Genomic DNA, 118,815 nt, shown 5'->3' with positions numbered 1-118,815 from the left:
TCTATTCTATTCTATTTTGTAACCAGTGGAAAAAGTGTAGCAAGACTGTTCACAAATACAAACTTGGAATAAGTAAATTACAATTACATGTAAAGGGATGCAGTCGTCGGAACCGCGGTCACGGTCAAAGCTCATATGGGACTCATACGACCAATGTAAACACTGTATCCAAGGTACGATGGTGATTGATGAAAGTTAAAACATGTCTGTCATAATCTACATTGTATAATTTAAATGCTGCAGCTATGAAGATGAGGTGCATCTAGATATCGTGCACGAAATACATTGTTTGTAAACAAAAACTCGCACAGGCACAGTTCCCACGACTGCTTCCCTTTAATCATGACTCAGGAGTTGAGGTAAGGTTATACAGTAACACGATAGTGGTGGTGGGTAAGCAAAATCATATGTAGGCCTCCATCAGCATCATGCTAATTACATATGCATCACCTCTAAATTAAATTGCTTTCTAAAAAAAAAAAGATGCGGTCGAAGCTTGCTCACTGTTTTTGCACTTGAACTTTTGTTCCGAACTAAACTTTTGAACATGAATGTTAGGATGATAAGTATTGGAAAATAGTGTGAGGGGGTGTCTGTGGTTTGATAGGGTATCCTCGAGATCAGGTGCTTTGCAGTTGTGTACCGTGTTTTCACTGAGCAGTTGGTGCGCACAGTTCGTAATTGCTACTGTACTGAGATCGAAAAAATACAACGTATATAGGTTCTCTAACCCTTTGGGAGAGAGGTGCCGCGGTATCAGCCATTTCTTTGGTTTGCATGTAGAAATGCAATACATTTAACTGTGTAATACTGTCATTTTATTTTCTTGAAACTTTCGCGAGAGGAGTCATTCGAAATATGTATTCAAACACGAGTTTCACTGTGACAGTGCCTAGTATTCAAGATGAAATGGCAAGATAATTCTTTTCTTTAAAAAAGTGCCTGTGGAAGAAATGTTGACTCAGCAGCTTTTATTAGCGCTTTTGATAAATATACCATTTTGTATTTTCATTGCTTGGTGAGCAACACATTTTTTCTTCTTAAAATCTACAAGTAATTTTAAAAAGCACGATATAGAACTCGTTCGCCTAAGGGATTAGCGATGCTCTAGACTTCTGCACTCGAAGCCTACATATGGTTGATATTGTCCGCAAAGTGTTAGGATAAAATCGAAAGGTATGAAGTATTTCTATGATATATCACAAAATATATAATGAGGCCTAGTATAGGGCAATATACTTTTTCTCATATTTCCTGTCTATTCACTGCTATCTATCCACAACATATGCCATTATAGAGAAAGTGACAATATTTTTACTTTTGCGAATAGTCACAAACGTTCAGGTAATGGCAAACTCCAAAATATAACTTTAGTTTTATCGGAGCCCCAATGCGTAGATTTGCAGGCAATTAGCGGCATTTTCCTGACATTTTTGCCACGTTGAAGTGATATTTTGTTTTGCATTGTAACACTTTCGAAAGACGCCCCCTAAACAAAAACAAACAAACAATGACACTTTCGTACACTGTGAACGCGGTTTCTCTACCCGTGTAGCTCTGCTGTACAGCTTCCACGGTGCAATGGTGAGTGTGTGTGAGGCCTGGCGGTAATATTTCAAAGCACCTTGTCTGGGAATTTTCAACAAAAAAGACACCCTTGTTTTGAGAAACTTGCCCGGGAGAAATTTCGACAAAAACACACCCCCTCCCCAATTTACAAAATCTAGGAGGAGAGATAATTTCAAAATGATGCTGGCCCTACACGTCATTCTTTCAAACCATCTCAATAACGATTGGAACAAATTGGGATAATTGGATGGTGAAGTAATGTCGGTTAATCTGCAAATGCTCATCTGCTTTTCTTTCTAAGTTATACACTTGATTTTATGAGTAATTTGTAATATTGCAACATTCATGATCAGCTATAGGACACTTTTGAGAAATTTGAAAAATATGAAGATCCAGTTACCCCAAATTAGTACAATCGTGTTCTCATTTTCAATTTTAACCCTGGCATGACTATACATCTGAGAAATTATTTACCAGGTTTAAAGGGGAATTTTATAGATCAGGTTTTGGGAAAAGTACCTTTTTTGTATTCAGGGATCATGGTGATGAATTAAAAACGCCCTCTCGTCTTTGGTTTTTTGATCATCACGCATGCATTGGTGCTCATTTTCCCTGAGAGTGCCATCACCAGGGTGTAAGGTGATTTTAACCTTTGGGAGACGGCCTTCTTCCAGCCTTGCCTTCTTCTTCTCTTTCTTCTTCATCTCTCTCTCTCTCTCTCTCTCTCTCTCTCTCTCTCTCTCTCTCTCTCTCTCTGCGGTTGGCCGGTCAGATGTGTGGTTGAGAACTTCCCTGAACAGTAAATTTCTATCAATCTTCCATTTACAACAATCGTCAATTGTAATCGTCGACATGGAAGTTAAAATCACCAACGATGATTAATGGCGAATTTTGTCAAGGTGAGATGACAAAAAATTCGTAAAATCCTCAACAAAATTATCGACAGTAAGACCGTTTGTCTTATTTGGCGGAGGGCGGTACACAGTGACAGCAGTTATGTGCGATGACGGAGTCTTTATACGCAATTCCAACACTTCTATCGAATTAAATGAGCTGGTTAGCGGAACTTGTGACACTGATAATGACGAGTCAAATATGACAGCGACACCTCCTCCACGTCGACTCCGAGGAACACTGATGATGTTGTAACCGGGCGGGAGAGAGTCAGAAACTAATGATAAATCACTGGCGTCGTCGCGAAGCCATGTTTCCGCTAGGAAAAGTACGTCGAGGTGGCATTCATGCATGAATTCCTTGACGGCGGTAGGTTTATTACACAATGAACGGCAATTCATGAAAGAGCAACGAAAGGAATTGTGTTGTCTCTGAGATGAAGCAAGTTTTGAAACCGACAGTGGTGGATTTCTGTGCATTGTTTCAGCAGTGATTGTTGTACTGACAGGGATATTAACGAGGTTGGCATAGTTGTTTGAGAAACTGTGATTGGTTGGATGGAAACGTTTCAGCAGGTGATGAGGAGTTATCTGAGTTTGGATAGGTCGTTGCATTAGTCTGCCAGCAGTGCAGCCTCGCCTGGTACTCGCAGTCTTACAGATGTTCAGATCTTTGAGACACTTCCACAAATTAGCATTAATTCTCGATAAAGCAGGACTATTCATAACATTCCATCCAATATTCATCAAGGTGGCAGCGTTGTACAGCATCGAAGGCATGGTTCACAATGGCGATAGTAATTCGATGTAGTTGCAAAAAGACAATTTCAAAGTTCAGGAAAAACTCAGGCACCGCAAAATTGACAAACTTCGGAGTTAGGTAGATGTGATGTAGGAACATTCATGAACAAGCCAAACTAGAGGTAGACGCGATCCGGGCGGAAATAACGTAAAAAATGGGTCAATAAAGGAGAGGTAGTCGAGTGCAGCTCACAGCACAGCGCAACTCTATGCAATCCAATCCAAAGGTATTAGAACGCATAGTTGCTACTAGGCTGACCAATCATATTGCTAGTCATTGCCTGAGTGATCCGTTACAATCTGCGTACAAAGCTGGTCACAGCACAGAGACTGCTCTCTTAAAGGTTACTAATGACATATTGTTAGCACTTGATGCAAAACGTGATGTATTTTTGGTTTTACTTGATCTTTCTGCAGCGTTCGATACCGTTAATCATAATATTTTATTAAGTCGGCTGTCAGACCTTCTTGGTGTTTCAGGAAATGCGCTTAATTGGTTCCGCTCATATCTTTCTAACCGTAGCCAGTGTGTTATTATCGATTCCACAAAATCATGTTTCCGTCAAATTGATACCGGGGTTCCACAAGGGTCCGTTCTTGGCCCTATACTATTTAATGTATATACATCTCCTTTGGGGAAATTAGTTGCAAGTCATGGTTGCCTGTATAGTTTTTATGCAGATGACTCATCATTATATATGTCTTTTAAGATCAATGAAGCTTCTGCGACAGCCAGCAATCTTGAACTTTGTATTTCACAAGTTAGGTCCTGGATGTCTGCTAATTTCTTTGTTTGAATGATGATAAAACTGAATTTGTAACTTTCTCTGCATCTTCCAGTAATGCTTCGGATGATAGAATACAGGGGATACGGGTCGGTGACACCCTGATTCCTGCTCAAAGTCAGGCAAAAAGTCTTGGAGTTATCCTGGATTCTGGTCTTACGATGTACCCTTATGTCAACAATATCTGCCGCTCAGCTATTTTTCACTTACGACGCATTGCAAATATTTGCAAATATCTTTCTAGATCAGACACGGAACAGTTGATTCATGCTTTAGACATCTCAAATTGATTCCTGTAATTCGCTTCTCTATGGTCTTCCGAAATATTCAATTGATCGCCTTCAACGTATCCAGAATGTAGCTGCCAGAATTGTAACTCGCTCAAGAGTCACTGAGCATATCACCCCGATTTTGTTTCAGTTGCATTGGCTGCCTGTGTCTCAACGTATTGTTTTTAAGATTCTTATATTCACCTTTAAATGTATCCATTCACTCGGTCCAACTTATCTTTCTAGCATGGTTAATTTGTACGTCCCAACCCGTAATCTAAGGTCCGCTGACCAATTTAAACTGTGTCAAAGCAGGTCGCGCACAAAGAAATATGGGGATCGTGCGTTCAGTATTGCCGCCCCCTTTTTATGGAACAATCTTCAATTGAGGTTCGTCGCTCCCCAAGCCTGACAAGTTTTAATCAAGTCTTAAAAACATTTCTTTTTAATTCTGCTTTTAACTGAACTCATTCATTGTATTTTTTGTTTTTGTTTTGTTTTTAATTCTTGTAACCTTTTTAAAATTGATTGTATTTTACCCAGCGTCTCTGATCACACTATTTGTGTGGATTTAGTCGCTTTATAAATGAATAAATTATTATTATTATTATTTATTACAACAAAAGAGAGGTAGGCCTTTTGATAAGTTTTAGAGGAAACGTGTACAGGATACTTGGGACGGTGGTAATGTTACAGAGTTTTCAAAATTGCGATAGTAGGCCTATTGGCTAATCAGCTGTGCGAAAGAGATAAGCTTAGGCCTTTGGAGCAAATAAACTAAGAAGAAGGCGACTTACGCATGGAAAGTCAACACTATTTTTATGTATAAAAAAGAGAATAGGTCCATAAACAGTAAGCTTATTAAGTATCCATTGCGAGGGACTTTTTCATTTCATCCATGATGCAAACTTATTGAAGTTCGTAACTTTTCTTTGTTTCACAAGGTCTTCACATATTTTGATACCAAGGGCTTGTTACTTAGGACAGCTTACGATTTACTTCGAATGACTTTTGAGTAACAACTGATAATTATTGCAAATTGCTTCTCTGTTTTGAACAGCGTCTGCAAAGGTAAGTCATTTGGGCTGGCCCAGACAACAGTATAATTTTACAACATATCTATCGTCTTATCGTGTCTCCTGTGTCCATTCCCGCTAATTCTGTCACGTGAATATTAACATAAGCAGTCGCTGCACGGTTATTGATCACTGATGCCATGATTTTGATTTGTCTCGAACGCGATTGGTTCAAAACTTTACGGGAAGTTCAAATTAGCCAATCAGCGCAAAGTATTTGTTACCTTGAGTGCGGGGCTTACTTTGCATAAGTAGCGTGGGTCTCGTTCTGTAGATCCCTGCAAACAACTCTACTGCTTTCCGCCTAGGTAAGTACAATTTGTAATTTTGCAATTTTTTTTTCTAGAAAAATTTATAAATTTCTGCAAAGCACTGTTTTGAGCTTATTCGGCCGTACGAAGACTTTTTCTCGTGACTCATGAGTGTGCGATACTGTTGGACGTTGAAAACTGTCACGTAAAATGCAGAAATATATCTGCATAGGGCTTCACAGACAGCAATGGCGGCCCATTAGGTCAATGGTTTACAACAGTGAGTGCGCGCCAACTGTTCGAGATTTCGATTTTATTCCCTTTTGCTGCATTTGCACCATATTTTCTTATTAGAGGCACAATCTATCACTCCTTTCCGATATACTGGTAAGTTTTTGCCCGTTTTCATGACGCTGTTTTGGAGTTTTACGGGATTTTCTTTGACAGGTTCTTTGTCTAGCCATGCCTATGGAGAAAGCCGTGTAAAATTTCGCCCATATTTTCTCCCTTGTAAAAAATCTCGTCTACTCGCCTATAGAATCCAATGTAACTCTACCAACCAGTCACAAATGAAACGCGGTTTGTAGTAAAACAATAATTGTTCAATCTAACCCACATTTTCCGCCTCATGGATTAATTTTAGCGGGTGTTTCATTGACAAGCCCAAAGATCACCAGTTTACTGACGTTGTTTTTTGGCTTTGTTTGACCTCCGAAAACCAGCCATGTTTTTTGCATGACGCCATAGCCATATTGCCTGACTGCATTTTGTATGGGATCTGTAGCTGCGTTTGAAAGCACCATAGCAAACCACTAGTACTATACAATTGATACTTGCTGTACAATTTTTACTCGAAAGTCGATTTGGTGTATTTTACACATCATTTCTGTTTCATTGGGGAATTTTAACCGCCATGATGGTCTTTTCTTTGTCTCATGGGTTGTCGTTTCAGGAAAATTTATGTGTGCTGTGGTCTGACAAGTGAAAACAGCTCAAATACAAAAACAGCATTTTACCCATGACATTATCGAACTCAATACACGACGTAAGACCTTCAATTTTAAAGTTTGCTAAAAGTTCTTTTTGTGGGATTTGTCGTTTCACAGTTACAATTATGAAGCATTTGGACATTTTTGTAAATGTTAATGAGGTTGTTCGTGTGATTTGGCGGGGTCAAAAGCGATTTTTTTTGCCTTTCAAATTCTCTGGCCCAGCTCATCATTGTCCTTGTATTGGCCATAGCTAGGAACCATACATGTAGTACACTTGCTTGAAGATGCCGAATGCCAGATTTATGCTGCCTTTTGGAAACCATTATTTCGTTTTAAATTTTGAATTGGGGTTAGATTTGTTTAATCATTTTTGCATGTCGAACGGTTTTGACGCTGTGCAGTTTTCACCTCAATATTTTTTTGACATTGTCTGTCATAGTCATCCCAGTGCATTTCCATATGAATAGTGCAGGTATAGTTTTGTTTTCAAAGTTTATGTATGTGAGGGCCATGGCAGACTGGTTTGTTTCTACGGTATTTTCAAAATGGAATAAGGTTGCAGTTTTCCAGAAGAGGTTGTACTCCCCCATTGTTGCAAATACTGCCCTTGTGTCTTTAGCTTCAATACCATACATGTGATATGTCACCATTGTGTTTTTGCTGTTGTGCTTCCATAGGCATATGACATCTGTCAAACTTGAATGTTTTTATATTGGGAGGTAATTGAGTTTATGTGTAGTCAGTGTCTGATGTCTGAGGGAAAAAATCGGTATGTTTGACATTTAACATGTTGGTCTGATATTTTCATTCATGAACATTTCTTTGTCTTTTACATGCTTTTCATGATAGAGAGATTGGTGCAGACTATGTTGTCGATTGTCTCATATTTGGTATCCAGTTTTTGAGTTCACTATTTTCATGATACTTCTGTCATACAGATGGAAATAAAACATATCCCACTCCCAGTAGGCGTATACAATAATATAATTTTTAGTGGCAATATTTTGAATAAAATTTGCCCTCTATAATAGTTTGAGTATTGTTGTGTGTATGAGGATGGTAGTGTTATGGTGTTCAGGTAGTAGACCCAAAAGATCTAGACTTCTCAGGGTACTGTTACTATGACAACATTGTCTTTCACAGAAGTTTTGAAGTGAGAGTGAAATTACCATTTCTTCTAACCACATTTTTGACATGTTCTTTCCAGTTTTGAAAAACTGAACTTACACTTCAAGGGATGTTGTTATAATGACATCTTTGGTGATTGACTTCATGTGTTTCATTTCTCTTCTGTGTGACTCCCTAAATGTTGTGTATGTCCCATGACAATGACTATGAGTTTACCAAGAGACTTTCACAGGTGCTTCATTGATGTTTAAGGTCATGTAGTTTATTATCTTAAAACTACTTTTCAGATTTGAATGTTTTTTAACCTGAGGACACACATACGTTTTTGAAATCCACCTCTGTGGTAACAGTCCTCTTGAATGTGAATCAGTAAATGCAGTTTAAAAACATATTCTTTCAGTTTGTTTGACTTGGTTTTACATGCATTTGGTCAATTTTTTTCCCTTTCTCGCACAGATATTTACCTTGTCTCATACAATCTCAGCATGGGGAAGAGAGACTCAAAGAAACCTAAAGGCAGGATGTCTGCTTATGCCTTCTTTGTGCAGCAGTGCAGAGAAGAACATAAGAAGCAATATCCCGAAGGCCGTGTTGAATTTGCTGAATTCTCCAAGAAGTGTGCTGAAAGATGGAAGGTATAGTATGGTAGTCAGTTCTACCTCTCTTATTCCGTGTACCTTCATAGTGTATAATGGTGTCTGTGTAGCAAGTGCTCTATTGGCATTGACATATATTTGAGCATTAAGAAACTGAAAGAGATGGCTGGCATTTTAACATTGGAAACCCAGCAGTCTATGTTGTGATGTTCAATTATTTTACACCACATATGTAACACATACTAGCTTTATCTGTATTTGTCTGTGGTCTATGATGCTGATTATGTAAACATGACTCAGTAAAGCACATTATTTGACAGGATTAGCAGAAAAATTGAGTGAATTTGAATGAAGCGTTTACTGAATTTTGGTTATGATTTGCAAATTCTTGCATGCATATTAACAATGGCTTAGCAGGATGTGGTGAATTGATGACAAGATCTTGCGTTTTCCTGCAGAAAATGACTGACAAGGAAAAGAAGGTGTTCCATGACTTGGCAGATAAGGATAAGGGTAGATACCAGGCTGAAATGGCACACTACAAACCACCAAAGGGAGAAGCTAAAGGAAAACGCAAGCGCAAGGACCCTGATGCACCCAAGCGCAACTTGTAAGTATCAATACTTATTGGGTTCCTTTCAATGAGACTGGGATATTGCACTTTATATGTCTTCTATGTAGACTCAGCAATATCAGATGTATGAAGGATTTGATGGGAGACAAAAATAACTTCTGAAAGGATTTACCCAGTGCTAGGATATAACAGCGGTTGTTTTGAATGTTTCAAGGAAGCTTTCAGAGGGCTCAAGATCAATGTTTCTTGAATCATCCGTGCTATCGTAGTTCAATGATAAATGTATGTAATGATTTGAATCAATGTTTGTTTCTAGGTCACCATTCTTTTTATTCTGCAATGATGAAAGAGGAAAAGTGAAGAAGGAGCATCCGGAATGGTCTGTCGGTGAAATTGCAAAGGCTCTTGGAGAAGCATGGAAAAATGTATCTGCTGCAGAAAAGGCGCGGTATGAGAAAGAAGCTCTAAAGGGTAAACAGAGGTACACAAAGGTGTGTAGAGTGATTATTTAGTTCTTGTCACGGACACTTTGCTGTCATTTTTGCCCTGTAGTCGAACTGGACATCTGCTGCAAATGAGAGAACGGAGAGTTCCTTTCAGAATATATAAGTGAAAGTACTATATACACAATTCTCATCAAGTCTGATTATAAGCTCTTTATGCTTATGGCGCCAACATCTTTGAGTTTCAGCGTGTCCACAGTCATTTGAGCCTCTCTCGTGCACTGTAAAGGGAATGTCCACTTTATAATTAGCCCTGATCAGGTGCAATATCAGATGTTTCAATACCTGTGCAAACTATCGATGCAGTTATGGATTTTGTATAACCCCTTTCATCCTGTCACAGGAACTTGCAGATTATAAGGCCAAAAAAGCAAAGGGTGAACAATCTAAGAAAGCTGCACCAGTCAAGAAACCAGAAACATCCAGCTCTGAGGAAGAGGAGGAGGAGGAAGAGAGTGAAGAAAGTGAGGAAGAAGAAAGTGATGAGGAATAAGAAGGAACAATATCCCCTCGCAGATCTTCTATAGTGAAAAATTTTACCTGTTAACATGGAAATATTATATATTACTCCTTGTCATTATTGTATTATCAAACCATACTCCTAGGCAGATCTTGGCTATGAGAAGATTAAAAAAAAGTTTTACATGCAGTCATTTCTTGGATTTTAAAGTGTCATCGATGTTAAGACAACGTGAAACTTTAAGATTTACACACAGTTAAAAACTGTATAGTTTTTTTCTCCACTATGAAGGGTAAACAAAAGTTTGAGGTAAGAAGACTGAGGCAGTACTGCAGGGTTGTTTTTGTATTTGAATAATGAAAGAAATTAATTTGTATCATGAGTGATGACACTGCCCCATGAAAAGTGTTTCTATTGGACCTAATGAAGAAATCTGTAAGATTGAAGACAAATTATGACTTTGTAAAAGAGGACATTTTCAAGATTTCAACAAAAAAAATCAACTTTTGTGTGTTTTCAATGTTTAGCTTAGTTTATTGTAGTATTTTTTTGGATATGTAAAGTCATTATTATTCCCAAGTGTTTTTAATGGTAGTCTTCAAATTTAAATAAAACTTTTTAAAAATTGTTTTTATGTGTAGCGTTGAATTTTTCATTGCTCTTGTTATTCTCTGTTTCAGTACTGATAAATATGGTACTGAAACCACTCACATTGGACAAAAATCTTGACCTTATACCAATTTTCAGAGTTTAAAAATAAAGGCAACATGAAAGTTGCAGATACATCTTCAATTTTGGAATTGAAAAGGAACTTGTTCTTTTGTAAAGGTACTGCAATAATCTACAGAAGAAACAAAACTGAAAGCAAACCAGGAAAGTTCTGTCAGCCTGCCTTGAATCTGATTGATGACATTGAGGTACCATAGATTATTAAATCTCTGTTACGCCTCGCAAACCCTTCAACTAAAGTCCAGAAGTGAGAAAGTGTGGCAAATAATAGTCCAAACCCGGAATTCAAATCGACCGCGGTACAAACAAAGCCATGTGCGCAAACACGCATAGACGTACGTGTACTTCCATACGCGTTCGTACACATGTGGGTTTGTGTGTACCGGCATCACGTGATTATTTGGGCGTACTGAGTTTGTAGAACGCATCGCGTCCTTTTTATTCCGGAGTAGATCAATTGGCCAATCACAAAAGGCAACAAGTTGTGCTTGAAGAGTGCATGTGCATTTTAGTAACACAAAATGTAATGTTGGTTTGTTACCAAGTATCTGTGGAGAGGATGATGGAAGTCATATTTGGCTGGTTGGTTGGCTGTCTTTGGAAAAGCAATAGTTGACAGGTGTTCATGCATGGTGGTATACAGTGAAGTACTCTAGTACAGTTTTCATCAGTTGTGGAATTCTGTTACCTTTAAGCATCTACAATGAGCTATGGGACAGCTGATCAATGCCATGACTAAACTGCAGCAGCTTTGACTTCTCAATCCCATTGACAATGCATAGTGATATGTGCTCTATGAAAGTTTCACATAACTTGGGCAGACTTAAGTACTGCAAATACCTAATAAGACACAAGTGAAAGGCAACACAACAACCGCATACTTTACAAACATGAAAACTAGAAGTAACTCAAAGAGACTATGCAGTCCTGTCATTTGTCTTGTAGCAGTGATGCAAAGCAGGTCAGTCACAGTGTTAGTGTACAATTGTAGGAAGGGAACTTTCTCATACAAAATGTTGCTTTATAAATTCCATGATGTAAGGAACTCTTTGAGTGCAATCAATACATGCTACGTGTTCTTTGTCAGAAAAACCCTGGATATAATGAAAAATTGATGCTCACATAGATTCTTAAGTTCTGTAACTGGAAAATCATAATGAATTGGATGAGAATGTGTGTAGGTGGGTTCCATTGAGGGTAAGCCTGTGCTGCACTTCCTCCTATGGACTGATGGTTTCTCTCATTGAATACCCAGTTCATGTATATATAATGAATTTTACAAAGAGATTTTGAAAAGCAATAGCAGTGGACATTTACAGTGTAGCAGGGAAAGATTGTGGAAATTTTACTGATACCTGCCACATGCTTTATATGTGATATCATGGACATGCCAAATCATTCAGAGACTAATTTACTCAAATACACCTGAAAATTGGATAATTTTTTGTATACTGAGTGCAACTCTATGCTGTGTTTGCTAAGGACAGCCTTCAAAGCTAACACATTGTAAAATATTTGCATATAATTCACGAGAGAAGGGACTGTGAACAAACTTCTTACTTAAACTGACTGCTACAGTTTTTCAGACAGTCATGGTATCCAAAGATAACATGATTATCAATTATACACCTTTTCCCAGGAAATACTGTTTTTTTAGAAGTAACATGACCTCATGATAAATTGGATGATAGTGCCTTGTTTTGTGTTTTTTCTTTGGTTGAGGCCATGTTCGGTGCTGCATGGGCCAATCACAAAGTGCCGTCTCTCACCTGTGGTGTTGCAGGAGAATATGTAAAATCAATGTTCATGTTGTTGTTTGATTTAGTGATGGCATCTATGAGTTTTTTGAAAAACTGCAACTTTATAATTGCATTGCAAACCCAATTTAAATTTCGCTTTTACATATACAGCACTTTGCATGATTTTATGCAATTTTATGCAGTTTGACAGAAATTCTATCATTTAACAAAACATGAGAATTTACTGAACATTTGTTTTTGGACAGCCGATATTCTGTGTGATTTACAGACCTGCAGAAATGATACGTGAGCAGTGATTTTCACATGGAAGTTTTGACAGTTTACCATGTGTAAATTATGCATAAACTATAAAATAAAGACAATCAAAAGGTAGAGAACATTCTTCATATCTTGAAGTGTGAAATCAGGGTTGCAGATTTAAATTATTCATAGTCATCACAAATATCCTGGCCTCACTTCAAGGTCTGATTATTACATTGGATTCCATTGTTTGATTACTACAGCATCAATGTAGGGTAAAAAATTTGAGACTGCTGACTGCCAAAATGCAAAGTCCATCTTGTAGTACTCTATTTAGACGAAGACAACAAAACATCAAAAGGTTTTATAACCATCTTACACGTAAATTTTGCCAATTATCATCAAATTTCTTGACACTGTCCAAAAACTGTGTATCTCGAAATAAGAATGTTATACAAATTCTTGCTTAGCCACATTCCCACGTCAAAAATCTTATCAAACTTGAAGCTGTGTTAGCTGTCTCTTTTTGCATTTTGTTTACCAAAAACCTCCAATCTTCAGCTTCAATTATGGAGGCATATTGTTTTTGAAAATATCTCTATTTCAATCTTTGGCAATGGATTTGGTCAATTGTTTTTGTGTATTCACTTGCAGTGGCTGTATATGATTTGTGAGTCGATTACACTGCTGTATGGCTACTTTGGAAAGTAAGGGGGTGGCAGTTTCATAAACACATACAAATTCGGCTCACACAGTGACAAGAAAATATACAATGAGTTTTAATTTATTCCACCAAAAGGCTTTAATAAAATACTGAAATTACAAATGCTTTACATAATTGACAACAACTGACATGATATGAATACGCACCACTTGTTTTCAAAAATGCATATCTTTGCTCTTCTCAAATAATTTACAATGATGACAGACCCCCTCACAGTGACTGCCTTATCACAGCCTAGACAGTACTATCACCATACCATGGAGCTTATGAGATAGCTACCCATACCCCTTCACACAAAAATTGTAACCTCAATATTGCAATACTGGTACATGTGTATATGAAAGTCTCAGCTCTCCAAACCAATACAATTTACATATCACCCAAATTAGGAGTGATCTCTTGCAATGGTTCTACAGTCCCCAAATTGTTAGCCAACTACTTTTTCTTCGGCAAGTAAGTTCAATTATTTTTTATAAATAAATCTACATAGTGGTCCATTTTAGGCTGATGGTACCTAACCAATTCTGTGATATTTTAATAAACAAAACAGAGACCTTAAAATTTTACTTATTGAAACATATTTACAGTTCAACACGCAAGTTTTTTATTCATAAAAAAGGAATACCAAAACGGAATACCTGTGATCAAATTTTGAAACCCCAATACATCCACACAACAAGCAAAATCTTTGTTTTGGTGATTTGAAACAATTGCTGACTTTGCTATGAACACCTGCTTAGGAAAGAATACACACTAACAAGTTGAACCTTGTTGAACTTTCCTCAGAAAAGGAATGAGATTGGCAGAAACGCTTTCTGCTATCATGAGTTCTTGTGGATATCAGACTGCCATAACAGACCAAAGCTGCATAAGTTTGGATTTACCATTGTAAGATAGAAGGAAACCACCTTTCTACTGATATTACTGGTAATCACGATGTGTATTTAACAAACTACAAAAGTCACCATGAGAATTGAACAACACATTGTAAGTAATGTTCTTGGGATAATTTTTTTCCCAAGTCAGCAATTATTAAAACTCAACACAGAGTTTTGGGAGATAAAAACTCCATTTGCTGACAAATTGACACCTAGTTTTGACTGATAGTTAAGTCTACCCCTACCTATGGCTCTATCATCTTAACCTGTCAAGAAATTTGATACATGACATTTGTCAAGCAAAAGCACATGAACTAATGTTCTCATATCCCTATTGCTATCAAGGTCTGGTCGAGTCACATACCTTGCCATTGGCTGCTTGTTGGACTCACATAGGGTAAAGGGATGCTGATGTTCATTTATCCGCCAGCAAGATCACGCTTAGCAGTGAATATGCACTGTGATGTCTGTATCTTAAGACTCAACATCTGCTATGAAGCCATAAAAGGCGCAACATGATGTAGCTGTGAATACGCAGTGATCTAGCTGTGAAAACAACTTATTCTCTCCTCGTGCTAACTACCTCAATAATAAGAACATGTATTTTCAACCATTTTCCTGTGAGCCGTCGATGGTTTCTGCAACGTTTGCCCTCTCGCGTAAAACTCATTGAATATGTTGGAGGTCAGTTCAAATTTGACAAGAAACCAGTGACAGCTCCCTAAAAAAGCCTATGGGTTGGCTCGTGGCAGTTCTGTGGCGGTGACCCTTGACCAGAGCGCGATCAATACGCCACAGCACTGCTGCGTATTCACAGCTAGATGATGCTTTGCCTTTTATGGCTTCATAACAATGTTGAGTCTTAAGATACAGACATCCCAGTGCCATCAAACATTCTTTGCTGCATGAAATCTTGACATTGGTATGAAAAAGCATCCTTGTCTGTTGATTGCTGGATTTGATGTTGTACAAATCTAGAATCTTATTCTACAAAATATTATTTTGAGCTGATACTGTACTTGTACCCACTTTGACAAAAATCTGTACTTTCAGTATCTGGCAGTGTCACAAAGCATGCTAACTCAGCAAGGTATATGTGTAGAACTTACACATGGTCTCTGTAAGGGGAAGACTGACAATGGCATCACTGCAAAGATCTCTTTGTACACACATCAATCTAAAACATACTGCACATGCAATTCTGTGGTATAGTTAGGCAGACTTTTGAGTTATGATCAAATAAACAAGTATGTAAACTTGTGTGTCATTTCACATGGACTGCGATCACCTTGTGTACAGACAGTTATTTTTTTTACAACTATATATACATGCACAAATACCTATGTGTGTCTGCACATATCTGTGGTGCACACTTTGTGAATGCATATGGGTGTGTTTACACGTATACATATGCAATGTACATCTATGTATGTATGTATGTATGTATATGTATAAACACATATGCATCACAAGTGTATACTTATGTTCTATAAATTATAGCTCTGAGTGAGAACATGTCAGTTTTTCTGAAGTTCATGGCTTACAATCTCTTGAGATTGGATCTCCTTCTACTGTCTGTGATGTAACTGACAAGTCAGACATCAGTACTTTTTGAAAGGTGAACTCACTTCAAATATAATACATGAAAACCAAACTGATGATTAACTACCTCAGTTACAAATAGTCTTTCTCAATTTTACAATATTTTATGGTCAGCAATGTTTACGATACGAAAATTAATAATCAGTTTCTAAGGCTCTGGTAGATGATATCTGTACGACTGCATTCAACCTTGTGATGGTGGCTGGAGGATTTGCAGTCATACATTGTGCGCACAAATTTTGACAGAAAAAAATAACAGTCTAGTATTGATTGGCATCATCAAAGGACTTCCAAATCCACATGGCGAACTTCTGGATTGCGTTTCTGTGAAATATGAAATGAAGATGGAGTTTAACGATTAATATTGTGTTTCTGTGAAACATAAAATAAAAGCGTCATTTAATCATTTGAATATTGACAAACTTAATTTAAACTATAAACAAGCGACCTAGCGGCCGATATAGCTCCGCTGTGTTTATGTAGAGAATAACTTTTTTTTACACATGTTGATGAGGAAGGTGGATATCTTTGAAAGCTCAATGCAGAGGCCAGAAAAAAGTGGCTAAAATAAGCTGCAAAAATACACAATTGAAGATTTCATCATACTTTGAATATATCACATCGGATCATACCTAAGAACATGTCAACCAAAGCTATCTGATGAGTAGTTTTTTGAGAATAAAATTTTCTGACCAAAAATGGCAACAATTGCCCCAAAAAATGAAATTGCAGATTTCATGTTTACACATGTTTTGACCAAAAATGGGAAAAATTGCCCCAAAAAATCAAAATTGCAGATTTCATCATTATTTTTTAATAAATGTCATTTAGTTCATCTGTAGAAACCTGTATACCAAATTTCAAAGCTATCGGATGAGTAGTTTTGGAAATACACGTTTTGACCAAAAATGGCAAAAATTGCCCCCAAAATACAAAATTACAGATTTCATCAGAAATTCATTATATATCACTGAACTCATCTGTAGAAACCTGTATACCAAATTTCAAAGCTATCAGACCAGTAATTTTTGAGAAACACATTTTTTGACCAAAAATGGCAAAAATTGCCCCAAAATTACAAAATTGCAGATTTCATCATAATTTCAACAAATATCATAAGGTGGTCTGTAAAAACCTCTATACCAAATTGCAAAGCTATCAGATGAGTAGTTTTGGAAATACACATTTTTTGACCAAAAATGGCAAAAATTGCCCCAAAAATACAAAATTGCAGATTTCATCACAATTTCAATAAATATCATGTAGTTTATCTGTAGGAACCTATATAACGAATTTCAAAGCTATCAGATAAATAGTTTTGGAAATACACATTTTTTGACCAAAAATGGCAAAAATTGCCCCAAAAATACAAAATTTCAGATTTCATCAGAAATTCAATATATATTACTCAGTTCATCTATAGAAACGTGTATTCCAAATTTCAAAACTATTAGACCAGTTCTTTTTGAGAAATACATTTTTTGACCAAAAATGGCAAAAATTGCCTTAAAAATGCAAATTTGCATATTTCTGCACAATTTGAACAAATCTGAAATAGATCATCCCTAGGGACATATGTACCAAATATCAAAGCTATCTGACTGGTAGTTTTGAAGAAGAAGATTTTTAAAGATTTTTTTAACCAAAAATGACAAAAATTGCCTTAAAAATACAAATATGCAAATTTCACAACGATTTGAATAAATCTGACTGAAGTCACCCTAAGTAAACTGCATATCAAATTTCAAAACAATCGGACAAGCGGTTTCAGAGAAGAAGATTTTTTTACCAAAAACACCAAAAATTGCCCCAAAAATACAAATATGCAAATTTCACCACGATTTGAACAAACTTAAGTGTGGTCACCCCAAGTGAACTGCATATAAAATTTCAAAGCAATTGGACTTGCAGTTTCAGAGGAGAAGGTAATTGTTGACGGACGACGACGACGACGACGGACGACGGACGACGACGGACGACGACGGAAAATCAACCTATTTGATAAGCTCCGCGTCGCTGACAGCGGAGCTAAAAAGCAGCTACAAAGGGCTACACATTATCATTCAAAAGATATCTCAATTTTCACCCATCTCTTTCACACATTACAATTGTTTTGGGTCAAAAGGCTACGAGCATATATTATATTTTGGAGCCTGGTTAAACAAGCCACCGTGAAGCTCTTGATCAAATATTTGGTTATCTATGGTCAACAACTATGACATGGGTCAAGAGGAACAGCAACACACATAATCTGTGATCTGGTAGCGATTGTATTTTCATAATCTGGCAGCATAATACCAATGCAATGAATGTTCAACTTCTGGTTCCCTAAAGTGGAAGTTTTATCGTGTTTTCCATCATTTTTGCTATGTTTGTCAAATGAAATTTCATGTTCTACTCCTAAAGCTATTTCAAAATTGTAGTGTTCAACATATCAATAATGTCTGTATATGTGTTATGTTATTGTTGACAACTGAATTTCACTCCTGACTTGAATTCTTTTGTCAATGATGCATGATATTGTACAAACTGCACTGTGTTGGCAGGGCTGAACACCTTTGTATTTAACGACCATTTACAGAGAAGAATGGGAGAATTTAATTCTGTCATAGAACAAAAATAATAAAACTAATCAATGAAAAGTTACAGCTATTGTTCCTGTCAATTTGAATTGCTGACATAAAACCCCAGAAGTCTGCAGTCCTTTGAATAACAGCTATTACCTTTAACTCTCGTTCTATCCTGTCAACCTCAGCACCAAGTCTGTCTACAATTCTCTCTCCATGTTTCACCATAAATGCCTCCATGTCTTCAAGTGAGTCAAAACTCTGTACTTCCTGTTCACATGTAGAAAAGAGCAGAGAATGCCATTGAAAGACTGCATGAGAAACACACTCACCTAGCTGAGGTCAGCCAATGATCTGAGTGATGCTACATTGTAGTGTAACGAGCGACACACTCATGATGTGACGGCAAAAGTGAATGTCACAGACTGTTTTTTATTAATCATCGGTCACCTAGGGAGTCATTAGGGTTAGGGTTATAGACAGAGTTGAAAGTAAAGGCTCTCAGGAAAACTATTTAAATTCATATTCAAAGGTTCATGTCCACAAATGTTCACTTATGCCGATAATACACTGACTGACACTTCAAGATCAATTTGAACCCTATCTTTCAGATAGATACTGATGGTGCAAATAAAATGATCTGATTGGTTGAGACATGAAAATAACCGTGCAATATTCGCGACATAGCATGGTTGTAATACATGTGAGCCCTTATCTAGAGAAAATTTCCTTTTTTAACGTTTCACTTCAGAATTTCAATTATACTGTAATGATGCAATAGCAATAAACAACCCCAGTAACAGGTATAACACTCGGTTTTGACCAGTTCACTCCATATATGCACTTGCTATCACTCATGCATATATATTGTAAACTGGTCAAAATCTCATGGTATACTGTCACTCAGTGTGGTTTATTGCTTAATTGAACCATTGAAATTTGTGTCGTTCAGATTGACCACTTTGCGTCGGTGTAGCACCGGTGCTGGGCCCAGGCCGATATAAAATAACCAATGTGGACACACTGCGTCGGCCTAGGGCTGACGTAGTTTGGTCCTGGCAATAAGGGGGGTTCAGGGCTGACCCAAATTCATGTGTGTGGACATGTTGCATCAGCCCTGGTCCCAGTTGACCAGGCCTCCGCCATGGATCGAAGTTGAACTAGTCACCCTATTCACACAAAACAAACGGCGTCTGAAACTAAAGTTTACACTTTATCGAAATTTTTAAATTCAGTCTTTATCATCCCATGTACGCAGAGCTATATCTTCCCACAACTTTTGCTCCGCAAGCGAGACCATGTCATTCAATTCACAGTGCACGTAAGAGACGCATTGGTTAACAATGATGTCAAAAATGCCACGCACTGGTTATTTCTCCACCGCCGTCATACATATACCCTACGCTCATTCAACAAATAGTGAAGATCTCTCCGATGATTAAAAGGGCGAGTGGTGGTCATATTTGCCCTTCTTGTGCGTAAAAACGCAGGAAAATCATGAACAGTAGAAACAGCGTGTCATTATTCAAATGCACCATTTTGAACTTTGACAGGTCAGAGGTCACAAGGGACGGTAAATTTACATCGGCCCTAATTCTGTTACAGGTAAGTGGGGATAAGTGCGGATGCAGCCCAAATCTATTCCCAAAAGGACAAGTATTTTGCATCGGCCCAAATTTCAGTTGGATTGCAAATGTGAACGAGGTAATTATGTCAAACACTGCATCCCAAACCAACCTTAACTAAGATGTACAGACTTGCTAACTCTTAGTCTGTCTGTTTGATATTTTGAGTCTATGCCTACTGAGATGTGGATTTCTTCAGTCCTCTAAATCACTGTTTTACAGAAAGAAACCCTCTTCCTGTGCCTTTATGATCTAGTAACCATTGGCAATGATCAGTTGAAAATAAATAATGTTCCCACAGCATCACATGTGAAAGATCAAAAGAAGGCATCCGCTCATTGTTCAAACAATTTTATGCAATTTACATGATAGCAGAACAAGTCAATAACCTGATCAAACATGAGCATGGACATCACCAAAGCCACTGTGATCTTGCTCAGTGCTTTGCTCTACTGAGATGCAAGAATGTAGTATCTCAGTGAACTTCTGTGCTGCTACATTATGTCTGGCAATGTTGATAGTTAGTAGGTTTGCTTATGTGTAGGGGGGAAGGGGTGATAATGAGGTAATTACACTTGAGTGAATATGAGGGGTAAGTAGAAGTGAGCCGTATATGCTAATTTAACAAGTTGCTAACTCAAGAGTGTTCCCAATGATTCACAAAATTATAGATACTATGTGATGCCTGCTGGGTAAATTTAGTGCTAATGAACACATATCATACAATCTGATTTGAGTTTCAAAAATCTGTAACTTTCAAAAGAAGTGGTCGTTTTCCATCTTTTTGCCTGTCCAGAGAAGTCTCTCAAATTTGTGATTTGTGGGCAAGATTCAGAAATGTGCAAGATTCCCTGGGCTATTTTTGGCTAGCATCAGTTCTCTCCAAAACGTGACATCAAGACTCATTAAATTGATACCTGTATAAAGTTACATGGCTACAGGAAAGTTGTCTGTGGTCAATCTGTAACCCAAATTCTACTTTTCAGCATCTATTGGTGAGCTGATTTGGCACCTTCTATCAATTATTGATCAATCTGAGTGAGACTGACTTCACATATAATTACAAGTCTTGAAATGTTGATTTGGTACTATACTGTTGGTTTGACATGGAAGACTCATAGATATCTGTCATATCTGACAAGCTGATAGAGGTCTCATGTTTCCCTATGTATGGTTTTAGAATTTCCAAACGAATTCAGTGTTCTGGGCTTGAATGACTTCACTGCTTACCTGCAGAAGCTGCTGAACATCAAGCTCATCCAGGTAGGATTTTGTAATTTCTCGCCCATCAAAGTCAACCTCGGCCTTGAAACGAACGGTGTTGACCCCCATGTCAGTAGCCTTGATGTCATGCACACCTCTGTATGACAAAAAAAAATTGAAGAAGGTACTATTAGCAAGGCAGGTTACTGTTAATACTATGAGTCTAGGGTGGGAATCAGTGGATAGCTGAACCAAGTGTAACTTTTGACACTTCTTTTCAATTTCTTCCAACTAGCTTGTTGGTCTACTTGCTACGGTACAACATTTTGAAATACCCAGTATTTGGTTCATCAATGCAGTGTGTCAGTGTGTAATATGCATTGTTATTGTTGACAAAATGGCCACCTCTCTCCACTCTGTATGACGATTGAGCACAATCCAAATCGGAAAAGATTTAAAGCAGAGGAGGGTTTTTGATCGGTAACAATTGTAACAACATATCGTGCCATAACAAATTCTTCCCGTGCCACTAATTTTGAGTCCCAGCATCTTTTTTTATGGTATTCAGTGAGAAATGGAGGATTTGTCGGGCATGGTGTTGATTTCTGTGGCAGTGATGTATAGTTTAAGAATGAAGCCTGTTAACACAAATATTTCCATATTTATGCTAAAAGCAGCATAAAAGTAAGTCCCCTAAATTTAAGGTTTTCCAATCATTTGTAAAATTCTGAGCATTTGTATATGAAAAATTGGTTATTACCCAATATCATCTGTTCCTTGCGTCGTATCAGCATTCGTGTCATTTGTGCTGCGTCAGACACTCAACTTTGTCTTTTGTCTAACAAAGCACAAATGACACTCCTGCTGATACTCTATAGGAACAGGTGATATTGGGCAACAACCTTTATTTCACTATTTTCAGTGACAGAAATACACTATTGCTGAATGATGTAGATAGGAAAGAGAGCAGATGTATGAGTAAATACAATGGCATCATCAATCAACCTTGCTGTAATATCCTACTACATTAACACATGTGCATGTTAAGTGATAGTCAATGTAAAAAGTGAAAATCTTGAAATGTTATATGTAACAGGGCACAAACAATGCCCATATAGTATTTCTGAAAAATCCTGTAACTAATTGACTGTTTCAAAACTCCAAGCAATATTTGAAATAGTCCTAGAAATACAATAATATCAAGAGTTATTAAAGACCCTCTGGGGATCATTGCAGCTGCTTTTTCACTAGGTACTATTTACACATCTTGTGAGTCAACAATGAAGAGTCAAAGAAATCACTTTGAAACAGCAAGCACAGCTGGAGGAACACAGTCACAAATGAACTTGTAGAACTGGCATTTAACCATATCTTTTGAAGATAATATAATTTTTATCATACTCTCAAGACAGCGCTGTATGCATTGATGTCAGCCGGATTCTGTGATTTTTCAATCAACATATCCATTTGATAGCATGAGATGTGTTTTTGTAAGGTATGGAAAGAGCTTTAATTTTGATGTGCCTCTCACTGTAACAAAGATGCTTCCATTCACCAAAATTGTTACCAATCATTACTGATAAACACACCAGCCCATGGTGGGGTCTGATGGTTACTGTTAACTTTACAACACATAAACAAAAACATTTTATTTATACCTTAACTGAACAGATTTCCAAAATTATGGCATGGGTTTAATATTTCTATGTCCAGGATTTATTTCACTTTAAAAAAGGGAAAAATATACTTTGGCAACAAGAATGTAAGGATATAGCTGCTTACCTGACCATGACATCATTTTCCAACACATCACTGATTTTCCGCAGTGACTCAGCGGGAATTGCACGTCCCAGCAAGACCTCGGAATTGCTGTAAATGAGGAACGATGAAACCATGGCAAGTAACCCACCCACAGCGATGGATCCGATGGAATCATAGACTGGATTGCCTGTCAGTGAGGTCAAGCCTATACAGGTACCAGCTACTAGCACACCAAGCACCGCTGCCGTGTCTTCTAGTAATACTACATTGACACTGGGGTCTCTGGCATAGTATACTGAAATAAAATACAAATCACCATTGAAGGAGAAGTATTACATAAAATGATGGATGTACATGTACACACTACCATGCAATGGTAGATAAATTACCAGGTTTTGGATCAAAATACAAAACATGGAATATAAGAGCATCCGTAATAATTCTGAAAAGCACAATTAAACAAACATTGTGTAAAAAGTTTTGCATATTTTAAACAATTTTATAATGAATCCTAAGGGCACAAAATCACAACTCACTGACATAATTTAATTCATGCTTTTCTCAAGACAACCATTACATTACATTGTAACTGGAACAAGATGACTGGCCAGTTGTCAAGTTTCTGTTTAGGTTCTGCCGAGAAGTTTGATATGCAAATACTTGTTGAAATGAATATTCGGTATACAGAGGAAATTTTGTCACGGTAGTACTATCTTTCACATGTAAAAGTGGAAGACAGTAGAAGCAGTAGCATAAAACAAATGCTATGTTTTTTAAATAATGCATGTGGTCCACATGGTGGCAAGAACATTGACTTTGAACTCACAGCCATTACATGCCCAGACATTTGAGAAAATAGTTTACACTAAAGAAGTCTCATTGATGTTAGCAGAAGTGCAATGACTTACTGTAATTTTTGATGGACTGTCCTTTTGCTTTGGCACTCTTTTTGATAGCATTCATTGCTACGACAAGTGTTGCTGAAGGTAGAAAAACATGAAAAGATTCAGCTTTTGAAACATCATACAAAATAAATTTTGGTTTAACATGGTTGAGAAGGACAACCTGCGTATAGGAATGGCTAACATTTCAGGCTTTTATTCTGGAGAGCATAACATTTTATCCTCAACAGGGTAATACTTATGCACTAATTCTTCAAGTAGCATCTCACTGATTCTGCACCTCAATGAGTCACGTAACTTCTCCAATGATCCATTAAACTCATTGGTCCAGCAGTCAAATTATACAAACCTACCAGTACCACGAAAGTGCAAGCGACAATAAATTAAAAACTTCTTCCATGTACATTACACAGAATATAGCTAAGCATGAAAACAGATCAAGGAAAGTTGGCTATTTTTTGACAGTTGTTATTATAAATGTGAATACAACTTTACAGCTTATCTCTGATGACTATGTAGGCCAAGCCATCTGATGTTACTAAATGTTTTCAAAATCTGAACACAGAAGACTAAACTGAAGTTAATATTGAAACTGACCTCCTTCAGAGATCAGTGAGCCAAGCAAGATGCAATATGCCCAGAAGAGACTGCCAATTGGATGTGGATCAAGCAATCCTGTGATGCCATGGTAGAAAGACAGACCGGCTCCAAGGCAGAAAATACCTACACCACTTATCAGGGAAGATACATACAGCATGTTGGAATAACCATACCTGCAGTAAAAAGCATCAAAGACTGAAATTTTGCACAGTGATGACTACGATTTTCCAAACAGGGATGCTGTCAACAATAGAGAAGCTTATTATAGGTGTTTTTGAACAGGTTTTGTCGCATGCCAGCTTTGAATCATAGACAGTCGAGATGAATGTCTATGTTTGAATACAGTAGATAAGAGATCATTTTCACAGAGAGTTATCCAAAACTGCTTACACTGACTATTGAGCAGATGGCGCTTCAATATCTGAAAGCTGCATTTGTTGTCCCCGATAATGTTTACTCATTTGAAGTATGCACGGGAGAAAGTCTTTGTAAATGGGTGAAACACACTTGCCATTGAGGGCGCTATTTTGAAAGTCTGAGGTACTTTGCATGGTACTATTGCAGAACCCCATGGCCGGTGAGTGCAAGCGCGCCGTACTAAGGGTTCTGTTATTATTACATATGTTCTATCTTTTATTTGCATCATTTATCTAGAGAATCGACGATTAGTCGTGCGTACTACTTGTCTGTCAAAGCTTCAGGGTGACCCTGCAGAGTTATATAACATTAACATCACTGTAATGAGGCATCGAATCAGCTTTCACTTTTCATTGGTCAACGCCGCCACACCCTCTATTTTGATTGGCTAAACTATTGTTTACTTGTTTATCAAGGATGACGTATAGAGGAACGTCGGAGGGCTCGAACTCTGCTTACGGTATCGCTCACACATACATACGTAGCCACAGATTAGCAAACAAAGAGAACTTTGAACATGGAACGTTTGATTTTTTCACATTTTGAGCTTGAAATTCTTTTCAATGATCGATACAAATAACAGTTCGAAGATTTTTACGGGAAATTTAAGAGTAAGATACGGCAAACGTGACTTGTCGAATGATCAGTGTTTACCATGGCACACAAGCGCTCACTGTTATCAAATAGCGTGTAGGACACACAAGCACAGAGTAAACTGCATGCAAAAGTGACTTTATATTGTAAATAGGGAATGTCCGGTGAGAAAACTACTGGCAAAAACGTCTCTGAAAATGTTTACTGTTTAATTGGCTCCGCTGCGTCCGAAGTTACCTGTGTTTCGATGTATGTTGGCCGCCGTGGTACGGCGGCCACCGTGCGTATCCATGGAACTAGGAACGGACGTAGCCAGTTGTCAATGTGTTTGCTATGCTGTCAAACAAACTGCTCTTCCGGATAATAAAAATCATCCTAACACTGTATTAAGTACATGCAATTTTCTTTGTCGTAGTTTTTATTGTTAATGTCATGCATTTTACTGTAACTAGCATCGAACCAAAGTGAAATGAAATCTTGTAGACGACATTTTTGTGTTTACAAAACAAAAATAGTTCCGGGTCAAAAGTGGTAAATACTCATAACATAAAGGAATGGCATAATGTTTTGGTATTGCACTGCAGTGCAAATTCCAGTAGTAGTACGCGCGCGCTCGATGCGAATAAACTGTGGTACATATGCAAGGTACCGTAGTTCATTTCAGACACCCATTAAAAACTTTGCGAAGTGAATCTTCATAGTAACTGGGAGTAATTGCAAGGTTTTGGAGCCTAAATCAGTGGTTTTGGAACCAGGGTAGTATTTCTGCTGTCCCCTGATGGAGTGTTGTTGTTGTACTAAGAAAGGACTTGGATAAAATCACAGAGGAATCCTTAAGTAACATTTACTAGCAGTCTGCTATAACAAAAACAGTTAAACTGAAAAGAGGAAAAATAAATACAGTGAGTGACATAAGCTATAAATCTAAGATTTTGAGAAGATTGATGGAACTTACGGATGGTCTGGTGATGGTTTTCTGATGGAATGATAAATACCAAAAGCAAGGATAATCTGATTGCACGTGTCTGCGAGGGAATGTATCGCCTCTGAAAACATACTGGCAGATCCAGAGAACAGCCAGGCTATGAGCTTGCCCACAAAGTTGAGGGCATTACTGAAACAGAAAGCAAACATATTATGAATGGAAGTGAGAGTGATGTCTCATTAAATTTGCACATACATTACAAATACACATTAACAAATTGTACTTCTGTACTATGTTGCACAATGGTACCGAGATTCCTCAGGGAAAAACTGTCTTGATCATAGTAGGTAAATCTACTGAACATCTCGTGATTGGCTTGACAGCTCTCTTTACCAAATGGTATCTGACAAAAACTGCTAGTATAAACAGGGTTCAATAAGTGCTTTCAAAACTAAGGCACCTTTAATAATGAGAAGTCGTTAATAGAAGGCCTCTCTGTAGCCGATAGAGCTTAATTCACCAATTATTATTTTACTATGATGAAATAGAATCTGTACTGTAGAAATTGCCACCTGATGCAAACCCAAATCTAATCACATATTGGCATTTACACAAACACAATACCAGTGGACAAAGGTGCAGCTGTTTATGAATATTGTCAAAAACATTCAGCTTCACATAAAATCTGCACTCCATTATCAATGCTATTATGCAGTGGTCCTCTTTCACTACTGTAACCATGGAAACAAAATCCTGGAATGAATCTCAGAGAAGCTGAGAATTTCTGTGGGCTTTGGATACAAAGAGCATTATCACCAGTTATCTAGGGAGTCATTATGGATAGGGTTAGGGATGGAATACATTGCTAGAGCCCCCCATGAAAACCTTCGTAGTTTATAGCTGAAGGTTTGTATCTACAACTTATCACCTCATATGTCATATGCATGACAATGTTGACAGGGGTTAGAAACAAGAACAGTGGATGAATTCCACAAATGTTGACTTACATGGTGATTGCTGTGAGTACAACTCTTCCTGAGCCTTGTAGCATGCTTGCTTTGGGCTGCAAACAATGTCAAAACATATGTTAAACAGGGGATGCTAAAGCATGGTACATCATTCAAAATAAACCATGTAACTCTAAGTAAACAAATTGTTAGTATACAATATGCAAATGTTAAATGTGTTGTTTTGCTTATGAATTTGTTGTAAACATGAACTAATGTATTATTTATTTGAGGAACTCCTCAAAGCCAATCTTTCATCAAAGAACTCTGAAAATATCACAGAGTTGTATGACAAAAGTAAATCCTTGCTAAGTTACAACTTTTTAAAGAGACAAGACTTGTCAATCAAGAAAAGTATAAAGTCAAACAAACAGCACAATGGCTCTCTTCCATGCAAAAAAGTTTGCAGGTTTGTTGTGGAAGTGTTAGCACTATAGGATAGAAAGTCACACTCCAGCTATTCTTAATGAAAGCAGCAACCACCTATTAACATACGTTTTCAGCTTTCTTGGTAAAGGCATAATACTTCGGTTCAGTATCAAATACAATTATTACTGAATTTTTACAGCTATATGATGGCATGCATGCACACTAAGATAGCATTGAAAGCACATACACATGCAAAAATACTAAAGGTGCTGGCTTACTGCTTCATTCAGTAAACATACAATGGCATTTGATATCACTGCTCTATAAGTATTGGAAAGCAAAGGTGATTTTCAAGTGTGGGATTTTTCATATATTTCATGGGAAAAGTTTGAGAAAATAATCATCAAGATAACATCTTGTTCCAAACTGAAGAGTTTATACAAGATTAAGGCGATACCAAAGGATTCAAATTGCTAAGCATCGGTTGCTAAGGGTAATTTCCAAATCAATCAAATGCAAATTTTTCATGGTTTTCTTCACATAATAAAGATTTACAGAACTATACGATTCCAAAAGACGCAGGTTTGTTGCGCAATTGGTCAGTGACGTCACATATATACAAATTTTCACAGCTCTATTTTAAAACGTTTCAGCTCCTACAAATTTGCACCAAATTTCAGAATGTAACACATGAGATACTTGTTTAAAGCTCCTAGCATGGACTAGGTTATCTGTTAAAGTACAAATGATTTTTGAACAGGAAAATCTACTGTGTCATTTTGTGAAATTTTGGTGAGTTTTACGGCGATATCTCATAAATGGTCCGGAATTTTTAGAAGCTCATGCTTATCTATATTCTAATGTATGACTTAAATAATCCTACTAAAAATCAGCTAAATTGGTTTACAATTGAGAGAGTTGAAAGATTTTGAGCATTTTCAAAATACCAGCAGTCGAAAATCCATAGAAACAACGAAACGGTAAGATTTTGCATGTGCAAAAGTGCATATTTGGAACGTTGCCAGTGATAGCAACCAACACGCGCTTTGAATGTAACACTTCTAGAGCATGTTATTATTTAAAATATTAATTTTAATACATGAATGTAACTATGGTTACTACAGAGTATTATCAATTTACATGTATTTTAATGAAAGATACTATAGAGATACACTATTCAATTTCTATGTCAGTAACTGATATGACAGATTGAAACTACAGCCTACTGAAATAAGTCTTGTTAATGATTCCATTCTGGCTAGGACATCAGTAAAGCTGGGGTGATATACTGAAATGGGAACAGTGATAGCATGCAGGCAGTACCTTTAACAACAATTCTTTAATACCAGAACCAAAGAGATATGGAACTTCTACCTGACTAGTGCCATAGAATTGCTGGTGTTCCTTTATGGCTTTCTTCAGTAAAAATACATCTGTGCATGTGAGATAAAGAGACAGAAAAAGAGTTGAATACTTTGAAATGCTTATTATTAGTATGCAGCAGCAAACGAGTAGTTCTCTTTGTATAACTCGATAAATACAATTTTGGTGACCAAACCACTATGCTGGCTTTTCTATTGCACGAAAGCATACATTGTGTTGGTCTTGAATACTGTAGTATGCAGGGCTACTGAGCATCCCATGGCAGCTATCTTTCATGGGGTTGTAGCTTTACATGACGTAAAGTTTTGTGGTGAATACTTTGGGTGAGTTAACTGTGCTAGACATGTCAATGAGGAGTTAGTAGCATGCCAAAGTTCCCAAATACCCATAGTTCTTTCTGCACCGTGTGAATATTTTCTGCATTGTTATGGCAAAAGCATCATTCACACTTATTTAAAAAATATTCACTTTCCAGGACTGAACGACAAATGTACTTGAGTTAGACTCTTTTTGATTACCATTTTTTTGTAAGGATTGTTTTTTCTCCAAAACGAATTATGAGTAGGGATAATTGCTCAAACATGATAAATGCCAACAAAAACATAAAAACATGGTGAAACATGGGACCCAGAGAAAATAGTCTGAGATAAAACTTCATGTTAGAATACTCTAGACGAATTATTTATGAATCATTGTAGTATTTATCAGTTCTCACGTTCTTTGTAAACTTCCTCTTGCTTCAGACGTTTCTTTTTCTCCCTGTCCAAGGCTTCTTTACTTCCCCAAACTTCCATGGCTCTGTGAGAGCAACAAACAACAAAAATCGATTGATACCATGCTGTTCAAAGTCTGTCACTAAAATCATGAGATCTGACCAAATTATTATCATTATTGTCCTAAGTCCTAATTTTGGGGACCAAAATCACTCTCTCTTGGAAACAGGTGGATCAACACCAATCAAACAAAGTCAGCTATGAACTGAATAACACTGAAGTGCCAACAGTAGGATAACCTCTTCATTAGATCTTAAGTTATGGGTGAAGTTAATGGAAATACACTCATATTCATAAGGTCAGTTACACCCCACTACAAATAGTTTACCACGCTCTTCTAAGAAATCAACAACTCAGCAATATATAAACCTTAAACTGGATTTCAGGAATCAGTAACTTTGTGCCACTGCAATTGCAGCAAGGTTTATGTCTTGCAAGCCTCTCACCTTGCTTCAACATCAGATCTGAGATAAACCATCATTCCAGACTGCCCATCGGCTTCATCAAATGGACTTCTCCTTCTTGTCTTTCTAATTCCATCTAAGTCACTGCCAAACAATTGAAATCAATAGGCATGTTAAACACTGGTCATAACCCTGTCATTGAGAAACTGCACGCAACTATGGCTACTTCTTCCTTTGGATATTGTGCTTGGTGAGAGTGTAGATATATTCCTGTCAATGTTTGATTGTTAATGTGCAAGAGGTACCTGAAACACATCATCATATTAAAGCTCATTTACTATAACTTTAGCTGCAAACAAACTTTGATGATACCCGTTCGCTGACACACCTTTCAGACTTTTGAAATAAAGTAGCTAACATGATAAAATGCTGTAATTTTACACTCCTGTACTGCATGGTTGCTGCACCTGTTTTATCATCATATACATTTTTATTCTGTCAAGACATCATCCAGACAACTATACATGATTGCGTCCATACACACATTACACAAAAAAAAAGACGACAAAGATGAAGTTTATTTGACACACACACACACACACACACACACACACACACACACATATATACACACACATACAGACACACAAAGAGACAAAGACACACACACACACACACTACATATAAATATCAAACATAAATCTACCTTGATTTTAGTAGATATTCCTTCATAGCTCTGATGGCAGTGATTGTATTATTATCAGTGTATTGCTTGGTATAGTCTATCCTCTTTCTTCTCCTGATGGCGGGTTTGACTGTTCACAGAAAGTAATTATAGTGAGATTTTTAACAGGTATGAATGATTTTACAATGAAGAAATTTGCTACAAAAAAACAAAGATATTCCTGGACAAAACAAAAACAAGAGAAGGTTAAAGATTAGTATAAATTGGCCACAGGCCTACTTGATTTGCATTGTTCGATATTTCTATTCAACAAGTCATCGTTGATGACACAGTCCCCGCTTGTCCATTTTGTTATAATCTTTGGTGTCTAGGTAGCTGTGGTCTAGGTAGCTGGAATGACATTGATGCAACGGGTGCATCAGGCCTGTGACTTGCATAGTAAAGTAATCAGAGGAACATTCAATAAATGACTCATCTCTGCCGGTAATGACCACTGAAGGAACTTTTGATTACATCACACATAACAGTGCCCTCACTGCCTCTAGTGTCATGACGGCACATACTATAAACATGGTTTGGTGGAATTTTCGAAATGGTATGGGATTGAGTATGTTGTTGTAATCAGCCATTTCGGATCATATAATGAAACAAATTAATGTGCACAAGAATGCAGCCATTGTATTTTATCTTCGTATCACGTTTGAACAAAATCAGTCCATCGAGGGACAGTGACCTATGTTTATGTTTCAAAGACATAAAAAATCATACCAAAATTGAAATCAAATGGCTGTCTATTGACCATATGGATCATAGCACAAAATTAGTAGACATGCATATGTATGCCATAGTACTTTATCGTTGTACCAAGTCTCAACAACATTGGTTAAGGAATATTTGCATATGATTAAACCTCAAAGACATGAAAAAATCCAAAAATGACCATCTGGCAGCGATATTGGAAAAAAATGACAATCTTGCAGACATATTGGAACATCATGTCACAAAGTAAATTGGCATGTATATGTATGCCATAGTGCTTGATCTTTGTGCCAAGTTTGGACAAAATGGGTGTAATGACCTTTGAATTACGCTTCAAAGACATGCAAAATTCCAACAAAATGGCAGTTCTGCAGCCATATTGGATCCTATCGCAAGGTTAATTGATACATGCATATGTATGCCATAGTGCTTTGCCTTTGTGCCAAGTTTGAACAAAATCGGTTCAAGGATGTTTGAGTTATAGTTCACAGACATGAAAAAATAGGAAAAAAATGACCACCTGTCGGCCATATTGGATCATATCACGAAATAAATTGGTGTTCATATGAAGGGCATAATGTTTTGCTTTTGTGCCAAATTTGAACAGAATCAGTTCAAGGATGTCTGAGTTATGGTCCAAAGACATGAAAAATCGCAACAAAATGGCCGCCTCACGCCCATATTGGATCATATTGCAATATAATTTGACATGCATATGTAGGCCATAGTGTTATGCCTTTGTGCCAAGTTTGAGCAGAATCGGTTCAAGGATGTTTGAGTTATGGTTCAAAGACACGAAAAATCACAAACAAAATGGCCGCCTCGCGGCCATATTGGATCGTATCGCAAAATAATTTGACATGCATATGAAGGCCATAGTGTTATGCCTTTCTGCCAAGTTTGAACAGAATCTGTTCAAGGATGTCCAAAGACATGAAAAATCGCAACAAAATGGCCGCCTCGCGCCCATATTGGATTGTATCGCAAAATAATTTGACATGGATATGAAAGCCATAGTGTTATGCCTTTGTGCCAAGTTTGAACAGAATCTGCTCAAGGATGTCTGAGTTATGGTCTGAAGACATGAAAAATCGCAACAAAATGGCCGCCTCGCGCCCATATTGGATCGTATCACAAAATAAATCGACGTGCATCTGTAGGTTATAGTGCTATGCCTTTGTGCCAAGTTTGAACAAAATTGGTTCAGTAGTGTCTGAGAAACTGTTGATGACGGACAGACGGACGGACGGACGGACGGACGCACAGACGGGACCCAATCTATAAGTCCCCGCCGGACTTCGTCCGCGGGGACTAAATAGCTCCTTCTACTTTGCAGAATTATTTCATATTATTTCCTTAAAGTTATCATCAGATAATTGAATGTGTAACAAAACAGCATTCTTGAAACACTACTTACCGGTATATAGAAAATTCACTTATAATTTATCCACTGTTAAGGTGATATGCACCTCGAAAGTGAAAGACTTAAACTTTCGCTCTAACTTTCCTCAAGGAATCTTTCAATCATTCTCTTTCAAAATCAAGAATAAAAATAGGGGGTCACTGTGCAAATTTTGGTACTAGAGAAAGAAATAACCCAAGATTTACCGATATTAGAAATTCAAAATGGTGGCCATACCTGTGTTAACTCTATGGAGAAAAATAAAAATTTTCGAATTTCAAAAAACTAACCGGTGAAAAGTTTTCTTTCACCAAGAGGTTTAAAATGAACCCCCACATGTGGTATATCAGAAGAGAATTGTAAAAGTTTGAGAGTCCGAATGTCTGCCCCGAGGTGCGTTCTACCTTAAGGTGTACTAGTACTATGAATAATGCATGTTTTGAAAGCTTATAACGTAATGACTATCTACACCAGCCATTGACTTTGAATGCGTAAGCTGTCTTCTCTTGTTTATATCAATTGTATCATATGCTTCCCTCAAACAAACAAACAAATAAACAAACATCACTTTCTCTAGTTCATAAAATGTGACATAAAACTGAACAAATAATACTATTTTCCTTTTCAAATTAATGAAATTCCTCATTGAATTTCTGTATACAGAGAAGATGGTGCCCAACTTTGTGGTACTATGCTAAATGGAAATGTACGTCAACATATAAGTACTGCGTGTCATTCCATATTACCTGTGGAAGATCACTTTGAAAACAACATGGTCCATCAGATCAAACTGTTGATGCAAGACAAGTAAGAACCTAAATTAGTCACAGAATGTTCTATCTTCAGAGAAGTACACAAACCTTTAATAATTGCATCTTTGTTTGTCCCACTAGGTTCCTGCTTTGTCCCTGCCCCAGGTGTTGTTTCCTCTTTTGTCCCTGTCCCAGATGTTGTTTCCTGCTTCTTATCCGACTTAGCTGAGGTCTCCTTGCCGCTTTGACCACTGCTTCGAACAAATCTGACTGTGTACTGGTTTCTTGGTTTTGGAATGTTGCAACAGCAGCTGTGTTTGGAGTTGTTGCAGTGAAAAACATGCCAGTCCCTTGACAGAACATGATATTGCCTTTGTGACGATGCTATAAAATTGAACAATGTTATTTGGTTACTTGATATGACAAAACTTCATGCTGAAAAACATGCAAGATTTTTATTTGATATTGATATGAAATACAAGAACATGAGTGTTCCTTCATTTATGAAGTTTGATTTTGTTGAAGGTAGACCTTTTGTGCTCACATAAATCTTCAAAAATATCAGAAATTCAAGTTAAAAACATATGCTTGAAGTTAGAGTGATCTTGACACTTCAAAAATAAGCATCCGTATTCAACAGTATTTCTGGGTAATCAACAGATGACCTGTCAGTGAAATGGAACTTATGGAAGGGTAGTGTTGACTTTTCAGAACCTGAGACTCAAAGTTACACTTCAGATCTCAGATGTAACATTGATAATTTGTAATATTCAATCTACGCCAGTTATGAGCTGCCATGAAATGTGAACTTTGTGACATAAAGATCGCTTTAAATTCGGGATATTTACTCATTAGAATGGTCACAGCCTCGATTGATTGCTTATTTTTGTATTACACTTTTATTGCCATAATGTGATGTAAATCCTATATTTACAAGCAAGCAATAAAATATTATTATTATATTATTATTGCTGGAGGTCAAGATGGCCTGATCATGTACATCTCCATGTATGGTCTATAGAGGGTGTATACTGTTCTGTCCTCTGGTATTGATCATCCATCAGACTCTCTCACACCCCCTCACTAGGGCTGGGGACACACTGTGGCTAGTAAAGCCTAGCTTAGTGAGCCGGTACTGGTGCAGCCAGCAAGGAAGTACTACCTTCCATTCTGCAAGATATTTGAGTGAACTGTGAAGTCCTAAGGTCAAATATAGTCCCTTTTCAAAATTGACCGTGGTTGAAGTTTGTAAGTTTTCAGATTCATGGACAGAAATGATCATTTATTTGATTTTGCAATACCTTTCTGTATCACAATATCTTTCATTTTTGATTTTATGTCAATAATTCTTGCACATTATAGTTTGAGAGTGCCAAGACTGAGGTTTATAATGTGAGCTATGTCAAGTTTTTGAGATCTGAAATCTGAATCTGAGATCTGAAACTGAGTCAGAGGTCTGAGACTGGAGTCTTAGAATCTGAAAAATCAACTCTACCGTTATAAAAGATAATGTAATTCACATCTTTATAAGATACTGGGTATTTCCCCAGAAGAAATTTGTTTTCATTTCCTTCACACGATACCTTGACGCCAATTATCAACATTCAAATGGGTTTCAATAAGACTTTTAGGCTTCCTATCTAACTTTTGTCATTTTTGTCAGTAAAATATGATACGTTTTTAGCAAATGTTAATCTTAAAACAAATCCTAACCCTTGACCCTTTTTAAAGGTCTGATGTATGTAATTCCTGAAAGGTATATCCCCAAACTAATTTAGTTCAGGGCTAAAGGAAGTCTTGGCCAGGTTTCAGACATAGATGTAAATTGTAAAGTATAAACAACAAGTAATTTTAGATAAGCAATCATGCATAAAGTACTGCAGTTCTGCAATAAAAAATGCTGAAATCAAACAAAGTCGCACAAAATTGATAAAAAGTAGGATTCTGGGAGCACAAACTGGTATGTAGAGAAACATTTACACTTTAATGGATGAAAAGTTTTATGAGGTGTTCACAGTAAATCACAGTGCCCTGTCTAACAGTCTTTCCGGAATTATTTCTTTACTTTAACATTGACAATTTATTCTAAGATGATATTTATATGAAATTTGATGACAATAAAAACAACTTTACAGCAGGGGGAGGGGGTGTGACCGATATTGTTATTTGGGCCCTTATCATCATTTCAGATCACACATTGGTTGATCAGTTGTTGCTGTTCTGTTATCAGGGCATGGCACACTGTAAGCGCGTCATTCTAACAGAAAAATCAAAAGGCATTGGCGTCAGACAATGCAAGACAATGCAAGACAATTATAGTGTTGATGCATAACTAGTGATTGTAATAATGTCTTTGTGTGAACGAAGACCTGTTATCACACGATTTCTGTTTCTGCATGATAAAAATTTGGGGATGGACAGGGTCAACATTTATGAATAAAAAAAAGAGCGCACACGATGCAGATGATTAATTTTCCAGCAACATTGAAACCGTGAATTAAATTACAGAAAAAATACATCCTTCCCACTGCAAAATCTTGCACGAACCTTATATCCAGCTATCCATCAACTGACTTACCCGTTGTCGACTGCACTGACAAGGGTGACGACGATTGCACACTAGGCGATAACGATATTTTCGGTAAAACGTCGAAAAAATGTCTCTGAAGGAGGCGTCCTTGTGTTGTTAAGCGGCAGAACATATTGAATGTCCATAGAAGTTACAGTATATTAAATATGCAAGGAAAATAAGCGGCAAATAATAACACCGTCATTATCGTCAACTTCTCACAGCCATTTTGTGTACATCCCAGAGTTCTAGGTTAGACCACTTAAGCTACTTATAAAAAAAGGCAAGAAAATGTAAATTTAGCATTCATTTTTCCTCGTTTATTACATTCGTTGCCATTCGACAAAGTTTCATGTTTCGATCTAGTAATAACTAAATTACAAATTGCATCGGTAGAAAGAACTAGTTTATTTTGCATCTTTATTAGGTCATACCTAGCTAAATCTTTGTAAGCTAGGGTGACATAAAATTAAAATGGCGACGTTAATCGGGAGAACATGTGTAAGGCGAGCACACTGTGTGTGCACCAATATTACCGCTCGAAATCTTCTTGACCACACGAGAAACTTTCGCAGTATCGTTGTAAAAGGACAAAGTAGATCCGCGGGTCAGTTCTTTCCCTTTTCAATCATTGTGATGCGTGCCTTGCCTTTACGTAACTCGTAGGGCTTCGGTCAGCTGATCGGCACACGTGTGTGTGGAGCCTTGTGTGTGGTTGTGTATGTGGTACCATCGTTGTAGAGGGACAGTGGTACCATAGACAGTCTACGATAGTAATTAGAATTGCATCCCAGTTTAAATGTTTGCATATCAGGAAAGGCAACCATTTCCAATTAGTGTGGTGCTATTGTGAAGAGGAAGGAAAATTGCCGTTGTAAAAAAGGCGCTTGAGTGCTCAGTTTACAGTAATGTACATGCGAATTCCACAGTGTAATTTGTACACCCCAACTTCGGAGCGCCTGTGCTGCCACCCATAGCAATAACAACAATAGATATGCTACTTGTAATTACAGTGGGTTTATACCTACGGGACTGAAAACGGGGATGACAATAGCCAACTTGCTAGTGCAATCCCAGGGTGGATTGCATCAGCTTAGTGTCAGCATGTTGGTTGCAATTAGTTTCCATCAACAGACTAGTATTAGCATGGATATACAAAATACATTTTTGTATATCCATGGTATAAGTGTCAATCAAGGGAAAGGGTCTTCTCGCTGTTATTTTACAAACTGTAAATTTTTATAAAACCAAACTGAAGCCAATATTATGTGCATTCATATCAAGTCTGTTGGTGTCACATTCAGATGACTACACGTGTAGATTTTAGCTCATATTTGGTTTTATATATAAATACCAAAATGAGCTTATATGATGAGTCTGAGTGGCGTCTGTATGTCTGTATATTTGTGGGTATGTGCGGATGTATGTCCGTCACACACAAAGGCTCCCATACCGCCAAAGCTACCGTCTCAGTATTTGGTGTACAGGTAGATGTAGGGGTTGAGATGTGAATTTGTTCAAATGAACACATCAGTGTCAAAAATGTGCAAATGAGGTAAGAAAAAGGGAAATTCTGCAAATGTTCATGAGTGGTCGCATGCCAATGGCTGAAACAGGATACTCCACTGACCTGTAGTCATTTCCTGTCATTGTTTATGAACTGTTACATATTAACAGACCTGCTCAAACTAAGGGACGGACCATTAGATCTTGGGAGGGGGTGGTCACAATGAAATTGTTAACATATTTCTAAAAAAAATTTTTTTCAAAATGAGAAAAGCTGTGCTAATATTTTTTACTAAGTAAATTTTCAGATTTATAATTTTTTTTAGTTAGACGCTGTCTGAGACACAATGTACATCCATATCACTAGCGCAAATAAGATTGCGTGCTGTAACTACTTATGGCCCAGTGATTTATATTGCTGATAGATTTCGCGAAATGTTGCAGATCATCTTTTGACAAGCTGAGAAGCTGTTTGCAAAAAATGTGGTGAAATTTCAATATTTGTGTTTTTAGGACAATTTTTGCCCTTTTTTGATCAAACATCAATTTCTCTGTAGCAGTATGTCAAACTTCTGTCATTCTTGTTGTTTTTCTGGTTGTACTGTGCAGAAATTATTGTCATAACATCAACGTAGAATTTTCCTGCACTGAACAGATAGAAACAACATTTATTGTTGATCTTTGGTACCCATACTGGTATGTACCAATTCTGATCAAATGTGAGCGACACCGTATAATTGCGGTGTAGATTTTTTAATAGTGTGGATGCTTTGAAACTGAAACAAGGCAGCCCACAACTCAGAATTATCATTGAAAATATTTTGTAAACTTTCCATTATAGGTGGATACCTCACTGACAGTCCAAGACCCAGATGCACTTTATACTGTCTATCGAGATCACTGTGCAGTCAGGCACAGACTGAAGCAAACAGGGATGACGTCCATTCTATCATCGGTGATAGTGAAAAAGTAGAAGGTGAGAAAAGACATTATGATGAAGAGAGCATAGAGTTTATGAGAGTCCGTGAGTTGATCTGCAGTTGTAACTATACTTAAATATGATTCACAGTGACTGCTTGGTAAAGGTAGTTCTTTTCTATGTGACCTCATGTTTATAATTAGTCTGTGATTGTACATACAACATTGACTGCTCAAGGTCATGTGATGTCATCTTCTTGTTCTTTTCCATCCCACAATACAAGGTACTCTCACCAATCCACAGAAGTCCCAAGACATGACCATCATCCTACATTGGAATTTGTATTTCACAGCTTTACCAGCAACTTGAAGTTCACTCATAGATATGGCCACTGTTTTACAGACATTTGTAAACTGTGACAAAAGTTAAACTAAAATGTTTATTAAACCTTGAAAACAATGATGTTTGCTCGCTTACTGCAAAACAACCAATCTTGAAATTCCCAACAAGGTTGTGGTGAGACAACATTTAACTAACAGATAAACTTTTAATGAGACAATTAAAATACCGGTATCCTTCACCCAATCACATTCACACATACATACACATTGTCTACACTGTATATTCTCATGACAAGTGCCTAAGCATGCTAGAGTCATTGTTAACAAACCAGGGTACCTTACTTAGGATGAGTAGCCACAGCGCCACCAAGTGTTTGCATGAAAGAAAAATCAAGAACACACTCAACCAACATCACAATACAACATTGACACTACCTTGCATCAGCAACAATAATTCATAAGTATCTCACATATGATATCATAATGTGATGTTCATGCATAATTAACTAAATCAGCCATTCTACACATGTGTAATTTACAAAATATATTAGTAACATATGTGATATGCAGATCTCTAAACGTAGATTTGTGAAAAACATGAGAATTGTGCATTGAGAGCAACACTATTATCTCCCTTCAAAACCACATTTAATTGTATGTGCATACTCTTAAATATGATAGGTCCTGCTGACAGGCTGGAATTCCAGGCAGAAACTAGAATGTTGTTGGACATTGTTGCCAAGTCTCTGTATTCAGAACAAGAGGTTTTCATCCGTGAGATTGTCTCCAATGCCAGTGATGCCATTGAAAAGCTGAGGTATCAACAGTTGACAAATACCGACATCAGGAAAGATGTTCCTTTGGAAATTCACATTAAAACAGATCAAGACGCTGGATGTTTCATAATTCAGGTACTCGGCCATTCCTTAATCCATCAAAGATTTTGTGACATTCCCATTGTTGTCATTTGGATCATGATGGTTGGAACATCACACAGTAAATAGGGGTTGAGTTGAAAGAGACCTTGTATATTGTAATAGAACAAAATCAACTTCATCTGTTTTAGTGCTTATTTTATTATATGAGCTTGAGAGGTTTATCTTGAAAATTTTTGAAATTGAAAATCAGCCTGCTGTAATTATTACAATTATTACATTCAAAATCCATTTCAATGCAGAGTGTCACCTTAAAGGCCCAATAGCTGTATCTTTTAGCATTTTTTTGTGATTTTACTTCCAAACTAAAACAAGTTCATGGGAATGTACTCATTGAGGGGTGTTTATACAAGTATAATAAACTGTCCACTGGGACTGCATGTGCAATTTTGAGCAAGATAAATAATAAATGTTTGCCCAAACATAAAATGGCGCCCTCATGCAAATAAAGCAAAAACACTGTACGTCGTGCATATATGCATTGGAATCTTCTCAGAAACAACAGAGTAGTCCAATATAATGCATAGTGCTGAATGTTTTCCACTGGGACATCATATGCTTTGTTTTCTTTGTAATATTACCAGTTTTTAAAAATGGCGGGAAATCAAAATAAGGGTTAAAATGTAAATTTACTTGTCCAATTTTTCAGTAGTAGAAGACAATATCCTTTAAATTTGTAGAATTTAAAGAAAACCAGAGAAAATAGAAAGCCTTTTTCAGGTCAACAAATTTCAAGAGTTACAGCTACAGGGGATTTAAATCTGAGGTTTCACAGTTATTTCCGGATTTAATTGTTCAGGGAGCTGTGTCAGTAATAGCGCCCTCATCATAGTTTTACTGCATAAAAATGTAACACATCTATTGGATAAATGTCAGTTCTATAAGACAATGAAGGAAATTTACAGATAATGTCACATTGTTTACATTCACAGGATACGGGTATAGGCATGACAAAGGAAGAAATGGTTGAGAATCTTGGTACAATAGCTAGATCAGGGTCAAAGGTGAGAGCCAAAAAGAAGTGTGATCAGTGAAGATGATTTACCGTACTGTCTCCTTATTAGTGCACAACAGTAATGACCTCTTTGATTTTTGAAAATGTTTGTGTAAGCCGTCATATTAGTACATATGTCATACGTAAAATGTGAAGAACTTGATTTAGTCAGTGGCATGTCAAGTTCACAGAAAAAGCACACTATTCCTCATTACTTTATTTAACATGTGCATGTAACATTTCAAATGCCAGTTTGCATAGGTAAGCCTGTGTGCCCAAGGTTACCTGGCCAGACTTTGTTGAAGGTTACAAGGGCAAGAGTCTTGTGGAAGAGGTCACCGAGCTTCTTAGTAAACAAAGGAATACAATGGCTGTGTATTCCCTTCAATAAATCTACCTTCACTTGCTGACTTAGAGGAGAGATGCTTAATTTGATCCCCCGTCCCTCAAGAAGATGTCAAAGTCATGCAAAGTCTAAATTTAATTTCAGTGACCCGATGAACTCTGCTTCATTAAACCCTTCTACCAATATGGTTTGGTCCAAATCTATTGTTATCAAAGATGATTGTGGATCTGTATACAGGAACTGAGGTGAACTAGTCTAAGTGATTTGTTGTGAATGATATCAGATGTTCAGATTGCTACAAACAGTCACCCACAAGGTTCATTTCCATGTTCCTGCTTTCTAAGATGGCGCCCTCTGTGTTCTGACCAAGAGCTCTCAGTTTTGATTCACATTATTCTCTTCTAGGCATTTATGAAAGATTTGAAAGAGAAGGGTGTACAAGCAGATTCATCAAGCTCCATCATTGGTCAGTTTGGTGTTGGTTTCTATTCAACATTTATGGTTGGAGACAAAGTGGAGGTTTATTCACAGTCCCATCTACCTGGCAATAAAGCTTATCGATGGATCTCTGACGGGTAAGACAACACTCACTAATGTCTTTCCACAGGGCTCAAACTGGCAGATTTGTGATGGAAACTTTTAGGCAAGTCATAGCAAAAAAATTGCAAAATCAATTTAATCATGTCAATCATATAGGTTTGAAATTTGTAGTAAAAATACTTTGTGAGTAAATTCAAGTATAGGTTCCACTGCAGATGAGAGCAGCTTCCATGGGGTTCTTTGCTATCAGATTTCACTTCTGTGGTACGTGAAACCAACACTAGAGGGCGCACTTCAGGGCGTCCCTGTTTTGTGTCAGTTTTTTGCTCACGTGTGAACACGTGAGCATATGTCGCAGCGATGTCTGTCTGTCTGTCTGTCTGTCTGTCTGTCTGTCTGTGGGTCCACTTTTCTCAAAACGGCTGAACGTATTTCAGTCAAATTTGGTAGACATCTTCAGAATTCAAATGGCTAGAACTGAAAAGGTTTTGGTGGGCGGTGGTGTGGATATTAATGAAGTTATGAAAGTTTTAATTTTTCTGTTACGCCGCGTATGACAAGTGAAAACAATCGACTGTTTGAGGGCGCTGTGAAAAGTGCTTGTCCAGGTTGGCTACAGCTGGATAGCTCTGGTTTCAACCACGGTCCCTCCGTGTTTCAACCTCGTATTGAACATTAAAAATATGATATTTTATTACTCATTCAACTCACTATTCAAGATAAAATATCGTTTAGCAAATTAGCTTTATCCTTGGTAATTGATTGTTTCCCTCGCTGCTCGATCGCCAGAAATGAGTACATACGTTCTTAGCCCTGCGTACGATGCTGTGTGTTCCGCTACAGCTAATAGCCCCGCTCACTGAGCGGGGCTATTAGCTGTAGCGGAACACACAGCATCGTACGCAGGGCTAATACGTTCTCTACCTAGCCTCATGGCATGGAAGTGCTGATGAATAATAACTTTGGGTCAAAGGTATACGTCGGTTTCGAGTTACCATGAGACCATGCGGTAATTCAAGGATTTTAAGCTTTCACCACTAGGGGCGCTCTTACTTGACCGGAAGTGAGGGCTACTTTTTGGACTCCGGTCTGCGATAACACAGACTCCGTATCCATAACCCAAATTTAGTCTACTTTCATCTGCTCTGTTGTCACCGTAAGCGCTGGACTATGCCAAATTTTTACTGAAATGCACCCTGATGTAATGCAGCTTCAAAAAAAGCCGGCAAACTCGACAAATATCCATGGATGAATGGCGTGACCTTCCACCGTTTCCCCGATGCAAAGAAAGAGAAACGCCTGAGATCGACTGGATAAGAATGATACGACGTGAACTTAACTTGATACCTGTTAAACAGTTTCTCAAGAATATGCTCCTGTCATTTCATTGGCGGTGTTGGTCCAACACAAGTGAATCCCGTGCCGACATTATTCGAGTACAACAACTGGGGCGTAAAGCAGAATTCTTCCAGATCAACCAACGTACTCGCTAAACGAAACTACAGCAACAGTCTCGATGTCGGTGTCACGCCAACGCATGTAAAACGGAACCGGTCGACGAACCCGAAGTCGTACCCCTAGAAACCGAGCTTGAAAAGGAGGAACAGTACTGCTTTGTTGTTGGAGAAGTTGAGATTGGTAGTTGCAGTGGTGCAACTTTCGATAATCGTAAGTCGGCATTTGATTGTCCATGGCTTCCTTATGCACTAATGCCTGTCTTGCTGTTCTGTATGGCTACGACCGTTAGCACCTCGTCGATACTGCTGAATATTATGCGCATAATTTAAATGGCCCTTTTATGAAGACATGTGGCAAACAATTTTCTAACTCTATTCACGATAAATTGCATGATTGTCTGTTGTCGTTGTGATAGTTAACCCTTTATATGTACTTTATTTTCAAAACACAGGATTGACTGTTCAAGAGTGTACTCCCGTTGTTCAAGATCACCAGTACGTTTTACAACCCATTACTGATACTGATGTCAATGTCCATGATGTAGAGTGCCAAGCGATGGTGAATCAAAGACATGCCTGTGTACAGACAGACCTGACTCTTGCCGATATCGAAGAAGCAGAACTACTTAAGTCAAAGTTTGATGACAAAGACTCACTTAGACGAGAACTTATCATGGACAAAATACTAGAATCGGATAAGAATGTTAATTTTTATACTGGGTTTCCGAAAACTACATTGCTTAAGAAGTTTTTTTCAGATCTGCGAATCAAATGAATCAAAGTTGAAATACTGGCGAGGCAAAGAAAGTGCTGCTGAAAAACCGTACCAAAAACGTAGAGGAGTTGGCAAAACTGGTCCGAAACGAAAATTGACAAGTTTTCAGGAATTTGTTCTTACTTTAGTTCGTTTGCGGCTTGGGCTAATGGGTTGGCTTCGTGCTGATTTGTTTGGAGTGTCAAAGGGTAGGGTTTCAAAGATATTCAGTACATGGATAACATACCTTGCTGTTATATTTCAGATTCTGATTGTTTGGCCTTCGAGAGAAATTGTAAATAAGTTTATGCCGCCATCATTTCGAAGAAATTTCCCCAAAACGAGAGTAATAATTGACTGTACTGAGCTGTTCATACAGAAACCTCGCACCCCAACTGCTCAGTCGACAACATACAGTCATTATAAGAGTCACAATACTTACAAGTTGTTGGTCGGCATCAGTCCAAATGGTGCCTTTACGTTTATTTCAAGCATGTTTGGTGGCAATGTATCTGATAAGTACATCACAACAGAGAGTGGTTTACTTGATCTCATTGAACCGGGGGATGAGGTAATGGCAGACAGGGGTTTTTTGATAAGAGACAGTCTCACAAAGAAACATGCTACTTTGAGGATTCCACCTTTTACTAGGAAATGTATGACTGCCAAAGGTAAAAGACTTAATAAATCAGAGCTGAGTGAATCGAGAAAAATCGCCAGATTACGGATAAGGGTAGAACAGGCAATAGGTAGAATGAAGAAATTTCGATTAATCGATCATGTGATGCCGCTTAGTCTCAAGTCAGTTGCAAATCAATGTGTAACTGTAGCAGCAGGAATATGCAACTTTTATGCACCATTAGATAAACACTCAAAGTGAAATGTGAATACAATAACGTGTTACTGATAAAGAAAATAAAATGTCTGATGACATTGTCTTGTATTATTGGAATCTTTCTGTATGTTGCTGCGTGCGAGTATTTAAACAAGAGTGCGTGGAACAAAGAATTTTGATTGAAAAGTATATTTATTTACTGTAAATGAATGTAGATCTAGGAAATATGCATGATGAACAAACTTCAGAAAAGGTATTTATACAAATAAAATAGTAAAACTTTGCATGTTACATTTTGGACAAGTACTGTTGAAAATGCTATGGGCGTCTATTCAGTGCTCAGTTAGCAATACAGACGCTGTTGTTTCTAAAATTCCAAACAATACTACTCTTTCATCAAACATGGCACGACAAAACGTCTATAAAAACTGGTCAACTTATCTTTCATGCCGGCCCAAAATCTCTCATCAAAATGTATCTCTTCTACTGAGAAACCCTTCTTTGTGAAGAACACGAAGTCACAGCGGTTCATACCACAAACCCCAAGCTGCCCTTGTATCTGTGAATACCATTTTGATGTGTGTTTGAGCCTGATCTTACTATTATCGTCAAGATAAACATGATATGTAGAATCTCTTGCAGCTTCATGAGGAGATACATCTTTGAATTTATAACTGCATTGATCTCTATAAGTCGCGTTTCACAACAAGAACATTGGATGATACCATCTGGACTAGCCCCTAGAAATGGCTTCCTATCTGCTATTCTCAACCCACTTTCTCTCATAGTCAAACCCCTGTGCCCTTCTTCAATCAACCGATCATGATAGAGTTGCCTGGCAACAGGCTCGTATCTAAGGCCATGTTGAATAGCAGGTACCCTGAGTTGCTGTGACTTGGACATAATTTTTGAAACAATGTAGTTGTCTTGCTTATCGCCTTTATAGTGACAAATATCATAGAAATTGCTAGCTGTAAGCCTGCCTCTCCTGTACTCAAACCAATCATTAGATTCTGACTGTGCAATTGTCGTTTTGTTAATTGTCTCTATGTCTTCTGGACTGGTATGTTTCTGAAGAAACGAAATAAAATCGCCATCCTGACTAGATTTGAACATTTCAGCAAGTTCTGTATTGTTTTTGCTTTACAATCGTCTGCGCTCGGAATGTACGGGTCTAAAGTTTGTCTGTATAAAGCATTTGTTCCCTCACAGATTTCAAACACAGCTGATCGCAAATCTTCGGCAGCCATGCCAGGAAACATTGTTGTCGGCTTGTAAGTACCCAGTGTTGGTTTTGGTGGCATCGGGCGTGATCTGTTTCGGCGTATATCGATGTCATCAATGTACATTGGCTTGGACTCTTTTCTTGGTTTATCCCAAGTGCACGGAATATCTGTGCCGACTTCGGTACATCTATCTTTATATCTCTGGGTGAAATCGTTGAGGCTGAAGAGCAGGGCCACACAGTGTTTGCAAGTACCATCGTCTCTGTAAAAATATAATGATACAATAAGAATAAAAATTACAACATGAAGAATGCATTTGTCAAGGTACATATACGCGATATCGATAAAGAAAACCACTCTGAACAGAGCAAAGTAACACGCCCACTTTTTATCTCACACGGGACTTGATGCTTCCGAAAGAAAAAACCCAAACATAACACATGTGAAACAACCTGGTATTTTAGAAAATGCAAAACACACTAGTCCACATTTTAAAACGTCACATTTCCAGCAAAATACAAGGTGTGAATGGGACGAGACAAGGCTCAACGTAGAGTCCTGTCCCATTTCCTGTCCCAAACACGCGTATGCGAGTCGCTAAAAATAAAAAATCAATCCTTCATTGTTACTTACGCAACGCAAGTGCACGACCCAGAGACGATTTTCCCATCACTTTTCAGTAAAACGGCAGTTTCGTATGGCTTTTCTGTCTGGCTGGTTTCCCGAACACACCGACATCTAATGTACATGTAGTCTGCATCGGGAACTTTGTACCACTGGACTCTATCGATGTGACCATCTTCGTAAAGGTGGAAGCCATTGTCGACTTTATATTTCTGTAAACGTTCACTGGTCCAGCCACAAACATCGCTAAGATACAGGAATATTCGTATCACCTCAACATCAGGCATTTCCCTCAAGTTGTCGATCCATCTAGTCACTCTGCTTACATCGATAAGTTCTAGGTCTTCATCTCCGACACGTACTGTTCTTCGCCTCTTTCTTTCAGTCAAAAAATCGTCCGATTCCAGAGTTTCTAATCCAAGGTCAATGGATTTCTCAGCAAGCTCTATCAACTCAGCCTTTTTAGCTTTGGAAGGAGGAATCTTCCTTGCTTTTAAAAATTCGCGCAGCTCTTTCATGTTCATTTTACGGACGTCTTCACGGGTGATGTTGCGACTTCCCTCCATGACTGAAATTTTAGCCCTCACTTTTGCAAAATCTCGAGCGCCCCCATGCGACCGATGTTAAAAATTCGTGCGTTTTCTGACAACTCGAAACCGACGTATTGAAGTGTCCAATCAGGTTCGTGCACAGAGTCCAAGGCCATGACCTACTTCATGTACTTCTGCACTGTTTTGATTTTGCTTCGCCAAGAAACGTATTCGTCATTGTCCATAGAAGTATGTTTGCTCTCCTTTGAGGTTGTTTGTGAAACAAATTCCGGGATAGGCCTTGGAATGCATACGATCGGCATCGCGGCAGTGCATGTAGCTAGCCCTACGAGTATGGCGAGAGTGTCCGGCTTTGGCTACGCCGCCTCCCACCTCCGGTAGGCGGCGTAGCCCCCGGCGTAGCCAAAGCCGGACACTGTCGCCATACTCGTAGGGCTATGCATGTAGCGTACCATGCTTGTGTAACTGCCGAGCTCAACGTGCATTCACGGTTGATACTCATGTACAATCATGATGTGTTCAATTCTGATGAAGATTCATAAGTCTTACTTTTGCAGTCTTTTTTCCGTACGATAATCCCGACAATACGTGTTACTGTTAGACGAGGTGGCCATTTTATGATAAGTTTCAATACTGCACAGCTACATAGCGTCACTATCGTGTGATCGAGGTACAGCGTTGTTGAACGGGATACAGAAACTCTGCAGAGGGAGAAACGATCGTTGACATGAACAGTCAATGTACTTCAGCACGTAGTCCGCAGATAGCGGATCGAGAAAATAAACGTGTCCCAGTAAATAACGGAATATTTATGTACATTAACTCAATATTAATCAAATTTCCAGCTCATCGCAAAAAAATGTATTGCAAAGATTAATTTGTCACTGACAAATACTGGAAAACAGTCTGTAGAATAGTTCAACTTCAAGTGGTATTACCCGAGACAAACACTTGTGTTGTCAATTTTGATTTCATTTCATAAACTTCATACTTCATCGAGTATCGTGTATTTCAGCCTTTGTGAAGCCATTTTATTGATATTTTCAATTTTTGTCTTGGCTTTGTTGTGGAACATGTTGAATCGTCTCCGTGGACATGTAGGCAAAAGTGTGACGGGGTCGAAGTGACTTGGGTACCTGGGGCCGACCAAAACCAGTGTGAATTACTGGGGTCAAAGCGGACAGCGGCCGGGATGACGTGTTCCCCAAGCGAGCTACCTTCAGAAGTCTGTTTCATCGCAAAAAACGTCAACTTTTAAAACCCGTCATTTATTTACTGATGTTATTCTCAGCATCACAAACATATACGCCTCTGCTATGTATCACAGCAAATAGTTATATTTGAGCGCCCCGTAAATGGGATCCTCGTTTTTTTTGCGAACCCGGAAGTGTGTCTTGCTCAATGCATTTCGTACCCATAGCGAGGGAAACTGCCCGCGTTCCCATGCTCCCATGCACCCTTTTTCAATGCCAGTGCAACGCCATCTGTGCAAAATTTGTGGTGGTATGCTCCCGTGTTATTGAAAACCTCTCTTATTCTAACAATGACGTAGTTGACTTTGGACTTCGATTTTGTAAATGTGATGTCCATGCAGTGAGTTTGGGTTGGCGCGCTTATAATGCAATCTTCGCCCGCCTGCGGTCCGATATCCCGCATTTATTAGCGATATTTATCTGTTTTGACTTGACCAAAGTTGGCAAAACTTGCTATGTACATTAAAGATACTATGATACAAGATTATTGAAAGTCATTTGACATTTTGTTTCAGCCAATTCCCAATATGCATATTTAATGAACCTTCCAAATTAGGGATATATACTGGCATTTACTTGATAAAATTTGGCGAAACATGCTGTGTACATTGATCATTATACCAGGTTATAACAGTATTGAAAGTCATTTTGCAATTTCATGTCAGCTAATTCATAATTTGCATAAATAGCTAACAAGCTTTCACGGTTTGGCATATAGAGCTTGAAGGACTTGACCAAAGGTAATTACACATGCTATATTGTGATACAATGACAGTACTCAAAGAAATTAATTATTTTTATTTCAGCTAATTACATATTTGAATACTTAATGACCTTTAGAATTGATCTGTGGTGAAATTCATTGTGTTGATCATAACACTTTAAATGTAGCAAAGCATGTAGCAAAGGTTCAAACTTGCACATAAATGCAATATATAATGAAACACGTGAGCATTTTCAGTTCATATCTGGTTTCCCATTTAGATGTTATTAGCAGATCCCATTCAAGGCATACCTCTACGTCTTGTTGTAAATGCATCAATATTTATTTTGTCACAGGACTGGATCTTTTGAAATAGCTGAAGCAGAGAATGTACAACCTGGAACAAAGATTGTGGTCCATCTGAAGAAAGACTGCTGGAAGTATTCTGTGGAAAACGATGTACAAGGTGAGACCAAGAGGGTTTGTCTTTCTGCCATGTTGCTATCTCTGATTCTTGTCATCATGTCAAGTATCAAGGCAAAAGCTGCCATAATTTAGTACCAGAGATTCTATTAAAAGGATGACATAGTTTCCGCAATGTTCCTGTTGTGTGTATTGTCTTTGTGAAAAGGGTGTGCTGTCACAGAGGCAGAACTGATAAACATCACTTTGCAACGTTGAACATTACTTAACAAATTTACAGTATACATTGAATGGCAGATTATTTCTCAAGATCTAAAGAGACTGTACTTATTTGATGATTTTGACTTTTGAGAACACAGTGCATCTCTTTATAACTCCCGTAAATTTTATCCATTATATTACCAGAAATCATCAAGAAATACAGTAATTTTGTCGGTGTTCCTATTTACCTCAATGGAAAGAGAATAAACACAGAGCAAGTGAGTAGAAAGAAAGTGTTGATAAATAAAACACTTGCGTTTTAATTTTTACCACAAATATACTCATTTAGTTTTTATCCCATCCTAACTATCAGTGTCAATGACAAAGGCATTAGTAGCATTATTGTGACACGTCTCACTAAGTATTTAATTTACCCTTCAGTTCATTAATTATATTATCCTCATCTGGCATCTATGGTAGGGTTCAACTGTACCATTGTAAAGAATGAATAATTATATGCGTTTCGAAGATTAGCATATAATTACTATCTATTCGTTACATAAGAGAATTCCTTTGATTGACGCTTGTGTCACCAGTGTTTGAATGCGTATATATTGGTGTAAAGGTCTTTTGTCTTCAGTCTCGGTCGAAACTCCACGATGTCCACACAAGTATTTTTATGTGTATATTCTCTAAATATTGTAAATGCAGTTTTACAGATCCTGTTTAGTCTGTTGCCTTTAGACAATGCGTTGTAAGGGGGGAATTGTGTAAATAAAAGTGGTGAGTCTTTAGAGGGTACACAGTACGCTCGTGGGGTGTGACGACCACCGCATACCGCATATTATCGCTTTTGTGTATCATTTAATTATCAATTCTCGAAGTTCAGTATAGATTACAGCCTTTGCAGAGAGCATTGTAATGGAAGGGGTGTGACTGAGTCCCTATTGTACAACACAACAATGTGTGTTTGGTTAATGTCCAATTAAGCAAGAATATTTTCGTCAAAGAAAGTATCCGTATATGTTTGAACTTTGTATTCCAGTATGTTGTTCTTCACTCCATCAAATAAATGGTTTCAAGGTGTCATGGAAGTGTTTTAACAATGGCTTTTATTACTTTACTATACCTTTTGCTGAGTCACCTGTTTAAATTCCTCATTATTTATTCAGGCGTTATGGATGATTGACAGCAAGGATGTCACTGAGCAACAACATGAAGACTTCTACCGTTTCCTTGCCAATGAGCAGACCAACCCTCGGTACATCCTGCAGTACAAGGCGGATGCGCCAGTCAACATCAGAGCATTGTTCTACTTCCCAGATCACACGCCAACAGTTTGGGAATTCACCAAAGAAGAAGGAAACAGGGTGTCCTTGTACAGTAGGAAAGTGTTAATCCAGACCTATGCAGATTCCATCTTGCCAAGGTGGTTGCGATTTGTTAGAGGTATGTCATGAGCCAGGGCTTTGCTTTCTCTCTGACATCAATTTCTGAGTTCGACATTGTAAGGAAACAAGTTTTGATGCAAGTATTGTCCCTTGTTTCTTCTGTCAGCTGTGAGAATGTAATCCAATGGCTGCTCAGTGAGAAATCCGGCATATGGTCCTTCCAGTATATGTTAATTCTTTGTGAATGATGATGCTGCCTGGAATAGTTAACCTTTCATAAACTTAACATGTTTGAGAACGGAAGAACGGAAAACCAGTGCAAAACTCATAGCTTTCCATTGTTAAATTAAGGGCTTCAAATGTTTATCTTCCTTCACAGGTATTGTTGACAGTGAAGATATACCACTGAATCTCAGCAGAGAGTTACTTCAGGATAGTGCCCTCATCAGGTAAATATGTAAATTTCTTTTAATTTCATTGTGATGGTTAATGGTGTAAATTGGTGTTGATTGTGTATATCAGTGTTGCTGCCGATACTTTTTGAGATTAAGTGTTCTTATAACTAGTAATATTCTAATCACTAATGAGGTGTGTTCAAAAGCAATCATATACAGATGAAATAGTTCTTTCCATTTTCTATGTTTTGATAAAGTGCTTACTTCATGTATTATTAATTTAGTTCAAGTCATGCAATTTTACAAAATAATTCCTTGATACCACCAAGGTATTCATAATTGGCCTGTGAATATTACAGAATTTTAATCCTCATTCTGCCAGGGCTATCACTTACCCATATGCTCAGTCCATAAAAAGCAGTATTGAGCTGAACCCTGTAGATATTTTCACCTAGTTGCCCATTGGCATGGTATGTCACAGTTGGTTAAATAAGTAAAAGACACATTTACAGTATCTCTGTTTTCAGGGGCCTTCACATGTTCAAGTCTTTGTTAAAGTGCAACATAATAATAATAATATTTTTATTGCTTGCTTGTAAATATAGGATTTACATCACATTTGTGGCAATAAAAGTGTGATACAAAAATAAGTTAAAATTTTCTTCAATAAAGATAAAGTATTACAGTATAATAATAGTAGCTAATAACATATGAGACCTGTTATGCATCACTGGTTTTAACCAACGTGACCTGATGGTGAAATATGAACTTAGCAGGATAAGGGTTAGTGAAAGTTGTCGCAAGGCGCCAGTCTGTACACATGGCTCTTTCAAACAGTAGTGATGGAAGACATTGAACACACAACTGAGTTGTTTCTACGTTTCAATCTGTATGCTTGCAGGAAGTTGAGGTCAGTCCTGACTGGAAGAATTGTCAAATTTCTTCAAGACCAAGCCAAGAAGGATCGTGTGAAGTATGACAAGTTCATTAATGACTATGGTCTGTTCTTCCGAGAAGGCATTGTGACATCACCTGAACAATCAGAGAAGGTTCGTATCTTTTTGGTATCTTTCTCATATTTAGTACAGACCCTATAGAGGCAGCTTCTGTCAGTTTTGAAACTTCATGTCATGTAAATTACCATTACTCTGTCGTGTTCTTATCTGGGCTTTTCTACATGAAGTTTGGTCATTTTGATAATATGTGATGATTGACTAAGATCAATACTAGATAGCTGCTGTAGGTACTAGTCAAAGCTGAAAAACATTTTGGAGTCAGAGTCATTCTAATGAGTTTTTTCTCAGTATTTCAACAGAGGGATGATAGGGACAGCAGTAATGTTATGGTAGTTCCGTAGTTATTCAGGATTCTTTCCAACTCTGACAAAAGGAGCTGGTCAAGTGCAGTACCACCAAGCTACCCCTGGGGCTGTACTATGGGGAGGGCCAAGAGGTGTGAGGGACTTGTCTTCTGGGACACGTATGAAAAGAAAAAAAATGTGAAAAGTATTGAATAGTAGTTGTAGTTGTGTTTGTTTGTCTTGTGTTGGTTAGGGTAAGGGGTAGGGTAAGGCTTCCAATCCAAAAAAGTCATCTGTGGTTCTCTTTAATTAATCGTCAATGAAAATTACCCATTCCTTTGTCCCTCACTACCCTTAGCCACATAATAATGGTGCAGTCCTGGAGATAGCTCCATGGCACCACAATTGACCAGACCCAAAAAATCCCTGCCATGAAATGAAAATGCTCAGCAAACAATTTTGTGTATATGTAGCATCACACAACAGGAGAAACGTAGACTTGATGTAAATGTAGATACACTGTAATATATAAGGTGTCAAATTTGCTGGTGAGTCAGTGTATCTAGTAACCAAAGGAGTCTTGCTGTAACCACCTTAAGACAGAGGAAGTTCTGCGTAATGTATTCCTTCACTCATCAAAAGTCTCATTGCAATTTTTGCAGGAGGAAATTGCCAAGTTGCTACGATACGAGTCATCTACACAGCCAGCCGGCCACAAAGTTGGTCTTTTGGATTATATCAAAAGAATGGAAGCGGGACAGAGGAACATCTACTATTTGTGTGCACCAAGGTGAGCATTAGCTGGCACATTTTCATACTTACTTGACAATACTAAGTCAAAAGCTACAAAGTGCAAAAGAACCTAATATAAAGGTATGGAAAGAAAAGCACATGTCTCCCTCCCCCCCCCCCAATCTGTCACACCCTACCTTGTCATTCAGTAAAACTATTTATTTATTTGAAAATATCATAATCATACCATCTGTGAAAAGTGTTTGAATTGAAAAAATTAACACAGTGGTACATTTTGGTGTTCTTAGTCGGCAGCTCGCTGAAAGTTCACCTTATTTTGAAGCGGCTAAGAAGAAAAATTATGAAGTTCTGTTTTGTTATGATGAGTATGATGAGCTTTCTCTGCTGCAGCTGAGAGAATTTGACAAAAAGATTGTTACTTCAGTGGAAAATGAGATAATGGCCACTTCAGATAAAGAAACCAGTACAGAGGCAGTTGAAGGTAAGGATATTACTTCTTTGTCTTACGAGGGCGCTGTCCACTACTGCTTGTGCACCCTGAAATACAACTGGGCATGGCAGAAACCTATGGAAGTTCAGCAAACATTTAAAACTTGCCCTGTCTCGCCATAAATTTCAGATAAATTTCCAGATTTAGTGCTTCTTGCATGTTCATGGATATTTGCATTCTGCCTCTTGATACAGTTAAAGTTGCTACCCTGATTTTAAAAATCGGTTATTGAAACTGAACATTTTTAGATAAAACATTGGATGGCTTTCTATGACCTGGGTCTTTTTTACACTGTCAATCCCTAATTAGTCACCTCTGTAAAAGTGCTTGCTGCTATATCTATCTGTATTCAAAGTCAACTGTTGTGGTGTGACTTTTGACAGGGCCATGATTGGGTCATATGCATTCAGAGTTTCCCTCAATTTTTCACTACAGGTGAAGGTAAACTCTCCGTGATAGAGACGGATTCACTGACTGAATACCTGAAGTCAGCACTTGGAAAGAAGGTGGCACAGATCAAGGTAAAGTGGAAGAAAATCAGGCTATCCCAGTATGAAATCCATTTACTTTTCACAAATCCCAAACACATGGTTTCAACCTTGTTGGCTTTGAATCATCGTTCTTAAGGTTGTATGTGCGTCGAAAGTGAAAGACTTAAACTTTTGCTCAAACTTTCTTCAAAGAATTTTTCAACCAGTCTCTTTCAAAGTCAAGAATAAAAATCTGAGGTTACCATGCAAATTTTGGTGAAAGAGAAACAAATAACCCAAGATTTACCGATACTTTAAATTCAAAATGGCCGCTGTCCCCATGTTAACTCTATGGAGAGAAATAAAATTTTCGAATTTTGAAAAACTAAGCGAGTGAAAAGTTTTCTTTTACCAAGAGCTTTAAAATGAACCCTAACAAGTGGTAAATCAAGAGGCGCATTCTACCTTAATGTAAATGACATTATGAATGATGTCCAGTGTTACCTGATTGTAAATTTAATTCAGTGTCCACATGTGAAAGATATATAAAATGACTTCACATAGAAACCTGATTATATGACCTGACCTAGAAGAATTGTTTGCCTATGCCATGCTGCGTTACTTACATATTATTTTTACTCTTCATCAAATCTGTACAATTTCTGTTGTCCTCTCGCACATGGTATAATAGGTCAGTAAGCGGCTGGACAACCATCCTGCAATGGTCACTGTTCTAGAGATGGGAGCTGCCAGACATTTCCTGAAAAATGCTCTCAAAGGTCGCAGTGAAGAAGAAAAACTGCAAGTCTTACAACCGACATTAGAAATCAACACAAGGTAGGGACTTGCATGAAAAAAATCTTTACCCTCGATGAGGAGTCCAACAGTTGCTCCCTGTGATGTGTCTGTAACATGAAAACAGAAATTGTAGACTTTGTAAAATAAATGTATGTGTTGTTTACTTCAAATTTATACTTTATTTAAATTAAGTACAGAGTTTCACTGGTTCTATATTTCCTGAAATTAGAAATTCTAATTGCCAAGATTTCTTTTTTCATGTGATTTATTGGAATCCAGCAATCCTACATTTCAATGTGTTAGGTTTTACAGTTGGCAAGAAAATCATGAACACAAAAATATTAATTACTTTATTGGAATGCAAATCATGATCTAGGTTACTGCTTTCACCGTAATGCTACAACTCACAACAATTACCTATGATCTATTACTTGAGCAATAAACCAACCCAGCAACTGATATATCATAAACTGTTGACCAGCTCACAACTTTTTTGCACTTGCAAAAACCTGTGCATAGACTTTAACTAGTCAAAAATACCGCAAGAGTGGTATACCCATTGCTGAGGTGGTTTACTGCAATTACACCGAAACAGTATATTAAAATTTTGGCGTGAAATATGGAAAAAAGGATTTTTCACTGAGTTCTTGCTCATGTTACGACCATGCTACCGCTATATTGCAAATGTAGCACTGCTATTTTCATATCTCAACCGAGATTAAGACATTGCTATAAAATAGTATCCAATAAAACATGTACTGGTATACACAACAAAATCAAAAGATTTTCACCTACAGTTGCAGCAGCAAATCATGTATTGAGTCCTGTGACCTCTTGACCTTTGGCTGAAAATGTTAGTCAGAGAGGCTGCCGCTGAATATTTGGTTTATTTTACCCTCTGTAAGTTTTCCAGGGCCATAATTTGTGCATTTACCTCATTAACTGTTCTCTTTGCAGTCATCCAATCATCACTAAACTGTTTGAACTGAAGACAAGTGATCCCATGCTAGCAAGACTTGTAGCGGAACAGGTTTGTGTGATGTTAACTCATAATCATTATTATGAGTAGTCATTTGGAGATATAAACTTTAATACAATGAAATGAAATGCTTAATCAAATTTAGCATGTTACCATATATTGTAGTCAAGCTTGCTACAGTATTATTAGATGATGAAACCCTTCTTTAAGTGTTGATATATTTACCTGTTTACAACCAAATCTTATATAGACACTTGTTGAAATCAGGCAAGTCTAGCTGGAAGTTAGTAGAAGGGAAATAATTTTGATTGATTGATTACAGCTACTGTGTTCATGTAGTTGCATGTTCACCTGTTGTCCAGATTTGGATGACCTCAAATCCACTGTGGACTCTGGTCTCTGTCTGTAGATATGGCTTTGTAACAGTCTGTTGTCTTTGTCTTGCAGGTCTATGACAATGCAATGATTGCAGCTGGTCTTATGGATGACCCAAGGTCAATGTTGAACAGGTTGAATGACCTGATGTCGAGATCTCTCAGCAAACACTGAGATGTGAGAGCAGTGTGTACTGTATTTCATCAGTTTTGACTGAATTGCCTCTCCATTGGTAAAACTGTGAACAAACAGATCTGATAAAGAAAAATGCCAGCCTGTTTCAAAATATTGGAAGGTCAAACCAGAACATGCATGAAAGGTTAGATAGCCAAGAGCCAAATAGAGGGTGGCTATTGAAGAATGGACTCTAGAGGGCTCTATTTTATCCTAAATACCGGTAAACTGCAGGACCATTGTGATTTTACTGGCGCTCTGTGATCTATTCAGACTGTAACTCTATTTTTCATGTTGATGTTGTTGTCCAGTGTGATACTTGTAGTAGTGTTTTGGGGAAAGATTTTTAATGTCAAAAATTAACACCAAATTTAGAAATGTGAAAAAAAATTACTAGCAAAATTATGAAAAGAAATAAGCTCACAGGAGCAAAAATAGGGATTACAGCCATTGCAACTACCGTGTTTACATTTCATAGTCTGCACTTTATTTATTAATCTAATTCCCGGGCATTCTAGATAATGGATAGTATGTTAAAGATGTTGACTCAAATTTGGCTTGCAAACATTTCCCTAATCACATTTTTCGAATAAAGAAGAGCACTTTCCCTTTTCATCATGTAACTGTCATTTTGTATTGGTAAATATTTCTCAAAATTAAATATCTCTATGAAAATAAAATATTGACATTGCCTTGATCTTAGATTATTTTTGCACACTCTGTATGAGAGCCTACATTTAAAGAGACTGCACTTGGCATTTTGTACCATGGCAGTGTGCTGTAACCCTGCAGAAATGCTGTGATATGGTGCAATTCTCCTGTAAGATATGTGGGCTAATGTGCAGCATTTCGGAACTTGAAGCTGTTATCCACTTGGTTGGCTGAATCTTACCATTATAATTGAATAATACAAATAGACTCCCTAAGTTGTTGTGAATAGTGAGAATCAACCAATCAGATATAACCTTCCGAGCACGCTGCACATCAGCAGAGATACATACCATGAATCTGAAATGTTGTACCCTTTCAGATGAAACACTTTGCTGTTTACAGCCACATGAAACACTTCCAAAAGTTTTACAGTTGTTGGTCTTTGGTAGTTGATGTCAGGTGTTTTGCTTACAGCAATATGCTAGTAAATCTGGCCAGTCTTCGAAATCCTGTGTTCCAATGTTCCACCAGGTTTACATCAGCAATCACATCTTGAAACACCAGAAACTTTGCTTCAGTTGCTAAACCATTTAATGTGATTTTACCACCTAAGTGAGACATAAAAGTCTCAGGCAGTCAACTATATTTTTAGTATGGTGGATTTATAGTCAGGTATAACAACACAGAGTACAGAGGCAAAATTACTCAGGAATATATTTCCAGAAAGATGAATGTATCCAGCGAGTTTCAAAAGACAACTGTTTGCAATTAAGCAAGTACATTTGTGCTTAAAGTAGCTATGAAATCACTACCTCAAACTCTTGCTGTGGTGAGAAGTCTTGACTTTTCCCTACAATGCATTTTAATATGAAGTTTGCACTATTTCCATAGGCCTGCAAGAAAAAAGGTCTATGCTCAAATCATACAGTACCAGATAAATCTAATATTAAAGATTTTAAATGATGTACCGTAAATCATTGACTTGAGCCATGTCTGTTTTGGTTGTGTGCATTGCATACAAAGTCTTAAAATATTAGAAAAAGACTAGTTTACATCTGTTATAAAAGGCAAGCAAGCAGTTGCCTGTCTTGGTGAACACTTAATTAACATATTGAGCATAGCATAGCTCAGCAAACTGGTTTAGCCATGTGCTTCTTTAGGTTATACCTAGCTTGCTGTATGAGTTTATATGAGCTAGACCATCTGTTTGCATCAGAGATTATAACACACCTCATCCGCAGTCTGTATTCTAATTCGCCAATTGATAGTCACGTGGGATGCATTCTTTTTGTGCTGATCCACGTAAACAACGTCATCAGGCATCATTTTGGAACTGTTGCCTGCCAGGCATCAGTTCCGAAAAATGATGCCCGCTGACGTAAAAAAAAACATTGACGCATGGGAGGACCGGAATGTAAACAAAGATGTCGTCTGCGGCCGATCAAAACGATAGTTGAGAGATTTCTAGGTTTATCCTACTTTCTGAAGAACTGAATGCTCTGGTTTCCAACAAGGACTCTAAATGGACGAAAACTATAATCAAAGGTGCATTGAACGTTTTGCAGAAGTATTGCGATCCTGTTGGAAAAAACATTTTCTTACTGAACCACTCCAACATATTACATGCAACAAGTTTTGTGTATAGTACGTTCTTATGCATGACTGCGGATGAGGTGTGTTATAAAACACATATTGACTGGCCATGAGGGCAACAGCATACGTTTTTAACCCCTCTGGCCTGTGAGTCACCCCCAAAAACAGACTGTTTTTGGAGGTGACTCACAGTCCCTTGGGGTACAGACGTATGCTGTTGCCCACATGGCCAGTCAATATGTGTATACTGTAGCAAGTAGGAACTGCATACAGTGAACCATAGGGTACACTCCTAGATGACATAGATATGTGTACACCTGATTGTTATGAGGAAGTCATACCGGAAATGTATGATAATAATTACCATAGTAATAAATTAATGAGCTCACCTTCTGACACTTTGGGCTACCAATCAGAGCACATATAGCATTTCATGCACATGATGTTACAAAGCCCTGGAAATACACATCAATGCCACTATGGGGAAATTTTATTCTGGGCTTAACATGGTTGAGTTATAAAAGCACTTTGTATTCAACATTGTACTTGAATCATAATGGTGTAATAGATAGTAATAAATAGTAATAGAAAAGATTTCGGTAACTTTACAATTAATATTCATCATAGACTCATTTGTACTGACGAGAAAAAGTGCACATGCAAAAACACATATTTCCAGGTTACGACCTTTCACCTTTCAAGTCAAATTATCAGTGAAAGTCAGTCAAAATAAATGAAAACCCTCAGAGAAATTCTGAAGTTGTACTTGTATTTATGGTAGCCAGAATGAAAAATTTCATGCTTACCGATGTATAAATGGATCACAGTGTGTTACAAAGATGTATGAGGTCATTGCACTTTTACAGCTATTCATTATGAGGACTAGGTCTCACACCTGCCTTTTGTGTACTGAGTCTACTGGGATGTACCTATGTTGATGTGTATAATACTTCGGTGAGGAACCCAAAAAGAAGGAAGATAATTTAACAACTACTAAATGGAAAAAGCAATGAAACAAATTGGCATTAAAGTAAACTTACTATGAACTGTGTAATAAATAATTAATTTTGCACTCAATCTACTCCTAGCAATTGATCGGAAAATTACATTATGAATCCTTGAAATGACTTGTCACTTGGAAGTGTTTTGAAGGAGCACATACTTGTAATTGCAGTCATCATCAAACTCTTCATCATTATAAAATTGAGATTTATTTGTGATAATACCATGATTTTTCAAAATTCAAACTGATCCTCAGTATTAAAGTGCTAGTATAATGCTGTTTTAGAATCATAAGACTTTAAAAAATTAAACATTTTTATGGAATTTTTCTTTTTAATATGATGATTAGGAAGCATAATGTAAGGAGTCTATGCAAGCTGTTTCATGAATACCACTATGGGCGATATACTGGAGCATCTGTATCTGAGTAAATATGCTACAGAGTTCTAGCGAATAGTCACACAGCATTACTTCAGTGGTTCAAAGATTTCCCTTGGAAATTATCAAATGATCTATGTTCTTTTGATTGTTTCATACACAGGAAAATCTCACCAAGGTACAATAAATGCATTCATCCACATGTATATATGCACCACTGATCTTTGTTTCTCTAACTGTTCGGAAGCTAAAGCTGTGTGCTGCACTACAACTACCAGCAATTGTCATGTTATTTTTTTTTACCTATGACCAAGCAATTCCTCATTTTGATGAACTTTACAGCCTCGTATAGCCAATTGCCTCTTACATGTTGGGTCAAGGGTCATGTTTGTAACCAGTCAAAATCTCACTGCTAACCTTGGACCAGACTTCAGTGTCAAAGACTGCCATTTTTGTTAAAGCTAATGTTGTGGATTTATTTTTAGATACAGCAAAGATAATAACATGCAAATGAATTGAAATGTGAGTTACTCTTTCCCAATCTGGATTTTCATAACACTGTCTGGTTCACTAGCAGCAGTATTGTCAGCAGCCACATATTTTACCATGAAATATATATAATTGTTAAATATATGTATGACATCACGCCAATGTACTCATATATTTCATTGTAGTAAATTCAAGTCAGAGTCTGGTCTGGATCTATAATAACTCCAAAAGCAGATACTATTTGTAAAAGCAATTGTCTTTTTTAATATACTATCATGTTGAAACCTGCAGTTTGACCTTTCACCCCAAGCCTTTGGGTGAAATGTTGAGATGGAGCACATTGAAGGCATAGATAACACCATGCCATTGTGGCATAAGACAAAAGGCTGTGACAGATTCCTTTGGTTTGAGTGTGAGCAGCTGTATTGTGTTTTGTCAATATTAAAATTCATACAGATTAAATAGATGTACATAAAGACAGAGAGGAAGTCATATGTTCTTGCATCAAAGGATGCACATTATCTCCTAACTTGAGGTTGCTCTGATTTTCATATTGCAGTTTCAGCAAGCACAAGTTGTGACAGCTAAAAATTTCTTTTGTAACTCAAACACCTTCCCAAAATTTTGATGTGCATTACCACAGCATTTCCATGAGTCACAGGTCTTTGCTAGCTTGTAGAGGTGATGGTGTTACATGATCACTGCAGGCACTTTTTGCTCCTTCAACATATGAGATACTATAACTGTACATGAAATATCTTCAGTAATATGCTGTGCAATAAGTCACACCAAGAGGTGGGTCGTTGGCGCTGGTAGATTGTATTGAGACCTTAATTGTGACTGAACAGCTTAGTTGCCAACAGTAGACAGAATGTTATAAATGGGCATGGCCTGATTTACAATTGTAATTAGCTGTGGGTACATGCACAAATCAGAGCTGTGTCATAACGGTGGCAGTCATACACCCTGTTTCCAATGAATCAAACCAACCTTTAATTCTACACATTTCAAATGAACGCTGGATATTGAGTAATGTATCCCAGATAATTGCCTTATCTACTAAAATAGCCAAGGGTAAGTCGCTGTATACACCAAGGTTATCTCTTGCCATATTTTATCCTTGTAGAAGTTAATAACTAACATGAAAACTACAGATTTTTTTGGTGAACATCTTATTACCTGCTGTAAATTATACTATCCAAGTATTTCTATACAATAGTAGTTCCCACACAAATATCTTTCATACACTACAATACCGCACATTATACTAACAGTAACAGCAATAATGATTATTTCTCCAGTTTTTTAACGGAGAATGGTTCAGAAGAGGAAGGATATTATTTTGCTGTGCCTATAGTATCCTTATTGCCCTGCACTGGCCCAGAGGAGTGCCAGCAATTTCACAGCAACACCATATATGACCTTTAGTATCATTCAGTAACACAGATTTACAACTTCATTGCCTTATCTGTGTCTGGCAACAAGCATGTCATGGTTTCTGTTGGAATTCTGTATTTGTAGCTTTCACAATTGTAATATTGGTGAACAATCAAATCCAACAATACAGCACATGCTAAAAATCATTATCACAGAATCTATTCGAAACCTATGTATACTCCAACTTGAAAGGAACTCGCTTTAGATGGAGATTATATATTTTATGACCTTTGGGTAATTTACGCAGGATGGCATATAACTGACTTAATTTTGATTCTGCAATTAACACAGCTGACAGTGTTTAAATTTGGCAAGGATAATTGCTAGGTACCTACATTTGAAGACTTGCACAATTTTAGATGCCAACAGATAATCATGTCAATGTTCACTGAATAAATCTTTCGCAGTTGTTTGACGTACAAGACGGAGATTTGAAATTTGAGGTTTCTTTAATTACAATTTTTCGAGAAAATATTTGTGCAGTGAAGGTAAATTGCTGAAGACTGACAGGACACGGATACCCAGCTTGGTGAACACAATATTGTGTTTGACATGTCCTAAAACATATGATGCAGATCAAAATTTTAGTTAACATTCATTCAATATCAAGTGTGTTAAGCCGTTTCACTTCATGGTCATGTTTATCAAGTTATAATTATATTTTGCAATTTACCTTGACATGCAACTACTACAGACCACACCATTAATTGTACACAAAGGTTTACACGCATACTGTGTTTTTCAAATACAGAGCACAGCGAGTCCTTCACACTGAGAATAAGTGTCCAACAGTAGTGCAGAGCTCAATAACAAACTCATTGTCAATCAACAAATATGATTTTATATTTGCAATAAATAATATGACACCCAGATATGAATCATGGGGAGAATACATCTTTTAATTCTCACATTTTCCTCTTTTTTTTACATGGTTAAAGTACACATACTGACGTGCTAACAGTTGTATTGCCCTAATATATGTAATATATGTAAGTCTCAGATTGACATCTTTGTTACAACACCAGACATGTTAACAAAATGTGTGAAATCTAAAATATATCTCATTCACTGAATTCAGCTAGACAACTACTATGAAACATCCATTATATACAATCTAAACACGGTGTGTTCCTCATAATCTTCATTTTTTTCAAATAAATAATGGAAGTCAACACATTACAGGTATGAATTGTAGTCACATTAACAACTTACATAGGAGATCAAGTACCGTGGAATATATTTTTTTTTGCAGTCATTTTTCACTGCAATAACCTAATACATCACCAAAGATGTCCAACTAAAATTTTCATAGAATAATGGACATGCAGATGACCCTAGAGATGGTCTTCCATAGACCATGTTGTTTGGTCTACCTCAATGCATATCTCCTTCAGGTGTAGATGTTGATCAAAATAGAAGTGTCTTGACAGTGGTAGAACTTTAGCTGAAATTATGCAGTTTCTTCCAAGCGGAAACCCAACAATTTCAGCTTTTGTTCACAACAGGTATCTTATTGAGCAGATGGCCATCAGCTTCTAAACTTAGACTAAGTTGACCAAATGTGGTGGTACATGCTTGTGCAATGGAAATGGATGATTATGACACTGAAAATTTCTAATGATCATTGACTGCTTTAAATTCAACAATACTCATTTTGATCTGAAGATCATGCTTGAAAGAGAGGTCATTTCATCTCTATAGCTTTCAACATCCAACAATTCTCTTTCTTTCATCACCAGACAAAAAAACCCACCATACACTTTTTACAGACTAAATTGCTATCTTGCCATTTTTACAGTATCACGTTGCCTTCATCTCTTTCAGAAACTCAGCTTGGAAATTCAATATTCACTCATGGTAAAAATACATGGCGAAAAAACAACAAAAGGAACAAAATGGAGGAAACAAAAATTATCTATTTCTCTTCAGAAATGTCACATGGGTATACAATAGTTGGTTTGGAATCTTTTGCAAGGGTAACTCAGCAGTAAGATTCTGGAACGTCAGGACTGTACAGCTATTTCACATTACATGATTCGTGTTTTTCTAATAGTCAATTTTAGTTTTAAAATTATAAACAGTCGAATGGTCTTCAGAGATTTATTTGGTGGTGAGAAGCAGGGCAACTATAAGTCCGTACAGACCCAAGACTTCTGCGAAGATGAGAATCAAAATCATACCGACGAAAAGACGAGGCTGTTGAGCTGTTCCGCGGACCCCAGCATCACCGACAATTCCAATGGCAAATCCTGCAGCTAGTCCACTGAGTCCAACACTTAGGCCAGCACCCATGTCAACAAAACTCCTTCACGAGGGGGGGGGAGAAAAAAAATGTAATTCAGTTATTATAGTTATTGCAGTCGGGGACAACTTGCTCTAGTTGGGGTCATCTGGCTAACCAGACTGCCCTTTATGCTCCCTTTACAATTTACAGCATTCCATGCTTGCAATGGTTAAATGTTCTGAGTGCGTAGTCATAAAATGTTCTATGATTACCAAAATTTTCATCATACATAGAGTATCCTCCATTATTATATATATATATTTGAATAGTAATTGAAATTTTACAGTGCATACTAATGGTGCATCGATTTTTTTGGCTAATAGCGCCATGATAGATGGTTATTTAGTTGACAAAATGGCCGCCGTGAAAATAATAGTCCCCTATGTCCACTTCGTAAAAATGGTAATCAAGAATTCTCTGTGTAATGATTTTTAAATTGCTTTTTTTTGTTTATCAGTCCAAATTAATACTTTGTTCAACAGCCGCTTTTAAATAACCCTATCCACAGAAATTGACATTGACACAAAATAATGTAACTCTTTTTCAGTAGACTGTGGTAAAGGTCTGTTTTCCCTACACATTTAAATCTCCCCCTTTGAGTAACCATTTCCAACGAAGTAGTACTAGTAATAGGCAGTGTTTACAAGATTCTTTCGCCTAAGTTGAACCATTATCACTGCCATCGCCCGGTCATATGATGGGGGCTATAATTAACATCATTCATGTGTACAAAGGTCACACAACCTACTCTGTTCAGTTCACGCACGACTAATGAAGCTCGAATCGAGAACATATTTCCATACTTACTTGAAAAGTGAATAGTCGGTTTCACTTAAACCGTTTGAAATAAGTAAGGCGACGACTAATCCATAAATGGCGATGATACCAGCCATAACTACGGGGATAATAGACTTCATGATCAGCTCTGGCCTCATCACACTCATGGCTGCAATACCGGTTCCACTTTTCGCCGTTCCATAGGCAGCGCCGAGGGCTAGAACAAGAAATCGAGAGTAGTTTCTTATAAGGGGAATAATTCAACCAATCTAATTCTAAAACAGTGACAACCAAAAAGAGATCGACCATGGGTAATCAGATTATTAAATTATCCAAGTTACCCTTCGCCCTGAGAGAACCAAATTTTATCGCATTTCTGGACGCAGTTTTCGGATATTCCCCCCCCCCCCCATAGTTTAAGAATAATTCTTCTTCGCGATAAAGTAATTTTCCAACCAAATAATGCAATTTAAAAGCTTCTATTAAATCGAAGAAACATAGAGGCCATTTTGGTGTATTACATCACGTCCGACTCGACTGTACGGGCGTAGGGCTATGTAATGCATACATGGCTTCGGTCACGCACTGGATTTTCCGAGGTGTATATCTTTGATCGACTTACCACTGAACACCATGGCTGACGTCGCCCCGAGAACGCCAAAGAAAGGTGTGTAAATTGGAGCTTCTTCACTCATTGTTGCTGGATTCTATTTCTGGCCAATTTTCTTGCAAAAAATGTAGTCTGAGACTCCTCCACCACTTCAGTAGCTTGTGTCTTCACGGGCAAAAAATAATGGTAGATGAGGGTGAGTCATGTGATGGCCTTATCATACTACGGCGTAAAGAATAGATTATTTTCATTGGTCTAGGAAGCCTATCTATGAATGCTTTTGACAGTTTTGACCAATCAACAAACTCGTTAGTCCATTCGTCAATCACATGATGACATCATGAGTTTGTAAAATCACGTGGCTATATTCTCTTCCTGTTTGAAAAGTCCCCCCTGTGTACGTTCATTGCACGCTATGCGGGTAGAGCCAGCTGACAACATCAGCGCAACTAACACAGTCAGTGCAGATCCGAAAGTATGAAGAGTTCAAAAACTTCAATAGTCGAAAGGGAGTTTATATTGAATTGCATTAGAAATTCCAAGGTAAGGTCGAAATAAATGCAAAAAAGCGCATGAGGAGGGCACAGGCACGCACGTGAAGTGATCAATGCAGTGTGACAATCTCTTTGCGAATCACATTGGCAACTCCAAGCGCATGATGTGGGGGAGTAGGGATGGGAGATCTAGGCCACAGGTGCTTAAGATTTTGTTGCATTACTGGTGAGGGTGCACAACACCGAGTACACGATCGATTTCTTCTAGCAGCCTACCCAGACCGTGACTTGCCGCTTGTGGAGGGGACGGGTCGGTCGGAGGTGAATGAATCTTGTTCTACCTCCATAGGCCATGGCCAGCGTAACACGTTCATTGTCTTTTACCATACCTCCATGGTGCGAGAGCAGCAGGAGTCACACACAAAAGGAACAAGCAGTAAACATTTTGTAACCTTCAATGATGCAAAATAGCACTGAAGTATTTGTAACCATGGAGGTAGGAGCGAGACTCTTCTACCTCAATGGTGAAACTCATATTTAAAATTTTAGATCAGAACAGGGTCACTGATATACCAATCCACTACCAAAACTTGGTACAACCGGCCATGCAGGTAAAAACCTACATGGTTCAACCACGGATCTGTGTGCTACCAGCATGACAAACCATAACTGTAGTGTTTGAAGACGTCTGCAGAGGACAGGCGTGGGGGTACCTGGGGCACAGGCACCGCCGTAGTTGACAATGCTTTTAGTGTAGTAGAAAGGGCTTCTTCTACACTATATAAAAGTGCTATCAACCAAGGCGGTGCCTGTGACCAGGGATGGGTAGGAAGGGGTTCAGACACTTTGCATCAAAACCTGAGAATTCGCCCCTGAAACCATTTCATAATAAAACCACCTAATCCAAAGCACTACCTACCTTGTCTAACACCTTTTCCTCCCAAGTACCACCTTGTAGCAAAACCACCTCACCAAAAGAACAAACCAACGGGGTCACAGTGTAATGAAACTTGCCGCATTACTGTGTCAAGAGGTTTTGGCGACTGTTAACCTGCCCCTAGAAACCAGAAACTGCTGAATTAACAAAAAAAATAGTGCAAATGTGCCAGCGAACTGCATGCACATGTACAATTGTAGCCATATGAATGGTGAAAGTGTCTGGTTTCAATGCCATCTGGAGATGATTGATCTAGCCCTAGGAGAAGCTACAGCTTGTGCCTTGTGTGACATCATTTCCTTGAAATGTGTTCACTTTCAAGACTTTGGTCAATTGATGAAATCATCACGAGCATTCATAGGTTATTTTCACCTTTACCGGTTGGCGACAGTTTTGGTGGAGAGTTGTTTTTGGGTGAAGGTTTTGGGGCAAGATGGCTTTTTGGGCAAAGAGGTTTGATAAGAGTTTGTTTTGATGTGAGCTTGTTTGATGCAAAGTGTCCGGCAACTGTTGGGAGACCTTGCTTGAATGATTCTTCGCAGTTAGTGGACCCAAGGAGCTACAGCACTTCTACACCTTTCTGTGTAGGTGAAAGGTCAAAAATAGAAGAAAATGCACTTTGACTGATTCTCGAACAACTCCAGTGAATCAAGAAGACAGTGGGGGGGGGGAGAAGGGGAACATATGACCCTTCAGGTTGATGGCTTTCTTCCGTACAAAAAGCAAAACACAGCTTCTCAATAATTTTGAAGACTGTATGTCCATCCTTTGAAATCTTTCCTTTTACCGTGCATGGTAAACTGATAATTCCTTTGACTTAGAATGCTTTATTATCACACAGAGGCTGGATGGCAGGCAAGCCTATGACTTCCGGCATATTAAAGTTTCATTTGGTAAAGACAGAGGATGCTGTGAAGTGCAACTTGGCGACACCAGGTGAGACGCTACCATAGTTATTGCTGTATTTGCAGTAATTGTATTCCCCTACACGTTGCACCTTCTCTGTAGGTTGGTTGTCAAGAAACCATACCAGTTGAGATAGATTTGGTGTGAGATAATCATGATCAGTGAGATGCAAACCATTTTCCTAAAAACTCTATGGACTGATCGAGTCTGTGGTCAAACTTTACACTTTATATTGATATGTTCAGTGTTCAAACCTAATTGAAAACATCTAATAGCACACCCTTCCAAAATATGATAAAGATCAAGCATTGGAGAAACAAAAAACTGTATACAGTTGTGTACTTTTAAGCTATCTTTCATGGTTTCCTATACTTGGACGATGACTATTGACATGTTCACTGTTCAGAAGATATGTATGCTGATATGGCAAGTCGTGTTGTCACTGGGTGAGATGTGCTGATATGGCTAGTCTGGGTTGTCACTGGGTGAGATGTGCTGATGTGGCTAGTCTGGGTTGTCACTGGGTGAGATGTGCTGATATGGCTAGTCTGTGTTGTCACTGGGTGAGATGTGCTGATGTGGCTAGTCTGGGTTGTCACTGGGTGAGATGTGCTGATGTGGCTAGTCTGGGTTGTCACTGGGTGAGATGTGCTGATATGGCTAGTCTGGGTTGTCACTTGGTGAGATGTGCTGATGTGGCTAGTCTGGGTTGTCACTGGGTGAGATGTGCTGATATGGCTAGTCTGGGTTGTCACTGGGTGAGATGTGCTGATGTGGCTAGTCTGGGTTGTCACTGGGTGAGATGTGCTGATGTGGCTAGTCTGGGTTGTCACTGGATGAGATGTGCTGATATGGCTAGTGTGGGTTGTCACAGGGTGAGATGTGCTGATGTTGCTAGTCTGGGTTGTCACTGGGTGAGATGTGCTGATGTGGCTAGTCTGGGTTGTCACTGGGTGAGATGTGCTGATGTGGCTAGTCTGGGTTGTCACTGGGTGAGATGTGCTGATGTGGCTAGTCTGGGTTGTCACTGGGTGAGATGTGCTGATATGGCTAGTCTGGGTTGTCACTGGGTGAGATGTGCTGATGTGGCTAGTCTGGGTTGTCACTGGGTGAGAATGTGAAACAAAAACTTTTTCTTTTTGTTTGCCTTATGAGAAGTAATGAACTTTCAATGGAGAACTGCAGTACAGAGTGTGGATAAGCATTATTACATACTGTCATACTACAAATGCCAGAAGCAAAAGATTTCCAACACAGGCAGACGTAATATATCCCCCTTTATGCACCTGTATGAAATAATTACTCACATATTCATTTATGTTGACGTGTTTATTACAGAGTGCTATCACAGGTGTCATGTGATATTATTCAACCAAGACAAAACAGACCAACAGAAGGTACAATGTATTTTAATGTAGAGCTGTCTCCCATGGCATCCCCAACATTTGAACTTGGCAGGTGAGTGTAATACCCATCAGTCACAGGTCATGTGGATCAAGAAAACATAGCGATTCTGTTGATTGTGTGCATTATATCATCTTATCACAGAAGCTTTTACTTAGAAATCTTTGCAAATCAAATTTGTATCTTATTCATTTGAATGTGAATTGCTTTTCATTTGATTTTAAGTTTAATGCAGGTAGAAAATGAGAGACCTAAATGTTTTGTTCAATGAAACTTTCAACCATTCTCTTGCCAAATTTGGAAAGATCATGGGTCTCTGTGCAAAGCTTGGCACTGGAGAGACAAATTACTGTAACCAGACATTTACTGATATTCGAAATCCAAAATGTCCACTATCCCTGTGTTAATCATATGGGGAAAATTTAAATTTTCGATTTTTACAAAAGAAAGGCCGATAAATTTTTTCTTGCTCCAAGAGCTACCTGTGGCAAAAAACACTAAAATAAAGTCCTTTTTCATTTGTCTGTCTCCAATGACAGGGTAACAGGAAGTCTACCGCATCTGATATTGTGACAATTTACTGCAAATTAATATCTTTTCTATGACACTTTATTCAAATCTGTTTCCATGGTACAGGAAGTAATAGTAGCTATGTGATCCAAAATCCGACTCTATAGTGTAGGTGAATAGATCAGAAAACACCACTACTCAATTGAGTTTGTGCATGTTACTTTTTCTGAGATAGGTTAAAAAGTTTATAAAATTGGCAGTTTGTCTGTGTCCAGATATCAAGTTTAAATAAAGGTGTGCATATCATGGCCCACTGGCATTGTGTTTTGTATTCAATAACGATTTTAATAATTGTAAAATTGATGGAAGTAAAAATATTCAACAAATCTGTTTGAAAAGTTCATGAAAATTTTTTAACAAACCTGTAGATGCATATAAAAAGTTCAGGTCATTTCACTTCACAGCCAATCAGATTCAAATCAGATGATTTGATGAGTGCTCTGTCTTCACATATATTGTATGGCTGTTATATTTGCTGTCCTCACCAACAATAAATACAAAGTACTCTGTCACAAACAGAGAAAGAAAACAAGCCAATCCCAACATCTGATTTTAATCAGTTCTGTTCACTGCAAACTCTTTGAAGAACATCGGAAAACATCAGTGTTAGAATAACTCATACAAGTGTTTTTATTCAAGTTAGTGCATATACAATATATTAATGTGAAATGTTGGTGTATATTTTGTTTTCAATAGACAATCAGAATTTGCTGTTGAACTAATCAGATTATTGGAAAAAACAGTTCGTGATTCCAGAGCCATTGATACTGAGTCTTTGTGTATCATAGCAGGTGAAAAGGTGAGTCTCAATTAGTCTAGTCTGGGGTGGCAGTTATTGGCTTGCATAAAAAATATCATTACTGTAACTATACCATGTCTGCAGCCACATTTTAAACTGTAACAGTAAAACCTCTCTGGGTATTGCATACAAGGTTAAAATGCATATCAAAGAGAAATTGTATCTGTTCTTGTAGTTCATTTATGAATGGGGAAATCAGTCACTGTTTCATCAAAACTCAGACATAGTAGAATTATGTTAACAAAAAGTTGAAAACTATGCTTTAGATGTTTTATGAATGAATTCTTATCAGTGACAGGTCTAATTTTTGTGTTTTACCGTTTCATGCAAATTTGCCTGAATATCTTAATGGGTCAAGCAATGCCGTAATACTCCAAATCTGAATCCTTTGTGAACTACTCACTTTTTGGCATGGAAAGTAATGGATTTAAAAGGATACATATATTGCATGTTCATATTTTTGCGTCACTCTGCAAAATCACAGGTTTGGGAAATACGAGTGGATGTACATGTCCTGAACCATGATGGCAACATAGTTGATTGTGTTACCATGGCAGCAATCAGTGCATTGTCACATTTCAGACGGCCTGACGTCAGTGTTGTTGGAGAAGAAGTACAAGTTGTAAGTTCTACTCAACTTTCTGCATAATTAAAGATGACATTTCAAACAGATTCATGGAAGAAAATGTCAAACTCAGATTTCAGTTGTTATTTTATCATCCTGAGAAATAAAAGTAACAATGAAAAATGATTTAGATGACGGAAATGGAAAACAATTCAGATATTTATTTAGATATAGAAAATATAAACTTTTCAGATATTTATTTATATATAGATGATATATAAAGTTAGAATATGGCTGTTTCCAATTGCAGATTACTATGGCTGCAATATTGGACAATCCTGTTCGAAATGTTAACAAATTTTGTCAATGTATCATGCATGGCTGTTATTGCAGCGTGTAGTCTTAACCATCAATATGTTTTTTCTAGTGTTCATTGTAACATTCTTGATTTCCTAGTTTCCAAAGTTGTGTACAGGTATTTATTTTTGCATATTAATAACACAACAATTATGTCACTCGCAAACAGCCCTATTGTGCAAAATAGTTTTTGAAAGTGGCAGAGAGTTAAGTATATCTAACAAGGATGTAACATTTTAATGAATTATGTCATTTCTGTACAACAATGTAGCATTCCCCCGACGACCATGACCCAGTTCCTCTCAGCGTACATCATCTACCCGTGTCTGTCACATTTGCATATTTTGATCAAGGGTAAGTAAGCTATAACGGAGCATCTGGGAGAACAGGTGAAATTCTGTCCACTTATATCTGCTTCATTGTAAAATGTCATTTAAATATGTCAATACGTCGTAACAGTTAGCTTGTGATTTCCATTGACTTACTTGTTCCTCATGGAGTCTTGGATAATTTGCAGTTGATTGAGTTGTGAGTGGACCATATGATAAGATAACAACAAAATACTTAAACGCTAGGTCTTTTAAGTCATTTTTGATGTACAAGCCAACACTGTTGACACTACAGTCAACAAATAAGTATATACAAACTGTCACCTTGACTATAAACTTCACAGTAATTTTGAAAAGAATCTAACTGATCCCATATCTATACAGTATTTGGTGCTACCAATATTACAATGTGATGTCCTTGCTGTATATACTTGTGTAAGATAATTTGTCTTTCTGATATGGTCATTTTCATTGAGATTTATTCAAAATTAGACAAGCAATATTTTTCATCTGAGAATGTATGCCATACGTGACAAAAATGATCTGTTGAAGTGATGATTGCCAAGCAGACAGTCCAGGTTATTCATTTTTATAACAAAAATGTACCGTTTGCCTTTTCACATACATTGTATTTCAACATTCAGTGTTTTGTGTGACATTGTTTTTCTTTCAGAAAACATCTGTTGGTTGATCCGACGGACAAAGAAGAGAGAGTGATGGATGGAAATATGATAATTAGTATGAATATACACAGAGAAATTTGTTCTGTGCAGATGAGTGGAGATATGTTACTAGTCAAGGACCAGGTAGCGTATAGTTGTTGGAGATTCCTCTTGTTCCATAGTAGCATCACCTTTCACAGGCATTGATAACACTGCATGTAATGATGATAATGTCACTTCAAAATTTTGAAACCCGTTCAAAATCTATGGTGGAAATTCTTTCAAAATCTTAAGTTTCAAATAAAGTTTTTTAAAAGGAAACAATGCTAGGTTATTTTCAATGTAACTTTTGTTGTGATGAAAGTTAAGATGAATCTGACGACAGGTTATTTGCTTCTTTATGTCAGATTCTCAGATGTACTCAGATTTCAGTGGTGAAAGTTGCTGAAATAGTGGATGTTATCAAGCAAGCATTAGCAAATGACAGCAAAGCAAGGTGAGTTTTGCATGGAGAACTTGTTGCAAAGCGTGACTTGAGCAGTTTTAAGAGCCTTACCACATCCTCTGGGTGATGAGAAAGAACACCATTGTAATTTTGTAAGCAGCCTTGACTTAACTCTTTGAGTGCTGTACTTTTTACCCACAAAAATCTTAGTTCAGCACTTTCCCAATTTATATGAATTTTTCGGTAATTGTTTTGATACTTTTGGACCAAATGGATATTACTTTTCATTGGCTACAGTTTTTTATCAAAATTTTGGCAGAAATCTGAAAAAAATTGACTAGGGTATATTTTATAAAGGCGACAAAAATTGACTTTGACACTCAAAGGGTTTACGTAGTGTCAGACCTTCAAGGAGGCTGTTTTGAGTCTGAGATTGTTTAACTGTAAAGATGTCAGACAAGACCATTGTCTGATGTCAGACAAGACCATTGTCTGACATCCAGATTGTTATCGTTGCTTGCTACTGTGTCTGTCATACCAGTGGGAGATTTTGAGTGAACCTTTAGGGTAGGTTGATCAAGCTGAAAGGTTCACTACTAGTGCAATACTTCAAGAAAAAATCAATAACGATGCTGGATTTTGTTGAATTAAAGCTAACTGAATGGCAGATACATTCATGCAGACCCGGAGATGCATATTTAGTCAGTGTTATTGTTGCACAAAGCACTCCACAAAACTTGAATTACAAATGACGTGACTGACCCATGCACAGGGTCGTTTGGAGCCATTGATGTTGCGGTGTGAAGGGCGCCCTCAGACAACTGTGCACTAATTATTTTGTTTATATATCAGGGCTTCTGGCGACAAGTTTGGTTTTGCTGAATCATTTGCCAAAGAAAAAATCACAACATTCCATAGAGGAGAAATGGAAGTGGAAATGATATCCAACGGAAAACAAAGCCATGAGGAAGAATCGGAAAAAGTGAATTCTGGAGATGTGTATCCTTGTAGAACAACATTTTATCATTTGTCACCCTGCTTTGAAAAACAGCCTCTGGAAAGAATTGACATCGAGTTTTTGATCAACAAATATTTCAAACAAAATGTGAATGTTGATTGATCAAATATCATGTAAATATACTGTTTCCATGCCGCAATAATATTGGCATAACTGCACTTACTAAACCTTCCATATATGCAATGATGTTCATTTGTCACATGAATATTTGAGTCATCCACAGCCTCAGACATTGAGCTGAAACATTTTTTAATGTTTTTGGTTACTGATGAAACTGCACACATGAAGAGCAATGCCAGCTGAATTTGGTTGTCATGATTCCTTGAGTGTTATTTCCAGTATGTCAGAGGTAATGCTATTGGGGGAGGGAACAGCGGCTATAGGGGAAGGAGGGAAAAACACCTGGTTTACAGATGAAACTGCCAAACCCATCACCGCAAAGAAAAGGAAAGACGGCAAATCAAAGAAAAAGAAGAAACAGAAAAAAGAATCAGTTGCAGGTAAAGTTACAAGTTTTGGCTCATCAAAGTTGAATTATTGTAATATGTGTATTTTATGTCAGAGATATTTAAAAAAAAATTTGAAAAAGAACATATTTGAATATATCAAGAGGTAATTGAATTTTAGGGAAAGCTCTGAATATTATTTCATCATTATGTTGCTATGAAACACATTGAAAGTTTACAAAACAATGTATATGAAAATAACATTGTCAGTTGTACATAGTTACCTTGGTAGCAACAGCATGGTAAAATTCCAACATTTCAGTACTTGTAAATTTTGCCGTAATTTATCAAGGCAAAGGAATTTTAATGGAATGACACAAACATTAAAGCAGGCTAACAAGTTTTCAAAAAAATATCAATACACTCAAAGAATTGTCACTGGATTTTATTCCCAACAATAGCAGAAAGTGGCAGTGAAGAAGAAGAGACTGTCGTCTTACTACAAGATGATTTATGACAGAGACACCAAGTATGTATTATCCATCAGAGAAACCACATGACATTATCCTTTGGAAACCATCATCATCTATGGTCTCCGTCAGACTACATCTGTGACTGAAAAGCTTCCAGCGAAGACTCCAAGGCAACCAAGGCATTCTGAAGGTTGTTTTCCACCAGTTGGATGTCAAATCTGCATCATCTGTCTGGATGTCAAACCTGCATCATCTATCTGGTCATATTGATAGATGACATATCCAGACTGGGCTGTCCAGAGAGTGTTGGACCAAAACGTCTTTACTGCCATCATTGCAGTCAAAATATGAATTACAAATATATTTTAATTCATTGCCCTCCCCTAACAACTGTGATTTCAATCTCTGCATGGGTCAGCACCATTCAGTGTTAAACTTGCATATGTGTGTCAACAAAGAAGTGATATCAGGAGCATTCGATCAGTAACCCAAGCAATTATATGTACAACCTTGGATTTAGTAAACCCAGTGAGTTAGTGAATCCAGTGAGTTAGGCTGAACAGAAATGGTTTACAAGTAAGATGGTTCGAAACTTGTGTTGTGATGCATTACCTGTCTTCCTCCTAAATCTCCGAAAAGTGGAACAAGACCAGATTAACGACAGGTCTTTGATGCCATGCTTTTAGACATGGGTGAATACAAAATCTGAATGAAAGGTCAAGAAGCAGAACTCCTTTGCAGCTTAAAAACTCACCATGTCAGTCGTTAAAGGGCAAAGGTCATCTCTTGGTATGCGCTAGATGACAGTACCATACACATCCACTTGCATTCTGCAGTGTTCTAGTAATTTTTTGTTCTAGTAATTTTTCACTTTACAAGAGTTGATTTCACTCAAAATGTGACAAAAGGTGTTTTCCCATCACTGTGCTATGCCAATAGTTACTTCACTGCTTGATCTGGCCAACTTCGTGTCATACAAATAGCCCACCCTACCGCCAACCAGGTAAAAAATTATACACTGAGTCAGAGACAGAGGTACACATTTTATTTTTGTTTTCTTACACAGACTCCCAGGTAGTTTGCTGGAGCTTGATTTTCCAAAATGATCGGGATAACTTAAATTTATCCAGATCAACATTTGCTTTTACACTCACTCTGAGAGGAAACCACAAATGACCTGTAGGTTAAATAATTGCTTGTAAACACCAACATTATGGCATCTACAACTTCTGACCTTCACCTTCTGAACTGCGAAATACTTAAGACTGCATTCTGTATTCTGTTTTCCATGAAATAAATCCTTTGGTAATATCAAATTATGACTCAGTTGCCACATTATGCTCTATCAATTATCATGTCTGTTCATCAGAAGATCAGCTCTGCATCTGATATTCATGTTTGATGAATGACAGGTCATAGGTCATATGGGAGATTTGCATACGATGCAACATGGTGAATTGCTCTCTCACTGACATAGCTGTGGAGAACAATGTGACATCTCTACCAAAATCTCTGTGATACTTTGTCTCCAAGATGACGGTGATTGTCACATGGACAGCTCAGTTCAGCCATGCAGAATCAAGAGCACAACCACAGCAAGTCAAAAAAAAAAAAATTATATCAGCAGTGACTTTGTCCATGTTCTGATGGTTATGTGCTGAACTGATTTCACACACTCTGTTTAAAAAAGGCCATAATTTGTACCATTTCAGATTTAATACTAACTGTATTTCTGTGGCCTGTACCAATCATTGGGTCTTATTTGATACCCCCCTCGAAGAATGTTGTGACACCAATTATTGTGTTTGTGAAAAATCCTGTGTATTTTAAGCATCCATGATGTAGACCCAGAAATTTGAATCCCAGAGTTTGTTTATTTTTTCGGCATAAATACACGCTATATGTTTAGTACATCAGTCAACAGGGAGTATTGGTAAAATGTTGTTTCCAGTAGAATATAAGAGCCCTGTATTCCCGGAAAACAGGATACGAGGAAACAAGCTTTGGCCAGACGACCTACTTCAGCAAGTAGGGTGAACATTCAAATTTGGTATAATTAAAACTGCTGAAAGTTCTTGAATTTCAAGGTAATAGTACCATGATATTTATTACCTGAAATTTTTATGTTAGAAATAACTAGTAGATGAGTGTTCAAAAGGCCAGTAATGCAAACTTTTGATAATTTGTTTATTATTTTCATTTTTTATTTCAATTGCAAGTTCTTATTCTCTTCCCAAAAGAATTTCAAACACTCACAATGTAGCTTGTCAACATAGCGTCTGTATGTGTAAAATGCAATATTATTGTTTATATTTGAATTCTAGTCTGGACCAGAATTCATTTGTCAACAATAACAATGCATTCTGTACAAGCTGAATACTGTGTATCTCAACACACTTTGGAGAGTAGATCAAGAAATTATGGTTGATATTAAAAACAAAAGTAGTGAAAAAAATCATCAAAAGAAAGCATTACCAGCCCTTTATATGGGAAAGTGAATCAACACTGACTCAATCTGTTAGTGTCTTTGTGATTGGCAAGTGTCAATTTCAACATGATATAATGCTGCATCTATTGGTAGGCACATTACTTGCATGACTTTGATCTTTACAGGATGAAGTCTTGCAACAACAACAAAAGTGCCTCCGCTGCAGCCTTGAGCACATCACAAAACAACACAGATATCCGTGTGTCACTCAAACCACAGACCTTGGGGATCCAGGATCTGTGTGTAAACCATACTTGTTATTAATAGGCATCAATAGTTTTCCAGGATTCCCCTTTCAGTGGAATGTAGTCCAGTTATGAAAGCAGCAAATTCACAGAATCACTGGTCAGTCTGCACTCTGTTTAAAGAACATCTGGTTCTTGTCTCCCATGTCTCTGACTGATAAATCTGAATGATAAAGAGATGGCAAAATACAGAAAGTTCCCAGAATTGACAAAAAGCTGTTATGTCACTCAATCTGTGCACATTGACAGGACCTAGACTGTGATCACAGTTGCCATCAGCCAAGAAGACCGACCTCACAAAATAATCGGTCCTTATCAGCAGAGGAGACCTAAGGGGTCTGAACGGCATAGCATGATAATCCTGATGCTCTCCCCTCTCTGAATAACTAGTTTTGGTTGAATCGCAGTCCCTCCATTATGGACTGTACAGTTTCTTTGGCGGTGGGATGGGGCCAGTGGATCTCCAGAGGGGAGGGTCAACCTGTTTTTAGCTCCCATAGCCATATGTATATATGGCAATGGAAGCTATTCTTATAGGCTAGGGAAATGTCTGTATGTATGTATGTCTGTATGTCTGTATGTCTGTCCGTCAACATCAAAAACTCCAAAACAGCTGTACATTTCATCTTGATATTTGGTGTGTACATGGATGATGGGCTGTAGATGAGATTTTGTTCAAATGAAGTTGTCATTGCCAAAAATATGCAAATTAAGTGAAAAAATGTAAAAACAGTCAAAATTGAAAAAACTCAATAACCACTGAGCAGATTACATGAAAAATTAGCATGTAAGTACTTTGGGCTGACATGAAATGATTGTGCACATCTTGGGTCAGTATCTTGGACTTGCTATTTTTCATGAATTTTTTTGTAATTTTCTCCCATTTTTGGTCAAAAAATCTTTTCTCTGAAACCACAAGTCCGATTGATTTGAAACTTGGTATGGAAGTGCATAGGAGTGACCTTTCCCAAATTTGGGCAAATCGTGGTGAAATTTGCATATTTTAGTTTACACGTCCATAGACTCCCATGTATAAGGCAGATCTCCATAGACTCCCATGTATAAGGCCACGAAAAATAAAAATTTAGTTTCTCATCGTATTCATATTGCAAAAAGGATGCAGTGACACAATTTTTAGTCCCCACGGATGAAGTCCAGGGGGCTTATAGATTGGGTCATGTCCGTCCGTCCGTCCATCCCTGAGTCCATCCGTTCACGCAGATATCTCGGATATTTTGACAAAATGTCATGTGACCTTGATGACCTTTGATCTCAAATATACATATTTGTCCATAACTCAGTAACCACAAGTGCTACCACCCTTCATATATGGTATGATGGGACAGCTTATGACGCCCCATATTGTACCTCATTAATTATGCACATATCTAATTTTGAGCGAGCCAATAGAGCTAGAGGTCTGATTTTTGGTATATAGGGATAACTTAGCAAAACAATTTTTTGACAAAATGTCACGTGACCTCAGTGACCTTTGACCTCAAAATATATATTTGTCTATAACTCAGTAACCACAGGTGCTACAACCTTCATGTATGGTATGATGGGACACCTTATGACGCCACATATTGTACCTCATTAATTATGTGCATATCTAATTTGAGCGAGCCAATAGAGCTAGAGGTCTGATTTTTGGTATATAGGGATACTTAGCAAAGCAATTTTTTTGACAAAATGTAACGTGACCTCGGTTACCTTTGACCTCAAATATACATATTTGTCTATAACTCAGTAACCACAAGTGCTACAGCCTTCATGTATGGTATGATGGGACACCTTATGACGCCACATATTGTACCTCATTAATTATGCACATATCTAATTTTGAGCGAGCCAATAGAGCTAGAGGTCTGATTTTTGGTATATACATGTAGGGATAACTTAGCAAAACAATTTTTTGACAAAATGTCACGTGACCTCGGTGACCTTTGACCTCAAATATACATATTTGTCTATAACTCAGTAACCACAAGTGCTACAGCCTTCATGTATGGTATGATGGGACACCTTATGACGCCACATATTGTACCTCATTAATTATGTGCATATCTAATTTTGAGCGAGCCAATAGAGCTAGAGGTCTGATTTTTGGTATATAGGGATAACTTAGCAATACAATTTTTTTGACAAAATGTCACGTGACCTCGGTGACCTTTGACCTCAAATATACATATTTGTCTATAACTCAGTAACCACAAGTGCTACAGCCTTCATGTATGGTATGATGGGACACCTTATGACGCCATATATTGTACCTCATTAATTATGCGCATATCTAATTTTGAGCGAGCCAATAGAGCTAGAGGTCTGATTTTTGGTATATAGGGATAACTTAGCAATACAATTTTTTTGACAAAATGTAACGTGACCTCGGTGACCTTTGACCCCAAATATACATATTTGTCCATAAGTCAGTAACCACAAGTGCTACACCCTTCATGTGATACTTCTTAATGACCACATTTTCCTGCCCCATCAAGACTAATACTCCTATTACAAGTGGGGACTATGTCATTGTAAATGACTTGTTGAGTTAATGGTTGTATCACAGTATTGATATATCTAATTCTGTATTTTTTCCATTTTATATTCTGAATAAATACATTAAACATATTTCACTGTCTCCAGTACATTACATTTAAGTTTTTTTCACTTCATGCACTTTATCCCTTTCACACATGTTCAAATATCTGACCAGAGAACAAACACTAAATAGTCCAAGATGGGAGCTACAGTGTCATTGACGCTATTTTTGATTTTTGTGATCGGAGGTCACTATGTTATTAAATTACTCGATAGGGGGGATCAGGGTGTTTTTGAATTAAGACACCGGCCCACACTTGCATAAAATGCATCTTGCCAGCAACACATTGCATCATTCAGTTGCACATTCAGCGTCCTTCACATGAGCGATTTTCATATATCTGACGATATCTGGATGTGTTGCTAATTGAAAGTGTGGTTTTCAAAGCATCATACCAGGAACCATGAATTGCATCACCCAGATGCATGACAAAAACCTGATCCATGACTGTTTTCTATCTGAGAACTCTGTATGAGAAAGTAACATGCAGTAATATTTGATGATACATTGATACAGTGATGTAATTTACAAGTGGAATGATGACAAGACATTTTTTGTTTTCATTGATGTCTGAAAGGGAAAAACTTCTTTCCCTCTACAGGTCAACCATTATGGGGAAAGGGATAAAGGTACATTGCAATGCCCATTGTTAAGCTTGTTGAAATAGCCTCCATATTCTTAGGCAAGACCAAATTCATGTATTTGCAATAACTCAAAACTTCAGACATGCTATGTTGAAAAATTTAAGTCTTGGTATTTCTGTCATTAATATACATAATAAAAATTATGAAAAATATCTAAAGATACAGCTACTGTTCCCTTGAATATTAGTTTTACCAACAAATGAGAAAAACTGACTTTCTCTAAGCAGAGCATTGATTCCTTAACAGATAACATGATGACTGGTAACAGTCTAATTACCCACTGAAGATTTTCTTTTATATCACTGATTGATTTCAATTTACGTACAATACTCTGGACATCTATAGTATTATGTTATATGATTACCTCTGTTAAATCAAATTATGAATTTGCATACAAGGCATATCAAAGTGATGATAAAGTAACATGCGGCAAGTTGGTCAATTTGAATTCGGGTGAAGCTCATATGAAATACCATATCTACAATTTAACCCATATTGAAATTCCTGTACTGCAACAGACATCAACAATTTCATCAAATAGAATGTTTAAAACCTAACTTTTAAAGTATTCATCTATTAGGCCTAATATTCATTTAAAAAAGTGTGAGTGTATATTATATATATATATATATATATATATATATATATATATATATATATATTATATATATATATATATATATATATATATATATATATATATATATATATATATACACCCAAACTTGTTTGTCTTCTCAGAAGGTTAGATAGATATGAAAGAGTGCTTGATGCAGGGTTGTGGAGCAATAATCAAATATGTAGATGAGAACACATCAAGAATGGTTTGTACCTATAGATACGTCTGTGTGAGAGTGTGTGTGTGTAATTTTCATCTTTTAACTATATTTAGCTTGGGGGGCAGCCCCCTCCCCTCCCCTGTCCGAAAAAAGTTATCCCTGATCCTATTCGCATCATCCTGTTGAAAATTTACTGAGTGCCGGAAAGGGAAGGAAAGTTTGATTATAAATAATTCCAGGAGATTAATTTCATAGAAATGTCATTGTTAAATATAAAATCACCAACCGAATGTTATTTGAAGACTGAAGTTTCACATTTTGTGCATTATGCCGTTACCCAAACTCTTGTTACTTTTCTAGTCTGTACATTATCAGTAAATTACAAAGGGGTAATGTTCGCGCCAAATTCGAGTTTTAAATTTAGAATTTGAGTTCAAGATTTGAGTTAGAGAACTTTGAATTTTTTTAAGAGAAAAGGGACAGTTGTTTTGTACTTTTTTAAAATAACCACATTGACTCGTTTGACTCCCTAAGAAGTCCGTTGACACCGAAAGTAGCCAGTGAGGCCAGCTTTGAAAAGGCCACACAAGCAGTATCATAGCAAACTAGTATCATCGAGTTTTTAGAGTGTTGATTTTTCTCAAAATTAGGCTGGAAGCGTATTGTGCTCAAGTGAACTCCTTGACTTTATGAGCAGTTTGATTTCTAGTTCTCGGCAGGCTTTTTTGTCCTTGGCCGTGTAAACTACTCTTGTGCACTGAGTTTGTTCAAGGCCGTGCTTGGGGCTGGAATTTGATGGCTTATCAAACCGTCACAGCATGCTTGTGAACTTCACAATTTCAGATCTAAACAAATTGATTTTGATTATTTTAAGGGTTCACATCACTTAGTAACTGCACATAGTTTACACATTGTGTTTATAATGCACACACACACCCTGGCGTTTGTTGCTGCCTGGAACATTTGTCTTAAAGAACACGATGGGAACCAATTTGGGATAATTGGATTTTCATATTTTTCAATTTTCTCAAATGTGTTAGGTGCCATTTAGCTGAATGTTGCAATATTGCAAATTACTCATAAAAACAAGTGTGTGATATAAAAAGAAAAGCAGATGAGATTACATTTGTAGATTAAATCGACATTACTTCATCATCCAATTATCCCAAATTAGTTCCAATCGTGTTAAAGGTAGAGTGGGTGTGAGGGACAAATAATCATTTTCTCATTTCTCATTTTCTTCAATACTTTCTTGACCTAGCACTATGTGGGGGCTCATGTAAAACTCTTGATGTAACAAAAGTTTTTACCGCCCGAATTTTTCAAAAATCAAAGATCTTATTTTTCTCCATGGACTGGATGGCGGCCATTTTAAAATTTCAACTATTGGTAAACATTACGAAATTTGTTTCTATCTTTTACACCAAACCTTGCAAGGTGATCCCTTGAGTTTTATTCTCGATTTGTAAGAAAATGGTTTCAAGTTTCATAGAGGAAAGTCTGGGCAAAAGTTTAAGTCTTTCACTTTCGAGGGTCGTACTACCTTGAAGACCAGCATTTAATATACAAGGCATTTGTTTCATTTGAATGCACACACTGAGTAAAATTGCAACTTTCCGTTATACTATTTTCTAGAAGTTCCGCTTTCACTCGACAGCAAAACGTTACTTGACTTTTTGGTCAAAATTTCAGATAAGTCTGTCCTTATTGAACATGGTGTATATTCGTAGACAAGTGGTGTTTTTGTCTGTCACCTCTGAACTCAGGCATTTATGGAAATCCCCAGAACATTTGTATCACACAGCCTGCTTCGTCAACTAGATAATGCTCGAATAATTCCCTTTTATATTGAACACTTCAGCGTTGGAAATCCTGAGTAGGGGTCCTTCTTTCCTTTAATTGAAATTTTGCCCCTTTTTGTGTTAGAATGAAGCCAAACTGAAACAAACTTGCGGTCAGAGGCAAACATTCTGCCTGAGAATCCCAATGAAGCCCATGATTACCTGAAAAGTGTCGCCGATAATTCAAATTATGGCAATTCTTTTCCTGGACTGTATGGTTGAAATTAGATCATTAACAAACTGCGCAGTACTTATTTTTATCTCATGATGGCTCAAAAGTTTCGATATTTCAAAAGTAAAAGTGGAACTTCATTGCTCATGTAATATTTTTTCTAAGCTAATTTCCTTGCTGAAGTGAGTATATCCGCTCGCGACAACTTTTCAATGGCGAGACTGTGTTCCGGATGGACTGCAATAGCACTTCTCTTTTTGGATCCGTTTTCTCTCGTGATCAGAATGACCTCTTACCTTTATTAAACGTCTCGAAACCAGGCCATTGCTGTAGGCAGCTACATTTTTCTTTGCCTTTATCTATTCTGTGTTTATTTTGCATTTAAAATGGCTAGTAGTGCTAACTTCTATTGACTTTTTCTAATCACTATAATTTTGTTTCTAAAGTCACCATATTTTCTTGTTCTGCTCCCAAAAGTATATTGATATACACGGATTCGGCTTGTCGACTCAGCCTGTGTAAACTGCGCGTTGTAATTATTGTTGATAAGTGAATTCTGATTGGGACTAGCAAACAATAAAAGTGCATTTTACATGTATAGATAGACTCTGTTGGCATATAAGTATCAAAACATATAATAAATTGAAGGACTAAGCAGCAGACCGTCGCGCTAATGGCAGGCTGTTGCCGTAGATACCGAGAAAAGACAGACGACTAAGGGAGAGTCTAATGTATAGATGCTATGTTGACATGCTAAATAGAAGGTGTTTTAGCATTCTTTGGGGAGTAGAAAACGAAGTTGCAATTGATTTACAAAAAATAGTGAATAAATCATCAAAAGTTAACATTACTGGCCTTTTAACTGGCATTTATTGGTTTTAACATTTCCATAATTTTCGCCTCGGAAGTTCCTCTGGCTGTTGTAGATCTAAACCGTAGTACCAACCCTGGCCCGGATGTCCTGTGATAACTTTCAAAAACTTCTAGGATGTTTGACTATTATGGATAGTGTAAGCTACTAAAATTAAAACCATTACGAGTAAAATTTGACTGGAATAGATATTACTTTTGAAACTGCGGCACTGTTCCACGAATTGACGTGTGCGCATGTCCTATGTTGCTATGTTTACCCATGGTCTGTCCTCCTCACACCATTCTTTCCCCTATCATAAGGAAGATGGACTGGACCGACGTATAGCTATTCATATCCCGAGAGACTGGTTAGTAACTTGTCGTCATGGCTTCCTGTAGCAGGTTATCCTAAACTTCACGCAATCTCAAAATTCAATTATAAATTTAGACATGCAGAAATGTATACATCGATATTTGGAAATACACTTATACCGTATCTATATTGAGACACTGCTTATTCATTTCTTATTCTCTGTTTCGCTACTAGCAATCCAAGAAATTTTTACAAGTAATGTGTCAAGGGCAGATATAATGACACAAGTTGGTTACCTCAACTTTACCTAATTTGACATTTAGTGACAATATCGCCTTTGGTCATATATAGGGACGACATCTGACTCGTCTCAAAAGTTGAAAGTTCACAGTTCGTACTTCGTGCATGGTGGTATATTCATACCGTGCTCCATGAAAGACTATCAGAGTGGAATAAATTCCTCCTCATATTTTGGCAGAAAGAATACAATTTTGAACCTTGCCTCAGACATCTGCCAAGCTTCGGCAACTGCTTCCACTGTTGAAGAAACAGTTGTTCTCTTCTTTCTGTGATAAAAGTGACTGACTACGCATAAGTAGCGCTATCCGTTTATTCAAATGACTTACGTGCGGTAATTCAATATATTTATTCATCTTAAGGTAGTATGGGCCTCGAAAGTGAAAGACTCGAACTTTTGCTCAAACTTCCCGGAATGAAACTTTCAACCATCCTCTTTGAAAATCGACAATAAAAATCGGGGGTCACAGTGCAAAGTTTGAAACTAGCGAAACAAATAACCCAACATTTTGCGATATTTGAAATTCAGAATGGCCGCCATTCCAGTGTTAATGAAAAAAATAAATTTTGATCTTCGAAAAATTAAGATGGTGAAAGTTTTTCTTTCTCCAAGAGCTTTAAAACAAGCCCCTACAAGTGGTAGATCAGAAAAGAATTGTAGAAATTTGAGAGTCCGACCATCTGTCCCCGGGACACGTTCTACATTAATCGAAAATCAAATATCGCATTTACACCCAGGCTCTTTTAAAAGGTAAGTCGATGTGAAATTTTGATAACTTCATTGGCAAGAACCGGAAACATATGAAGTTGACAAAGTGATAAACAGATATTTTTACAGTAAAATAAAACATTGTCCTTTAAAATGAGAAAAAACAGCACGGTATAGTGCATCAAAATGGAGATGTAAAGACATTTCTGTTGATGTTGTTGTCGTTGTTGTTGTCACCATAATGCGCGATAGAAATGCGTCACCATAAAGCGTAATAGAAGTGTGTCACCATAAACAAGCGCGATAGAAATGGCTTTCCTTCAGGACACGTTTACCAACTCAATAACAACGACTGTTATACATAAACATACAAACGTACAGACTTACCGAAATGCTCAAGGTATTGCAACGCTCTTATTAGTATATATAAAATGTGAGCGAATTTTTCAAACACCACACATGAAGAAAGGTATAGAGGCAAATAGCATCAGCCACTTCACAAATCTTCTAAGCTTATTATTAAAGAAATATTATTTTTTTAAAGAAAAATAATATTCGAGTTTTTCTTTCAAGTAATACTAATGATAAAATATTCCAACACACTACGTGTGAGCGCCCGGCATAGCTCCTACTTCACTGGAAATTCTACATTCGAAATACCTCCAGTCGCAATATCATTGTCTGTTCAACATCCAATATCAAAAAGTGACGGCAATTTTGCTTTTTGTATTGCTTGGTTTTTTTGTATCGTTTATGTGGTATAAGGGACGTACGTTACTAGGACAGACAACTTATCACAGCATATCCATTCCCTGAAACAGTACTCTACATTTCGGCGAAAACAGAGCGGCAGTTGGAAACTATTGTAATGGAAAGTGGTGCGAGTAAGACGAGAAACAAGATGACCGGAGGAGAATTTTTCAGAGCTTTGCGAACAGCCCCGTTTTAAAATTGATCGAAATGCTCTAGAAAAGTAAAAATGACAAAGTACTGGTGACAAATTCTCAAAATGGCTGGCTGGCTTGTCCGAATTACCCAGTTAAATTCTACGGTGTCCTCTTTACCGTTTGTCTAAAGTTAGAACAGCACAACACCGATATGTTTCACCCTGTAAGTTGTTTTCATTGGGTATTATTATAATAGGATTTAGGCAGATAAGTTCATTATTTTGTTACCCATATATTCTTCCATCCACTAAGAATCTATTTATACACAATTCTGAAAAACTTGAAGCCCCTCCTAGACACGAAGATAAATTCAAAGCCACTCCAGCTCCCTAATTCCTGAGACCCTCACAATTAATTTTGCCGTGTTTTTTTTTTGGATACCTGAACTAGAAGATTGTTTGGTGCGAATATCTTTGGGTAACCCATTTTACACACATTTGGGAAGCCATGTCTTACGGGGTGTGTGTAAAGGCCCCAACACACTCACGGCCTTGGCCTCAGCTGCTCCCCACTCTGGCCAAAGTAGTATGGACCGTACATACGGAGAAAAAAAAACTGTTGGATGTCACTTTTCACGGGATGGACCCAGTATGCCTGATATGTAATTCTGAAACTTCGGAGAGGGGACAAGCTTAGCACTCCTCCACAGGCTACAACTATGAAAACTATGAAGTATTAATTAATTGGTCAAAATAAGATTCCGCAACATCAGTGGGGAGGGGGGACTGACATCAATATCTTGACATGTCTCACCATCACACCATAACTGTATAGGTCTCTACCCGCCCACCCAAGCCACAAAAGCCCTGTGTATGCATGTAATGTCAAGAACATTGTATAAAGTCTCTTGTTCAATCCACTGACGCCCACCAGACTCTACAGAATTCGAGAGAAAAGGGTAATGTATAAACAAAGACATGTGACGATGTGGCGTGTAAAGAAATACAGTTCAGAGGAATCCGGACATTGCGCTTTTTTACAGTGTCTGTTCAAATCCGGGTTCGGCTCTTTAAAAAAAATAAAAAACTATGTCGGACCAAAAAATTTGATTTCCGACTAATCCCATTCGAAAAGCGAAACTTTCGATTGATGACGTCACGTCTATTCATCGAGTTTGCGACTCGACCCGAGGCAACAAACCTTGTTCCCCGCCCACGAGTTCACAGGTCAGCCCGGAAATGACAAGGGGTCGTGCTTCTACCAACACTGTTTACAAGAGTAGATCACATCACCACGTCGTTCAGAAGTTGGAAATACCAAGCATGGGGAACCATCACGTCCTCATCGCTCGTTTGCTGGTCTCTCTGACTGTGTATCACTCTCTGACCATCGCACTGCCGACGTATTCACCCAGTGACCATGGACTCCGCGCATATGCTGAAGTTCAGGTACAATAATTCGTAGTCATAGGCAAAACAGTTAATTTCTAATCTTGCCAAATACCTTAAAACGGCAACAATCGCCTGTGATTAGGTACACGGCGGAAGAGACTTTTGAAAACAGTCCAAAAGTTGTATTCACAGATACACATAACACTTTGAACGCTCTTTCATGGTCTGACCTAAGGAAGGCTTTATTTAAGCCCTTTGAGGGCTTAATTTAGTCCATTAGTAAGACGCCGAATTCTTTCAAGTTGACAATTGGCGAAGACATTGGCCTGATTCCCAAAGACGCATTGATAAGACGTGTATTCATACGTTTACGGACGGTGACCGGCAAACTGTTCATAACTTACCAGAAAAACAACTGACCGATCACCGGCTCGCCTTTGAATATCGGAGGTTCGTGTCGTTAAAAGTGTTGTTTTCTCCAGGTGTGTTGCGCAGGTGCTGACTACTATGTGTGTTTATCGTCAGTAGAGTTGCTGAACATTCTGTGATGCGAAACGACAATATAAAAGAACGAAAATGTTGGCAATATTTCAACAGTGAACACTTTGGTCGTCGGGTCACAAATCAAGAAGTAGCAGAGCTGACATTATCCTCTCCGTTATTTTCACTTCCAAAAGAGGCGCGAAAGGGAAAGTTGATGAACGCTTTGCCGAAAACTATTGCTGCAGCCATGGCCGGCCAGCTGTGAGGTGGACACGAGTGTTCGTTGTTTGTTGTCCACCGTACCGGACGTTCTCAGAGCTCAGAGTTAAGATGCGCTATTTCTTTACTAGCATTAATCTACGCCAATCCGGAGGCCCTTGACCCATTGACCCATTCCAATTACAGTTTGGCATGCGCCAGGTGCAATTCGACTCGCCTTCATGCACATCCGTTCGAAAAACGACTTTCACAATGCGAAATTTTAAAATAAGTGAACAATACAGGCTGCAAAAGGCATTACCGTAGGTTGTATAATCGACATGAAAAATGTATGTTTAGTGCATCGATGTGACACCACCTTTAATATGTAGGCATGTCACGATAACGTTGGAGAATCTCAGGTGTGTGTGGTGCCAACGGGAAGGGGCAACTCATAGGTCATAAAACAGTATGCTTGGGACTTTGGTTCCACGTCTGGACTTGTATCTGTCTTGTTGTTTGCATTGTGTAAGGGAAACACGTCATATACTGTTATTGTAGTCATCATGCAGGTACGGTAGACTGACGGCATATCCATAATTCATTTGTGTGATAGCATTCAATTTCTCGCCACCTACCAATCGGACGCCGACGAAATTTCGAGCCTATTGGGTTGATACTACAGTAAATGTCATGGTGCCGGCATCAGAATTTAAATAGTAAAAAATCGTACGAATAGACTAAAGCATGAACTTTTTTATTTAATGTACATGTCGAACTTATACAACCAGTGTTGTACTTTATGCGTCGATGGGTTGCTATCCACAAGTTGTGTTGATCGGTCACCAAAGATAACAATTTTAGAGGGTTGTACCGTAAAATTACAGTAACGAAAGTTGGAGTGTACGTAGTCGAATGGAGTGAAAGGTTTCCTGTAAAGAGAAACCGTCTCCTGCAAGGCTTATTCTTCTACCTTTCTTCTTGCTAATCTAACAGACAACAGAGATACAGGATCAAGTACGGAAGGCAAAAAGCATAAGGGATGTATTACAAATATTATATCCCCGACAAGATCCCGAGGAAATCCTTCGAGAGCTGATGGTCGTTGAAGGAACGATAGACCGGTTTTCAACTTCCAGGGGTCGAATCGGACAGTCGGATGAGGGCGTCCTCTTAATGACTCGAGAAGGTAAAGCATGCAAGATTTGGGATGATGGACGTGTCGAATATGTGGCTTGCTCGATACTTGGCTGTTTACGTAATATAAACCTTGTAGTGAATGATAAACATAATGCTTGACAGGCAAGCGAACAAAGTAAAAGAACAGCCATAAACAACAGAAATCTTGTGAATCATGAGACAGGTTCGTTCCCAGACCTTTTTTACCGAGCAAAAGCTAGATGAAACAGTATATCTGAAAGCTCGGTATCCTATGCCCGGAGGGAATACTGATGCACAGAACGGGGACCTTTAATTTATATTATGTACATAGGATAACGTCAAACACTAATAAGTCGAGTTTTGAGCATGAGATAATATGATTTGTTTTTGTCTTCGACAGCCACACAAGGGGACCTGAAAGAAATGGACAGACAAGGAAACGAAAATGTTGAGTGTGGTTTACCTGTAAACGTGACCGTCGACGCTTACCAGGAACTTGGAATCGAAAAGCGCCTGGGTAGATCTCTTTGGCCAGAATGTGTAACAGTTCCTCGCTGTTCGCCAAACTCTGGATGTTGCCCAGAAGATCATGTTTGTACAGAGATCACTGACAAGAATGCGCTTGTACAGAAATTAGTAAGTGAACAATTTAAATAATGAAACGCCTGTGAGGCTATCTCGTTTCAACTTGAATATTAGTCGCTTTCCTCCATAACGAATGATTGCAGAACTACCTCTTTTGCGTTTCGGTTCGACAAAACTGGAGTTATGCTACGCACGTGTGAAGGACATATATAGCATGTATAATATTTTTTTCAAATCATTGCCTGGCCTTTAAGAATTGTAAGTATTGATGACAACTGCGGAAAAGATTACTGAAGTGATCGCACAGGATGAAGACATTGATAATGGGAGGAACATCATTATCATTATCAACATCATCACCACCAGCACCACCACTAGCAGCACTAACAAAAACAACAATACACTACTACTGATAATAATAATAATAATTTGTTAATGTCTTCCTATAATCAATGCCGTCAACATCAATATTGATGGCATCACATGACTCATGATACTAGTAATCTACAGAATATATTCATGCGGGCTTTTTATTTTTGTTTCTGAAGTTTTTAATCCACGAAAACGCAGCCCCTCGACCTCACATCGAAGTCAAGTACATCACGAGTCACACCAGCTGTCACTGTACACCAAACCAACGACCCATTGTGAGAGCGCCATCAGCGGTGTGTCAACCACCATCTGCAGGATGCCCGTCACCAAAGATTTGGGACGAAATTAGGTGTACGTGTAAATGCGCGAAGGGATGTCCGGAACCCTACTCACAAGATCCATATTCCTGCGAGTGTGACTGTCTGCACTCGATTAGACAGTGTGGAAAGGTCAAGAGGGGTCGACTAGACATGGCACCAGAAGAATGCAAGTAAGTACACAGATGTGCAATAAGGAACATTCAATACTTTCCCTCGAAATTCACAATCTCACAACTTAGTTGGTCAGTTAACACCTTAAGATTTGTCGCTGCCGTTAACCATATACGCAACATGCTTGACACAACACTCTATAGTGCCAATATGAGTGGTGATAGAAACTACATTTACCAGAGCACACAACTCAGTGAAGATATTATTTTATTTATGAGATAAAATGGATCCGAAAAACAGGTCGTATATGTATATGACCTTTTATGGAAGCGTACAGTACAGTTTACAATATCGTTATCTTCGTCAAAAGTCTTATATTTCGAGATTATTGCAAAGACTGTTCATCACTGAACGTTCATTCCTGACAATTCTGATTTTGTTAACATTGACCTAGATGAGGCTGAATATACTTTTTCGCATAATGTTTCACTTTTGACAAGTGAATTAGAAATATGCAAACGTTAGTACAGTATATGACAATATTTCCTTGTTGATCTGAGTGAAAGTAAAGTAGTTCCGACTCTGAACTTCCGACTTCGAAATTGTCCCATGCCCGATACCGCTGTCAGTGTTGGTGCGGAAAAATGATTACTAATTTTAAACAGTACTAGACACAAACCTCACGAGATCTTACGAGATCCTGTCATTCTGTTTCAGATGCGTGGAATCAAATGCATGCGAAAGACCCACGTGTAAGTTTGGTGTTTTTTCCTCGCGTAAATGCAGCTGTCCGTCTTTTGTAGCGGCGCCGAAGATGAAGCGGCCAGCTCTATATTAAACGCCTTCTAGTTAGAGATAGGCGATCATTTAATTGGATCAATGGGAAGTTGGAGTATTCTGCTCAGATCTCTGCCGATATTTTAACTCGCAGTCAACGAACGATATGATGATGACCGGGGTTAGGCTTAGAGACTTCAAGTAAAATAGAGTATTGGACAACGTAATCGTCTTCCAGTATATCTGTAAATAACTCGAATATATATCACGTATATGAAATTTTAACGAGATAGTGAGGTAAAACTCACTTCTTCAAATGTAGATGTACATGCCTATCGTCTCTTCACACACATATGTTGAAAGACGACTCGGAACAGCGAAAAGGCTGGGCTTTGATCCTCGGATAAGGAATTTGTACACAAGAACTTAGAAATAAGAACATGGGTTTAGGGTCGCAAGATTATATAGCTCTAAGATGTGTTGTGATACACCGAAGTGTTGGAATATTGAGTGACTGACCACTAGACTTCTGAAGCGGGTAGTCACGATGACAAAGTTTTGGAGTAGCCAGAGTATGCAAACTTTCTTCAAGAATTTGCTATCTGTCACTTTTACCGGTTATGTGAATACCATTTTTGCAGATGCATCACAGCTCAGTGTCTCTTTGAATAGTTTTTACTGTTCGGGTATCTCGTCACTTTGACCACCTCAAGAACTACATGGAACATTATACTTAAGGTGGACATGTCTATAGTGTAATCAGCCTCCAACGCAGATAGACGCTCGTTCATGAGAAGGGCGATAAATGGACTAGAGGCAAACCAGGATAGACTGACCTCTGTGGGTGTAACGATGTTGACGATTCATCAGTGTGTAAGAAATACGCTTTTGCTTAATGTTTTGTTGAAGAAAGATAATTTTATTGTCCTTGTATATATAGACAGAAAATAAAATACTCGTAAAGTTCTTTACCATTTATGTTTGATTCGTTACATCAATAACACTGCACAGCGGTTTCTCAAAAAAACTTCCTTTGGATGGAACGAAACAATCACTGGCCTTGTTTTTATCGTCCTTGAGTTGCGCAGGCGAGCTCATGTGAAGATTTTCTCGTGATCATGCTCGACATACAACAGCGCCCCACAGTTGGAGAACTGAGAAGTAGGCAGCTCTGTGTGTGCCACTTATTTGTCCTAGGCCCACGAGTGATCTCTTTTCACATTTTACTTTCACGAAATAGCGTAAACTGTACTTCTCATTCCCTTTAAATTACTCGCTTTCTGAATAAAAATATGAAAATACAATGTATCATCATCAAAAGTTTCGCCAATTGTCACTTTAGGGAAGGACCATTTGAGTTTTCCGAGGTTCGGTGGAGATAGTGGACTCAAGGTGCCAACAATTTGTTGTCGCCAATCATGGTGCCAAAACTTTTCTCGCACAACTGAAGACAATGCACTGTTATAGCGTCAATTTTTTCAATTGTGCGATCTGTAATTATCAATTGCATCAAATTTCACGCATCCATTTACTATACATCATTCGTTCAGGTGAATGATATAAATTATGTCAATGTGAAAAACAGATTCAATAAACAGAAATATCATACATTACTTTTGATGAAATGTCATTGCAAAAGTTTGCAGACTAGGCAAACCCACAAAAGGAGTGAGTAGACTTTATCGTAAACAAACCTTAAAGCGGTATTTTAATCGACTCCAAAGCAAATTGACTTCATAATATTCCATGCTAAATTACGAGCATCCATCCTTCAAAGTCGAACAGTGTGAAAGTTACTAGCTCGAATGTAAAAAATGAATAGCCTACCGTTATGGAGGGGTGACGAGTAATACGGCGCTTTAAATAAAATTCTTCGTTCGCGTGCTGATAGGTTTTCAGAGAAAATTAAGAAAACAAACACAATGTTAACATTATTACGAATAAAAATATTATTTTCCCCAAGAAATCAAATAAAAAATCAGCTTATGTCAATACACTTGTATTTTTGTCTGTGTTTCTTTTTTCCCTGGCTGGCTGGTAGGGTTTTCAAAAATCCAAGGACGGCAAACAAAGAATTTTCTTTAGGTGCCCTAATTACAAATAAACTACATTTACATGAAGATGTCAACTAAAACGTATCTAGTATTGTTTGTACCGCCGTTGACGGGCAACTCAAAATATCAAGATTGATTCTCGACAAACGTCCCCTTTTTTTCTTACTTTCGTCTTCGGGGAGTAGCAGTAAATTCTCTTTTTTATCTTTCAGGTTTTATGGCGAATTACTTTTCTCGTTTGATGGCCGGCAAGCCCCCCCCCCTCCAGTGAAATTGTACTCCCTTAATGTGGCAAGTGGTTTAAATTTGTAAAAATGGAAAGTAACGCGACTTTCGTTTTCCTGTCACGAATCGTGTGTTTGTCCCTGTCTGTTTCCCATTCACCGAGTGATTACTGCCTGACCCACAGGTGTCCGGAGTTGCCGGTGTACATGCATAGAGAGAAGGGGCCCTTCTCTCTATGTATACTACACGGCAACTCCACGGACCTGTGGCCTGACCTGAGACAGATGCATGCCGCAACATGTCGATGAGGGCAAAGTTCCAGTCACGTGACACAATGAACCAGCGTTTCGTTGAAAAGCTCAGTGTTCAATATGGCGGTCAATTTGTTGGAGAAAATAGACGATGAATTTCTCAGTTGCATGATCTGTATGGAAAGATTTAAAAATCCTAAGGCATTATCATGTCTACATACTTTTTGTGCCGACTGTCTCGAAGACCATTATCGGAAAAACCGCAGCAGAGTCGGTGTTCTCACCTGCCCCGCCTGTCGCTTCGACGTTCAGCTCCAAGAGGATGGCGTACACAGTTTGCCGGTAAATTTTTTCGTTGCCGGTCTATGCGAAGTGTTCGAAGCTCGCGAAAAGAGCGTCGGCGGCGACCACGACGTTGTCTGCTGTGGCTGTGACCAGCAGATTATGGACGACACGTCTTTTTGCTTGAACTGTCGGGACTTTCTTTGCGCTCTCTGCGCCGCCCACCATACTCGCACCAAGCAAACGAAAACGCACCGCGTCGTAGCTGGCACCGACATGGACTGCATGGAAAATCTGATTGAAATGCGATCAAAGTCCTCAACAACATGTGGCCATCATGAAAACGAAGCGCTCAAACTTTACTGCGAAAACTGTTGTGTACCGGTCTGTGTCGTCTGTTCTGTGACCAGTCACCGGGGACACAACTTCGGCGACGCGGGCACGTCAGCGGAGAGAGCAAGAAGCACAATCACCCGGCTGCTTGTCCCGGCCGAAGACAAGGTGTCCGGGTATCAGTTCGCCATCGACAGCGCTGTCTCTGCCGAAGAGCTACTCATCAAGAGCCGAGACGAAACGAAACAGAACATCGACGAAGCGACCGACAAACTGATCGCCAACATGGCTACAGCGATGCGGAGACACGCAACGAACTTGAAAAACTCAGCAGACGGTCACTTCACGAGAAGACAACAAGAAATCAAACAGTACAAAGCGAAAGTTGAACACAGTATGGAAGGTGCTCGCAACGCCTGTAATTATTCCAGGAAAGTCGTGCAGTTCGGCAGCGACGCCGAGATCCTGTTTGCCAACAAGCAACTGACGAGTAAACTGTACGCTGTGAACAGCGCCCAAGCTGAACCCTTGAGAAAGACCGGCAAGATACAATTTTCTCAGCCCACCAAATCTTCAGGGTTTCCACAACGCAGTGACGTCGGCACAGTCAGTCTGGTGAGACAATCATACCATCCGCTCAAATCACTTCTCTTATCTGATTTCATTTCGAAAGTGGCCGAGTTCTCTTCCGTTTTCAATGTTCAATATTCAGTTTTCTTTCTCCATTCGTTTACAGGTTCAGGTAAACCTGACAACCCCGTTCCAAGGCAGAACTACCCAGCAAAGTTGTAGAACTGTGGACCCCCAGGTAAGCGCCGTCATGTGTACAAAAATGTCCTATATATACATACGCGAAAGCCATGCTCACCAACAACACCTTTCACTGATTGCGTATTGTCACTGCAATTTCAGAGAAATACATTTTCCCCGTTAGTAATAAATATAACCATGCATATTTAATGAAAACATGATCACTGACGTAAGTGCTGCCAATCTCTAAAATGACACATATAAAACATTGTTATATTTGGAGTAAGAGAACTTTTGACTGATCCCTTTCCCAGCAAAAGGACCAGGAGACTCCGTGCAAAATTTCCGAGTAGAGTTTTGAAGCAAAATTTCAAATTGAAAAACAATTTCAAGTAGCTGAGAGTTCAAAACTCGCCCCGATGCGTTTGACGTGAAAAATTGTAATGCGGAAATATTTTGCAGATGGATTTTCTAGCTCTAAAATATTCGCAAAAAGCAGAAGCTGTGGTTCTGAAGAACAACTCTCTCATTTTACAATACATCCTCTATACATTTCGTCGACATTTCAGCCACAGAACTGAATGCTAGAGCACTGACTAGAGTATTTCCGTCTCTCCAACAGACTATTAACAAAGAACCTGACTTTGGCGTGAAGATCCAAAATGTCCAAAATACGATGAGCAGCCGAATGGCCAGGGAGGACATGCTTGCAGCTGTTGTTAAAGCCGGTACCAGGGTGAAACGAGGCCCAGACTGGGTGTGGGATTCACAGGTAAGATGAAAAACCATCAGTCATTAATTGCCGGGACAGTGTAGCAGATGGACGGTCCTTTTGTTGGGCTAATATCCACCTCTAATCACACAGTGTTTCTTGGGGGTTGGGGGGCGTTGATGGCTGTATGACTTAGGAACTATAATAGTAAAGGTGGCACTTTCGAATTCATCATACCATATACTCCCTGTGAGCTACTGGAAACCTGACTCTTAATAATATTATTATACGGCAGTTTTCACGTTTGTGTCAGCCGATGAGAGAGAGAGAGATGGCCTCAGATAATTCGTGAGAGATTAAAGAAGACTGACACAGCGTAGGCCTACACACAGGCACAGGCCCCTGGTATGCTTCAGTCAGTTTACTACAGCCATGAAATCGCAGAAATTGTAGACTCATGGCACCATAGAGTACTAAATTTTAACTTAGGCACTAGCTTTTGTAAAGGAATTAGTTTAATTTTGATATACTTCATTAAGACACTCACGTCATAAGCTGATATGTCACGATAGGATACCGGGGATATTTTGTACAGGCGCACGCGCAGAAGAACGGGGCAAGTCAGGCGTCACAGGTGTCGCAATTTACTGGACTCCCAGCAATCAAGGTATTCGGTTGCTCTCTCAATTCCTACTAAAGAGTTAATGCCGGTTTGATGACATGGTAGACAAAGGCTACATTTCGATGTGTTTCATGGTGAATAGTGCAATATTTCATCAATTTGTTTTTTTCGTTTGTGAAGGATGGTGGTCCTGGAAGCATTGGAACAATTGTGAGAGTCATGGAAGGAGGCTGGGTTAAAGTGAGATGGAATTCCGGCAAGACTGACAACTACAGGATGGGATGTTTCGAAAAATATGACGTGGAGCCTGCCTAGTGAGACCTTCGCTCGTCCATGTGTTATCGTTTTACTCCGATGCAGTCCAATAATGCCTAGGAAACGTTCTTTTATTTCAAACTTGCAGAAGCAGTTGCTCTTTATCTTGATCATCGTTTTTAAGTGCAGTGGCACCGAAGTTTTTATTGTTAAGATGTCCAGATACTAAAAAAACCCAATTTTTTTTTATCTGTGTTGTATTATTAGAATCACCGAGGGGGAAAATTCATTGTACCGATACATCCGGGAGATCGATTATATTTTTTGTGTAGTGTGTACTTTTTATTCTGTTGTAAGGTAGTAAGCGCCTTGAAAGTGAAGAATTAAACTTTTGCTCAAACTTTGCCCTTGGAAACGCTACAAATTCTCATTCAAAATCAAGAATAAAAATCAGGGCTCACTGTGCAAATTTGGTTGCAGAGAAACAAAGCACCTTATATTTACCGTTATTTGAAATTCAAAATGGCCGCCATCCCTGTCTCAACTCTGAGGGGAAAAATAAATTTTCAGTTTTCACAAAAATAAGACGTTAAAAATTGTGTTTACTCCAAGAGATTCAAAGTGTGTTGTAGAAATTTTAGATTCCCAATATCTGTCCCTGAGGCGCTTTCTAGTAAGCGGACAGAATTATATTGCTTTTAAAAAAGAACACATTTAGGGTCAGAGTAATTGGTAGCATCTCTAGAGTGTGAGTAGTGACGGTAAAGACATCTTCATAGTCATCAGGTATACCATTCGTCATGGCTTAAATTTTACGACAATTTGTTTTGTCACACTAAATAAATGTTCTCTGCCAGTGTTTGTACTTACAATAGCCCGGAGATATGTTTATCTAATTCAAATCACTGCTCAAACAACATTCATGACTACATTAGTTCCGGTTTACCCAGTCGACTTGTAGGTTTTTACTTTATAGACATGCTGAAAGTGACATAATTCTGTGATTCCTAAAGGTGCATCCATCAAAAACTTCGCGATTCTTTTTCCGAACTTTAAAATCTATGAGTGATTTGCTTTGTTGTTTTGTTTTTGTTTGTTTGTCGCACTTTACGAGTGACTTAATCATTAAAAATTCGACTAATCGTCTGTAATGGCCAGAGGGAGAGAATATGATTTTGAATTATTATATTTTGTAGTAAAACACGAATTTATACAAAATGTCTTTTCTGTCGCTCTGAATGAATGAGTCTGTGTGTTACATGGCGTAGATTGTTAGTTTATCTCATACTCATGGGGCAATATCCTCCAAACTATTAATAAAATCTAAATTAAAAACATTTACGAAATTTGAATGAGTACAGAAAGTCATGTTTATAAATCATCAAGATTTTGAAAATTAGTCTTGCACAACGTTGTTTTCAGAAATTTAATGAACCTGGCTATTATTTCATGTGTCCGGTCTCAAAAGTCTTCCACATCGTACGAAGCCTGACTGAAGATGCAACCTTGCTGCAAACTGCAGTGAATAAAGATTCTGCAATTGACGGCATCAGCAAATTATGTGACAAAAGTATAAAGGGACAATGAAAGAAAAGTATGTCGACCAAAAATCAGTCGTAAGTTGTGTGATAAAGAAGTGTGAATCACCCGATTTTCTGCCATTGCTTCTCTTTTCTCCCAATTTAGATTGCAAAAGAATTTAACACCAATCTGACTGGGTCACATTATGTTCTTTAAATGCTATATAACAAAAACGACTATTTTGTTTGGCAATAATAATTCTTATATTTTGAATAAAGGGCATTTTAATTTTGCTCATCATGCTTTTAATCATTTTTTGAGTGTCAGTCTTTCAACCCATGCCATTTAGAATGAGGATAGATAATGCAAAATAAATAGTCGTTTTTTTCTACATATACTCTTCTTTCAAGTGAAATATTACATTTCAGAAAATAGTGTCAAGTTTTTGACTTGAATTAATTTTTATCATTAATACCAAAATTGGGGGTTTTACCCCAAATATACACCCCTTCATCCTTCAAGTAAATTATTGCTACCATACTAAACTTTAGATTCTCTGCTTTTTGAAAATATATAGTATGAAGGGGTTTCCTTGTCATCTTAATAAGAAATATAGCTTTGAAAAAAAACTGTGTTGGCAACGTGCAGAACCACCTTACAGGCTTTCAAGTACAGATATTCTCGACAAAATATTGAACGACATGTGGGCCGTGAAAATATTTGGAGCTTTGGATTTTTGTACACCTGAATTAACCCCAATACAAGGCAGTACAAATGTATACAACGTGAAGTTGGCCAGAAGCCAAGACTGCGTTCGTTCTCCTTTTAGATGTAATATCGAACTAATTAATTAATCTGTTTCTATGACAACATGGCGATATGCCAATGATTATGAAGCAAAATTTATCGTGCGCAGTCATGGACACGCCCACTGCACTCGGCGAATATTAGCATAATGTACAGCCTGGGTACAGCGTGTAATTATTTCAAAACGTAAACATTGAAAGCCGGCCGGTGTAACAGTACATGTGAGGAGCGCTGACATTGTCTGTCTCCTTTTAAAAGTCGTTTGCAAAGTTTGCTTTCGTACTTGTATATTGCGTTGTTAGCTGTATGTTCGTCTCTTGTTTCTTTCCTGTCCCGAAGGTTTTAGGAAAAACACGAGTTCCACAAGAGCTGAAAGGACTTATTGCTGATACATTCATTCAGAAGAGCGCCTATGTGAGGCGCCTATTTTCGAGTGCCTCGCCTGCCTGGGACTGCCTGGTGACTTCGCGTCAAATAAACACCATGGAAAGCCAGATGTACGGTAAGGCTGGATTTAGTTCCTAGCGCGATAATATCGATTCTGTGATGCCGTACTAGTACGACCATGGTCACAAAGGAGATTTCGTCTGTACCAACATCAACTGTCGACAAAAGCGAGAACAACAGCAAAATCGCGACAGGTCGCCGAAAACATATCGAGTGAGGTATATCTGTCACACTTGACGATTTAGCCAGCGTATGCCGACGTATCAAAATTTCTCTAAAACGCTGGCTTGCTGAACTAACGAATGTATTTTTCAATTTTGGGCGTATACATAGCGTATTCATAAAGTACTCATAGGTTAAAAATACGTTTTGGGTACGCTAGACAATTATCTCGACGCATTTCGACTTATGAGTAACTTACAAGTAATGTGTGTGAACGTGTGTCAACGAGCGCATAACCTACCTACAACTTTCGGCCCGCGTGTGCGGGACGTATGAGCCATACGCTGGCATACTCCCATCATAAGGATACATCGAAAAGTTTGTGCATGCACAAAAGTTTTCGACGACCTCGCCGTACTACGACGTATCAGCGTGCTCCAGCGTGCTCTTAAATACAACACTTAGGCCTACCCACAGCGTATTCGACGTACGCCCAGCGTATTCACCAAATTTTTCATACTACTGTAACATTTCATGTATGTGTGATTCCTGTATCAATGTAAAGGGGTGTCCAACTTATTCCTGAAAAATAGTTAATCGTCATTATTGGCTGACTCTCTGCAAGACTGAACGGTCACGTTGCTGCCAGGACATTGCAAAGTAGCTGTGCGCCGCGGCTTTTTCCCTATCGTGTGTACTGTGGGATTAAATTTGGATTGTGCTCTGGTCCAAGGGTCATCGCTGTTGAACCATGAGCACTCATGAAACACGCCCACTGTATTATTTAAAATGAAAATGTAAACATTGAAAGCCGGCCGATGTCACAGTACATGTGAGTAGCTCCCCACTTTGACAAATTTAAGATTTTTCTTGTGTCGTTTACGACGCTGTTTGTAAACTTTTCGTTCAGGATTGTCAATAGCAAATCTAATTGTATGTTCGCCTTCGTCTCTTCACATTCTGAAGCTTAATGGTAATACAGAAGATTTGCTAGAGTTCAGCCCAGACCATAGTAGTGCTCATATTGAGATCCCTTCAACGGTAGGCACTTCCTTTTATGCATACTTCGTATGTAAACTTAATTTTTATTTCGTTTCGTTATAAAACTAATTCCGACTCACTTTGCCAAATAAAATTAGTCGTCAGCAATTAGCGTTCTATGCACCAATTGTTTTCGGCACCAATCAAGTGGTTTCGGGAACAGTAGTTCTGGTTACAGCTTTGTGGACGTAGTTGAAATTTCGGCATTTTTCAAGTGACAATTTGGGTAAGTTTGGGAACAGTAAGTAAAGGCTGTAGTAAAGCATTCTTGTCTTGCCTTTGGGATACAAAAGTCCACCAGTTTGTCAGTTAATTTTTTTGGAGTCACAAATTTGCAGAAAAAAGGATGTTTCAGAAATTTAGAGTCGAGTTTGTAGTTACAACGCTGGTTAAGCATGTGAACTCGTTGGCCAGTATTATTCAAAGAAACTGGTTTGGCCAACATCATAGTTATATGTAACGTTTCAGCTGATTTCAAGGCATTCCTTTCAATTAACAGTGAATGAATGTGATTTTCAAGGGATGCTTTCATAGAAAATGACCACTTGCTTGAGCTAATAGGGTGTGTATCATTGGTTATGTACCGTCTGTAGACTTTGAACTTGTCAAAATTACAGCTAAAATTTGGGTGTTAAATTGGCCATGGTTATCAAAATTTAAAGGCTCGACCCTCTCTCAACGCGATAAATTTCCTTTGTCGTGTTAGTCTATTACTGAAGCCCCCTTACTAAAGTGTCCGTCAAAACATGTTTCAGATTTTGTTCGTTACAGAAAGAGTACCTATGACTGTCGATGGAAACGGCGATGGTGCATCTGGACACCCAGTCCAGGTAAAGTAACTTTAATACTGTTAAAAGGGCTAGTAGCTGCAACAGACTTACTGTTAATGATTTTTTAAATTTCATTTTAACGGCAACCGCAGTTTCTTGTTCTACTTCTTAAAGCATGTTGAGATACATCTAGTAGTGATTATGGCTCAATTTGCTTATGTTGCTATACCTTTAAATTAAACCAACACTGATAATACGTAAAAATTTTATCCATACATCACGTCGATTTTTTATCGTTTGAGGGCCAATGAGGCTATCCATCCCAAAAGTTGTGCTCATCATAAATCACGACTATTTTGACTTTAAAGGCCAGGGACTTGATCCCCGGGATCAAGTTTACTTTAGTCTGTAAGAGGATTATGGAGTGTCACAGCCTTCTGTTTTAAATAGTAAGTAAATTTCCTTGCAAGACAATCTGACGCAGACACAGGCCTTTAACCCTGCATGTTTACACAATCACACAATTGTGGATTGCAATCACAGTGTAAGAGTTAAATAGTTACCTGGTTTCAATAAAAATACGGTGTGCCATGAAATAGTTACCCAAGTTGGTTTATGTGAAAGGACAGCGATTTTATTAAACGCATAATTTACGTCCACACCCTGTGCAGATACGAAATGTTGGCAGCCTTATTTTACTCTCAACAGTAATCTTCGTCGCATCGTTTTGTCTTCCTGCATTTGCAGGAACAATACACTGAATACAGGAGTACCCAAAACGTGGCCAAAACACAGCAGCTGGAATTGTTACAAAGACCATGAAATTGGACTATATACCCCTTAGGCAACTTCACTGGCATTGTATACAAACTTTTGCTGATTACCTATATACAAAGCCCTGAATGGACAAGCTCCACAATATCTCAGGAATTTAATTACACCTTGTGCCTCATCACGTGTTCTTCGCTCACCTGATAAATGTCTTCTGCACACACCTAGATGGAATCTGACTACTCATGGTCACCGCTCCTTCTCTGCAACAGCTCCTGTCCTTTGGAACTGTTTACCCCTGGACATAAAAACCTCTCCTAATGTCAACATTTTCAAAAGACGCTTAAAAACTTACATCTGCCAGAAAGCATTGTAACTCTAAGCACCATTGGGCATTGTTTAACTTTGGATATTTGGTGCTATACAAATTTTATAGATATATAGACAGACAGACAGACAGATAGATAGATAGATAGATAGATAGATGGATGGATGGATGGATGGATGGATGGATGGATGGATGGATGGATGGATGGATAGATAGATAGAAAGATAGATAGATAGATAGATAGATAGATAGATAGATAGATAGATAGATAGATAGATAGATAGATAGAGTACTTATGAGCGTTAGAAAATTATTGAGCAATTGTTTAACTTGTTTCGTAATATGTGATATTTCATCGATGACAGGGAACGCTAAACTTGAATCGCAGCATCATATATCATAATGGCATTCCCAAACATGTACTGCAGTATCTTATTTTCAAACCGTGAATGCCTCTTGCAAATTTTAGCAGGCATAGTACGCCAGCAGATACTGTTAATACCAGTCCTCGTGTAATCGATGAAAACGCCAGTCTTTTCAGTTTAATAAACGCATGTCGACCACTTTGAGAAAATTATCGTTGCAAATATCTTTGCAGTACAAATATTAAAAGTATGCTACCTTCTGTAAAATTACAGTGCGAAGATGAATCGGGTGACCTACACCCTACTGTCGTAGAACAGAGAAGACTGCAAACTTTACGGGAGCGAATCTTGTCTGGGACACCGACGTCAGTATCGGACCTGATGGCGCCATAACGATCAGCGAGCATGGATACAAAATAGAACAACGTCAAATTTACGCTCAACTCCAATGACCCGTTTTGTAAGCTCCTAAGTAATACTGAACAAAGCAAAGAGAGACTTGGATTGACGGTGAAATAATGGACAATACAACGGTGTATATAACCATAGAACTGCCGTATATACCATAGAACTGTCAGTTATTCCATATTACTGTTTACAAAAGTGAACATACTCTTCAGGAGTCTTCCAGATGTATTTAAGATGATGATAAATCGATGATTACATTAATAATTGAGAATATTCTAAATCAAACGTACATCGATTAAGGAAAATTTGCGATCTTAATAGTTTAAAATCTGAAAGTCTGAATACTTATTGAGATAAATTCTTATTGTCTTCAATGTTACGGTATCACACGATATCACGGTTACTTTGTTGCATCTTTAAGCACTGGCTTGTAAACTCTATTAGTTGTCCGCTGAACCATACATAACAAATAGACAGATAGAAGGATGTATAGATAGATAGATAGATAGATAGATAGATAGATAGATAGATAGATAGATAGATAGATTGACTGATTGATAGATAGATAGAGAAATAGATAGATAGATAGATAGATAGATAGATAGATAGATAGATAGATAGATAGATAGATAGATAGATAGATAGGTTAGGTGGATGAACTGATAGACGGAATGACAAATGAATTATATTCTGGACTAAAATTCTGTCGTCGACAATAGACGTTCCACATACATCAAGCTGTATTGATAAATTCAATATTTTACATTCTGATTTCATTTTGGGTTAGAACAGAAAACTGTGTTACAAACATCATTTAGGCACTGTGGGGCAATAGTTAGCTTATCGGCCTCACTACCAGAGGGTAAGTTCGAGACCCAATAAGTCCATAGTAACGGACTCACTGTCGCAGGATGGTAAGTTCGAGACTCCAGCACAGTGTTGTGCCCTTGAGCAAGGCACTTTACTCATCATGCTCCATGGGTGGTTTATGGGTACCTCATCCTGTAATTGGGCAATGCCTGTTTGATGATGAATTGAATAAAAATAATAAAACAAATCAGTTCATTACCGGTTACACATGGGCTGAAAGTGGACCAAACATGCATGTGAATTACAATAATGTCATCAATGTCTTTGATTTTCATACACATAAAGTCATTTGTTCAAGAATGTGAATATTTTGTCAGAGGAAAAAGTACAGACGTTATGCTTGGCAGAGATGTCCCAGGTACAGTAATGCGTTTTAACAGTAAATAATATTTTCTTTTGAACCTCAATTTAACAACTTAGCCTCAGAATGTTATCGATCAAATGATAGTATAATTCTGTACTTACGTAGAATAATGCTACAAACAAAATATTCGTTTCCGATTACTCTACCTGCCATGTCATACATTGTACGTGCACATCGTGTTTTTTTCACAAACGGAAAAAATAAAGCATGAATTTGCCACTGAGCACCGCAAAATATACAGAAAATACCAGAAAGAAGGTCTTATATAGGTCAAAATAGCAAATGATAGATGGTGGATGGAAAAACCTATACGATTTTCGACTATTTTTATCAAATTCAAGTGTTATTTAACTTGGCGTCACGTGTTGTACGTGTTGTACATCCGATGTGATAAAGAAGGCGAAGCGTACCAGGACGGACGGAAGCCATCTTTTCGCAACGGTAAACTGTATCTGAACGGAAAACTCAGCTAAAAAATAAAGCTACCAGTAAATTCTGTAACTGCTTCTTCAAATATGAATTCGTTGTAAGCTCTCCGGGGCAATCTTTCCTGCTGTTCGTCCTTTTTTCCTTGCCCAACAGCTGTCTTTTCGTGATTTGTTTCTAAATCATTTCCTTGTTTCAGTTTTTATGTCTGTAAAGAATTGTTGGTCTTAATGTACGAGGTATGCGAGATTTTACTAAGCGAAAAGCAACCCAAAGTTTTTGCAGAAGACATTAGACATGTTTGGCTTCACGCTTTACGTGGACGTGAACGCGTAACGTCACGAATTTCTGCGATGATGTCATCGACTTGTGCGTACGTTCTCCACGTACAAGGAGCCGGCGTCGAATTTACGTGGATACAACTGCTTTCACGTAATTTGTAAACGTGTAAATTTATTCTCATCTTTAGGTATCAAAACATGACATAAACTGTGAATCTTTCATGCAAGTTGTTAGTTGGATATATGATAGTGACATCCTCAAAGACATTCATGTCTTTTCGTTATTTTTTATGTGAAATTTCTTCGTCGATTCGCGGCATACCGGATAACCATTGAGCTATCCTGTGATGCGGAACAGACACAGACCGCGGACCCAAGCCGAGCCGAATCATTTCTTGCGCGTGCCACACGAACGGGTGACGTAAAATTTCGGGGCTCTGCTGTCAGATCCAGGTCTCAGTGGTCCAAAAAAGAGGGAAAAGTTCAAAATACTTTTTAAATGTAGAGAAAAGAAAATATGCTAAGAAATCCAAAAATTTAGCAAGCTTCAACTAGACGACAAGGAATTAACAAACGAAGCTGACATTCTTCATGAAATAAAATCTCATTACACTGACCTTTGTACATCATCTTCTCCCAATTTGGTAATCCTGATGAATTTGACTTTTTAATTCTGCAAATATTTCAAAAATTGATGAAGACAAAGTTCATCTCTGTGAAGGCCTTCTATCCAAGGACGAGATCTACAATGCACTAAAACGTGCTCCCAAAATAAATCACCGGGCAGCGATGGTCTGCCACAAGAATTTTACTTGTTTTTCGGGGAAACAATTGCTGATGCTTTGTTAGCCTTTTAAACTTTGCATCTAAGAAGGGTATATTATAAGATTCTAAGAAAAGAGCCGTTATATGCAATATGGGGAATAATTCCTTAAAGTTACTTTAGTCGAATTGATGGACTGAATGTTTTGCTACAGTGCAAATATGATATTAGTAAATTACAAATTAACATACCGAAATTCTATAAAGACATCTTAAAGTATTGAAAGGCCGTAAGTAATTATAAACTTCCAACAAACTGTCAAGAAGCTATTTAAGAGATATTATGGAATAATACATTTGTCTTAGTTATTAAAGTTAAGGGCGCACAACTTTAATATAACTTTAATATAACTATATATATATATATATATATATATATATATATATATATATATATATATATATATATATATATGGCAAATGCAAATCTGTTTTGCAAAGTGTACTAATCAATATGAAATTTGCAGTTCATATTCAAAGCATGACAAGAACTGATCCTTTACAGTTTTCTCTATGAGAACTCAGTATGAGAAAGCACATGCATTAACATTTCTTATCATTTAAAATTACATTATCAAAAATTATACATTTATCTCTTACACTCTGAGAATGAACCTTTTCTGTTCAGTCACCACTACAGAATGCGGGCGATCAAATGATGACTATGAGGCCTGCTATGTCATCAACGAGTTCACGTTGAACCCATTGAATCCTAAGGAATGCGAAATATTCGACATGTGTGCTTAGTCCGGTTCTCTGACCATTTCTACCGCCGGCTGCGCGTTAACATAAATAGGTCAGACTAACGTTTCAGTCAGATTTTTGACTGCATATTAATGAGCACAGTCACCTGACAAGATGATGTGATCAGCACATCTGTACAGTGGCAAGCTCGAAAATTAGATGACGAAACATCGAACGTTGAAGTTGTTTGCACGGCTTCACTTTTAAGTCTCCGACTGTTCTTCTGTGATGGTATTTAGTGGTGAAATGACGATTAGGCCTATTGTCTATGGATTTTTTCTCAGACGTGACCTGGTGACCATGTTGATCTTTGGCATCTATGCACGGCAATAACTCAAAAATAAATGATTTTCCGTTTTTCATTCAATGTCGACATAGGATGCTTGGTTTGGGAAACTATGGAGGAAAATTTACTCCATGAGCATACGAAATCTAAATTCGAAGGTAGCTCCAAGTTAGAAATAAATTCAACGCAATCACTGCACTCGTACTATTGACCAATGATAGCCGTGCTTACAACAGCCCATACCGAACCCTATTTTTGTTAGCAGCGCAGCCAGCGGTAGAAATGGATAAGGGAACCAGACTAATATAGGCATGCAACAATGTGTGGTCACACTAAATTTAATGTTCTCCGTCAGTATTTATACTCAGAACATCCCGTAGACATGTTTATCTAATTCAAATTACTGCTCAGACAACGTTAATGAAAACATCAGTTCCGGTTTTACCAAATCGACTGGTAGGTATATACAGTATACTTTATAGACATGCTGAAAGTGACATAATTCTGTGATTCCTGAAGGTGCATCCATCAAAAACATCGCGATTCTTTTTCCGAACTTTAAATCTATGAGTGCATTGTTTTGTTTTTGGTTTGTTTGTTGCACCTTACAACGATTGACTTAATCATTAGAAATTCGACTAATCGTTTCTAATGGCCAGAGGGAAGAATGTATTTTGAATTATTATATTTTGTATTAAATCATCATTTCATACAAAATTATCTTTCTATTGCTCTGTTGCGTTCGGTGAATAAGTCCGTGTTACATGACGTAGATTGTTAGTTTATCTCATGCTCATTAGGCAATATCCTCCAAACTGTCAATGAAATCTAAATTAAGAACATTTACGAAATTTGAATGAGTAAAGAAAGTCATATTAATAATCATCAAAATTGTTTAAAATTTGTATTACGCAACGTTGTTCCCAGAAATTTAATGAACAGGGCTGTTATTTAATGTGCCCGGTCTCGGATGTCTTCCACAACATACGAAGCCTGACTGAAGGTGCAGCCTTGCTGATACGGTTACGTGCGGTTCGATACATAGCGGCAACGTTAACCGCGTGGTATGCATAGAAAAAGAGGAAGTTCTTCTTTTTCTATGCATACCACGCGGTTGCCGCTATGTATCGAACCACACGTGACTGTGCTTGCTGCCAACTGCAGTGCGTAGTGTAAAGATTCTGCAAACGACGGCATCAGCAAATTATGTGACCATTAAAAGTGTAAAGGAACAATGAAAGAGAAGTATATCGACTAACATTGTAGAGTTCATTCAGTTAATCCATGTGATTCGACATGACTATGTTGACGAGACTCGCTCATGTAGATTGCAATCGGGACCCAAAATTATCTATTTATTGCCAATATATGTTCATGGCAATACGTTTATCATGCCAACTATCCAACCCGAGACCATATCTTGTGATTCCCGATACTTTGATATTGCTCATGCTACTGAATGTGACCAGAAGATTATCGTATACAGAGCCGAATACTTCCCCTGTTTCCAACAGACTGTTTTAACAAAAGAACCAGAATTTGGCGTAAGGATAAAAAACGTCCAGAATTCAGTGGACAGACGAATAGTAGTTGAGGAGGACATGCTCGCCGCTGTTGTCGAAGCTGGTGCAGAAAGGTTAAAACGAGGACCAGACTGGGCGTGGGGTTCACAGATAAGATCAGAAACATATCGTCATCCTTTGCAAGGGACAGTAATATTACTGATGAACAGCCTTATAGTGTTTATTTGGCTAATATCTACCCCTATGACAAAGTGTTTCCTTGATCACGTAAGTCGGTATGTGACTCTGGTACGTAAACAAGAAAATCGGGTACTGCACATGCCATCCAAGCTCAGGCGGCAATTCAGTTGACGTCACGTGATATATTATAGTAGACTCATGAATGCCTTCATGTCACAGAAAGGCCGGCCGATCAGTGCATGCAGTGTATCGGATAATTCTTGCACTGCCAGCACTAATGGGCGAATTTAAGGAATCGTCCAGGCTGATTATGCAGAGGCCCAATAAAATTCCGCCATATACAAATGTACGCCTTCACGTCACAACTACGTCGCACAAAAATCCCATAGACTCTACTTATAGTACCTACTTTATACTGCTGCTACAGAGATCACCATTTGCTATTTTGCTACCAGAATGTTATTCTCTTCCATAATTCACGATTTTATGAAAAAATATTCGAGGGATTTAAAGGCTTTAAAGTACAGATATTCTCGGCAAAATTTTGAACGGCATGTGTTAAAACCACCGTCGAAGTAACAATTCACAGCCATGAATATGTCCTTTTATATTAGCAATTCGATGTAAAGGTTTTGAGTGAGTGTAGGACGGAGCCCAATCTTTCCATCGATCTCCTCGTCTACCTATCAGAGTACATTGATGAGGTAATTTGGAAGTTGTATATAGTGGCATGCATATGATTTCGGCCGCCATTTGACTACATAAACGAAACGCTAAAAAATTTTGTATCTATCATCCACGCGTTAATAATATTATAATTGGGCCACCTTTATCTTGGATGATACTTGGTCCTGTAAGCAAGTTTTGATCGTATGGAGGAAAAAACAAATAATTCAACATTGAGTCAAAAGGAATAATGTGATCGCTGAAATCAGTAATATTTTCACCTTCGACAAAGTTCGCAGTCTAGCCGTATGGCAAAATTTTCGGTGTGTGCCGAGGTGAAATAAAAATTAAATAAAACATTTGAAAATCATTCCATGGACGACAACGTCTTCGTTATACGGTAAGGGTAGACATGTTGACCTAGTCATGGTGATGACCTGAATTTTGAGGTATTCAAACAAAGAAAAGGGAGTATAGCACATGCATATAGGCCTAGTATCATCCAAGCTCCCGCGGCAATTCAGTTGACGTCACGTGATATATTATAGTAGACTGATGAATGGCTTCATGTTACAGCAAGGCCGGCCGATCAGTGCATGCAGTGTATGGATAATTCTTGCACTGCCAGCACTAATGGGCGAATTTAAGGAATCGTCCAGGCTGATTATGCAGAGGCCCAATAAAATTCCGCCATATACAAATGTACGCCTTCACGTCACAACTACGTCGCACAAAAATCCCATAGACTCTACTTATAGTACCTACTTTATACTGCTGCTACAGAGATCACCATTTGCTATTTTGCTACCAGAATGTTATTCTCTTCCATGATTCACGATTTGTACGGAAATATATTCAAGTGATTTAAAGACTTTAAAGTACAGGATTTTGATCTTGGTTTTTTGTACACCTGATTTATACTCAGTACATATGGCAGCGCAAATATATACAATGTGAAGTTGGCGAGAAGCCAAGAATGCATTTGTTTTCCTTTTAAATGTAAAATAAATATGTTTCTATGACGACATGGCGATATACCAGCCTGCAAAGTTTTCTTTTATAGTTGTCTGTTGCGACATGCTAATTGTAAGTTCGACTCTGTTTCTTTCGTATTCTGAAGGTTTTAGCAAATACACGAGCTCTTCAAGAACAGATATTGTGATCCCTGTAATGGTAGTATTTTCCTCTTTTCATCATTGAAAACTTATCATGCCACTTAATTTTTATACCTTTCCTCTTCTCAAGAAACATTTATCGTGTGAAATAAGCCTTTCGTATATATACTGGTAAATCTTTTCAAAGCACAGAAACGATTTTATATATAACAACGCGCTATTGTGATGATGCATTTTGTGTGAATGAAAACCTAGCTCTCTTTGTGAGGTTGGAGATTCACGATTGTAAAAGTGTCAACCTTAGTTTCTTGTTCTATACTGTATACGAAACTTTGTACAATAGTATGTACGAAGATTATTTTATCACAGTATTTTAGAGACACGTTGTGAATATTAGTGTGTCACAATGTCAGAAAATAATGTTCAAGAAGAATGTTCGTTCAAATACCAAACCATTAGCGAAGATAATCACTGTGTATCAAATGAATAGATTATTTAGAGCAACGGTAGACATATCCCAGCAAAATATGAGACCAAAGTTCTCGAACGTTGGCAGAAACCCGACTGTCGGCAGAGTCGTGCCTTATATTCATACTGCTAAACTGCATACGGTTTGCTGTGTATAAGGTGTAAATAGAAATTGGAGATAAGTGGCCCGAGTTTAATCCGAACGGGCCAAGTACCTCCACAGAAGAGTAAATGATAGAGAAAACTGTGTGAAAAACTCAGAACCTATTGGGTCGCCTGTGGTACCTCACTTCACTAGCGTGCAGTGAAAAAAGTGACGAGCCTTTACGTTCCCTACCTATTCACAGGTAACATTGTAAAGCATGTACGCCATAGAATGTATGAGAAACTCGGGTGGTTCACAATAAAACTTGTAACATGGCATTGCTGCACTCTTTTCGCAAAGTTGAGACCGGTAATTTTTAGTGTATCACTTATAGGGGCAAAGTTGCTCTTTTGGCTCTTTTGTGATATCAAGCAAACATGGAATAGTCACTCAGTATACAAAATGACGACTTCATGCTACTTAAAGCGCAGTGGTCGTCGCGCTGCGCGTGCGCGATTTTTTTTGTTGATAAACACGAATTTTTGTAAACATAAGTCTTCAGTCTTCTCAACTTCAATCTGAGTGAGATGGGAGCGATCCCTCACTTTGTTAACGCCTTTGTAAGACTCAACATCATGCAATAGTAAAATATTAAGATCGGAAACGAAATTCAGTGGTGTATTTTTATCTCTAAACTCATGTAAGGCTACGAATATTGAGACACTCTGCACATTATGTCGCTGAGTTTACTGCATGCAGTCACAGTGAACAAATTGGTTTGATCGCGCGCGGTCACGCTGGTTGTACACAATGCTATGTACAGCACAGTAAAGATACATCACTAAAATGATCAACAAGCACAATGCCTAACACAAAAATTACACTCAAGACCATGATCGGCAAGCCAGAGCAGGACACGGGAGATGCTGTTGCTTCGATAAGGGAGACGGTCACCGCGGCCGCGTTGACGTACACGGATATAAGAGAATCCGGTCCCACAACGTACCGGCCCGGTGACGACTTGGCCTGCGACCCGGCCTGCGACCCACTTGATCACCATTTCTAACTTCTTCTAGTATTATGTGGCAAGAAATAGTCAAGTGACACGAAACAATGGACAAAACGAGCGGGTTTTCGCGGCATTTGGCAGGAAAATTGCACGGCTACACATAGGGACGTATCGAGAGATCCCGTACACGGCCATGGCAGTGATCCGACGGCTAGCTAGTTAGTGTCTGTAGTGTTGGCCTACTTGTGCTACGGAAACTTCGTTGTTGTACCTCCTAATTGCCGGGTAGGTCTGAATCCCCTTTCAAATGAGATAACCCCCACATAGCAAGAAGACCTATGAAAGGTCCTTCGCTTGACTTGATACCTGTGCTCGGAATTCTCGTTTGCACCCCCAACGGGGTAAACTTCGTAGTGGAGTTGGATTCTCCACAGCCGAGTGTAGCGCGCCATATACCCGGTTCTCTTGACACGGACGTTCATGCAGACCACGGAACATATGCTTCTTGCTGCAGTGGGCATTGCTCTGCCAGCTGTAGATTTCTGTAGCTTGCGTTATTGTCAATTGTACTCCTGTTTGGCCTCTTGAAATGAAAGCTCTCGTTCTTGCTAGCGATGTCGTAGACTAGAGCCCGATCATTGATAGTCTGTTGGCATATACACGCGTACAGGTAAGTGTTTAGCTCCATGGCTCGAGCGATAACAGTAGCCGAGCCCCATTCAACTGATTCAAGAAAATCATGATCAAATGTGATCTCAATCCAGCGTGTAATTACTAGATTTGGTAAGTTGGTATGCTTGTGACAGATCAGCCGCCATTTTAACAAGCGGCAATATTGCAAACATTATAATCAACCCGTAACGTATAGTGCGGCATTCTTGGATATGTTGACAACAGGGGGGGGGGGGGGACCCCCTCAGGAGCATGCGCAGCGCGACGACCACTGCGCTTTAATTGCAAAAGTGTAAAAAATTACCCCATTGCTGAATGCAAACAGATGTTTTCGTTTGTGACCCCCTAGACAAAATGGATAACAAATAAACTTTGCAACAATGTAAGGGAAAGCGATATCCTGAACCACATGAAAGGCAATTAAGATTTCTTTACACAAGCTCGCGCGAGCTCGAGGTCCAAATTTATGTAACAGCGTATGAAGTCAAACAACACAAACTACTTTTCATATAAAAAAAAACATAAGAAAAAATACCCAAAGAGCGACTTAGTTCCTTCAATTTTTAGGTCATAAATTTCCATGAAATGGCTTGATGAGAGCTGACATCAGAACTATATGTTACGCCTAAGCTGATTTCAAACCATTACTGTCAATGAACAAGAAATGAATATGATTTTAAGGATGCTGTCATGGATATGACCATTGGCATAAGCTAATAGAATCTGTACCACAGGTGTTATACCGTCTGAAGACTTTGAACATGTCATAATTGCAAGTCAAATTCTGCTGTTCAATTGGTTATGGTTATATCAAGATATCGCTAAGCCCCGTTCCATTCTTAACTCAATGAATTTCTTTTGCCGTGCCCTTAAGTTATTTAGCGAAGTCCCCTTAGTAGGATGTCTGTCGAAATATATTTCAAATGTTTGTTCGTTACAGAAAGAGTACCCATGACTGTCGATGGAAATGGGGATTGTGCATCTGGACACCCAGTCCAGGTAAAGCAACTTTGATACTGTTAAAAGGCCAGTAGTTGCCACTGCTGATAATTTTTTCGACTACTTTCATTTCAATGTCAACTGCAGACTCTGTTCTACCTTTTCAAGCATGTTGAGATACACAGTGATCATGACTCAATTTATAATATCATTTCTTGATTGTAGAGTACAATTTGTTTTACCCTAACACGCAACATCAAAGGATATGATAATTGCCGCACGTTTTCTTATCATGCAGAATGTTAAGAATTGGAAATTAACTCTGGCCTTATACCTATCGAAAAAGTATTTTTCCCCGATTCAGGCGTATGATTGGCTAAAAACTTCGCAGTCTTGGTCAACCAAGTGTGTGATAACTACTGGAAATCGGCGGTTTAACCATAGACAGTAGTCTCGCGTCTACAGGCTTCTTCACATTAGTGAGATCGAGACAAGACGCAAGATGATGGCGCGGATTTGAATTAGAAGGAAAACTTCGTTCCCAATCGTTAAACCGTCGTTTTACAGTCTAAAGTATACACTGTCGAGCATTTGGCTAGCGTAGATGGCATCGCTTATGACCAGGAAGCTAGGTTAAGGCGAAATTAAACGAGATACTGGAAAATTCGCTGCCGTTGCTACCGTTTCTATGCTCAGCAGATCTGGGCATGTGCACGTATTAAAGAATATGGAATACTGAAAAAAGAAAAAATGCCTCCTGGCACTTTCATTTTCTGTCGTTTCCATTTTCGGCGCGCCCTTCGGGCGCAAGTTTAAGGGTATAATAAACAATGTATTGATGATCCAAGCAGCCACATTGATTTAAGTTGTCATGATTTCTACTTATCCAACTCCTCTATTGTACATATAAACTGTCCCCTATAATGACGCTTTCAATAACAATTTGGGAGATCACTTATTTGATATCATTCTCTCATTGACAATCCATTGGGTATAGGTCGGTGTCAAATGTTCATGAAGCTGTATGTACATTTTTCATTTTTTGAGGACATTGACAGAATACAAACTATTCAGAATAGTGCAAAATGTCATCAATAACAACTGGAAGCTTCAGGTCGAACAACTTTTGAATAACAATTTAGGATCAGATAACCTACGAGTTATTTGTAGTTTCCTCATAGCCTACAATGTATAGTGAATCAACATTCGGTTAAATTCCAAAATCAAATTTCTTGCACAACCATGGACTTGAAACCACTCTAGTCTAATCATGAACATTAATACTAATAATTAGGTGTACATAAATGCACAGATTTGCCTAGTTTTGTATTGGAAAAAATATTCATAGTTTCATCATAGGCTGCCATGCATAGTGAATGGACATTATCGATGAAATCTAAAAATTACATTTTTTGTACATGCATGCACTTTTTACCTGCCACTTCAAGCAAAGTACATTTACATGAATTATCACACACTTATGATTTGATATTTTTTGGACAAAGCGTTATATCGGCCGCATTTTGCCTTCCTTTTGGGAGGGGACTTCAAAAGTATAGCAAGTCAGAAGGAGGTCTTGAACACATTGCGGGGTTTTTTGGGGGTATTGAGTAACAGGGGAGAGTCACTTATTTTCATGCACGGATAAGGGGGAGGGTCACTAATTTTTGTGCATGAACTTTTGAAGGGTCACTATTTTTGATGCAGCGGTTTTTCGAAAAAACACCGCCCCCCCCTGTAATTTATGTCCAGTCCCTAACACGACAAAAAAGCAGACAAACTGCCCGTTGACTACAATTATTGCAGATATCTCTGAGCAAGATAAACATGAAAACATGTCAGTGTGTCTTTCGATAAATTGTTACATCTCGGTTGGGTGTTCCTTAGTGTTGAATGATCAACCTTAGCTACCGAACAAGAATCTGTGCGTGTCGAACAATGAAATTCCAAAGTCAAATGACAAGCGCTGTACCTTTACAGTTAGTTACACTCAACACTGATAATATGTAAAATTGGACCTAATATCCTCTCGATCTCTCTTGTATTGGGAACATAAAATGAGGTAATCAAACTTGTTGAGCGCCTAAAAGTTGTTGTCATTAACCATTTAGAATTACCCATTTTGAATTACCAATTAAGAATTACCCTATTTGACGCCAGTCTACTTACCGTGTGTTAGACTTTAACCCACGCCCCGCTTAACATCTGTAGATTGGCATAGAGCCACGCGTTACACGTCATCGGGCTTAATACGTGAATGAATTGCAACTTGGATAGTGAATTGCAATCGCCTTTTCAGTTTAACCTCGAACGCTTTGCGAAAACTATCATTGCAAATATCTTTACAATACAAATAACTAAAGGTATGCTAATTTCTGTACAATTACAGTGCGAGGATGATTCATATGGCCTGCACCATATCCTTGAAAAGCAGAAAAGACTTCAAGCTTTACGGGAGCGAATCTTGTCTGGGGACATCGACGTCAGTATTGGACCTTATAGTGCTATTACGATCAGCGAAACTGGCTACGAAATAGAACCGCGAAAACTCTGCGCTCAACTCCAATGATCCCGTTTTTGCAAGCTTCTGGAATCACTGAGAAAAGGAAGAAAGGCCTGGATTGATGGTGAATTAATGGACAATACAAAGATGTACATGACAATTATAACATTCATGTACGACCATAGGGCTGTCAGCTATTTTTATATTACTGTTTACAAATATGCACGCGTCACTCTTACTCTTTAGAAGTTTTCCAGATGCATTTAAAAATGGGTATAATTCGACTATGACATCAATAATTGAGAATACTTTTTATAATGCGTGCAAATCTTACATATTTAAAAAGATAATTCTTATGTCTTCGGTGTTACGGAATACGGTTTCTTTGTTTTAATAGAGAACTGCGGCTCAATTTGTCCGCTTAATTATACCGACATACACATCACATAGATAGACGGGTGCATTGATAAATAGATAGATGGATGAATATAGAGTTAATCTGTATAGATAGGCAATTTTAGGCAAGAGTCAGTGGACAAGAAATGATTAGAACTTCAGTTTCCCGACTTGCTTTTTATACATCGGACAGAAATGCATTTAAGCGAGTCACATTACTATAAGACAATTTCAGCTTTTAAGAAAGCA

General features: G+C 38.1%; 7 protein-coding genes and 2 long non-coding RNA genes across 13 annotated transcripts; 7 read left to right on the top strand and 2 right to left on the bottom strand.

Moving 5' to 3' along the window:
* Positions 1-5,521: 5,521 nt before the first annotated feature.
* Positions 5,522-10,525, top strand: LOC139131848 (high mobility group protein B2-like). 3 transcript variants are annotated; one of them, XM_070698136.1, is made up of 5 exons: positions 5,522-5,701; positions 8,221-8,399; positions 8,819-8,970; positions 9,251-9,425; positions 9,781-10,525. In XM_070698136.1, the coding sequence occupies exons 2-5, from the start codon at positions 8,250-8,252 to the stop codon at positions 9,928-9,930; spliced, it is 627 nt and encodes a 208-aa protein (XP_070554237.1). In that variant the 5' UTR covers positions 5,522-5,701; positions 8,221-8,249; the 3' UTR covers positions 9,931-10,525. The 3 variants fall into 3 exon arrangements, with proteins under 3 accessions (XP_070554237.1, XP_070554238.1, XP_070554240.1); XM_070698137.1 differs by lacking the exon at positions 5,522-5,701 and adding an exon at positions 5,887-6,031; XM_070698139.1 differs by lacking the exon at positions 5,522-5,701 and adding an exon at positions 6,670-6,689.
* A 2,869-nt stretch (positions 10,526-13,394) lies between these two features.
* Positions 13,395-36,790, bottom strand: LOC139131871 (proton-coupled zinc antiporter SLC30A9, mitochondrial-like). 2 transcript variants are annotated; one of them, XM_070698163.1, is made up of 14 exons: positions 36,537-36,790; positions 34,067-34,342; positions 31,067-31,175; positions 30,403-30,504; positions 29,899-29,981; positions 29,124-29,233; positions 27,432-27,487; positions 26,455-26,613; positions 24,486-24,661; positions 23,895-23,966; positions 23,008-23,281; positions 21,253-21,382; positions 18,554-18,667; positions 13,395-16,154 (listed from the first exon to the last, which is right to left on the bottom strand). In XM_070698163.1, exons 1-14 carry the CDS (start codon positions 36,658-36,660, stop codon positions 16,110-16,112), a joined length of 1,830 nt encoding a protein of 609 aa, XP_070554264.1. In that variant the 5' UTR covers positions 36,661-36,790; the 3' UTR covers positions 13,395-16,109. The 2 variants fall into 2 exon arrangements, with proteins under 2 accessions (XP_070554264.1, XP_070554265.1); XM_070698164.1 differs by having other exon boundaries at positions 29,175-29,233.
* A 180-nt stretch (positions 36,791-36,970) lies between these two features.
* LOC139131867 (heat shock protein 75 kDa, mitochondrial-like) lies at positions 36,971-57,962 on the top strand. The gene is made up of 16 exons (XM_070698160.1): positions 36,971-37,134; positions 38,875-39,009; positions 39,975-40,204; positions 41,161-41,232; positions 41,974-42,143; positions 49,868-49,977; positions 50,340-50,413; positions 51,308-51,584; positions 51,906-51,975; positions 52,823-52,970; positions 53,884-54,011; positions 54,262-54,455; positions 54,900-54,985; positions 55,626-55,771; positions 56,690-56,762; positions 57,159-57,962. Exons 1-16 carry the CDS (start codon positions 37,002-37,004, stop codon positions 57,258-57,260), a joined length of 2,148 nt encoding a protein of 715 aa, XP_070554261.1. The 5' UTR covers positions 36,971-37,001; the 3' UTR covers positions 57,261-57,962.
* LOC139131847 (uncharacterized) lies at positions 43,655-45,262 on the top strand. The gene is made up of 2 exons (XR_011552202.1): positions 43,655-43,776; positions 44,018-45,262. It is a non-coding gene; the product is annotated as an uncharacterized lncRNA (long non-coding RNA).
* Positions 57,963-63,688: 5,726 nt separating the features above from the next.
* Positions 63,689-66,697, bottom strand: LOC139131873 (V-type proton ATPase 16 kDa proteolipid subunit c). The gene is made up of 3 exons (XM_070698168.1): positions 66,494-66,697; positions 65,902-66,088; positions 63,689-65,115 (listed from the first exon to the last, which is right to left on the bottom strand). The coding sequence occupies exons 1-3, from the start codon at positions 66,564-66,566 to the stop codon at positions 64,911-64,913; spliced, it is 465 nt and encodes a 154-aa protein (XP_070554269.1). The 5' UTR covers positions 66,567-66,697; the 3' UTR covers positions 63,689-64,910.
* A 140-nt stretch (positions 66,698-66,837) lies between these two features.
* On the top strand, positions 66,838-77,205 carry LOC139131872 (exosome complex component RRP45-like). Of its 2 annotated transcripts, none has more exons than XM_070698165.1 (11): positions 66,838-67,024; positions 68,754-68,848; positions 70,157-70,276; positions 71,489-71,591; positions 72,076-72,213; positions 72,785-72,867; positions 73,516-73,648; positions 73,912-74,000; positions 74,802-74,948; positions 75,307-75,467; positions 75,875-77,205. In XM_070698165.1, the coding sequence occupies exons 1-11, from the start codon at positions 66,959-66,961 to the stop codon at positions 75,928-75,930; spliced, it is 1,191 nt and encodes a 396-aa protein (XP_070554266.1). In that variant the 5' UTR covers positions 66,838-66,958; the 3' UTR covers positions 75,931-77,205. The 2 variants fall into 2 exon arrangements, with proteins under 2 accessions (XP_070554266.1, XP_070554267.1); XM_070698166.1 differs by having other exon boundaries at positions 66,853-67,024; positions 75,878-77,205.
* An 11,576-nt stretch (positions 77,206-88,781) lies between these two features.
* Positions 88,782-95,105, top strand: LOC139131846 (vascular endothelial growth factor D-like). The gene is made up of 5 exons (XM_070698135.1): positions 88,782-89,163; positions 90,784-90,976; positions 91,349-91,584; positions 92,082-92,395; positions 93,054-95,105. The coding sequence occupies exons 1-5, from the start codon at positions 88,954-88,956 to the stop codon at positions 93,172-93,174; spliced, it is 1,074 nt and encodes a 357-aa protein (XP_070554236.1). The 5' UTR covers positions 88,782-88,953; the 3' UTR covers positions 93,175-95,105.
* Positions 95,099-99,816, top strand: LOC139131845 (E3 ubiquitin-protein ligase TRIM56-like). Its single transcript, XM_070698134.1, has 4 exons — positions 95,099-96,873; positions 96,995-97,066; positions 97,631-97,780; positions 98,523-99,816. Exons 1-4 carry the CDS (start codon positions 95,764-95,766, stop codon positions 98,655-98,657), a joined length of 1,467 nt encoding a protein of 488 aa, XP_070554235.1. The 5' UTR covers positions 95,099-95,763; the 3' UTR covers positions 98,658-99,816.
* A 2,683-nt stretch (positions 99,817-102,499) lies between these two features.
* On the top strand, positions 102,500-105,335 carry LOC139131844 (uncharacterized). Its single transcript, XR_011552201.1, has 3 exons — positions 102,500-102,575; positions 103,347-103,405; positions 105,083-105,335. It is a non-coding gene; the product is annotated as an uncharacterized lncRNA (long non-coding RNA).
* The last annotated feature ends 13,480 nt before the right edge of the window (positions 105,336-118,815 follow it).

Source organism: Ptychodera flava, chromosome 4 (genome assembly GCF_041260155.1).
Source record: "Ptychodera flava strain L36383 chromosome 4, AS_Pfla_20210202, whole genome shotgun sequence".
Taxonomy (NCBI): Eukaryota; Metazoa; Hemichordata; class Enteropneusta; family Ptychoderidae; genus Ptychodera; species Ptychodera flava.
The sequence above is the reverse complement of the archived record's forward strand: the minus strand, read 5'-3'. Positions and strand labels throughout refer to the sequence as shown.

Excerpts from the sequence above, each read along its gene's own strand:
- LOC139131848 (XM_070698136.1), top strand. The coding sequence starts at position 8,250 with ATGGGGAAGAGAGACTCAAAGAAACCTAAAGGCAGGATGTCTGCTTAT. Across the intron at positions 8,971-9,250 it reads GATGCACCCAAGCGCAACTT|GTCACCATTCTTTTTATTCT; the intron begins GTAAGTATCAAT and ends GTTTGTTTCTAG. Across the intron at positions 9,426-9,780 it reads GTAAACAGAGGTACACAAAG|GAACTTGCAGATTATAAGGC; the intron begins GTGTGTAGAGTG and ends ATCCTGTCACAG.
- LOC139131871 (XM_070698163.1), bottom strand. The coding sequence starts at position 36,660 with ATGTTCTGCCGCTTAACAACACAAGGACGCCTCCTTCAGAGACATTTT. Across the intron at positions 23,967-24,485 it reads CTCACTGATCTCTGAAGGAG|CAACACTTGTCGTAGCAATG; the intron begins GTCAGTTTCAAT and ends TTCTACCTTCAG. Across the intron at positions 18,668-21,252 it reads ATGTTCAGCAGCTTCTGCAG|GAAGTACAGAGTTTTGACTC; the intron begins GTAAGCAGTGAA and ends ACATGTGAACAG.
- LOC139131867 (XM_070698160.1), top strand. The coding sequence starts at position 37,002 with ATGGCGACGTTAATCGGGAGAACATGTGTAAGGCGAGCACACTGTGTG. Across the intron at positions 42,144-49,867 it reads TATCGATGGATCTCTGACGG|GACTGGATCTTTTGAAATAG; the intron begins GTAAGACAACAC and ends ATTTTGTCACAG. Across the intron at positions 51,585-51,905 it reads GTGGTTGCGATTTGTTAGAG|GTATTGTTGACAGTGAAGAT; the intron begins GTATGTCATGAG and ends CTTCCTTCACAG.
- LOC139131873 (XM_070698168.1), bottom strand. The coding sequence starts at position 66,566 with ATGAGTGAAGAAGCTCCAATTTACACACCTTTCTTTGGCGTTCTCGGG. Across the intron at positions 66,089-66,493 it reads GTCAGCCATGGTGTTCAGTG|CCCTCGGCGCTGCCTATGGA; the intron begins GTAAGTCGATCA and ends TTCTTGTTCTAG. Across the intron at positions 65,116-65,901 it reads ACCGACTATTCACTTTTCAA|GAGTTTTGTTGACATGGGTG; the intron begins GTAAGTATGGAA and ends CCCCTCGTGAAG.
- LOC139131872 (XM_070698165.1), top strand. The coding sequence starts at position 66,959 with ATGAAGAGTTCAAAAACTTCAATAGTCGAAAGGGAGTTTATATTGAAT. Across the intron at positions 73,649-73,911 it reads TGTTACTAGTCAAGGACCAG|ATTCTCAGATGTACTCAGAT; the intron begins GTAGCGTATAGT and ends TCTTTATGTCAG. Across the intron at positions 75,468-75,874 it reads GAAAAAAGAATCAGTTGCAG|CAGAAAGTGGCAGTGAAGAA; the intron begins GTAAAGTTACAA and ends TCCCAACAATAG.
- LOC139131846 (XM_070698135.1), top strand. The coding sequence starts at position 88,954 with ATGACAAGGGGTCGTGCTTCTACCAACACTGTTTACAAGAGTAGATCA. Across the intron at positions 89,164-90,783 it reads GCGCATATGCTGAAGTTCAG|ACAACAGAGATACAGGATCA; the intron begins GTACAATAATTC and ends CTAATCTAACAG. Across the intron at positions 92,396-93,053 it reads ATGGCACCAGAAGAATGCAA|ATGCGTGGAATCAAATGCAT; the intron begins GTAAGTACACAG and ends ATTCTGTTTCAG.
- LOC139131845 (XM_070698134.1), top strand. The coding sequence starts at position 95,764 with ATGGCGGTCAATTTGTTGGAGAAAATAGACGATGAATTTCTCAGTTGC. Across the intron at positions 96,874-96,994 it reads ACGTCGGCACAGTCAGTCTG|GTTCAGGTAAACCTGACAAC; the intron begins GTGAGACAATCA and ends ATTCGTTTACAG. Across the intron at positions 97,067-97,630 it reads GTAGAACTGTGGACCCCCAG|ACTATTAACAAAGAACCTGA; the intron begins GTAAGCGCCGTC and ends TCTCTCCAACAG.